Below are 112,282 nucleotides of genomic sequence, written 5' to 3' on the forward strand. Positions count from 1 at the left end.
CCTCCCAGGCTCTTGTGGTCTCTGCTGGTCTCTATCCACTGAGTGTGGGTGATGGGTAGATTTCTCAGAGGTATCTGGTCACCTGAAATCTAACTAAAGGACCCAGGGAGAGGAAAGGCAAGGGTTCAAGTGTGCACTTGCCTTTGTAAAACACCAAAGGATCCACAGAAAAAAGACACACCTTACCTTTCCCAGGAAAGCGGTTGAGTCATCATCCCTGGAGGTATTTAAAAGACGGGTAGACATAATACTTAGCAATACAGTTTAGTGATAGTTTTTGTCGGTTGATGGTTGGACTAGATCTGAAAGGTCCCTTCCAACCTAGGCAATTCTATGATTTCTGTGATTCTACTGCAGGTAGGGTTTTGGGCCAAGCTGGCACCTTCTTAGGTGCTATCAGCAGCTGGGCACAAATCTGTAGGAAATAGGTTTTGCTGGTTCTAGTGTGCATGATCAGAGGGTCTTTCTCAACAATTTCTTTGATAATTGTTTCATCCTTCTTCTAATAACCTGCTTTCTGACCACACCATCACTGTGTGTAGGTACACACGTGCTTCCCTCCTTTCCCCGTGCCCTCTCTGGTAGCTTTTAAATCTGCAGGCCAGTTTAAAACATATGTGCCAGCACAGTAAAGATGTCGAGGATATGACACTCCTACATGTTTAATGAAAATCCGTGCCCAAGAAGAAGAGATAGGTGCAAAATGGGCCCCCGACCAGGGAAAGGCTGCAGTACGTGCTTGCAGTTTGCTGGAGAATTTCCCATGTAAATACCCCAACTCAGCCAGTCCCCCAGTCCCCCCCTCGCACCTGCAGGAGGCCAGATGTTAACCCTTCCAACACACTGCAGTAGTTTTGCCGTACTGCCTCCCTGCTCCTTTTCCTCTCCCTCCACCTTCTCTCTCAGAAAGACGGACCGTGGCTTTACCTTGCCAGGTGATGTTTAGAGGTAAGTTTAGGGATGCTTAGGAGACATTTAGGGAATGAGCTAATGCTCAGGGCTGCATTTAAGGTAGGTTTCTCCTTGCTTCTCCACTCCAGAAAGCAGCTCATGCCACCCATGAGACCCATCTTGGGAGGCATCACTCGCTCGCCAAGGGTGCCCTTCTCTCCACTGACTCCAGAGCAACCTACAGCGGATCAGGCACCTATTTTTCAGACAGTTAAATTCTTGAGTTTAATTTGAACACTGCCTTTAATTCAGGCAGTTAAATCCTGAGACCTGCTCTTGGCAGATGGTAGTGTTCCAAGGGGATGAGGAGGGCTGTTTTTCCTCCCTGCTGTCCCTGAGCTGTCTGGTGAGGTGCGAGCTGTTACAGCCACAGAGCCTGGAGTGGCTGTGCTGTCCTTGTCCATGCCGTGACCACGTCCATCTCGTAGTTCTGACTGGGAAGGGGGCTCCCACATGGCACAGCGACTCGCCAGCTGACACGCACACCAATGTGTGGGTGCCCATGTGTATTCTTAGCTCTGCTGCCAGCAATTCAGAGTGAGTTATGAGATGGTTGGGAGAGATGGGTTTGGTCCAGGCTTGCGTATCTACCACAAAACCAGGCTGTTTTTCAGTGCCGGGCAGGCTCTTCAGCCTTCCGCTTGCCCTTAGGTGGGGATGCAGCAGCTGCTGAAGCCATTTTTGGTGCAAATAACTGCAGAGCATAGTCTCCAAATTACCTTCTGCTTGCAGACCCTTGTACTACCATAAATGAATCTGAGCAGATTTGCAGGGGAAGATGTTACAGTGCAGGATCTGGGTACTGTGAAAGTATTTAATGCAAACATTTGAGAGAGTCAGAAAGCCAGTCGGATCCTGACAGGAGGGACACTGGTGCAAAGCCCATGCTGGGTTTCTGTCGCTCAGAAATCTTCCTAGCCATCCCCATGTGCTGAGTGCTTTGGTAAGGAATTATATTAAAATACCAAAAATATAAGTTACACAATAAGGTGTTTGGGATCACAAGGGAGACCTTGCAAATCTAGCCATGAGGCATTTGCACGTTAAAAAAAAAAAAAGGCAACTTCTTTCAGTTGCAACCTAAACTTTGCGCTGAGTTAAATCTCCCCAGCCCTGGGCTGATCCCCGCAGCCCCTCCCGGGTTTTCAATGCATCCAACAATGAAAGTGAAATCCAATCCCATCCAATTAGAGGAAAATGAATGGCTCATCTACAATAAATGGGCTCTGAATAACAATAAGCCAACAAGAGAGCAATGAACTGGGGACAGAGTACAATCTTCCTGAATGTTAATCGGCAACTAACTCCACAAGCTTCTTAGAGGTGGAAAGAATTGGAGGAAAATAGATTAGGGAAGCTTTAGAGCACATTGCCTTTTAACTGCTTAGGCCTCGCATTTTTACCTAAATACAAGAATGTTTCTAATGCTGCCTTTTGCAGGGTGAAGGCGAGTGTATGTGTGTGTGTGATGGGGGTGTTTGTTCTCAAAGTTAAATATTTTCAGTTTATTTATAATTCGACATGGTAGGTCCTACTGTATACCCTCTAGTATTATTTCATGGTTTTACTTATTTGAAAGTCCCTTTTTAAAATTATGAAGTTAAAGGGAAGAAGCCTTGGAAAATGTTTTCTGTAGATCTGAGGATTTGGGGAATGAGGCTGAATGAATCCAGAAGTCAGCCTGAGTCTGAAGAGAAGCTTGAGAGGTGAAAGAGAAAGGATAAGGAAAACTGTACAGTTCAGCGACTGAAGTGCTGTCCATACCCAGCAGGCTCCCCCAATGCTGCCCACTCTCTGGTCCCATGTAGGCACCTTTTTATGCTCTCAAGGCTAATAATATCTGAAATACCTGCAGAATAGCCCAGCTGTTGCTTTTCACTGCAATCAGCCCCACAGGCAATTTTTGTAAAGCCAGGGAAGATGCACGATTCCTGACACATCGCTAAGAGAAGCCTCCGCAGCCACTTAGGTTCCATATTCAAGGCAACCAGGTCTCGCCAAGCTGAGCTGCGTTGCCCACCCTCTCCATTCACCCTATTAATTTCCTAGTAACATTTTTTCCCCCCTCCACACAAGCTGAGAGGTTATTCAGCTGGGCCAGCACTGTCATCCCCTCCTGCCTACCCTCATCCACTAGAGCCCCACTCAAAGGCTATGGAGTCCCACTGGCCAGTGTAGGCATCTGATCAGGCCCCATTAGGTGACAGCAGGTTAACCTCATGGCAGCCTGGGCGCCCACCTTAGCCATGGTGGTGGAGGGTGAAGAAGCGCGTTGGTCCTCTGGGAAGAGAAGTGCTCCTGTGCTGGTGATGTGCAGTCATGGTGCCATGGCAAAAGAGAGGACACGGCAAGGTCCAGCAGCTCAGAGCACTCCTTGCCACAGAGAGCCTGCACCTTCCTGGTTTGTGGTGAAAATGTTGGGTTTGGCAATCCAGTATCTATAGTATATACATATATATGTCTATAATACACATACAAGTTATCCCTGCTTGCTCCTGAAGAAAGCTGTCAAGGCATTTCTTGCAGAAATCATGAAAGTAAAGGGCCTTCAAAAAACGTAGTCATGTGAGGGGAAGGTGCCATCGCTGGCTTTGAAAAAGCCCTAGAAATGTGACGCGTGGTAATGCATGCTGTGATGCCCAAGTTTGCAAAGAGGCTGAGACAATGTGTTCCCATCCGTGCCAAGGGGGGGTTTAATGCCCATGAGGTTGCTCTGCGCCCTGCTCTCCTCCGCTCCTTCAGTGTCTGCCTATGCACACTCTTCATGGTGGCTCCCCAAGGAGGGGGCCCTAACAGCACTTGGGAAGGCTGCAGGGACCACTTGGCTTTTCTTTTCTCTGTTGGAGCTGGGTGCTCAGCTTTCAAGTTCAACTTGTGCTGCCTGGCCTGCTCTTTACCTGCAGGAGGGAAGGCAGGACCCTGGGCATGTTTCTGATGTTGCGTTCCTTACCACAAACGTCCTCCCAGAAGCAGCTGCAAATTTGGTATCTCATGGCCAAAAAAGCTGGCAAACAGGTTTGTAGAAAACCAAAGTACGTTCTTTCTCTGTATGGCAAGATGGGAATGAAGAGAGGAGCATATCCCCCTTTCCCTCTCCTAATCTGCTGTACAAGCAAAGCGTTGCTCATTGTGTTCTTTCAGAGGAGCAAGAATTTGATAGGCGTATAGATAAGCTATTAAGTAATACACATGCGGAGCAAAAGGGGATTTGGGAGGGAGAATTATTCATTTGCTAAATTAAATAACAATTTGGTCTCGGCGGCATCAAAATAAATTTCCAAAGGCCATTGTTTGTTTGAACAAAGAGGGGAAAGGAGCTGTTAGAAGCATTTTACACAGTTCAAATATGAGGGGTTGTGTGCGTTAATAAGACCAGCGCTGGTGCTCAGCATGTAGCACAGAAAACACATTTGCTGTAGTGTGCTGGACACGCTCTAGCCACCACTTGGGAACAGCATCGCACCCTGTCAAAACTTAGCATTGAGAGCAAGAAGTGCCGAGGGGAATTTCAAATTCCACAAATATATTTTTTCTAAAAACAGGCTGTTGTCCAGGAAAAGGCAGTGGCAGTGGCCAGCAGAACCCCCTGGCTTTGACCATCTGGGGGCAAAGTACTGTTCCTTTCCCTTTCAGCAGCCTCAAAGCACCATCACCCTTCCTCCATCTTCCCTCATCCCCTCAGCAACAAACATGGAGCATTTGCTGGAGCCTCCCACCTTGTTTGGTTTCTTCACTTTGGTCATCACTAACTGCAACAGCAATTCTTTGGTTAGTCTGGGATTTTGAACTCAAGAGATTTGTTCTGCAAGCCCTAGGAAGAGTTAGGAGCGCTTTGGTCCCCAGATAAGATACAGTATCACATTTAGCCCAGGCCCAAGCATCTTAAAAATATTTAAAATATTAGCCTTATTATGCAAGAACTGCATGGGTTTATGATCATTGTATGACAAAAAGGGCATGGCACCAACCAGTTAAATTGCTGGTTTATAAAACCAGATTCAGGTAACACAGTTTACTCAAAACAGCACTATCTGTTCCTGGGGTTATACCTGTGGAGACAGTGGTACTGCTCATGTAACAAGTTGCTACTCATCGTGGCAGGTAGGGTACTAGGTAGGGTAAGGTGAACAACTTTGATGAAAACGCAATTTTCTGTGAGAGTTTCAGAGTGGGCATTTTAATTTAGAAGAGCAATATCCTGTGAAAACAAACTCCCTTTTCATAGGTGCTCATCATGTTTAATTTTTTAGCAGACAGGGGAACCATCTCCATTTGCCCCTGTGACCATAACACCTCTGAAGAACCACGGTCCAAGGGCTGATGTCCCATTTTCTTTTGGTGCTGGTCTACCTCTTTCATGAGGATTTGCACCAGGAGCTCCTAGGAGGCTCCTGCCCCTGCTTCTTCACACAGTGGGCAGCTGAGATGTCCAATGGATGGATAACCTTCTCCCAGCCAGGAGAACTTCTTCACTGGGGACCTCAACAACAGTGCCTATACATCAGCCCTGAGGTAAGGTGGCTGCAATTTGGAGACTTAGAGCTGCCCTTATCCCTCTCCCTCATCCCAGCTCCCGATCTCCCTTTGGCCTCTGAGCGGCAGCTTGGTCTGCAGCAAGCTGGCTGTGACATTGGCAAAAAAGCACTTCAAGAGCTTGCTTACAGCATAAAGCTAAGCCTTGCCGGGCTACAAGGGAGGGCTCACTGCCAAAATCTTTGCTCATGGCAAAAATCTCAGTGCCTTGCACAAGGTCTAATCTCCCTGCTCCAGTGGCCATGGTGGGCTCCCCCAGATCCAAAGCTTTTTCGCCTAGGGATCTTACGTCTCTCCTCTGGTCACTTAACAAACTGAGCAGCCCCGTGACCATGTGTGATCCAACGCTGGCTGCCCTCACCACATCTGCATAAAATGCTTGAAAAGCGTCTTTTAGGTGCCTCCATCAGCTGCATCTCTATTTGGCACCTAAGAGCCAAAAACCTGTGCCTTTAACCTTGTCTGGTCTTAGCCCCTTACTTTTATTTTCTTTACTAGGGATAGATTTTTCCCTGTCATATTTTGTATTCCTGGCCTGCCGAAGAGGCTGATCCCCAGAGCAGAGAGCAAGGCCAGCACTTCCCTGGCACTCTTACAGGGCTGCTCCTACCAGAGCTGCCTGAACAAAGTGCCGTTTGAGACTGGCTTTGGCGGCCCATGGCTCCCTACGGGGATCTCTTCCATTTCTGAGAAAAATCTGGCAAATTTTTGCTTTTTCCATCCTGATGTTTGTTACTGTTCCCACGTGAGAAGGGGTAAGTTAGGGAATGAACAAGTCGGGTCCCGCAGGCTTCCAGCAGAGTGCTGAAGACCTGGCACCTTTCTCTCGAGAAACCCATAATTTGTGGGTTGACAATTAATGACTAACTTCCATGTTAATCTACTTTTGCTCTCCTCTCCACACACCTACTGTCTGGGAAATCGAGCTGGGGGACAGAGCATTATAAATAAAGTAAAAATTGTGCTCAGATAGTTCTTGGAGGGGAAGGTTGCTCATACGACTTTTCTAATTATTGACGTGAACATCTTTACTGACTCCAGGAGTATCAGTTGTCTGAAAGGGAGCGCTTACAAAGAAGTGTTTTGTTTATTAAGCCACATTTTGAAAGAAAAGCACTTGTTTTAGGAGAATATGTGGCTGGATGGAGGCTTGTTCTGGCAATGCTGAACTCCATTGTACACATAGGGACAAAAGTGGCTTCAGGAGGATGGGTAATACTGTTCCACCATGAGACCACTTGTACTTGTCACGGCACCTACGCCCAGAAGGGGTTGGGATTTAACACAGCTTTCTCACTTCAGTTATCCCACTGAAAAACGTAGGCAGATCCCATTTTTTTGTGAATCCCAGAGGCTTGACAAAGGGAGACGGCTCAGGCCAGAGCTGCAGGCGGCACTTTGGCTTGAGGTGTCAAACAGTCATTGCAGTATCCAGCTCCTTTCCTAGCTTTGGACACTCAACATCTCCCACATTTATCTTATAAACCCATGTTGTTTAGATTCACATTTATTCCTGATACTGCTTTTCAAAGCCTCTTGAAAAACCTTTCTGCAATTAGCTTGTTTTTATTTGAGTGACTGACTCTATCGTCAGTGGCAGATACTTTGTTCCCTTAGATCCTGTAGGGGAGCTCAGCTCTCTGGCCTGGCATCTACATCCAGTGTGTCCATCCCCATCCCAAAATTCATGATCCACCATCATGCTGTAGCACTCTTACAGCACTGCCATCCGCAGGAAGCCCAAACTCAGACCCACCTTTTCTAACGCGCAGCCCTCTGCCACGTCTTTATTGTCTGTAGCACTGCAGGAAGGACCATCTCACAGTCTTCATGTCCGCCTTTGCTCTGCTCAGCTTGCCCAAAAAGAGAGATTTTAGAATGTCTTTGCCCTGGGGCAGCCAGGATTTAGTCTGCAAGCTCCTGCCGAACTCTCTGCTTCTGAGGGGTTGCAGGCCTGCCACATCCTTAGAGGCTGCTAGAGCGTAGCACAGTTCATTTGAATTTGAATAAAGTACTGAACTTTATTTTGAGCCCTAAAATTCAAATCAGAGTGTGATCCTCCACACGCCTGGACGATGTGAATTTTAAAAAGAGCCACTGAGCTCTTTTTCAGAGCTGCCCATGTTTCCCATGTCTCTGATTTTATCATCTGGAAAGCAAACACTAAAAAAAAAGCCCCTGCATTGAAACATCTCCCAAAACATGGACCTCACTGAAAGATTTTCACTAACATTTTTCTGTGAGAGGGAAAAAGTGACTCCTTAGGCAATATATCCTTGTTTCTTTTTCATCAGAATAAAATTTCAGTTAACTGAGAGGGGCTACCTGAACTGTCTTAGATAAAAAAAAAAAAAAGGAAAAAAGAAAAAAAGAGGAAAAAAACCCCTAAAACACTAAGGTTTAATCCCAACTCAGATTTTGGCAATTTGGGCAGAGTTATGTTTTTTTGGAAATGCAGTCAAAAATGAAAGTTATCCCAGAGTTTGCTATAGGAAAACGGCTGCTATGTTTAGTGGGTCTAGCAAAAGATCCTCAGTGGTTTGTTAGAGAGAGAAAACCAGCCAGCCTGTCCCTGGAGTTATACAGGCCTCCAAATTGGCAAGACTCACCAGGTAATCCTTTTTCAGCAAAGGCTTGCAGAGAAACTATCAAGCCAATCCAAGAGTAATAAAAATGTTAATTATAGGCTTTCTCTCCCTACAGAACACATAGGTTTTAATGCCTCTTGCAGGGATTTATCATACATGAGAACGTGGTATATTTTTTACTGCTCCTTCTTGCTCTTTTACTTATGAAATACTGGAGTTTTCCAAACTTGATGGTCCACTCTCAGAGACTAAATCCTTAGCTGGTAGAAAATGGGATAACGCAGCTAATTCCCTCTGCAGCTACACTGATTTGCACCAGCTGCAGACCAGCCTTGTTATATTACCTAGGTGCAGGGTGCAGCTGCTTTAATTCTTTATTCTTGTTTGATTTCAGTTTCAAAAATAAAACTGTCATACAAAGTGTGTGTTTACAAACGTGTCAAAACCCATTACACTGAAACTATTTAATTGTAAGCAGGTTAGATCAGCTTTCTTGTGATAAGAGCTTCTGATATTGGTGTCTCTTTCTCGGGCAGGCTTAAAACTTTACTTGCAAAATCTCCTTGTATTCCTTTGAACTCCCTTGGGAGATTAAGAAAAAAAATACTCCAGTTAACACTCCCTCGTTTCATTTTTAAAGGTCAGGCTTAGAGCTGGCAGTTGTTATAGAAGCTGTCCTCTGTAAAGAAAAGTCTTAACTAGCCAGGCACAGACTTAACCTCGCCATCGAAAAACTAACATTGTCACTAGGATATGGAGAAACCATGGTGAAGAACTAGCAACAGCTAGACCACGGCAGAATGAGCAGTCGGCATCTGCTCGGTGGGCCTTTATCATGCAGTGTTGTATGTACGATTCAAAATGCACAGAACGATTGTTGAAATGATGTAGACAAATTGACTCAAATTAGTTTAGCATGGGCCATGCAAAGTTTAAGCTTGTTGAGCCCAGACACATAGCAACAGCCGCCGCTGTACTTTGGAAGACCGTGCGCTTGAAGGGCTAGCAGAAAAGCGGTATTCCAGCCCACATTCACGGGGTGTGCTTTTTGTGCCCGCTTGCTTCTTTTCTTTTAATTTTGCCTGGCTCTAGAAAGTCTTGGCAGGAGTGATCCCTGCTGAAGACTACACTAGCACTGATAATTTTATAGAAGTACTTGTGAGCTTTAATGTCATTTTATACTTCCTTAATCTTTTGACTGTTACTTAATGACAAACAAATCCCCAAAGAACTGGGAGGAAAAAAAGATTAAAAGGATTTTGAGATTGTGTTCTCTGCTTTCAGTCAAACTGTCCCAAATCCTGCCAACACAATTCTCCAGTGCCCTATGACACCCCTCCCCAGACCACCAGGAGTGAGTTTCTTATTGTATTTACAGTAATCTAATTACAACAGTTCTTCAATTCACAGCCAGCTTTGGTATACAGACTTTAGCAAGAACTCTCCTCTCAGTGCAGATCGCAAACTTTAATCTTTTAAACTAACACACTCACAGAACTGCCCCCCCCAAAAAGTTCTGAAATGCCTGTGTAAGCTACCAAGATGAGTTCCCCCTCCCACATCCGCCAGCGCCTCCCTTGTCTTTTTGTTAAGTTTTCTTTTGTGCCACTTTACTGCCTAAAGGTAATGCAAGAGTTCCGAAGAGATAATATTCTGTAAGGTTATGAAACAATGGTAAACATATGTTGCCTGCCAGAAAAATTCTTTTCAAAAAGATATTTTTCTAAATATGTGTAGTTCCCTTAAATATTTTTTTAATATCTCTCTGTCTTTCTGTAGTTGAAGAAGCAGCTACATAGAGGAAATGAAGAGTGAACATTTTACTTAAAAATGAAATACAGTCTCAGCTTAAAATTGTGATTGCCCAAAATAATTTGATGCAAGTCTTAAAGCTGCTTAACTTTGTTTAGAAGAATCATATGACAAAAGTAGATGAGGTTTGTACATAATAAAAATGTCAAGCAAATGAAGACAGAAAAGATTGTTTTATATGAAGCAAATTATAAAACAAAAGTAGAATCTGCAATGAATTAGCAAATCTGGACATTCTTAGTGTGTCATTGCAGCCATCTAGCTCTAAACACAAGTATTGCACTATTCAGTTTCATTTCCATCACAGGTTTTCCAGTTACAGCATTTACAATAATACTGGGTTTATCAACACACATCTTCTGGAAGTTTGAGGGAGCTTTTCTCTTCTTCCAGTCTGGCATTTGACTCTGTGAGCTGTGCTCACATAAAGTCTAATCTCAAACTCATGAAAGTAAATAAAATCTTCACTCCCAAAGACATAAGGTATAATTTAGGTGCAATATTACTATAAATCTTAGGTCTCCCCCATTACTGTGTCCTTTAGAAGATGTACAGAAGGCAAAAATACATGTATGGTCATATTTCATTTACAAGTACTTCAAATCCTCAAGTTGGCCTTTGGTATCTCTTTGGTTGGTTTCCATGAGGCTCATCAATCATTTTGCTTTCTAGTATGTACCAGAATTCCTTGTCATGTCAGAATTGTTTTAAGACTTAATTCCTCCTCTTGAGATTCATTGCTCTGCCAGCTGAAATGAGCTGGACAGACAAACCTCAGCTATTCCCTACTGTTTTTGGTAATCCTTGAAAAACTGAGAACGTAGTAGTATCTTTTCTGGTCTCACATTCACTCTTGAAACACTACTTCTAATGCACCTTTGTGCTGTTTCCCTCTCAGCAAACTGGCCATGGTAATACTCGATAAATGAAGCAATTATTCAGTCTGTAAAATCTTTTGCTTTCTAGATAATGTGTATGCTCTGCTCAGCCCGAAGAACTCGGAATAATGAAATGGCTTTGAAAAAGTCGTATGAAAGAGTTAAGAGACAGCAGCTGCTTGGAAACCTCCCAACTTTCATCAAAGTGTTTTGGAAATGACAGATTGTGTGTAGTAGTTTATTTCTGTGAGATCTAATTTAAATTTTAATCTCTGGGATAATATATCTAATCCTCACAGTCCAGTACTTTATCAGGTTGGGCAACGTACAGGAAATAGGCTTACCCTTATAAAAACAAAGTTCTTTACCGATTTGTGAGATATTCTCCTGTAAGGGACTCGGTCTCCCCTAATAAAGGGAAAACATGCTATGTTGCTGCAAAAGGAGGTGTGGAGCAGGGAAGTCTGAAGTGTACGAATGCCATCTGCTGGCTTGATTAAAAAATATGACCCTCCAGCAACTGCTGCTGCTATCATTGAAGATGGATGGGGAGGGCCAGATCTCACTTCACCTATTGGCATGAGCCAGTCGCGTTATTCCATATCAAAACTCATGTCAATAGAAGAAGAATCAAGATGTGATTATATAAGCCAAACCTGTCTTAATGTGTATATCTGGGCTCGAGCATTAGGTTTGTTTAATGCTTTATGTCATCAGGGCTTAGTTAGATTAGGAATAAAAGGCATCTGTGCTTGCAGCTTTGCTGAATATTGGATGTACTAATCATCTTGTAAGTTTATACCCATTAGACTATTGTTTTGTTGTTTTACATGCAATGCTGCATGGAAAGGGTTCTCCACAGGGAAGCTGGCTTTAGCCCAGGTGATTTTATCTCTCTGGGTTCGTAACCAGTTTTCCTTTTCAGGGCAGAAATCTGGCTTGCTCCAGAAGTGAGTGTGGAGAGAGTGAGCTGCCCAGGAAGGCCTAGGGGTGAAACACTGAGCTACCCAACCAGGCATAGAGGAACCCGCACCTATACAGCAGCTCGTAGCCTCTGTGAACTTCTTTTTAGGGTTCAAAGTGCAAATAACATCCAACAAAGTGTATTTTTAAAATTAACCATAGAGTAGAATCCAACCATTTGTATGGGTTAAATAATATAGAAATATTTCATGAGTACTTTAGGGTCTATCTTCTCAGCACACTCCTGCAGAAAGTGGTAATTCAGCCTGGAGTACGGTGCTGAAGGGAAATCTCTTCTTGAATACGGTCAAGCCCATGCCTTGTATAAGTGCTGTCAGAGACCCGTAACCCATCTACCGCTATAGTGGTGGAGCAAAGAATCAGGAAATAAAATCTGAGTTTTCATTTTTCCTCACCATGTCTTCTCTTTTTCTCCTGGGCTGAACTCACAAGTCCAGGTGAGAAGGAGGATGGTTCCTTACTAGGCTCACCCCCAGGTTTCAGCAGAGCCAACTGAGTGTGAGCCCTGCTTTCCCAGAGCTGCTCACATCTGGTAGAAAAGCTGGCAAGAGATAGACCCAACCCGTTCTCACATTTCTTTTTTGTGAGTATAAACCAAAGAAGCAGCTGCTGCTTTGGGACTTTCCAGCTTACACCTCAAATTCTTTGAGGAAACTCCAGACCACAGTTGGAGACAGTGCCCTTTATTGCAGCAGTGCAAGGCACAACTTTTCCAAATTTGACACAGACCTCCAAATTCACAGGACTTAAAAAGTACCAAATGTCAAGTGAGTTGAACTTGCCCTTACTTGCCTTCTGGCTCCTGAGCTGTTAAGATTTACAGGCAACTCATTCTCTCTCCACAGCATTGCTCCAGACTCTGTAAGGCGTCAGCACGGATGGAACAGCACTGAGCAGGGCACGTGATTTTCTCTGTATGGAGATGGGACTGATTTGGGTGATTTTGCTTAGAAATATTAGGGTGTTTTTAGAGAGTATGTTTGCAGTTTATAATTAAAACTGTAATATTGCCATTTTAAAATGAACAAGTAGTCAGAACATTCCCTTTCTATGTGTTTGATTAATTCTCTTGAGTCTATGTATTAACAAAATGACACTGTTTCCCCCATACTCCCCATAATGCGCAGTGAATACGATGCACTATATTTTTCAGAGGATGATCCATTCTTGTGAGGCTTTACCCATTCCGCAGTTCTACTCTGAAACATTTCTTTTTTTTAAATTATTTTTTTATTTTAGGTACTTCCTGTTGTTCAAAAATGACCCACAGCCAAGCGAGCTTAGAAGGCTGTCGTTGTTTAGTGCCTGAACTCTAAAACAGGGTCAGAGCCGACAGCGCAGCTAATGATGGGAAGTGGCTAATGATGGGTCAACGATGAGTTATGACTCATGAAGGGAAAAGGATTGCAGAACTGCAAAGTCACCGAGTGCACTGCATGGCAGACAAAAACCCTGTAAGTCCTTGTAACCCCAAGCCTACAACCACCTTTTTGCGCTCCCACTCCCCTTCCTGGTAGCACAGAAAGAATTTCCAAAGCACCCATGGGAGGACCTTGCAAAGCCGCAGCTCCCACCATGGGAGTTCAAGCTGACCACACACACCGCCTCCGACACCCAGCCTCTGTCTGCTCCACAGGATGTCCCCTAAGCAAGGACAGCAATCCCATCACTTCTTTCCAACAAACGAGTTCTGTCTTCTACAGACTGTTAACTGCATTAGAGGAGTGAGTCAGTGCTATGAAATGCAAGTAATCAATTATACCATCATCATCATCACTGTTATTCTTTTCTTGAACAGAAAAGGGAATTAAAGGAAGTATAGAGTTAGATTAGAAAAATGGGGAGAAGGAAGGAAATTACACTCCACATACAGAAGGGTGCAAAAACATTGTGTAGAATTTGGATCTAGTGATGTACGGGATTGTATTTGACAGTGTTCAGAGGCTTGGGTCCAGAATTTATGAAACCATGTGGCTTCCTTTACTTTTGAATGTTCCTTTTATCCCTGCAACATGCCAGCAACAGGTACGGAGTGATCAGGCAGAGATCAGGCATGGCATTAGAAAGCCATAGCATCGTGAAGCATTCACTTCTCAGCAGTGTCAATATTATCCTCCTTCTTATTTGAAGTAGGTCATTTGTAGCTCAGGATTGAAATGAGGGTAATTTTTCTGAGTATTCCCATGCCTCTTTTACAACTATTTATTTCATATTTGTCTTTTTATTTGTAGGAATAAACACAATAACAGCAAAAAGAGTCTCTGACGTCACCATTGCGATATGCACACCTTGAGGACAAGTTGCACTCTGTTGACTCTCCTAATTAACAACTAGCAATGATCAGACCATTTACTAGACCTTAAGACAGATCGTGGAATGTTTTATTGTGATGCTGCCACCTCTGGGAGGTACCAAGAGTACCTGAAAGCACTTGTTTATCTATAACCCGGTAATTAAATAGCTGTAGCAAAGTATGGAGATACCTCCCTCATCTTCCAAATGTTAGGGTGTCTCATCAGTCCACTGTGAAGAATAAGGAAGCAGAGCAGGGAGTTGAATGTCTAATTAAACGGATGGAAGGTATGGACTCAGCTCTGCAGAGACCCCTTGGGAGATAAAAGCAAGGAAAGAGGTGCTCAGTGCCCTTATGGGCCTGGGGTTTATCTTCGCTTTGTTTGTAACTGCAAAATTATGGAAAGACTTCTTGCTGTGCGGATCTGTAAATTTGATAATGTTTTATTTCATAATAAAAATGGAGGCATGGTAGAGATAGACTTGAGGAGTGACTTCATGCTTAGCAAAGCTGCTTATTTTAAATGTCAGTCTCTTGGGGGAGGTTCCTGCGCCAACCATTTTCTTCAGAGGTTAGACGCTATGAAAGCGGGTGAACACACACCTAACTCGTAACTCAGTCAACCTTCCACCTTCAGAAAACAGAGCAAAAAGCTTACGAAAATGCACTAGTAAGTAAAGCACAGAGCTGGGAAACAGCAAGAAGGACATTTTATTTAAAACTGGATAAAAAAATCAAACCATCACAAAAGAGTTGCAGCGCTTCAATGCAGCACGCCACACCTAGGACTAAACAGCGATATTATCATCTATACCTATTTATTCAAGGCAGGGATCTGACCTTTCCAGGCTCATTTGTTTCGGCAAACTTTGCTCATGCTACCCATGACTGCTCGTATTCATAAGACTTGGAGGATTGGAACATCAAATAATTGCTGATAATACAAAGAAAGTAGACAGGAGGAACAACAGCATTTCTTATTATGTGATTATCTTTTTTTTCTTTAAGACTCTGAGAAATCACTTCCATTACTTTGATCATTTTCCTGTCAAAGGTACATTTTTAAATTGGCCACTGCACTTCCAGAGATATGAAGCTTTTCTGTGATCTTTGCAACAAATCTTATTGAATACATTAAACCGGGTACTATAGTTCTACTGAATAATATTATTGTAATTATTTTGTTACAGGTTTTCAACATCCACCCAATTGTTCTCTCAGCTGTACGGAGGAAATGCCACCCTGCAGGTTAAGCAACAGATCCAGACTGCTTCAGGGGTTGGGTGGCTTCAGTCTTGTCACTTCACCCCAAAGTGACACCATGTCCTGACCTATAAAATGAGGACAATAAAATCTATTCACCTTTGTAAACACTAGTGCAACATACAGTTGAATAGCAGTATGTAAATTTAAAATCTTAATTAAACTGAGGCAGAGTGCCAAGTAATCACAAAGCACACGCTACTAGAAACGAGCTCATTAATAGTTCTGCTGCTGGAACCAGTTTTTTAATGGCTCAGTAATGAGCTGATAGTACAATCTGCAAAACCACGGTTCTTGATAATTTTTTAAAGTATATAATTACATTGTGATAACGGCTCAAACTGGTGTGTGCACATGTAACAAAAAAGATACCTCCAAACAGTTAACAGCCTAAGACTTAAAATGTATTCTTGCTTATTCCCAATTTGTATTCGTATAACCCTGCAGTCATCTGTGTTATAGAAAGGCATGAGCATAATCTGGCTTTTCTGTGGGCACCTGGCACTGTCGTGGTACTTCAGTAATATGTTTGATCTGTTACCTTCTGAACCATCAACCGACCAACGTATGTCTCTAACTTTCTTCCCTTGCATGTTACAGTCACCCAGTACTCCTAGCAGACAGAAAGTTTCATTTCCTATGAGACGAGATGCATCTGCAGGTAAGACATCATATTTAATTAAGTATGTCTCTTCATAGGCAATGAAGACATTATATACGCTTGAGTGGAGTATGTTGCTCTTTCATTCCAACCTGGTTTTGTTAGTAAGGTAACGTCAGCCAGTGGCTTCACTACCAACAAATGTTGGATATTAATCTCCTCCCTCCCTCCTTCCTTCCTTCCAGCACACTATTAACCTAGGTTATCTACTCAGGGAACCCATTTTTAAGCCCCAAGGTAGAATTATATTTTTCATTTGCAAAAGAACAGTTCTTGCCTAATCTTTCTTCACTACACCACGGGGATGAATCTGCGATAGGGATGTATTCACATCCACAGCATACAAGTTAGGAGACGGCACCCTGTAAGATGGTACCCTTTGGCCTTCACCTTTGGCTGCTATGCCTTATTATCTCTAGAAATGAACCAAATAAATCCAAATAAAACTGCACATGCAGTATCTCATGTGCTTTCTCATGGCACTCCTCATTCAGGTCTCCGGTTGAGCAAACAGTCCATGAGGAGTTTCTTGTCCACTCACACGCCAATAGACTTCACCAGACTTAACAGCCTGATGCTCTCCCCACAGCTTTGACTTTTCACAACGGCTACCTGCAACAGGAAAAATGAAACTGCAAGGCTTTGGAGTTCAGGACACACACATCACATTTTAAATTAAGCTCTGCGCTGAAAATTAAGTTGCATTCTACATTGAATCCAACACAGTGAAACTCCAACCCTGGCTGCAGTTCCCCACAGCTACTGCAGCAGTAAAAGTAACCACAATCATCATAATGGAGTACAAAATGTATATATTTTGACCTTACTTCAATTATTTTCTGCATCTGTAATCATAGTGCATTCACAGACAAAATCTAAAAACCTATAATCTAAATGAAGGAACCCCTCCTCCAGGGGAGAAGACCGAATGTTGTACTTTTTCCATTTTAAGTGTTATGAAACTGCTTATATGCTGTTTCCAGTGAAAGAAGGTTACTTATTTCTCATAAAGGCTAAATAATACTAAAGAAGTCTTAACTGAATATACCAACGGCGGGCCATCTTTGAGACTATTTATGAAGGAAATGTTCAATGCAGGAAAAATTAAATAAGAGCAAAAATAGCCACAACGATGACACCTCTGCAACCAAAACCTTTTCTTCAGCTTCAGTGTTGGTTTAGCAAAGTAACAGGGACGCCGCTCATTTGTTTTCTGTTGTTTGCAGAGATGTCAGCCTGAAGTTATTTCAGTTATTACACCTGCCAGTGAGACTCCACCGCCAATGGCTGAGGTTTTACGAGGAAGTTGGCTCTTTCCGTTTGCTCAGCAAAACACTTCACCAACCCAAGTCCTTCTGTGCCATCCTTAGCCTTTCAGAGTTTGAAAAAGAAGAGATTTTAATCTCTGCAAGGCCTTTAATTTTCAGCTGCTAGGAGGCAAAACATTCTTCAGTGTTTTGTGCTGTAAAGTTCATGGGTGATTGATTGACTCTGTTGCAGAGAAAATATTCAAGCAGCAACTCTTTCTTCTGCTACCAGAAACATGAAGCTACAGGCCTTGCATCTGAAGCGCAGCACCGCACGTAAAGAAAGCACTGCGTACACCTGGGCCCTAGGGCACGGGATGAGCAGCAGCTATCAGAAAATCCCCTTATCTCAAAGACCGAAAAGATGGTAACAGTGGCAAGCGTGTCTGTCAGTACCAGGGAGGTAAATGCTCTATGAGTTTGGAGAGTCGCTGACCTGTCCTCACAGCTGGAAATCAAGATCCCAGAGTAGGACTCCTGTGTGCCTGTGTACTATTTCCAAAAAACACAACTAATTCATGGACCCCGTGTGCCTCCCATGTCCGGAAAGATCCCAAGGTGTGCTCCCAACCACACAACATCCTTGGTTTTTCACTTGGACTCCCCTGCGTTCATGCTTTCACCCGTTCAGTGCCAAAGTAAAGATTGTGGCTGCTCTTTGTTCAGCGGGTCAGGAATGCCGAGTCCCCGTTACCAGCAAACCCCTCCAAGGCCCGTACAGTGTTGCTCTGACGGGTCGCACTGATGCTTCTGCAACTATCCAGTGACACCTGACTAGAGCTGCACATGCTGAGGAGGACAGATATCTTTCACCCTCATCTCACACCTGAGTTAACGTCCCTCTGCCCTAACGCAGGGGTAAACTGCTGAAGCTGGGGCTGAATATAGAGCCCGGAAAAGGCCTCTTCAGACACATCTCTGTGGAAACAAGATGCTGCTTTGTATTTTCCGTGTGGGAGCTGAGCTCACACTTCAGACAGAAACTAATTATTTTGGAGGAGTCCAGAAAAGATTATCCTCCATACACGCCTCTTCGTAGAGAGGAGGGTGGAGCAGGAGGGCGGCAGCCAAGCATGAAGCTGGGCCGAGGAAGCGGAGGCAGTATTTTGCCTATGCAAGTTTTTTAATCTTGTGAAGCGTTTCGTGGGGTATTTAGTATTCCTGTGCCGCTGAGAGGAGTTCTGTTCCTAAACTCACGCTCGGAGTACCCGGGACTTCCCTCTCTCCCTTGGCTGTCCAACACTTCCTTGTCTAACAAACTTGAAAGTCACTGTTCATCCCCAAGGGTCCCAAGAGATGGAGAGGTGCCAAAGGAGGGGTCGAGTGCCAGAAAATCTGTCTTTCCCCAGCTATCCATGTTGGTGTAGTCACCTGGAAAGCCATGCCCTCAAACCAGCATGACTACAACTTGATCCCCTACAGCTTGCATGCAAGTAGCTCCACTCGCCCAGATAACGGCTGGGATAAAGGGTGCAATGTACATGCTGCTTAACGTAAACCCGTATCCTTTGGATTAGTGCTTTGCACCACACCAGGCAGTGTTCCTCGCAGGACGGTGCCGTTCCCCGATGCAGAGAGCTCCTGCAGCCTCCCCATTCGGCAGGGTGCCCCAAGGCCCATCTGTTCACCCCAAGCCCAGCTGAGCACCGCTGGCCAAACTCCCCGCAGCATCTCAGTCAGCCATGGCGATGCCGTCCTCCCTTTCCTCCTCTCCTCTGCCCTACCGCTACCCGGCACTTTCCTCCACCTCGGCGCCCCGGCCCCGTGGCCACGGAGGGCCCCGCTCAGCGGGGAAATCCCCCCTCCGTGCCCCCTTCGGGACCCGGGCCCGCTGTGTCCCGGGGGTGGAAGATGCCTGTGAAGGCCACGAAGGTGGATCCGACGCCTGTGTAGGCCCTCGGGGCCGGCGCGGCCCCTCCGACAGCGGCCGGCAGCGACGTGTAGCGCCGGAGGGGGAGGACCGGGGAAAGACGCCGCGGTGGCCCCCGGCAGCCCCGGGGCGGGGAGGGGGCGGGAGCGGCGGCGCCTGCGCGCCCCCCGGCCGCCGAGGGGGCCGCGCCGGGCCGGGCGCTGGGGCGGGGTCTGCGGGCGCCGACGGGGCGGGCGGCGGCGGGGCGCCACGTCGGCAGCGGGGAAAGGCGCAGGAGTAAAGTCTGCGGCGGAGCCCAGCCGCGCGGTGAGTGAGGGCTGAGCGGCCGCAGCCGCCCCGGCCACGCCGTTAGTCGGGGGAGCCTGGCCGAGCGCCTTCCGTGCCTTCCCACGGAGGAAGGGAAACTTCTGGGGGAGGAGGCGGGAGGGGACCCGGCGGAGCCGCCGGCGGGAGAGGCGGGCCCGGGGAAGTGGGGCCGCCGCTTCTGCTGTCGCCGCCGCCACCTGCCCCCGGCGCCTCCCGCCCGCCTTTGTGCTTCCTGCCGCGGCACCGGGGGGCGTGAGGGAGGGAGGCAGGGCCGCGCCGGGCGTAGCGGCTCCGCCGAGGCCTTGGCTGCCACGTCAGTGCCGCCGCCCTGCGCCGAGGTGCCCGGCGGTGCCCGCGGCCGGCCCGGTGGGGGAGGCGGGCGGGGGTCGCCGCCGGGCGAGCTGCGCCGGCGAGGCAGGTAGCTGCGAGGAGGGGACGTGGCGGGGGCGGTGGGGGCTCGGGCCGCCCTGCCGGGGATCGGGGGGAGGGGTGTGGGGCCTCGACGGGCCGGGGCCGGCGCCTCCGCGGGTGCGGGACCGGGCTCGGGGTCGGCTGCCCTGGGCCGGACTCCCCCGGGCCGGGCTCCCCCAGTCCGTGGTGGAGCGTCTCCCCCTGGGGGGCGGCTTGGGACCCCTGCTCGCCTTGACCTGTTTCCTGGGTGGCCTTGTTCTACCCCCTGAACTTCTCCCTGCCAGGAGAAGCTTTGTTTCGGATTTTTTTCTCTTTTTAAACTTCACTGTACTCTCATGTTTCCTGTAGTAACTAGCTCTTTATTTCATCTATTTCTCTCAAGTCCAGCTTGATGGAGCAGAATCTGGAAGAGTTTTATTGTGAACTGGGAGCAGCTTAGCTTTCGGCATTCACCTAGCCTAGGCGTGATGTGGCCTAAAATAAATCCAAGTTGTTTTAGCCGTGCAGCTGGTTCTGGTCATTGTGCGAAGCTCATAGACAGCCTCTGCGGATGCAATTATATGCTTCCTTCTGCTCGTTTAACCGGGCTGCAAACGAGAACTCTGAATCAGGATGTCGCTGCGTAAGGAAGATAAATACCAAGTGCATGAAGCCCGCTTCAGTGCGTGCGGAACATTGCTTTGGGCAGCATGGCTCTGTGTAATTGGAAGGGTACACACAAGACAGCTTAATTCAGTACACAAATACTGGTTTTTATGCACATCAGTTTTAAGACTGCTCAGTAAATACTCTCCAGACTGTTGTTGAGGTTTTGGTTTTTTTTAAAGCTTTCTGTTAAGCTGTGGTTAACACTCAGTAGAGTTGATGTTGCCTCCTCAGTATAGAAATGGACAGTGGCGCAAAAGTGCAAACCAAAAAAGGTGGTCCTTGTCTGGCAAGTGAATGGATAAATGTCAGGCAGGAGCCAACAAACAGGTGGTGGATGCTAGGGAAAAAGTTCATTATTTCGTTTGCAGGGGTGGCAGGGAAGTACAGCAGCTGCTTTATTGCCCTGGCTGTTAGGCACTGTCAGGTTTTGTCTTTGTAGGTCTCCTGGAAAAGGAGAGCTGAGGCAGGTGTGGTGCTCAGGCAGTTGGGAAAGCATTAGAAGACATGGGGAAGGCTCTGCTTTAGAAAGCTGAGTTAGCAGGAGGTGGGGGCTGACAGGACTCGTAAAATGGAGCTTCTATGGCCTTTCTAAAGCTCTGCCCTATGCCTTACTGGAATTCACCGTTTAATTTCTAGAAACCAGTTTTGGAGGACAAGAAAAGGGGAATTTGGGTTCCTGTGGCCTTTGATTTGGTATCTTGCGAATGCTTGATTTGGAGAAAACGTGATTGCCGACATCAGGTGTTCCCTAGAGCCTCTTTTGGCGCCTGACCTATACTTCAGTTGAGGGTGATGGGGAAATGTTGGATTTTTTTTATAGGCAGAATTGATGATATAATGTCCCGGGCAGAGTTAAGGGTTTGGTGGTTTGTTTTTTTTCAGGAGGTATGCCTCCTTTTTTGCCTTTAATTGTGGTGTCTGTTTTTTAATGCAGATATGTTGCATTACCTTTCCAGCTGTATGTTGAACCCTGCATGCTGTGGGCCTGTTGTCTGTATTATGGCAGACTTGTGTCTTTGGGGACAGGGGGGAGGGTGTTGTAGCCCACCGTGCTATATGTTTAAAAGTAAGCTGTGGTTCACACCTGGAAACTTCTGATCAGCTTGCTATAGTCTTTCTCTGAAAACTCTTTTTTTTCCTCTGAAACGGGCATGCTTGCTTCCAAGCCAGTCTTGCTTTGTATATAAATTTGAATTTTGAAACTTGGCTTTTAAACAGAAGGCTTGTTGAAATGTCAGCTATGCTCTTGGTTTTTAGCTACGTGCTTTCTACGTGCCTGGATTTGTTTTTTTACTTTAGCGCTGTTAGCATGGACTCTTTCTTCTTGCAGAAGTTCAGTCAACTGTCTCCCTTGCCTTAACTAACTGAAAAACACATTTCCATATCATGCTCTGAGGGTTGTGTCTGCGAGAACTGACAGCACTGAGCACTCATGATATGTTACAAACCCTAATTCAAGGCGTAAAGCAGGAAGCTCATAGTCAGGGGTCGCTTGTGCAGCTTGAAGCAATACCCTGCAGGGCAGCCATGAGTGGGATTACCTTCTTGGCTTCATTCTTATTTCCTTGTTTAATTTGGAGAGTAGAGCACTGTTAATCTTTCCAAAGTGTATTTCTTAAAGTATCGTTCCCTAAAAATAATTTTTCGTGTACATGAGAGACATCAGGTTCGTTTTGAAGTCTGCTGCAGCCACTGAAGGAGGGGAAGGAGAGCTGTGCGTGTGGCAAGGGTTGTTTTGTTTTCCATCAGCTCTGTAGCCAGGCTTTCTAACTGCATAGCTGGTGGGCAGAAGGAAGATAATTTTTTCATGGTGGACTAAGATGAGGCGATCGGTTTGTTTGCAGTTCTGTCAGGTGAATAGTTCCAGTGCTGTCTGCTGCTGCTGCAGCCTTCTGGAGCAGTGTTATGCTGCCAACTGAAATTGGCCCCATCCTTGGATAGTTTCGCTGCTGCCCGCAAATATCTGAGTAGTGGCATTGAAACAAGCCAGTTTTTACTGGCTGCTGCTTGGGCCAGGTTTGCTGTGCTGAAACAGTAGGGCTTTTTGTCTGTAAAGTCAGAAAGACATCAAGAGCATCATCTGAAGCTCAGGAAACTGCACACACATCTGTAGTGGTTAGAGCCCACTTCTCAACGGAAGGCTAAAACTTTACACAAATTGCGGTCCAATAACTGCAGACTCGTTAAGGAGAGGTTGGGTCTTAACATTGATTACCACGCTTCATAGTAATCCTCATGGCAGCATATGGAGCAAGTAAAATTATCTCCATTGCCCAAGGACAAGAAGGAATCGGTGTTTTGGTGAGATAAATCTCATAAAATTGCGGCATCTTAAGGCCATGCCGAGTATGTTTCTCCCCCACCGCGGCGCTTTGTATTTATGATTCCCACCATACATGCATGGCAGATATGTGACAGTAGTGCTGTTCCATAAGATGTCATTAACCTTCTGCTTTTCTTGTAGGTGCATGGAGAATACGTTTGTGGAAACAAATAACTAGAAATCTTCACAAAGGAATCTTATTTGGTGAGAAAGTTTTATCTGAATCAGCTTTGATGTGAATGTATGTGTGGTTGTACTGTTAACCTCCACGGATTCCTAGCACTTTCATTCAGGGTCCTTTAACAGTGTTAATGTTATAAATAGCTCTTGAATTAAAAATCCTCTTCTAAACCACTTCTTTCTTTACAACTGTGTAAAACAGTGAAGCTTCCTAAGTATTTCATATTCTGACAATATGACTGTGTTTTCTTCTTTAAAACCAATTGAAAGAGTGACTTTCCATTTTTATTTTTTTAGTCTGAAGGTTGATAGGTATTTTAACGTGTTGTTAAAAAGATGAGAAGTTATTCCTTATCTCTTGAATGACTAGCACCCTCATAAGCGCACAGGAAAAAACCCCAGAAAGTAGTTTGCACGTGTCCCTGTTTGAAATCTTTTAAGATCTGGTTTTGCTTTTGCTTCTTAACAAGAAAAGAGAAAGCTTATGTATTCATCTGCACAGATGAAAGAGGAAACTGGAGAGTACCACTGATACACTAGATGTCTGCTCGGTGAATGCGTATGAGAGTTCTGCCAGGACTCATCGAGATCCCACCTCATTTCCTGTGATCATTTAATGCAGGTGTTAAATTAAGCTGGAGACTTTTCCCCAGTGACACAAGATACTGTGAATTTGGCATGACAGGATGAAAATGCCAGAGAGAAAGATCTACTTGCTCGCTTTCTTTTTCCCTTTTTTTTGGCCCGTCAGCATACTTTGAAGATTCTGAAAGATGTATCAGAAAAGTTCCAAGGTTCAAGTTTCTGATAAATCTTTGCCTTGTTGCATGCATGTGCAATACTGGTAATAACTGTGACTAATGATTCCGTGCACAGGGGACTTTGAATCTGCAGCTTGCAACTTAAGTTTCCAAAGTTCGTTAATCAATACCGTGTCTGAATGACTTAATTTTCTGCACAAAATCTTATCCTTGCACCTCCAGATTGGTTCCTTAGGTGTTAGCTGAGTTGTAATCTCTGTTGGGTCTCATGAATTTTGCTTTCTTCTTCTTTGTGGGGACACACCTTCAGCAGGGAGGGTGAAGAGGAACCTCCCTTAGGATACACTGCAGTCTGGTGACCAGGGGACTCCTGCAACGTGGGACATACGAGCTTGAATCTTATTAGACAAAGGAGGCATTAAACTGTAGGTGAGTGTTTTCACCTTGACGGAATTACGTGATAGATAGTGAGCGGTTTCTGCTTTTCTCACTGCAATTTTTGAAGAAAATGATATTCCTGCTCTCTTCCAAGACTGGATGAAGTCATATGCCACCAAGCAGTTATTCCAGGCCTTTGACCTCCAGTCAGTAGAAATACTCACCTTAAATATCTGGAGGGGAGCCAGGTTTAAGACATGTGTGTAGTATTTCCTGCTCACCAGATATGCTACACCCTGTTTAGCACACAGGATTTTGGATCACTTTTCAGAGGCTCTTAAGTCTCCTGATGCACTAAATTTGATACAAGGATGCCTGACGCAGGCTGTAACCTAGATACCTTAAATTTTTCTGCTTAAGTCCTTTGTTGGATCTCGGTCTTGATTCTGTGGCTCACTGGAGAGCTTCTACAGAAAAAGGACTTGAATTGTGCTTTGTGAGCTCTTGGACGCCAAATTCTGTTTCGGGTCAAGCTGTGAGCCTTTTCTTACAGTGGTGTGACTGTTTTCACTTGCAGTGATGTAGTAGGAGAACAGTGAGTAAAAACTAGCACGAGCTGGTTAGGCACATCTCTTGCAGCATTCCTGTAGTGCTTCCAGGCACCTGCAGAACGACACATCATAGAGTAGTTCTCAACTTCCTGATCTGCAGACCACTGAAGGCTTGCTTTTGCGTAGAACAAATTCAGTTCAAGGGTGACTTATTTCCCTTAGGCTGCTCTTCTCAGGCCCACGTAGGTACTCTATTGACTTCTGAGGCCTGATAGCAGCAGGTTACTGGTGCGTCAGCTGTAGAAGATAGACCACTGTGGTCCTTGTAATTTTAAGAGTGTGAAGTATTTCCGTGGTTTAGAATGAGTTGCAGTTGTGTTAAGTCACTGCATTTGAATGATGTATTGTGTAAGGCACCTTTTTAAAAGTAACTTGTGGTCAACAATCATGTAACCTTGAGGTTCTGGGGAAGGTAGCAGGGGAGGGAATGCCTAATCTTATGACTTTTTTTATGTAGTGCTTTGATTTTATATGTTGGGGGGGCGGGTGTTTTTTTTTTTTTTAATACTTTATTACTAGACTAGGAACACAGCTTTGGAACTCCCACGCCCCAATACGTTGCTTTGCTCATTTAACTTTGCAGGAACTGCAAGCAAATCTGACCACAGCCTAAACTAGATTAAGGAGAGTTATGAAAGCATCTTTTCCATGCGCTGTTTGCCAGTCTGACCCTTTCCATTGGACAGGTCTCATCTTAATTAAATACTTGTACAATGCCTAGCACGACAGATCCTCGGTACTTCATCGGGGCCGTATCTGGTGTCAGCGCTGCTGTGTCCAGTACCTTCTTAATAGCAGAAAACTTGTGTGGAGCCTTGTGACACTTTGTAATGTTCTGCTGTATTCAAAACTGGTAACCTACTCCAACTTCCCTCTAAACTTGTTGATGGTACCTGACAGTGTTTTGTCTTTCCTTATAAGATTAAATAACTTTTCTGAGCCGCTTATGAGGAATTGCTGACAGAAACTTTTTGGAAGCTCAAACAAGCAATTTCATTGGGGTTTCTTTTGGGGAATTATGTGCTGGCTAGATACAAACATATTAGTGGAGGTAGTTCTTTATAAAAATTAATTTATCTCTGGCTTAACTCATTTGTGTCTCCCTTGAGCCTGCTTTAAAACTGTTTTGGTAACTTTTTTTTTTTAATTCCTTTGAAGTAAGAATTGCTAGGTTGTGACTTTTATTTTACTTTTTTAGGACCTTTCCTCGTGCAGCGAATAAAATCCTTCCAGATTCCTGATAATCATCTTAATGAACAAAATGGCCACATGTTAAGTAGAAAGATAGTTGCTTCATCTTTGTACAGATGTTTTGATGACATAATGTCAGGCCTTACAGATGTCTCACAGCATCTGCCTTCTCTTTCTTGCAATGCTTGATATTTTTGTTTCAAGTTGGAAAAAAGCAACAACCTGCATGTAACTTCACTTAGTGAGGACAAAATCCTTCTATTTCTTCCAGCTTGCATTAGATGAATGCAAAGAAGTTGTGTAGTACCTGAATCCAGTCCCTTCTCAGAACCTGATTGCCCTTGGTTGCTCTCTGTGATTGGTTGGGCTATTTTTTTTCTTTCTTTTTTACTTTTTCTTGACTTAACTGACCCATGATTAAATAAAATGACAAGGAAGTCTATAATTGATACTTTTCGGATTGCCCCTTAGCCCTCAAGTCATCCATCTTGATGCGTTGCTGCTCACTTTCCTATTTCTTAGCTTCCACATCTGTGTTTCTGGCTTTTGAGAGGTCCTTGTTCAGCATTGCCATCAAATCAGCCATCCTGGTAAGAGGGTTTTTTTGCTTGCTTTCCTATTCAGCTTCTTCTGTAAAGGTACCTGTGTTTTCTGAGTTGTGAACTGATACCCTTAGTGCTGATTGTGAGGACTCTTTAATATTCAATTCAGGCTTGCTTTGCATCCAAAGATCTATCATGTAGCGTGTGGGTTCCGGTTTTTACTGTGATGTTTTGACTTCATAATTAGACTGCAAGGGTTTTAGCTGTTGTTTTCCAGGTGAGTCTTCCCACCCTTAGGTTCTGCTTCTACCTCCTCATCCCTTCTTCGGATCCCAGCCACTGTTTTCTCACCCAGAGGAGGTATGGAGAGATCTGGGCATGGCACGACAATTATTTTTGTGGTGGTCAGTGACTCCTGGAATAAATGAAATTATTTAAAGGCTTGTGCACATACATCTCCCTGTATGTGCAGGGAAAAGGGAACTAAGAGGTCACTGGCAGGAAGACAGAAGGATGCTGAGTGATATAATAAACTTGTTTTTCTTTCCCCTTTTCCTGACCTGAGTGCCTGCTGAGAAGGGAAGGCAGGATTGGTAGTGGGGCTCAAGGGAGGAGGCAGGACTTAACACCAAGGCACACTTGGTGCAGAGGAAAGGAGGAGGGAAACCTGGACTAGATATTGCTTTTTTTTCCCCCTTCTGAAGGGGAAAATGCAGTAATCAGAGCTGCTGATTTGAGCTTTCTCCTGTGCTTCCCATCACTGTCAGGGACTGGTGTTCTAGAACTGCTCTAGGAAACAGCTTTTGGTGTAAAGAAATCTTTTTTCGGAAATGTTTCAATTGGCAAGTTTGTGTAGAGTTAAAACAGTCTAGTTCTGCTATCACCACACTGTGTATGCAGTACTGTTACAAGATAAATGGAAAGTTTTCACTACATTTCTTCCATCTTGTTTTCGTGGCATTTATTGAAATTCTGCTGCAAGGACTTGTTTCGTTAAAGTACTGCTTTCCAGGTCCTGTTAGATCTCATAGGCATGCTGCTGCTGTTCTTTTCCTACTGTTTTTCTTCCTAATTGCTTTTTAGGTTTGAGATGCACTTGGTGTGGGGCGGCAGCCCTCACCAAGCCTGTTGACCTGGTGAAGGGCTCCTTTCCCCCCCGGCCCCCCCACCAAGTGTTAAGTCTGGTCGAAGAATACAAAAGCAGAGTCTTGTAATGAAATAGTAGTAGCTTTGTCAGGAGCTGCTAGTGTATCTAGTAACAAATAAGAACTTCCTTTTCTATGGAACTTAAACTGTGAATTTTGGATTCATGGGTAACACTTATGCTTTGCCAGAAAAGATGTACAGCATATGTGAATTTCTTTTTTTAGGCAACAATGAATCAAACGGACAAAAATCAACAGGAAGTCCCATCATACCTTCATGATGAACCACCAGAAGGTATGTATTAGTTTCATAATATCAAGTAAATTCACTGAATTTCATCAGAAGTTCAGATATCTCTTAAAAGAAATGGAGCTGCAAGTTGAACGCTTTAACTTCAGTTTAAGTAGCAGTAAGCAAGCCATGACTGGGTTATTGTTCACATCTGCATTATCATGTACAATAAAACCATTGCATATAACTCAGTAAACAACTGTACTGATAAACTATGGAGCAGATGGGTAGAAACTAAAGGGCATAATTTGCAGATTAGTTTCCAGAGATGTGAATTGGTTCAATAAGTATTTATTTCTGCTGTTCATTATGTGAGATGGAAAGAGCCCACCTTCACTTTTGGAGACCTTGCTGAGTTCATAGTGCTTGCAACTTTTGAACAAGATATGTTTAAAAATACATGGAACTTCATTACTACTTCTGGAGACCCTTTTCCATTATGCAGTTAACTGTGGTTCTCATTGTTGACTTAATCTCATGGTTTCCTAAAAACAAACACACACTTGACTTCATTAATGCAGTGGCATCTTGGTCTCCTGAATTAAATGAATCTTAAATGGGTTATTAGATCTGCAGAGGAAATGCAGTTGCAAATGAGCAGAGTTCTCTTCCGGGCTGTGGAACGGCAGGACTGTGAAGACTCCTGTGTGTATAATGTGACTGGGAGCATACTAGATCAAAAGCCGTTCTTGGCACACAGGTTGTCTGTGTTCCCTCTTCTCTTTAAGAAGTCTCTTTAAGACTAAATGTCTTGGATGTAGAGGTCGAGGTCGGTGGGTCCTGATTCCTCTCAGTTCATTGCTCTTCAATTTATAATGGCCTTTTTAAAGCTCTGTTTGCTCGTTTGTGGTTTTTTTTTTTCTTAGCTCTTATATGTTGTATAACGGAACAATTCACTTCACTTGAACAACAGTATTACCCGCTAACTGTAGCAGAAGGGTTGAAGTGGAATAGCTCACTCTATTCTTAACAACTATTAGGCAGGAAACACAAGTACAAGAAGGTGAGAGGAAAGGGAGAAATAGATTTTCATGGCACAGTGGTTCTTAGGCTCTACTAAAATTGTTACAGTTATCATGGTGTGAGGACAAAAATCAGTCTTTTTAAGCTCTTATGGGGTTGTCAAGATCCCAGAAGCATTTCTGAAAGAAAATGCCAGGTTGGAAACTATGCTCTAATGTGTGTTATCTTCAAGTCTAATTGTTTAAGGTGCTGCTTTTTTTCTTCTCCCCTTAAAGATCGAATTGTATTTTATACACGTTAAACCTTGCATGTAGAAAGTGAACAGTGGTCTGACTGGTAAACTACAACTGATTCTTTCTTGAGGAAGGCAGTGAAACAAATGAGTGTTGTTTTTTTTTTTTTTTTTAATCTTCCTAGAATATTGAGTAGGTTGTCCAGATTTAGAGCATAACAGCAGAGTCTGATCATCACTAGGTACTGTGAGGTTTTATTTATAGATTGTGAGCAATTAAGACTGACTTTCTTCTGCACAGTATCTTCTTTTCAGTATGACAAGAACCAGTTTGGATATATAGTCTAAATAGATGGAGAAAGGTTGTGTAGTTTGAGAGAATAGAATGTAACACAGCTCCTCTTAATGGAAACTCCATCCTTGAAGAGGCATTTTCCTTTTGATTCTGTTTCACATGCACACTTCAAGCCTTATGAGTTTAGTTAAAATGTTGTAACACCCTTGAAGATCCCTGTTTTAAATGTCATACAGGACCTTCATAAGCAATATGCTTACACCATCGTAGAAAGGAGGACAAATGTGGATGGAAGGCTACCAGTTCAATGCTGGCAAGAGATAGTCTCTGAACAGGCTGCCAACAAAAATCCTTACAAGAAGGGCTCAATTCCAAAACCAATTTGCAGTTTTTCATAAAGATATAAATAGTTCCAGTTTGTCCCAGTCGTGCTCGACAAGCTTGGTGCCCAAAGGCTTTAAAGAAATACATATGTAGAAGAAGCTTTTGTGATTAAGCTTTCTATGAGTAGGGCTGTTCTGATCCTTTATTTTCTGCTTTGCAAGTGGTGCCAACCTTTGCAACCTACGTTCACTCAAACTCTTGTTCACCGTTGGACTCTCTTCAGCAGGAAGCTGGCTGCAACATAGCATGGTTGAGCCAACCCCCAAACAGAGAACTTGTGTCATTTTCTCCCTAGATTTAGGAATGATCTGTTTCACCTTCTTTCTTGTACTGATTAGAAACAAGGAGACCAGGAATGTGTGTGCTAGAATAGAAATCAGCTGGCAATGAAAACTTCACAGCTGCAGGCATTTACTAATCTAATGGGCAAGGCAAACAGGAATGAAATGGAAGTGTGTCAGCCATCATCAGAAGTTATTAATACACCAAGTCACAGTCAGTATTTACACTTGTGAAATGGAGTAGATGTTGTCAGAGGATTCCTGAAGTTATGTGAAGAAAAGCATGTCAAGATTACTTTTGCTTGTTTGTTTTCTCTCGTTACTTCTTAAGTTAGCTATGGTAAGTCCTTTCTTGCTAACATCAGGTCTGATTTACTGAAATCAGCTCTTAACGTGGTAAGAATTTGGTCCCATTCACTCTGATGATGGTGATGGGTGGAAGTGAAACACTTTCTGACCAAATTTTTTACAAGGTGTGCAAGTCTGGTCACAAGAATCCTCTAACCAATAATACCCAGACAGTGGATTTTATACCAGGCTCTACATACTCCTCTCTGAGAGAGATTCTTTAAAGGCGTTCTGTATATAAATAAAAATTTTGATCTCTGTGTGCTTGTGTTGGCAATGCATTTTTGCTGGAGATGTCCAGGTGAAAAGCTGCTGGCCTAGAATGAACCAGCAAGGGTATTACTTGGCTTTAAGTAAAAGGCTGTCACGTGTGTTTCTAGTTTCCATGACTCTTTCTGTTACCTGTATCAATTTCTTCAATGAGAGAGAGAGACCAGCGTAAGCTGGAAACATTTTTACTATTTAATTTTTTTTTCTTTTTGCTCCCTTGAGCTGCACTGTTCCTATTTATGCTAATTTTTCTTTTTGTTAAACTTTTAAGAACTTCTCTCATTTAGATGGCATCTTATCATAGAATGGTTTGGGTTGGAAGGGACCTTAAAGACCATCTAGTTCCAATCCCCCTGCCATTTGTTTGAATTATTCTGGACGTGCACATAAGAACGCCAAACTTCACACTTTTTTAATGAAGCCTGAGTGCTGGGTCAGTCCTGGCGCTATCACAAACTCATTGGAGGTGCATGGGAAGTTCCTCACCTTAGTTTTCATATTGTAGTAAATGAGTGCTGGCAGGTGACTCTTGGAAACTCTCCCTCTGAATGCGAGTTTTCAGCAGTCAGGGCACTGGAGGCAGAGACCTGCTCTGCTGGTTCTCCTAAGGCATGTTGCAGTGCAGAGTGAATGCGTTGACAGGGGCTGGATATAGGCCTCTGGTGGATCTAGAGCTGATTTTTTCTTTTCCTATGCCTCTCTAGGCTCGTCCTCTTCCAAGCATGTTCTTTCTACTGCTGACTCCCTCACCTCTTTATTTCATGTTTATTTCTTTCCTAGCTCTGCCCACTGTGGTTCCACTTGCTCTTTCCTTAGTTGCCCCTGTTGTTTTTCCCTAAGAAAGGGAAATGGGTCTGTTAAATCCCATATATTATCTACAGGTAGTTAGAAAATGCAAAAAACTGTGGAACTCTTATCCTACTTTTGTTAACTGTCTCTTGCCATGGTTCCCTCTGAAACTTTTTTAAAGAAGTGTTTGGGGTGGGTGAGGAATTGACAAGACAGGAGCTGAAAAATGCTTACCTGTGCAGCGTCACTGTTGAGACCAGAGGTTTCTCAAAGTTCACATCAAAAATACCTTACAGAGAAACATGTGCCAGGGCTACTAGTTTATAGGTGCAGTAGGTGATACTTTCTTGTGTGCTTAAATTAACGTACTATTTCATCTTCCTATTTTTTCTTTGACGATTAGATGATGCTTTTGCAGTAGCGGGTCATGGAGTTGCAGTCTTAATTCCCTTTAGCAGCAAGGTGCATGTATCTTTTTTTAGGATTTTGAAGCTTACATGTAGAAATACTGAAGTAATTACTAAACTATTGGAAGGCTAAGTGGCTAATTCTGGGAGTCTTTCCAATACTTTATATTATTTTGAGGCTATGTAATTGTACCATAAATATGGAATAGGAATTGACTTCTACAGCGTATAGCAAGAAACTATGTAAAAGGCAGGTTAAACATAACATTAAAAAGAAAAAATGTGTTTATGTGGTCAATAACATGCAGAAATCCTATGGTTTGAGACTTAGTTTTGGACATCGTATTGGGACTTCTCTTGTAAGCCTGTAACTCTTGCTACTGTTAATGTCTTTGGGGACCACTTTTGGTATTTAATGAGCTTATTGGGACACTTCCCCCCCTCCCCTATCCAAATTACAGAAAAGGCCTTTATGGAAGAAAATCAAATTTGTGTACGTGATGAAGAAAGGAAGTGATACAGTGAAGAGCTGGCGTTAGTTTTGTCCTTCTTGCTCTTCTTTTGACTCTTCTGATTGCTCTCTTGCTTGTAACCTTCTTTCCTTCTTACCTGACGCGTGCACGCAACCCTCGTAAACACATCTTCAAAGCAATAATTACTAAGAAAAGAAGCAATTTTGTCTCAAGGTGAGCTCTTTTCAAAGAACAGATCTTTTTTAAATAAATCTTTGGCTCTGCTTCTCCAGGAAACTTTTTCCAGTCCTTCCTTATAGATTTGAACAAGGTAGTGTTGCTGCTTTTGTGTGTCCCCCACTCTGTGGGTTAACTCTTAGTATTAGGATGGGGTGAACAGGAGGGTGTGTCATCCCCCCCATTAATAAAGTCCAGAAATGAGGCTAATCTGGCTGTGAGACCATTCAGAGTCTGGGAAGGTAGTGGAGCATACAGGGGACAGAAGTTTATCATGTAGGACTGTCTAGGAGCTATATGCCTGATATTTGTAGGCTCAGTATTGACTTGTGCTTTAGAAAACAGCATTGAGGTATGTCTCGCTGCAGCAAAACGTCTTTTCTTATGTGGAACTATGGTGGTTCTCTTTTGATTATAGCACTGTGATTGATCTGCATGTTGTTTCCTCCCTTAGGTTCACTAAAGGACCACCCGCAGCAGCAGCCTGGCATGCTTTCTCGTGTGACTGGTGGCCTCTTCAGTGTCACGAAGGGAGCTGTTGGTGCCACAATTGGGGGCGTTGCTTGGATTGGAGGGAAGAGCTTGGAAATTACCAAAACAGCGGTCACATCTGTGCCCTCAATGGGAGTGGGGCTAGTCAAAGGAAGTGTTTCTGCTGTGGCTGGAGGTGTTACAGCTGTAGGATCTGCTGTTGCAAGTAAAGTGCCTTTAACAGGAAAGAAAAAGGATAAGTCTGACTAAAACCAAAACTGAGACATACTTGATTCTTCAGAATATTACATCAGTGGCATTAAAATCTGCTAAGATTTGGACCATGAGAAGCCATGTGTCTTAGACACTTTATCTTCTGAAGAGCTGTGCGAGTAACTCGATTTCATCTGTAAAGGACAGAAGAAGTTTGGCTAGCACAGAGTATGAAGATTTATTAGAGCCTAGATTGAAGCTTTGTATCTGGTGAAATGTTACACTTGATAACTATAGAAGTGAGTAAGTATATCTGAAGGGATAATATGTATTTGAATATTCATTTACTGTAAGTCTTTTGCAGTTTTGGACTAAAATGTGAACATAGAAACTTGGTAATCTCTCCCCTTCCATTCATATGACGAGATGCCATTTACTGTTCTCAGTGGTTTCCACATCCTCCTGCCTAAGGATCCTTCAGCTGCATAATGGCATTGTTGGATGTGCCCGAATAGTTTCGGTTATGAAACTGTATTTGCAGACAGCCTGTAAACTATCAATGACCTCATTCTGCCAGTGCGGACTGGAGCAAATAGAACTGGAGGTGGGCAGAAATTGGAAATGAGGGTGGGAGATAGAAGTGAGAAAGTTTGACGACGTGGTAGAGGCAATCATAAAGAGTAAATAACTTAATGCCTTATTAGGAAAAAAATAAAAATCTTTTTACTAGGTGAAGCTGTGTAAAGAAAACCTGTTCTGTTGTTTCAGTGCCGCTCACAGAACGAGCTTTACGCTCTCTTTACGAATCCTGGTATCTGAAACTTTGTAAATTTTTGCTGAAAACAAGATTGCTCCATCTCAGGTGTATTTAATGATATGCATCTGTTTCCTGCAAGTGAAAACTTGCTTCTAATAAACTTTTTGTAGACACTAGAAAAAAATGAGGGCTTAATGGAAACTGGGCTGATGTGTGTGGTCATCTAGCACAACTGTCTGACTTGAAAGAAATTCCCTTGTGTAGTTGGAAACCACTGAAGAACCAGCAAAGCTGTTCTCACAACTCCATGGTGCACCAGGTTAGCTTCTTGCTCTGTTTAAACAAATGCAAGGAATTTTTCACTACATCTTTCACTCATACTTCGTGTTTTGATTTTTTTTTTTTAATAAAATGCAATACTTTTATTTAAAACCAAGCCAAAAAAGGTAGATGAGGCCTTAAGAAAAAAAAAAAAAGGAAGAAACATCATCCAAGTAAATTGCATACTGACAGATTCCAAGTGTTGACACACCTCTGATGGGAACATTTGTAGGTCCTCTGCAGCGCGTGAGGCAAAATGCACTTGTAAAATACACAGCTTGAGGTTGCCTTAAAATAGAAGCTGTTGGTGATCTTTTCTGTGTGTGTACTGACTTTGCAAATAATCTCCTTGGAAGCCCACAGAAGAAGACTGTGAATGTTGTGTATGCAGTATTTTCTAAAAACTTGTGTTCCTACAAAGAACTTACAAGAAGGATATATAGGGAGACTTTTTAGAAATTTAAAAAAAAAAAAATAAATATCCAAACGTATCACTTTTCTAAAGCTTAGTCCTGTATTCATGGGTGTTGAAAGTATCCTATGTGTAAATGATGGTACAGTAGTCACCTAGTCTCTCAGAGCTGTGGGTACTTCAGGTGCAGCCTGGAACAACTTTATTTGATATCAGTAATTGTTGTATGCGTTGGTAGCAGGTTATTCATAAGCACAGGGATTTGGGGCGGTGGGGAGAGCAAAAACCCAGCAAGTGGAATTACCTGCTCCTTTTGTTAGCTGCACCAGCTGCTTCACTCCATTCTGCTGCAAGGGTGTAATGAGGTAAGTTTATGCAACAAATGGAAGACTTTAACTGTTTTTTATAGTCAAAAGCTATGTGCATAGAATATAGGGTAGTGTAGTTTAAGGATGCCAGTTAGCTCTAGAAATGAGCTGGCTTGGATATCGGAGGCAATCTAGCTGAAGCAAATAATTTAGTATTGTCTGCTCCCTTGCAGTTTCCAATGTAGATGTATCCCAGAGTGCTACCACTGAACTTAAGAGTCACCTGTTTGGAGCACAGTGATATTTGTGACACTCAACCAAACCCTTCGTAATTGTTTTCTGAAAACATAAATGTTGAACCGGTCATACTCCTCTTTTTTTTTTTTTTTTATGACATTCTTTAATTTTTATACTATGAAACTTGTTGCAAAACAAGTGTGGTCTGAGATAAGCGATGTTAGATCTGTAAAGAGCTGCCAACACTTCATTATGTTTTGTTCTTAACATACCCTGTAGTTATTACTTCTGAGTCTTGTAACTGAAACACTAACATGGCATATGGTTTTAGTTTCCGAAAAGAGCTTTGTCCTATGTCCTGCATATTTTCCATTCACTTGTGAAACTTGCCTAGTCTTAAAAACTTGTTCTGATTCTGTCATGACACTTGTGAAACATTAAATTGTTGCTGTTTCAGACATTTGAAAGCTTCCCAGTTAATTTGTGGAGAAAAGCATGCCTAGGTATGAATCTTCCCACTGTATCATGCCCCAGAGTGTCTTTTATCTGCATCTAAATAGCACCAACCAGCTCTTAACAAAAACCGTACCTTCACTGTGGTGTTGGCTGTGCATAGACACAAAATCCCTTGTACTACATGTTTGTTGTTGTTGTTACCTGGGAACCAAGGTTTGGGGATACTCACTTTTTAAATCAGTGAGCTGAATGGAATATGGAACTGAAGTTTTCAGACGGAGTGGGATTGTTCTTGTGTTTTGGGGGTGGTTTTGTGGTGGTTTTATTTTACTTCCCTTTTCATAGCCCTCATTTCAAAAGGGGAAATGTTCATGAAACTACTTGTATGTCTGACTGCTCACTGTATAACAAAACTCTGGTCTGCAGGCTTTTATGTGCCAGACCATAATGGTATAAACTGGTTCATGTTCTCTGTGAGTAACAGCGAGAGACAAGGAAGCAGATTTCAGCAATACAACATGTTGGTAATTGGGAGCTTCTCTGAGGTTTTATTATAAATTAATCCTGTGAAGAAGAGAGAAACCAGTCCCAGGCATAGAGTTGTGAATGAAGGATTGAATGAATTTTGCTCTGCTGGTAAAAGAAAAGGAGCCTCTGCTTATGCTTTTGTTTTGAAAGGGGAGGAGGAGAAACTGAAATGTTCAGAATGGAAAATGAGTTTGTGGTAACTCAGGCTGTGACTCAATTAAGGAAATATGTCTCTTGCCTGTTTTGTCCATTGCCACTGGGAATAAGATGTTTCAGGAACTTTAAAAACAGACACCTGTAGCAATGCTGAAAGTAAATTTTCAGGGCAAATGTTGTTTTATGTCTTGGTTTCCTTTTCATCCTAAACCACCGATGAGTTCTGTGATTCAGCATTAAAGGCTGTATTATGAATAGCTTCAGCGAGCTGAAATGCCCCCTTGTGTCTGAGGGGAAGGGTGCTTTTGAATTCAAATAATATTGTGGTCTGCTTAATAGTCGAGCACTAAAGGATAGTCAGAAAGTGACAAAGGCAAGTCCCTATGAATTTTTAATACGGCTGTCTTCCCAGTTTCCTCTTGGAAAATGATAATGCGTTTTGACGAATCAGCAAAGAAATGGCTTAGTAAGACTGACTCTTATCGTGCTGGTGATATGTGCTGCCTCTTGACTTCTTGCCAGTGTCACACATGCTCTTACACGAGCGGTGTTTTCCCCCACAAGCTGCTGTCACGTCCGCACTCGCCTGCATGGCGGTGAGTTTAAGACCTTCAGCTGTCGAGATCTTGGCACTGCTCTAACCAGATGTTTCTAGCCCTTTCCAAGCTCGCAGCACATAACGTGGCAAGCTCTATATAAAATCATCGTCTTGCAGCCCACTCTCTAAACAAGTAATTCAATACCAGCTTTCCTCAGCAATTTCAAATTTCTCTTTAAGAAAAGGAACCTTGGACTTGTTGCCAAAATGTCTGTTAAAAATGACCTTGAAGAATGGCCCGGAGTGAGGGGGTGTGTAACTGGTTTTTCTCCTGCTGTCAAGAGGGAATGTGTATGGAATAGTTGCTGAGGAAAGTCTTTCTGAGAAATAAAATCACTGATGATCCTAATTCTAGATCGTCAATGACGCTACTAATTTATATTACCATTCACAGCCCATAAATGAAAATAAGTAAAATCCCCTGAGGACTTAAACACTGTCAGATAGTTACTATTTTGAAAGCCAGCACTTGTCAACAATTAACTATACAGTGATATCCGAGAAGCAGTGTCACCCATATATTTAGAAACTGCGGCAGCTGTTTGCAAATCTGGTAGTCATTTTTTAATCACCAGTGGCTTATGGACTGGAGTTACACCTAATATAAAAGCAGGGCTTTTTCCTTTCTCCTGCAATCATCTGAGACTCACTTGAGTCTCTCCCTAACCTTTTCTCTCCCCGAGCCTTGCTAGAAAAGAAATTAAGAACCAGACAACCACAATAAATGTATTTCTTCCTGCCCCAAACGTTTTGTAAAAGCAGTAAATTTTGAAGTCTCAGAAAGGTGAAGGAGGCTTCTTCAAAATGTTTCTTTGCATTTATGGTTTGTACACAAACGTACTAGGGCCTTACTGTAGCAGTCAATAAATAAAAATACCATGTCCTGCCCCTGTTCTCAGACTGTGCTCTAGCCAGGCTCTCCTATCCAAGAATGCTGTAGTTCAGGATCCAGGAGCAAGAGCTACTTATTTCAGCAATAAGGAACGGAACTCCAGAAGAGTCTCCAAAAGTCAGCGGAAGAGTGGGTTGATGAACACTGCTGGAAAAAAAACCCTCCTTCTCTGTCTCAGGTAAAGATTGTGCTAATCGCTATTATGGGGTGGACTGTGCAGTGACAGAGCTGAGAATCCAAAGTAGTTAATGTCCTGTTAGACAAGGAAATGTAACAGAACCAAAAAAACCCCACAAAAACCCATGTGAGGTACTCTCTGGGGAAAAGGAAAAGGCAACCTTTATCATAACCAGGTTCTATGATATTATTTGAAAGCATTAGAAAACTACAACTGTATAGTGAAGCTGTGCCTAACACCCAGTGCAGGACAAAGTACAGTGTAAGACTACAATCTGGTTAAGATTACTTTTGTTTTGGCTAGTCTCAAAGAACCAACATCTCTTTTTCTCTTTGATAGTTTTCTTTTGCATAATTTAAAGGACAGCATTCAAATTAATCTTCAATGTTTACAGGAGCAATAGGATTAAAAATTGGTCTCTCCTTCTTTGATTGTATCTTACCATAATTGACTTCAAAATCTTTCTTCGTACCATTCAAGCTTTCTAGAGTTCCACTCTTTATATCATATCCCAAAGCAGAGAGTTTTTTAATTCGGTACTCAACAATTTGCGTTGTCAACTCCAGCACCATTGGTGTCTCTCTAATCTGCGATACAGAAATTCCTTCCTTCAGTAGTCCTTCAAGTCTTTCTTCCAAAACTGGAACAGAATAGTAGAGAAGGGCTGGGCATTTCAGCACTAGCTGTTTTAATTCTTGATCACTGCACTTAAAGACATTTTGGGAAAAATGCATACTCTTCTGCATAGTAGTAGGAGTAAGTTGAAAAATGAAACCTTTAAGTTTGGACAGCAGCTGTAGAACTTCATGGTCAGTGAAATCATTCTTCTGGAGAAATTCCAAGTTCTCCTGGATTACGGTGGAGGTATTTAATAAAATAAATGGATTTTGGCTTAATAGCTTCAGTATCCAGATCTTCATATTTGCATCAGAACCTCCTAAATTTAAATAATTTCTTTGCAATGTTTCTATCAGGTTTTTGTTTTTCTCAACGGGATTGTAGAAAATACTGGGTGCGCTTGTCAAGAACCTGGTGATTATATTATTCTTAAGTCCCAGCTCTTGAAAAAACAGTATATTTGCCTTCTGGTTCTCATGATATTCAGTAGTGAAAAAAGATTCTGGAAATTGCTCTATTAATTTAATCAACTGTTTTTCATTCTGGCATACTAATTGCCATAGAGCTCTTTGGGAGTTTATCTCTGCGGGGGTATGGAGAATTGCTTCTGGGCAGCGTTCTAAAATGTTGGCTACAGTGGTCTCATCCGCTCCCATTTCTTGTAAGATACCAGCAATTTCTTTAACGTAGGCCACATCCTGGAGAAGGACCCATTCCTTTAGTCTGCGTATCTTCTTAATGTCGACTGACAATCTGTGGAGACTCTCAATGGTTTTTTTATTTTCCTCCCTTGATTTTGTATCAGTTGTGTAACAGGAACATGTTGGGAAGCTTCTCTTTGCTACTTCAGTCCATACTGATGAAAAATCCAGTCCTGGGTTACAGTACTGAGATCTCGTTAACAGAAGAGTAAATATATCTTTTGCACCGTGAGCCACTCCTCTCAACATCGTGGAATTCAACCCTATGGAAAGAGAACAACAACTATATGCAAACACATTTAAGGTACAAGTTATACCTCATAATGTTCTCAGAGACACTGGTATTTAGACTGAGCTGGCATAAGAAATTACTCTCAACAGTGTTTTTTGTTATTAGCACAAAAACTAGCTTTCGGGGGAGGGGGAAGACTTTTGAAAGGTTAACATTCTGATGGATGCCTCACTGCAACAAAAACCTGTGGATGTGGCAGACCTGATGTGGGGGCAGCGCTCTGTCCACATAAATGCTTGTAGTCATACAGGAACCAAACTGTCAGCCGTTTCCTGCAGCTAACATTGTTAATTACATTACAGCTCACCCGCACCACATTAGAAAAATGTTTCACGCAATTTAATGTGACAGTAATTCTACCAAATTAATTTTTTAAAAAGCAGCTTCAATATCTTTCTGAACTCTTCTGAATGGCGTTTGGTTAACTTCTCAAGCGTTGTTTGGAGCATGACTCATTCCTTCATGTGTCAGAGACTCCCCTGATGCTCCTTCAGCAGCAGTTCATAGCCTGATGGCATTGTGAAATCATTCTTGTTATAATTAAGGGGAGGGGGGGAATCATCAAAAACCTCTATGTATGTGTTTCCATTAGCTGAGTCTGTTAATTGGGTTCTGAATAAGCACACTGGTATTTTGGGAGAGGACACAAGTACGCTGTACTATCTTCAGGCCTTCACTTGCCTCTTCCAGCACCTCCTTTGCCACAGGTGCCCTCTGCACTGATGCCTTATTTCTGTCTCCAGGTCACTTCTGTCATTGCTGGCCACCCCCAGTAGGCAGAGAGTCCTTGTGGATGAGGTGCATGGCTCTGCTGCGGTTCACCCGGCAACCCGAGGGTAGGGGTGGGCAATCCCATACCCCACCTTTGCTTAAACTGCCTGCAAGGTACCACCAATAGCGCAGGTGGTGCCACCTGCTCTGCAATGGCCAAAGGAGCCGCAGCAGTCAAACACATATGAGGCGGTGTTTTCATAACAACCTTTATGGAAGCACGGAGTGCGAAAGGGAGAATTGCTGGTCTGTGAAATACTCGCACAAATTGTGCTGGTAACATGCTTAAAACTGCTCAAATTGAAAATGAAAAAAACCCAAACTTACAATTTGTGCGTTTGACAATTCTAAGTTGCTTTTCAGCTCTCCCAAAGTATGGCATGCTTCAAAACACACCTACGTGAGTATTAAGTTAAATTAAGAGGTTTTTAGGAGATAAAAGACTGTTATGATCATGTAACCTAATGTCCTGCATAACAGAGCAAGAAGCCTATTGCAGGAACAGCTGTACTAGAATCTTCTTTATAACCCATCTTTAAAGAAAATACATAGTTTGTTTAAAGAACTTAAGTGATAAAGTCTCTATCTAGTTGCCAGATAAGGTTAAATATCTTCCAGGGGTAAAATACTTTATCTCAAGAAAGTGTACCTTTGCTTTTAAGTTGATGTTTTTCAGCTTCTAAAAGCTGGACTCTCATTACGTTACTACATCATAAACTAATAGAATAAGACATAAAAATAATTTCCTATATGCAAGCTTATGTTATTAACTGAAGCTGTTTATCGGTAACTTGGTTTTTAGTAGTATTTCTAAATCTCTGAGGCAAAATCCGGTTGCCTAATGAAGCTGCTTGTGTCATAACCCCAAGGCTAATGATTTTATCTTCATAACCTTCCTGGCTTAAGAAGTGCTGTCCAGCAAGCTCCACCACAGAACAAGCCATTTTTCCCAATAGCCCTGAAAGCACTGCAAGTGTAGGTAAGTCACAGACTTTTCGCGTGCTGACCTTTCCACGTCCTGAAAAAGTGACTGTTTCATGGCGACTGCAAACTAAAGCCTCTCCTCCGTAGGGAGCGACACAACTGCCTGTGCCCGAGTACTCTGAGTAGTTCTATTGAACTGAGTGGGTCCAGTCAGCGTAAATAAATCTCTGAAGCATCAGGGCTTTCTTCATTAATGCTTCAGCTCAGCTGGACACTGCCAGCAACATAAAGTATTGTTACAATTGTTTGGGATGTCAGATGACAATTCCAAAGTACAAACTGGAAAAACAACTAACCATGACTTTTACTTCAATGTGTAATCCTGCTGTTAAACCAAATTGCCTTGTGAGTAATACAGTCACTTAAAATACAGTCATTTTATCTATTATACAGATTTTTTAAAATTTTCATATAGTAAATTGTGCTCCTCTAAGATCTGACATGGAAATGATTGTTATATGCACTTAAAAGAAGCTTTCTGTTGTCTGAAACTCTTTGACATCAGTCAATTTTTTTCCTGTTGTTAGTGAGGATCATCCACGCAGAAACACAGAATACTACAGAAGGAAGAAAAAACTTTTATTTGCTAAACCACCTATGCATGGGGTACTCAGGAGCCCTTGTAAAGCACTAAGCAAAATCTTAACATGCAAAATGAGATGAATGGATTTTAATGTCATGGTGTTCTGTAGAAACTAAGATGATGATTAAGAGTTATCATTTGGTGTATTTCAGCGTCCACAGATGACAGTATCACATTTCCAGGGTATGTAACATATTCCCAGAGTTCAGAGGTCTCTCAAAGCTCGTGCTCGACTACTGTCCTAATATGGAGGACCCCACTGCAACTTTTTACACACCTATATTGCTGTAGGGATTGTAAATCAATTGAGACATTAGGGAACAAAAAAACAAACCAGCCAGCTTAGACGAGACATTTGTTCTTACTGCCAGCAGCACCCTCTTATCGCCAGGTGTCATAACAGCAATAAGGAAGTGAGCTAATGTCTACCTGGAAGTTATCTGTGATCCTGCTCGTTAGCACACTTGCAGTGACCTATATCTACAGATTAAAGGGCTGTTAAAAGTTTCATTATTTAATGAGACTCATATGTATATCTTCTATAGGAGATGGATACTAGGATCAACTAGCTGACTCATCCCTCACTTCATTCAGACATTTTGGATTTCTGCATGTGTATTTTGAGACTCAAATCTCACTTTTTGAAAAACTAGCAAACCAGCCTCTTGCTCACGTTGTATTTTTCACAACATCTTTCACTAAAGAGAGCAACAGTATAACTACTACTGTATGCTGGTCATTTCCATTCTTATTACAGCAAGCTGTAGGCAGGTCTTAGCAGGCTGTGGAGAATAAAATGGAACTACTAAATTCCTAGATTGAACTTTAAAGTAATCAGGAAAAATGGGTATCTCCCTAGAAGACAGCAGTGTAGATAGGATTTGAATAGCTTGTGATGAAATCTGGAGCAGTAATAGGTATCAGTTTTGTAGATTAATACATAGTAGAGTAAGCATTCAAACGTCTGCACTAACAGGCAAAAAATGATACCATACTTTGCATCAGTAGTGGAAATGAGGTAAAGAAGGATTACAAAAATACGCTACACCAACATAAAGCTTTCTAGAAAAATCTATAGAGGATCCTAGGATGATCCAGGTTGGAAGGGACCTCAAGACCTCAAAGCAGAGTCTGCTATGAGTTAAGACCAGGCTGCTTTGCCTAGTCAGGTCTAGAAAACCTCCATGGATGGAGCCCACCCAGCCTCTCTGGGCTGCCTGTTCTACTGCTTGACAATCCTTGCGGGGGATAAAGCTTTTCCTTCTATTTAGGAAAGACATGAAAAAAAGCTTAAGGAAGCATAGCACTATTTAAGCCACAGATCATCAAGTGGTGTTTTTAGTATAGAGAAGATTGAAAGCTAGCAAGCACTCAGAGTCTGGTCACGTAAACCTGGCCACCTGGACCATCCCTATCTCCACACCTCTTTTCCCCTCTTTTGGATTCTGCTTCAAGAGTGGAGGGGCTGGAGGAGGATGGAGTCCTGCAGCCAGCGCAGGAGCTGAGGGCTTGCTCTCCCTGTCCAGCCTGAGCCCCGCTGCCCCAGCTGGGTTCTCCTGTGTTGCTGAAGTCACCTGGCAGAAAGGTCAATCCCAGCCTACAACCGGAACTTGCACCCAAAGCTTCTGTAGAATCACCGAATGGTTTGGGTTGGAAGGGGCCTTAAATATCATCTAGTTCCAACCCCCCTGCCATGGGCAGGGACGCCTCCCACTAGACCAGGTTGCTCCAAGCCCCATCCAGCCTGGCCTTGAACACTTCCAGGAATGGAACATCCACAGCTTCTCTGGGCAACCTGTGCCAGTGTCTCACCGCCCTCGGGGTACAGAATTTCTTCCCAATATCTAACCTAAATCAACCCCCTTTCAGTGTAAAACCGTCACCCCTCATCCTATCGCTACTCTCCCTCATAGAGTCCCTCCCCACCTTTCCCGAAGGCCCCCGTTAGGTACTGGAAGGCCGCTACAGGGTCTCCCCGGAGCAAGCTCTCCCTCCCAACCACCCGCCGCTCCTCCCCCCCCCACCTCGCCCCCTTTATCCTCGGGCCGTCGCCACTGTCACGACACGGCCGCACCTGCCGCCTACGCGCAGGAGGCCCAACGCCGCCTCAGCCGGGCCGCTAACGGCGGCGCCCCGCCTGAGGGCCGCGACGGGGCTGCTTCCCTCACCGGCCGGTGCCCGGAGGGACAACGCTGAGACCCGCCTCCAAGCCCCCGTTGTGGGGAGCCGACCGAGAGCGCCCCGCCGCCCCGGTCCCGTCCCGCACCGCGCCTGACCTGGCCGGGCTCGCCGCCGCGCAGCGCCGCGCTGGGCCCTACCACCGCTGCCGGGCGGCGGGGGGGTGCTGAGGAGAGGGGGGGATGTACCATGTGGCGTCCGCGGCGGGGAGGGGCGGGTGGCAGTGAGGGACAGTGATTCGGGCTGAGTTTGCGGTAAATCTCTGCCATCCCGCGGCTGTGAGCGTTCATCCCTTGGTGCCCTCTGTTCTTAATCTCCTCCTGGTGCAAAAATCACCTGAGGTTCTTCCACGCGTTAAAGCAGGCTTCAGTGTGATTAGAAAGAGTTAAAGGTGGTCGGATTTGAACAGCTTTCAAGAGAGAATTAATGTAGTAAATAAAAAAAAAAAAATTGAAAATCGATCATTTTGAAGTCTTACGATAGCAGAGAAATTAACTTTTTAAAGCTAGGCTACTTGAGTGCCTGTGCTCTGATGGGAAGCAGGTGATCCTATTGATTCAGTAAGGGAAATGCTCTGTTTCTGGTATTTATCCCAAACTGAAGCTAAAATAATGGTGCCGGTGAGGCTTTGCGCCCTGTGCGGCACAACAGTGACCCTACACACCACCCGGCAATCACAGCTCCTGGTACCAAAGGTGTTAACCTCCACAAAGATGCTTCAACTTGATTTGGAAGCGGTACACATTTGGATGGGAGGCACCGCTGATGCGGTGATGGAGGTTTGGCTTACCTCACTATATTTTCTTCCAAATGATCGCTGCACTTATTACAGAATAAAAGAATAAAATTCCCATAGGTAGTCGTTGGATTGATAGTGTTTTGCTGGTGGTGTTTCAGAAGTTAAATGAGCTGTGACGGTGAGAATCATCTTCCTCTATTTTTCTTTTTTTCAGCTATATCTACTTTATTTCTCTTCTAAACTCAGAGTAAGAAATGAGCAGAGACACATAAATGATTTCTAGGCGCATTAGGATTTTTTTAAACTAACTACGGGTCTACGTAATCACACCCTTCAGCGAGTGAAAATCGACACTGTTCTCTCCGGGAACACTTCTTTTGTCAGGTACGTTTTCAATAGTCTGTATTAGGTCTGTGAAAAGGATCTAATGGAGAAGAGAACTGCCATAGAAAGAAATGACGTTCTACAAAGGCAGTTCAGGCTTGGTGTCCTACATGACTGCTGTTTCAAAAAGAGTTAATGATGTTTGTGAATATAAATGACATACAATGATACTAAAAACATGTACCTAAAAAAACACTTCTAATTTGTAACACACAACATATTGTATACTTGCTTCTTTATGTTTTTGTCATTTCGCGCCTTCATGTTAGCTTTTTTCCCTTCTAACTCCTCCCCACTCTCTTGATCTTTGCGATCACAGTCTGAGATAAATTGGCTAAATTAGCAATAATGTTCTTTAAAAAAGTTATCCACAAGAGAACCCAGGAGTGAGGTTTACTGTACGAGTTCCTTGATTAACTGTGATTCTATTTTCTTTTCCTGATAACCTGGAGAGACTCTTCCTTTGAGATTTGACATTTTAATTAATATATTCTTCACCTTCCTTCCACTTCTAAATCAAGAACAAACCATCTGGCATGGAAGGTATGGCCAGGGCCCAATGCTGATTTCACATAATGATAAGCTAATGATATATTACAGTTGTTACTTAGTCTGTAGCGACAAACGGCTGACAGACTGATGGTTTTCATGGCTGCAATTTGGTTATGAAACCATAAGGTCTAGTGAGGGAGGGCTGCTTCCACCTCGGTATTCCCACAAAGGCAGATTGGTTGACGCTGGACTTCACTCAGGGCCATCTTCAGTGTCGCAGCCTTGTCAAGAGCTAGCAGGGAACACAGGGAGTATGAAGAAGTGGTTTAAAAGTTTGAAATAAAAACTGTATTGTGAGGTGACCTTCCTTGAAAATAAGGAATCTATCTTCTGTCAATGTGCTCAAAAACTATAGAATTAAAAGGAGTTTGATGGAAAGTGGTCATTAACTACCAAGATTTTTCTGTTTTATTTCTTTGAAAAATATTCACCAAATAATTGGCATTTCCTAAGAGTAAAAACAAAAAACAAGCAAGGGAGAACATACTTTTTATTAATTGAGAAAACAATGCTCAACTTTACAATAACCCAACTACTCCAGGTTTGAGTTGCAGCAAGGATATATGACGGGATCCTCTATGTTCTTCTGGACTGGAACGATGAGCTCTGGAACATGATGTTCCATGTATGACAGGGGAATAATTGATAACCTCATTAAGAAAAGCTGGGCCCCCAAACTTTTTAGAGAGAAATTTTGTATAAAACCAAAGTCATGGCTGGGGCCTCTGCTGCTAGCATGCCTTGATCATTAATGACTTTAAATCATTCACAGTGAGGAAAGAAAAGCATGAAGGGAAACACGTGATGCACGTCTCCTTCTGTTGACTTTCACTTTCTGTGTATCTTAGCAGAAAAAAGTGTTTTAGTAGAAACAGCAACTACAATTCTTAAAGTACTGTCCCGCTCTGGAATTCTGGAAGTCAAGAAAGACCAGTACTGCTGATGCGAGTCCTCTGCCTTTTACTCGAGAGCCGAGATTTCTAATGAGACCTCACCTTCTGTTGCTACCCCCTTGTCTATGAACACTCTGGAAGCTGCAGATTTGAGCTGCGATCCACAGGTGGAGGCTCCTTTTCAGATCGGCGGCTACAGCTGCCCTGTCAGGCCTCGAAATTGCTCTACTGAGTCCTGCCAGCGAGACGCCTCGCTCAGCGCCCAGCGCAGAGAAGGCGCAGGGAAACCTGCCGCGCCGGCAGCACGCAGACCGTGCTTTCAGCGCTGCCGTTAAAAGCGAAGACGTTAGATATACGCCATTTACTAATAGCGACTTTACTAAGTGCTAGGGAGGCCATTTTAACCCATTCTGCTGCTCAGAACTCGCTCCAAACCACCTCAGGGCTGCCGCGGCGGGCGGCCGCGAAAACACGGCCCGTTTCGTAAGCCACACCGCCCGCCTCCGCCTAACGCGGGAGGGGGCCGGGCCGGGCGGGCAGCGGGAGACGTGCGAGGAACAACACGGGGTACACAGAGGGAGAGCGGGCGGCTGCACCAACCCTCCCCCATGTCCACCCGGACCGGCAGCGCCTCGACGGTGGCCGCGCACAAACCGGCACCGGGCGGGGACCGACCTCCCTACCCACAGCTTACATAAACGCCCCGACTCTGCCCTGCGGGATGGGATGGGGCATGGTGGGATCGGCCGGTCCCGGTCCCCACAGCCGCAGCGGGGCTCTGAGGACACGCACCACCGCACGTGCGCGGCGCAGGCCGCGAGACATAACAGGTCCGCGTGCGCGCGCGCCGGCTGCGCGCTCCCCCCCCCCCCAAACTCCCGCCCGCGCATGCGCACAGGCGCCCCCCGACAGGAATCGGCGCCTCCCAGAGCCTCCCCGCAGCCCCGTGCTCATCCGGGTCCCGCCGCACGGAGCCGGCGCGAGGCGGGGGGGGGGGCGGCCCGTCGTCTCCGCCCCCGGCGTCCCTCTCCGCCGCCCCGCGCCGCCCCGGCGGGTGGGATTCCTGCCGCCATAGCCGGCTCCCCCGCCTCGGGAGCGGGGCCGGCCGGAGCCCCCCTCCTTCCCCGCGCCGCCTTCCCCCCACACTCCGCCGGTAGTAAACACACTTCAGAAACGTGAGGGCCGGCGGTCACGTGGGGGCGGGACCGGCCAATGGGCGGCAGGGGGGCGGAGCGGGGCGGGGCGGCCGGCGGAGCCCCCGGCGCCCGGCCCAGAGTCACAGGGCGAGCGGCGAGGAGGCGGCTGTCGCCGGTGGGCACGAGGCGCGCGCGGCCGGTCACCCGACGGCCGCAGATCCCGCCGGGCGGGCAAGGGGAGGAAGCGGAGGAAGAAGCCTCGCTGCCCCGGAGGAGCCACCGGCGGATCTCGCTCTCCTTCCCTCCTTCCTTTCTGTCTCTGCTCTCCCCGGCGCGCGGGGGCTTCCGCGGGGTGATGCGTCCCCGCCGGGCGGCCGCCCCCGCCGTCTCCGCCGGGTCCTAGAGCCGCCCCAGGCCGGACCCCGCGCCGCTCGGCCCGGCTTCCCCGCGCGGGGCGGCGGTGGCCGTTGCTCGCCCGGGCGCCGAGCGGCGGCGCCGCGCCATGAGCGGCCCCGCGGGCGGCGGCGGTGGTGGTTCCTGTTGAGCGCCCGCGCCCCCGGCCCGGCCCGGCCCGGCAGCAATGGGGGTGAACGCCGTGCACTGGTTCCGCAAGGGGCTGCGGCTCCACGACAACCCGGCGCTGCGGGAGTGCATTCAGGGCGCCGACACAGTCCGCTGCGTCTACATCCTGGACCCCTGGTTCGCCGGCTCCTCCAACGTGGGCATCAACAGGTGGCGGTGAGTGCGGGGCGGCGGCGGCGGCGGGGGGGGGCCCTCGCCCACGCGTTATGTATGCGGTCACGCCGCCTCCCCGCCATCCCCTCCCATCACCGCCGCGATTGGGCCGCCGCCAGCGCCGGCTTCCCTCGCCCGCCCGCGGTGTTACATATCCAGCCCGGGCCGCGGCTGCCGCGGCGGGGGAGGAAAAGGGGAAGGAACGGGGAAGCCTCTGGCGGAGCGCGGGGCGGGAGGGCTGTGCTTTCACCGGGAAGGGGTGGGGGGGTTCATGTTCCCGCTCCCGAGTCCGGCGGTTCGGCGCCTGCCGGCGGCCGCGGTGCCCGCTTGGGCTCAGAGCGGGGCTGCTGCCGGGCTGTGAGCCCCGGGAGCCGCGTCCCGGAGGGTTTGCTTCACCTCTGGGCAGCCAGAAACCCCGCGCCGCACGGGGTCACTCCGTTCTGGAAAAAAAAACAAAAACAAAAAAACCCCACCCCAAAACAAACCAAAAAACCAGCCCACCTGTTAAGCTGCTTGATTGGTTCAAAAGTAATTTCTCGGGATGTCTTTCCTGCAAGGAGGGGTAGGTGGTGTCCCTTTCCAAAGCCTGTAGATCTATTTCTACACCTTCAAGCCAGATGTGGTCACATCTCATACAAAAATGAACTTTACTGTGGAGTTGTGGCTGGCGCTCGCATGCTAAATGCGTGGCGTAAGGCAGAGGTTAATGGGACTTCTGTGCATGCTTGTCTTGTGTGATTAGTTAAAACATCACTAGGGATCTGAAAGTTGTTACCCTTTTAAACGGGTTCATAATGCAGTAGAGTTCTTGTGTCAGCTGTCCATCCAGTGTCAGGAACTTGAAATGCTCACGAGCAGAGCCTGCAGAGAGTATGATGCTGAGAAGAGTTGCCCAATTATGGAACAAATACAATGAGACTTGGCTTGACACCGCATCATGGAAGAACGACAAAGTTGAGATACTTTGGGTTTCAGTTCAGTTTACTTCTCTTCAAGGATTGCTTCTTTCAGATTTAATAATTTCTATCCCAGGTCATCAAATGCTTTACCAACAAGGTGACTTGCCTTTGGAGGTGTGGTTTTTTTGAGAAGTTTTCCTTGTGGTTCTATTTCTGTGGTTTTCAGAAGATAAAAATACTAGAAGTGCTTTCTGTGAACTTGAACGTAATGGTTATAGCTGACAGAAATAGTGTTTATACCAGTTAAGAATAATTGTTAGATACTTCCCTTATCTGAGGTTCATACATACATTTCTTTTGTAGAGGCTTTTAAACTTTTTGTTTGTTTGTTTTGAAGAGGCTAAGGGTTTTTTTGGATAACAAATCCTAACTTTATAAAGAAAGCTCAGAGGCCTTAGTTTTATGAATGAAGCGTGAACAACTAAAGTTTTAAAAAAATGAAGGCAATTGGTGCAAGTGTGAGTTTTGAGGAAATCACATGTGTTAAGAATATTTCATAGGTTTCGAATGTGTTTTGCAATTGAAATGCTAAACTGTTTTTGATTATGTTCTCTGAGCTAGTGAACGATAGACAACTGTGAACTTTGACTCTAGCAAAAGGAGGTTCGTGTCTTGAGTGTTACTGCCCTGGTTCTTCAATGACTAATGTGATTGCTAGCTAATACAGTCATTGAGTACATTTGTGCGTGTTCTATTTGGTAGTTGGTTTATTCTAACTGTATTCTCAGTGATCTCAAAGACAAATAGCTCCTGCACTGGCATTTTGCATTTGAAGAAAACCATCTTTTTTTAGTTGCTGAATAGAGGAGCTGAGTTTTTGGTGGTGTGGGCTTACTTATTTATTTATGTTATGAAGAGGAGGATTTTTCTTTTAGTCCTTTGTTTTTGTGTGCTTCCCCCCACCCCCGAAGATCTCTCAGAAGGATAAATTACAACTCCCCTATCCAAAGCACTTCAAACAATCTCCTGGGACTCAAATATTCTCAAGGCACATGCTGCATATGGATTTGAGTAGGAAATCTCACTGCCTTCATGGCCCAGTTTTGTGAGATCTTCAGATTTTTTCAAGTTTAGAAGTACAGTAACTTTATAGAATAACCAGCTGCTAGAACTGGATCTTTATTAGAGTGATCTCAATAAATTCTTATTTAAATTAACAGTTACTAGTTTGGAATGAATCCGTTTTACGTTCCAGTGGTTGTAATGAGTTATTCTTAACCGGTGGTAACATACACAAGACCTATGATGCACTATTTTGGTTTCCTGGTCTCATTTGGCACTTGCAATTAATAATCAAGCATTTTATCTCCTTGGTCACTTGATAACCATAAGCAAGATGCTTGCTTACATACCTGTGGAATAGGGTGTTGAATTAGTCAAAAATATGTTATTTGAGATTAGGTGCAGAAGCCCTTCAGCATTTGGAACATGAGTAAAATTTAACCTTCTGGTGTGAATTTACAATGGCCCTTTCTTAGTTTGAATTGATTGACACCAAGAGTTTATGTTCTGGTGAATTTATGGTCCTAATGCCCTGGGCAAAACTCTTGTCTGCCGGAGTTCAAAGTATGACTATTAACACAATGGATATGAGGAAAAATGGTACAAGAATATGAAAACCCAGGAGGTTTAGTTTCTTGTTAGAAGTAATACTGTCCCTTGGCAGAGTCATCAGTTACGGTTAATTTTAAAAAAATGTTTTTTAAATCTGGCAAATAGCATCCTTTAATACATAGGTGCTTTCTGATTAACTTCTCTCTTTAAACAGTCATGTAACACTCATGAACTAATATTTTTGTGTAATTGCACTATTGAGCAAGTCTAATTACTAAGCAATCACATGGTCTTACTGACCTCCTTTCTCCTGGCATTCAGCCTACCTGTTCTAAAATCATGAAAGCTATGCAGCAAATGCCAGGGCCTTCCTCACCTCATTTCGTTTTTTCCGATTCTGTTCTGTTTCTTCTTATTGTTCGTTCTTTCAAGCTGTCAAATCAGATGTGCTTCCACTGAGACATGCTTTTTCTATATTAGTTTTCCAGTGTCGTCCACAGACCAAGGCTTGCGAGAGAGAGGTTATTTGGTACAGTAAAAGGTGATGGAGAAATGGAGGGAGATGCTAAATGGAAAATTGCTCTAACACTCTGTTAAACAAAGTTTTGTCAATTGCCATTAAACTTTTGGCACCAGAATTAGCCTGCATCTAATTGTGTCAACAGAGCAGACAAAGAATGTAACTTACATACTCCAACAAGTAACCATTACCTACTTATGAAAAAATGTGTTCGTATGTGCTCACAGACTTTTCCATATTAAGGAGAACGGGATCGCATGTTTAACAATATCGCTTAGGGGAGGGCTTCATTTAGCCCTCGTTTTAGTACAGGGTGGCAATTGATCACAACACCTAAAAAGAAATGTAAACATTCCATTAGTTGCTGCATAAGAATTTACTTTGGCTAATTATTTACTTTTTTAGTTTGTCTTTTTGAGTGTGGGTGTATGTTTTTGATATGCTAGTTAAAAGACTGGTGAGCAGCAACTGATTTTAAAAAGGTTGATAGTCTAATCTTGCCAGTCCTCCCATTTCTTTTGTTTTTTCAGTCATTGCTGAAGAGAACAGCTTTCACTTTTAAAATAAGATCAATGAAACTTGTTTTATATATCTAGTAGATTTTGTGAGAATATTGGTGCGTTCAACATCCTGCAGAGTTAGCCGCTGTTGTTATGGCAGATAGTCCTATTGATTTAGGAGAAAGAAAAGATGTGATATATTTTTTAACACTCATACCTCAAAGCATATTAAAAACTAAAAACCTGAGGGGAAAAAAAAGTTTTATTTCCAGGACAATCACTGCAATTCATAGAAATGGGAGCTTGTTTTAAAAAATTAGTACTTGGATGTCCTTCTGTAGCGTCTGTTAAATTTTGTTAATTGCAAAATGTGGTTTTGAAAATACAGTTTCAGATTATGTAGGAAATGATTTGTCCTATAGAGACTTGTTTGTTGGATGTAGGATTGGTCAAGAAAGTTTGTCAATAGAATTATTCTATGAATGATTTCAGTATTAAATGATATCGTATCTGTAATTCAGGCAGGCAAAATCTGTGTATTATACTCTGTTAATTTTGGTGACGTGCTTGGTATGTGAAAAGGAGTGTGCCAAAATAATAATTACTTATCTGCTAAAAACCATCCCTTTAAGTTTGTTTTCATGGTGTAGCACTTGGGATGAAGATCTGTTTGATTTACGAAATATTTAATGTCATCATTAAAAATCATCTAAAGTATAAATAGAGACAATGTTCTTGGGTTTTCATATACAAAGCTAGACGTACATCAGATTTGTGAGTAACATTAACTTTGTATGTATTCTGTAGATAATTTGGGGTTTCTTTTACAGGGCAGTTAGCCTGTGCTGAGCTCCGCTGCTATAGCCAGGGTGTAACAGGTCCACAAGGGACCTTCAGTATTCCTGTGCTGTGTTTTAGACATACCCGTCATACTTTTTAATGAGTGGCTTCAGCTCCAGCTCAGTGCCCGACTTGGAGCACTTTTGTCCAACCAACCCACTAAATTGAGGGTGATTAATCTGTAAATTTCAAAATCTGTTATCGAAGAGCGGTAACTTGTTTTCAGAAGCTGTGTGTTCAGATGGGAGGTCTGTGGTACCACTGGTTAGACTGGAGAAACCTTCCAGTGCCACGCACCTAGGTTGTCCACCTGTCCTCTTTCATAGAAAGCCCCGTCTATCCCAAAAGTGCCCACAGTTCAGCGATTCCCTCTATAATTTGTCGTGTTATATGATCTAGTCCTGTGATTTGCGAAGTACGTCACTGAACCATGCTGACGTATGTCCTCATGCTTTTAATCCTGCAGTGTTGATGAAAGGGGTGGTTCCACCCTTTCGTGATAGCACGCAGCCCTGTGGTGAACCAGGTTAGCTCCATCAGTCTGTCCGACAGATTAATTACCCGTTTTGGTAGATTGTGCCAGCAAAAAGATCACAGTAGTAGTAGTAGTAGTGAAGAGGCAAGCATGGCAAGGGCAGGTACCATTTCTTTCCGTGCCTGTATGGGTTTGAGCCAGATAAAAATGGCCATATAACTGTGTCCCGCGTTGTTTGCGTGTGTAGTAACCACCGGGTGTTTTTTTTGAAGGTGATTATTGGTTTCTTTTGTGGCTTGCCACTTGTCAACACCCTTTAAAATTACATTGTTGAAAATAAGTATCAGCCTTTTTACTGTGTTAGGGGAAAGGCCTGATTTATTTTTTTCTCACACTCTCAGAATGCGAGAAATAACACTTCCACCTAAGAAATTAGAGTATGCTCATTTGCTTATTTTTGTGTATGATCTTGTATTGCCAGATTCTGTAACGTAACTATTATTAAATTGGACAAGAAGTCTGCGGTGGTTGGTCTGGAGAGAGCAGGTAGTACTGCAAATCCAATTTTTTACAAAGTGTTCAATAAGTTGTTTTTTCCAAGTAGCAGTTATTATAGACCAGAAAAATTCCAGTGAGCACTTATACAATTTGCTTTTTGACTTCAAGATTGATCTTCAAGGAATCTAATTCCTCAGGTTAAGAAGTTTTGAGGTTTTAGAGACCTGATTTTACATCACTAATCTCCAGGTCTGAGGATATCAAGAGAAGGTCTGGGCAGAGTGTTGTTGATAGGTAAGAGTAGCATGTGGACTTTGTGGCTGAGTATCAAGGGACAAATGCAGTCTTGAAACAACTTCATAGGATTATTTCAGTCTTCCTTCTCTTGGGACCAGAAATCTATTTTTAGTTTATTTTACTTAAGTATCAATAGATCACATTCTTTATTTGAGCAGGGGAAAGTAATCTGTCTGCAACTTGTGGTGTTACGTCCTCTGGTTGTAAAAGGAGAGGGTGATAACCCCCAACAAACACCATCTGTGGTGAGTGCAAAAGCAGTTTTGTGGGGTTTTTTAATGCAATCAAGAGTACAGTTTGGTTCCCCCCTCCCCCCCCCCGGCAACTGATTGGTATGTGGTAGTGTCAATGAATTCTGCATCAGTTCCTCAAAGGAAATTACTTTATGTATTGTCATCCTCTTTTGGCTATTTCCATGTAATAAATTACATTTTCCTCCAGTTTGTGAAAATATCCTTTTTTCCTACAGATGGCAGATGACTCTTGAAACACATTTCATTATGCAAATACTGCAGAAAAAGGCTGTTTATCGTTGTACCACCTGAACTTTTTTTGGTGTCTACATCACGGAAGCCTTTAATTTCAGGGAAAGCGATTATTTTCTATCCCCTCCCGTGGCCTGGCAGGTTTGCAGGTCAGTTATACAACCCGCGGCAGGAGAAAGGTCACAGCCACCGGCCGGGTCAACCATGCTTTCAGTGACACTACAGTCTGTGATGTCTTAATTTGTAGATTGAAAGAAACTCCTTGCTTTGAGGAATGTTGTGACTTTCCCGTAGTGACCTAAAAAGGCAAAAGTCAAGCTTGAGCATGAACCAGTTGTGTAAGGAGTGGGAGGGTGGGGAGGGGGGTGAGTGTGTGGCGCTGTGTTTTGTAGGCTTAGTAATTTGCATATCACATTTCAGCAGGTTTAATAGCCATGCCTTTGGTTACCTCTAGGAAAGGATTGGATTTGATTACCGGGGTAAGAACCTCATGGTATTTTGGTGCAATACATTTTACTTAAGTTTTTCAGAACTCTGATTTGAATGTGCAGCAAGGTTAGTTTGTGTGCTTCTGTATACTTCTGACTTGAAAGTCCTTGCAATCTAGGTCAACAGGTGAACTATAATTGCAATGTTCTTCTAACCCTGAAGCCTCCATAGATTTTTGAGGTCACTGTTAAGCATTTGCTTTCACTGCTTTGGAGTTCTGTGTGTGTAAATGTTTCTTTATGCAGTAATAAAGGTTTAGTGGAGCTGAAGGTTAGACTGGAAAGGACTGGGAAAAAGAGGTCAATATTGCAATGTTCTGTTTCAAGTAGCTCAATGGAGACAGTTGTGGCAAAAGGCTACATGTGTATCTATACTTTTGGAACAGTTCTGAATCTGAAAGCATACCAATGACTAATGTCATGAGCTTTGTTGGCATTAGTGTAAATGGGAGCCGAGCTGCTGACCTTCTGAAAATATGTGGGTGTGTTTTTCCTTAAATTCTGTACTTCGATCATTTTGGTTTTTGGGTTTGTTTTTTTTTTCTTTAATTGCATAGGTATTTGAAAGGTCTGAAAGTCTATATTGGTAAATCTGTGTAGGAAATAAGTATTTGATAATACTCAGGGTTCCAGAAGTAAATTCAGGTGTCAAACTGTTGCTCATAATCTCTTTGAAAAGCGCTAACGCAACAAGTTCCTTGCAGTAGAAGGGAACCTGTTCAGATTATCAGAGGCGGAAGGGATTTCTTCCAGTTGAACATTGATCAGAATGTGTCCTGCAAGTCTAATTTCTGTGGTGACACGCATGCGATGTCATGTACACCTCAGCTTTTGTGTTATGCATTGCTTCTTCCTGCAACTAAACTAGAGAGATTGCCTGGGCCTGCCTTAAAACTTACTTTATCTCAGTGTTTCTTGATGCATCAACAGGAAAGGAAAGGCTTTCCTATAAAGTGACACGCATTCCTTTTTTATCATCTCTTAGTATATTTGTGCGTCTTGTACAGCTGTGAGAAGTAAAGGCTGCAGAATTCATGGACTGTAAGTTCGATTCCTTTCAGAACACAAATTCATATCCTTTCAAAATGGAAGCCAGAAGTGTTGGGGGAAGAAAATCAGTTTAAGCTCAAATGGGGAAGTTGAAGTATGAATACGTGTTGTTATTAATTCTTCAGTAATGGAGGTTAATACCTACAGCGCAGGCTACTTAGGAACAACTCCTAGAAGGAAAACTTGCATTTTTGTATCTGTTATCTATCCAAGCGTGGAATCCGTGACCTAGGAAATGCTTTACTTTTTGTAGTAAGGAACCTGTGGAGTTCAGCGCTTGCAGATTTTTTTTTCTTAATGCCAGTATTATTCTTACCTTGTAGGTAAAGGGTATGCTGTGCTGCCATTTAGTGAGAGAAGTAAAATAATGATTGAAAGAATAGAAATAGGATGGCAGCTTTCATCAGAAAGATGAGTAAATAAATAGGTAACTCTTTCATGTGGATTGCTTGTTAATTCATGCCTTTTATAGTTCATAAAACGTGGTCATGGTTTGCATGGTTACAATTTTGCTATGCACTAAAGAGAGAGAACACCATGGCAAGCTTTATCTCAGTTTCGCAATCTGTGCAGTTCTGAAGAACTGGGGAAGTGCACAGAGAATTGAGACTCAATTTTGTGGAGCAACTGGCATTAAAAATAATTAATGCTACATTGGACTAATTGGAGAACGGAGTAAAATTTTTCTTTCCGATGTTCTCTTGTAAGTTTCCTCTGAGTTGAAATTTTCTGCCTGTAAATTCTGTGGCATTGAGTGATTGTTTTTTTAAATTATTTTGTCTCCTATTATTTTTCTCCTATTCTTCATATTTCACATTCTTGAGAATAAACAAGCTAATTTTTTCCAAGAGTCTTCAAGTAGAAAGAGAACAATACAGCTTTTAACAGAGATTGCCTGCTATTGTTTTCAGTGTTCCTCTCTCAGGGGAGAGGCATGACTACATCTGTAAAATTGACACATGTATTTAAAATAAAATATTCTACAGAGGAATTTTGGCCATCCAGGTTCCAGAAGCGTCTTTGATTGGGGAGGAGGTTGCCTTTTGCTTTTGCTGTTTGTTTTTGTAAGTCTTGATAGTAGTGAACTCAAGAAGTTGAAACTTCCAAGTCTTAATGAGGGTGATCAAGCAAAGGATGTCATCTGAATTATTTGTTTTATTTGGGTTGCCTAGGGATAATTCCTGTGACTTTCCATCATTATTTTTTCAGTAGATGTCGGGCTTAATAAGATCTGGTTTACTGTGCTTTATGTGTGTTTCTTTTTAGACAACATAGCTGTTTGCTGTTTCCTGCTATTATGCAGTATATCCCAAATCCTGTAAATGCTTCTTTAAATTACTTTTTATGAATGACTTAATTGTCTTTTCTCCAGCATAGTCTTTAACTGGTATGACCTGTGAACATCTACTAATGTGTTGCTTCATCAGCTTATGAAAAAGGAAGAAGTTTTAAATTGATGTGATATTGATAGGTCAGTTATCATTTTGGTATATTTTCCTCTTTTATTTCAAGGCTGTCATAATTTGAGTACACCTGTATAAAAATTAGTATTGATCACATAGTCCTGGTGGTTTTTCAGTGAGCAGAGGTTTTTGTTTTGTGGTTTGGTTTGGTTTTTTTTATTAAATTGAAATTTCCTTTCTGTAAGCTAGTTGCCAATAAATTTACTGGTGAGAAGTACTTTATTTCAGAGCTAGTTTGTTTTTTTTTTTTCTTCCAAATCATGAAGAAAACCATGGGTTTATGTGGATAATGTGGATCTTACTCTTATTACATTTTAAATTGTGGCTTTCTGCTTTCTTTCAAACAGAACTCCAGCAACCTCTCTTCTTCAGTGCCAACTCTGAAACACTGTGTTAGTTTGCCAAAGAAAAGTTCTTCAATGCTGCACTTACTGAAAGTATTACTCCAGTTCTTTACTACTTCCATATGAGACAGCACAATGGAGCTTGCGTTCTTTGGCACTCGAGGTCACGCTTTCAAATTGAAAAGTGTTAGTAGTGATCAGATGTTGCTCTTGCAGCAGCAGCTTTTCTGTTTCTTTTTTTTCATAATTCTAAGATTATTTTTTTTCTGCTACTAGTCCATCTTTCTTCCTACCTTTGCAGCTGTTGCTGTATGCCTTGTCAAGTACAATGATAAAGTAAAAATAATTTTTAGGGTTTTTTTATTTTTTCCCTGTTCTGTTTGAAGAGTGTGAGGTTCGCAGGAGTAATTGTCTCATTACAATGATTTGTTCCCGAGTGAAAGCATGGGGGAAATCTCAAAAAATTCTCCACTGGCAGTACTGTATTGTCATCAATTCCAGTGTGTTTTCCTGCTGAACTTACAAGTTTTAGGAAGACCTAAGGTAAAGTAAGCTTTGGAGAGCTTTGGTGCATGCGCTTTGTTTTTCTGCTTCCGTAGTATGAGCTGTATCTGCCAGAATCTTTCTGTTAATCCAAGTTTTAATTAGGATGTACAATGTATTGCAATGCTTAACTTGCCTTTTGTTGGAATGAGTTGTCTTTTGCTTGGAAGTATTAGCCGCTTGTGCTTGCCTCTAAAATTTTACCTCGAATTGAAAGCTTTTGAACTTAGGGTTTACATAAATTGATCAAAAAAGCATCTTTGCACAAGTCAGTGTGATTGACGTTTGAAGCCTTGTAGGCTTATTTCTGCAGAGAAAAGCTATTTTCTTCATGAGGTTAAGATGTGGTGCAATGAAGAGTTACACTGGTAATCTTTTTTCCCTTGCCATAAGGCTAATGGTCATTAACAGCAACAGCAAACAGGAAATTAAGTAATTGTCAACGTTAGTTCCTGGGTTTGCGTTGGTACCTTTGTATGTCCCCCTCCACCATCCATGCAGTGTTAGATAGGGTTCTAAAAGGTGTTAGCTTTACCTGTCATTCACAAGGGTTTTTCTTTTATGCAGATTTAATACTATTTAGACCTGTAATAAAGGAATATGTCCTTGTGCTGGGATAGTACTGAAGGAGCCTGTTTGTGCTGGAGTTTGCTGCCAGCTGTTGACTGTGGCAGGGGACACGTTGTTCAAGAGCTGCTCTTCCTTTTGACACTTTGCCCTTCTGTTTTTTTTTTTTTTATCAGTTCCTCCGGTTTTGAACATCAGCTTGGTACTTCTTGAACTCTGAGCACGTATTAGGTTTCATTTAATCTTTAGCAGCCAGCAGTTCTAAATAGAACACAGAGGAGCAGAACAAATCCGCTGTTTCTACCTGCTTGCAGCCTTTCTCTGTCCCGGTTAGGAATGAAGTTCGGCCCTGGTACGGGAATCCTCTTGGAGGAGCTCCAAAGGGAAGGAGAAATTGGGCTCCTACTACAACGGTTACATATAACTGGAAAAGTAGGTCATTGTGGCAGGGAGTAGTCCAAACAGCCGCCTGGTTGCTGCAGCAACGACCTACTTTAGGAAACTATTTTTGTTGATTCATATTGAAATGTTCTTCTTACAAATGGTAGAAGGAAATGATCAGGTTATGAGACATGTGGTCATGAAAGCTGCAGAGTTTGTAGGCTTTCCCCTCCTGCCTCCCATTTACCGCTCCTTTGGTCTTGCCCCTTGATGTTGGAGGTATGGGGATTAAAGCAAATCAGGTTTGTTTTTCTTCAGTTTGACCTCTAGTGGGGAACAATTCTTTTTGCTTGAAGGTTCTGCGTAGCAATAATGCTTATCAATGGTGATTAAGTTTCCAGAGTTCAGAGCCTACAAATGCTGCCGTCATTTTTATCCGTAGAAATAATTTGGAGTTTAAAAAAAAAAAAAAATCTTCTTTCTTAGGAGTATCTCTTTTCTGTAATGCTAACAGTCTGTCTGCTTGATACTCAACTGCTTTTCTTTTAAGCACTTTGTCTTCAACAAAGTTTATCCACCTTTGGGAAGGTGGGCTTGGTGCCCCCCTAGTCATGTTCCCCCCCCCCCCTTTTTTTTTTTTCTTTAAACTGGTGGGGTTTCCATGTGCATATAAAAAATAAAGTGATCCTGTGTAGGATGATGTTTTCCAGTTGTCAACCTGTCTTCTTTCATCAGTCAAAGTAGTAAAAAAATATCTGATGTTCATTCAGGAGGTGAATTTTGTTAATTCGTTCCCTTCTTCTGAAAGGAATGGGTAGACAGGGAAAATGAGGAAAATAGAAGAATGCAGCTGTTCTAATAAAGGTTTCATTCTTCATAAAATAGATCTTCATCTAAACTGCTGTCACTTCTGCAGAGATGATTGAATATCACTTTTTAGTTATCAGAATGTTCCATTTAACTGTACTACGTAATTTTTCAAGATTAGTTTTGTTACTTGAAGTGAGGTACTTTCTGTTGGTCCTTGACACCAGTGTTGGTCCTGACCTTCAGTATTGCAGTTGTGGCAGATGAAGATAGCATGTTTATCTAGAGGTTATTTGAATTTTTTCATCTATTATCTCTTGAGCAATATTTTAGTTCTGTATGTCAGGGCTTATGTTACTGAGCTCTGTGCATCTTTTTTGTTGGTTTTAGACTTTGAGATGGAAGACCTCTGCAGCATGAAGTGAACCATTACCTCCATTAGTCTACTCATATACTAAGAAAGTTTGGGAGTTTTTCTGGCCTTAGGCAGCTTAATAAACAAAGCTGTGTTTCAGTTACTTGGGTGTTTTTATTATTTAAAAAAAAAATGTTGATTCTTTCTACGTGATTATTACTCAAAAACCTGAACACATTTTGTTCATGTTTACCTTGTATTCAGGTATGAATGACTAATTTCAATTTTGAAAGACCAGTTCAGAAAGTTTGGGCCTTCTTGATTCATAAGAGTAGCAATGGGAAGTTAGGATAATGCTGAATGTCTGACCACCATAAGGTGAGGACCACAGAGATGAAATCCAGTCAGTTTTAATTTATATTTTCAGGAATAGCTTCAGGGTTTCTTTTCTGTTTTCCAAACTTTCTACCAATTTCTGTGCCTGCTATTAGATTTCAGCTCTATCCTTAATTCTCTTCTATTAGTTTAATAGATTTTTCAGATATGAGAAGCCAGAGATGATGGAATTATACCTTAAGGACTCACAATTTATACAGCATAGTTGAGAAATATATTAATTTTATACAGTGTTTCATTTCTGGGAAACTTAAAACTGTGCACAATCTTATAAGCAGTAATTATAACCTTGAAGAGGTCACTTTAATGTAAGGAAAGTAAAAAAGTTTTATTAAAATAAATGAGGGGGCAGTATAAAATTTGTCCTTCAGAATCCGATTGCATGACTGTATCTTGTTATAGTGCTCTTATCGTGCTTGCTCTTTTGAAATGAGCCATAGCTGTTACTTTCTCATGGACCACTTAAATTGCCGAAAATAATGTGACTGAACTATTTTATAAAGCAGGCCAGCTCTGGTTTAATTACATCAAGCCTTATGAGCTGCTCATTTAAATAAGAGAACTTGGGTACATGAGAACTAGGAGTTTTAAATTTATTTAAATAAGAGCATGTCTGTACTCTCAAGTAACTTAGTTTTGTAATTTGCTTCTAGGCCTTATTTCCCCAGCTGTCCCCACTGCAAATACATTTGTTTGCTCTTGGGTTCTCCTTTATGGATCCAACGAGTTTCTCTCTGGAAAGAGTAGGCATAAGGAGTTAAAGTCAAATAATAAGGACTTTGATTTATCAGATTGGAATTAGAGGATTAGAGAAAAATAAACACAGAATATATACATTAAAGAATGGAAGACCCTGGGAGAGAGGTTTAGGAAGCTGTGAGCCTGTTAGTCTTGTACCACCAGAAGGCTGACCTTTGTAACAAGCAAGTAATTTGAGATGTTTGTTGCTAGTTATATGGGAATAGTTTAGATGAATAATAGGTGCCCTTTGAATTTGGAGTTAAGATCCGTATCTTTACAGAAGCTAAATAAACTATTTGCTGTGACGTATGGCTCACAAAATAGGAAGCAAATACAGATGGCTGTTTGGGAGATTATGAATGTCTTTTGAATACAACAAAAATCTTGTGTGTTTTCTTCCTTTCGGGAACGCTAACCTTGAAAAGGTGGTTCAATTGGGGAGAAATTAATGAGGAATGATACGTAAGGAAATGCTAGCTTTGTGTTCAATGTAAGCTAGGTTGGATTCAAATGATCTTCTTGTTCTTAATAGAGCAGTATTGTTTGCTGCAGTTGGTATAGTCCCGCTCTGTGCGTGAAATGGTCTTTACTACTTAGTTTCAAAGAAGGTGCACCCAATAGGACTCAGCTTGGAGAGATTACGTTTTAAATGTTGGTTAGTCTCAATTATTGTTCAAAGCCCTTTCTTTCATCCTTTTTCAAAGAGTTGAATCTCTTTTACAGCAATTATGAATATTTCAGCTGTCCATGGGCTTGGGTGTATCTTGCATTCTTCCTCCAGTACAGCTCTGCTTTGGCTTGAAAATTATAACAGTAGTAAATATTAGAGGGAAAAAGCCAAGTGATGCACTTCATGGTCTGTATTTAGTTTTGGTTTTGCATGTGAATCAGCTCTCACTAGGCTATGAGAGATGCTGAAGTCCCAGATTGCTGTCTAAAGGAGCTGTTTTTTCCTCAACTGACTGTAAAGCAACCCTGGAGGAGATTTAGCTCCCGCAGCCACTTTACTTAAGTATCTAGACTTGAATGACGTGAACTTTTTCCTGCTCTTGTGTATAAGCTTAAAGGATAATACCTCTATGAAATGTATTATTGTATACCTTTTTAGGATGTGGAAGTTGTATGCAGTATTCGCTGAAACAATGTAATATAATAAGGCATGCCTCTGTGACCTTGAATTGGTAATAGGAAAATATTACTATGGCTCGCTGCCAAAGGATGCGGTGGAGTGTACATAACACTTAAATCCTGTCTGAGCTTAATCTTCTTACAGTTTCATAAGAATATACTGCTCGCGCCAAGACACATTTGGTTTGTGGCGATCAAACGGGAAAATATACTGGTAAAATATTAAATGTTTTTATATAGATACCTCAAATTTGAGATACTTCTCAGTGTGTCATACTTTGTTTTGGTGTTAGATGAAATCCACCTTATGATTCGTGTAGAAGCCAGTATGAGGAACATGTTTGCCTAAATGACACTGTACTTTCATAATGAGCTAACTGAACATATGGCAAAATAGCAGATACGTACAAAAGAAAGGCTCACTCTCTTTCTCTTCCCATGAAGAGAAATAAATGTTGCATAATTTATTAATACGATCTGGGTCTAATGCTGTAAACTATACTCGCTCAAATAAAAAATGTGGTTGATGTTATATGGTGTGTAATATTCTTTGTTCTTATTTAATCTAGCTTTACTAAACTCCAAAAGATGAAGGAATATCTGATAGCAGTGTTGGGGGGGGGTTGGAAATGAATGGGAAAATAAAACTAGCAGACATTAGGCTGCTGAAGATAATTCTGATAGACAAAGACTGGGTGGCAATCAAACATCCGTAACGACCTGAACCTCTTGTTTGATGGTGCTTTTCTTTCCCTGGAGAGGTTGTAGTCAATGGCTTGGCAGGAGGACTAGTGGGTAGATAGAAGATAATTAAAAAGATTGGTTAAACAGGAGTTTGGATGAGTTGCTGGAAGTTGACCAGTCCTAGATAAAAATGTTAATAAAACTTAGGAATGAAACAAGTTTTAATGCTGTTCTTTTTCAATCCACTTTTTAAATTTCTTCCTCAGAACGAGGAAGCCTGACTAGATTCCTGTCTTTTGTGTGGTACTGGCTGTGCAGTCTGACACCCCCGCCTTGCCTAATGGTGAAATTCAGAATATGGATCAGTTCAGAAAAAAACCTGAAACTGAAGTTTCTTGATTCTTAATGGCTTAGCACCACTGTTTTCAGATGTGAATGATGCCTGAAAGAGAAGCCATTGCATTTTATGAAGTCCCCTCTACTCCCAGCAACTGTCCTCATTTCATACTGGCAAGGGTGATTCTATGTGATTACGGTTTCTGGGTGTTTATTACTCCTAAAAATAACCCCAAACAGGATTTAACAGTAGCCTTAAACGGTGTGTCTGTAAGCGTCCTTCTTGAAAGTCTCCTCCTAAGTAAAAATGCTACCTTTTTAACAGACTGCTTCTGACTTCTTCCCTGGAGAAAGTCTTCAATCATGTTAATAGTGCAGAGCCAGGAAGGCTGCATGATGTGCTGCTTAGTTTTGTTTATTTTGTCAATGGTTAACTGTGTTAACAATTAGTTATTTACCTCTTTGAATGTCTGCCTTGATGGTGCTGGTTTATTTCAGTTACAGTGTAGCTAAAATTATGCTCTGTATTATACAAACAAGTTTCTGGCAGTCGCTCTTAAGATGTAAGAGGGCAGAACGTTTAGTTTAGATTTCAGACCCCAAGCAGACACTGCGTGATTGGCAGCAGGGAAGATTGTGGAATTTTTTGGAGCAAACAGCCAAGATTTTATGTGGGTGTCTCTTAAAGAATGTGGTCTTCAGAAGCTTTCGTGAAAATTCTGAATATCCATAATTAGATGACCCTGAGCAAAATGTGTGTAATGCTCCCTAAGAACGTTGCTTGGAGACAGGTATGTTTTGCATTGGCATCTTCCCTGTGTTACAATAAGTATGTCTTTTCTGCCTCCCTCCATCGCCTCAGTCGTGCATGTACCTCAAACAGTTTGCTGCTGTGAAATTAATGGTGAACTTTTCCTTCCTCTGGTTTGTCCAAGGGAAGCTGAAGACCAGATGCAGAAACCTGGGCTGATGCTCTAATCTGATAAAAAGTATCTGTGCATCCTTTTTGTGTCTTTCTTTTTAACGGAATCATGTCATGTAGTTCTTATATTAATTCAAAGTGAAAAAGAAAGTGCTTTCCCATTTACTGTTGGGTTGAGAGGAAAAGGTTGTTTGATATTGCAGACTCAGAAACACAACTTGTTACTGTAGGGGGAGATTTAAATAGCTCTTAATTGCCAGACTTTAGTGTAAAGTGGAATAGGGTTCCAGGCTAGTAGCTCTTACTTCATGGCTGCTAGGAAGAAACTTTTCCTCAAGAGCTCATAGAGTGAAACAAAATTACTTTTTGTGAGATGGAGGTTTTATATTTGGTTTCAGTTCACAGACTAATTTACGCTTCATTTTAATTTGTGTTGTACTGTGAAGGGAACATGTTTGTGTGCATATTGGCGTTAACTCCTAAGAGATAAGGCTCAAATAATTTTGCCTTCTCTGTGCTAGAATGCTGCTCTTAATTATATTTGCACGTCTGCACTGAGCAAAATGCCTGCACGTTGCTGTGCTGCAGTAAGTGCCCCCACATGGGGTTAGAGTCATTCAGAACTATTTTTCATTGCAAACAGGTGTTACCAGTCAAAATGATGCCTTGGAAAACTAAAAACTCTTCTCTTCCAGATCCCATAATGATTCACTGTGACGGTGTGTTGAATGCTGAGAATTATTATTTTATTATTTTTCTATTAGTGTGCTTAATATGTGTGGGGGCATGCATGTTGTGGACATGTTATTACTCCTCTATGGCCTGTGTGTGTTATAGATGAAACATTGATTTGCTAGGACAGGAGGTAAATGCAGTGCATTACAATGCCATGCCAAAATCAGAGAAAGTGCTGAAATTAGAAGTTGTCCCAGGGAGATGGTGCAATTAAAAAATTTCCTTTCATGTAGGCCTCTTCACATAGGCATATGTTAATGTGTTAGATGAATGCAGAAGTTCTGAAAGGTAGAATTTTCCTTCCTTAAATTCAAAGTAATTTGTATCTGGATATACCTGAAGCGAGGTGTTAATTAGCATGTATTTAACCATCGTAAAGATGCTGTGCTGCTTCTGCAACTTCTAAAGGTACTCATGAGAAAAAGGAGAGGTGAAAACTTTGGTTATGACAAGTAGTTGATTCAACTGAGTTTCTTGGTAGCGGTTGTATCTAGAAGCAATGATTTAAGAAGGTTAATTTTTAAATGAGCAAGGCAAATCTGTGTAATGGCTTTCCTTTTTGACAAATTTTATTAACACTTTAATGAGAAAATCACAGAATGGTAGGGGTTGGAAGGGACCTTCTCGTCTAGTCCAGCTCCCTGCCAAAGCAGGTTCACCTGGAGCAGGTTGCACGGGAACGCATCCAGGCGGGTTTTGAATATCTCTAGAGAAGAAGACTCCACCACCTCTCTGGGCAGCCTGTTCCAGTGCTCTGCCACCCTTCAAGAAGTTTTTCCTCGTGTTGAGATGGAATTTCCTGTGTTCCAGTTCGTGCTCGTTGCCCCTTGTCCTGTTGCTGGGCACCACTGGAAAGATTCTGTCCCCAGACTCTAAAATGCCTTTAGATGTAGTACAGTATAAATATAGTTGGTGAAAACAATAGATGAGTAATTATTTGCAGCATATTTTGTTAAAACATATTTGATCCAACTGAAAGATTAAAATATGCTTAATAAACTGCATGCTTATTCTGAGTAACCACTTGTAAACTGAATCTGTGTTCTGAAAGTCAAAAGCAGTATTCTTTTGCATTGCAGTTACTGTAGATATCCTAGGGCCACTAAGGTTTAATTTGGTCTTCTATTTTTGAACAATATGCTTTCAGTGGCAGTCTAGCAACTCAGACTCTGTGGCTTGGCTGTTTTTTATTTGTTCTGGTTTTGTTCAGGTAAGGGGAATGTGTGTCTCCCCCAGCCACTCTACCGCTCCCCTCCTACATATATTTAACAATTTGAGTCTACACCGTTGTGCTTGTTAAATACATGGAAGAGTTTTATGGAGATTGAAATGCAGGACTGGGGTGAGAGATAGTTAGGAGAGATAATAGAGGGGATTTGGGCAACCAACAAAATGGAGATTAAACAGTATTAAGGGCAAGTTTAGGGATCTTGGATGTGAATTGGAGACTGGGTCAGTGCATGTAATCTTCTTGAATAGGATTTTGTGCCAAGTCCAGGCTAGAAGTTGTATGTTATGGTCAGTCAGGTAGGAAGGAAAGAGATTGAGAAATTAGAGAGAACTGAGATGCCAATCATGAAAGCACTAAAAAATTCCTAAAAGACAGGTTTTTACTTTGAATAGTTATAAGCATTTTATGTCACTAATTTCTCTTCATATTCTTTCCCTATATTCTGTGATATGAAGCTAAAAAAAAAAAAAAACCAAACAAAAAAACCCCACCACCACAACAAAACTCCACCAAACAAACAAAAAAACCTGAACCTTTCCTGGACTGTTCCAAAGGTAACCAGGGATGCTATTGCAGTTTGTCTTCATAGCAATTTGTGAAGGCACATACTCTTTGAAAGCAAGATTCACATGGTTAAGATTAGTGATAAGGTCTGTCATACCAAGTTTCAAAAAAAAAAAACAAAAACAAAAACCAAAAAATAAAATGCAGCTGTACTTCTCAGAGTTCATTTGGAAGTGACTTTGGCCTGGGAACATGAGGCCCAAGTTCTCTCTGACAGAAGCATGAATCAATTCTCATCTGATTCTTAAAATTACTCTGTGGTTTCTAACTAAATGAGTATACTGAAGTTTCTTTTTAGATACAGCATATCCTTCATGATCTCGGTACTCTGGAGTTTTTTTAAAAATAAAACTTAGCTAAGTGAAAGAATTAGACATTTTTGGCTTGTTCCAATCGTTAAACATAAAAGCACAGTTGCCAGCCAAGAAGCAGTTGTATTCTTGTGCACTGGCTTCCTCTCAGACTTGCTTGCTTTTTGTTACCCTTTCAGGTCAAGCGAGCCACACATTTTTGGCATTTAATAGGAGCTAGGGGGTTTTCCTGCCAGCTTTCTATATATTAATGTTTAATTTTTTTTCCGTATAAAGTTGGGGACAATGCGTGTTAGGTGGGCATCACTTATAAATCGGTAAGTCTCTAAGAAATACAAAAAATGTTGGTAGGTTTACAACGGTCATACATGCTATATCCCTCCTAGAAGGTGTAGCGTTTTCGTTGTAACTGGTTATTTTTTAGGATTCATTCTTAAAAACCTAGGTGTTTTATGAACTCATGATTTTACTAAACCTGGCTGCTCGGCGCCTTTGCCTTTGTAACGCTCTGGACAGTTGCCGTTGTGCATCCTGCCCTTCCCTGGTAGCTCCACACCTTCTCACCCAGGCTGTGGGTGCAGTGTCTCCCGTTGCTCCTGTGGTGTTATCCTCCTGGCCTTGCACCTGCACATAGTGTCGTTACAGCAGACTTTCAGGAATAATGGCCTGCAGTGTGGGAATCTCCTCTCTTCCACACACCCCCCCCACCCCCGCTTTGGGTGTAGCTTTTGGTTTATGGCAGGGGATCCAATAATGTGCGTGCACAGAGGTTAATGACCAGCAGGCTCTGACTCAGCATCTGCCCTGATCAACACGCACTTTGGTGAGTGCCAACAGCATTGTAAGTAAGAACAGCCGAGAGGGTTTGAGCAGCTCCTGGTGAAAACTATATTATTGATACGAGGAAAAATATTGCGGAGGAGCCAGTTGCTACGCTGGAGAGGAGTCCAGGGGAAGGGGACTCATCTGGGGACTCCCAGCATCTCTCTCTGGCTGGGTGCAAGGGAGAGTTTTCATTATTCCTCTCCTTCCTTTGTTTTTATTTATTCCCCCAAACAACTTTCACCATAGGAGTTATTTTTAGGTACTGTACCCAGTAATGAACCTTTGCACATGTGGACCTGTTTCAGTATCCTTTGTGCAACCACCTGTTCCTCTTGAAGACTTGCAGATCTTCACTACCCCATTCCTTCCTGGGCTTTTTTTTTTCCCCCGACTTGTTTGCTGGTTTGTTCATTAAATAATTCAGGTGAGCATGCATTTTCAGTTGCAAGATGCATGAAACTATGTTATATAGAGGGCTATTTTTACAAAAGAAGGCCAAAGGGATAATTATGACCATGTAGACCTCTAGTATGCTGTTTTTAGTAACAGTTCAGGCTGCTGTGTTGTAAGAAGGACTTGGAATAAGTTTAGTAGCAGTATGCCAACAGCTGACTGTCTGTTTGTTTGGGGTTTTGTGTGGTGTGCTTTTTTTCTGTAGAGTGACAAGATACTTAAAGTTTTAGTTAAGACTTGAGTATGTTTTAGTCCATTTCAGAGCTGAATAGTGTTGAAGTGAAAACTTAAACGACAGTTTGGTTTAGTTTTCTGAATTATGTATCATTGAATATATTATATAGTATTGAACTACTGTAAACTAAGTGTAATTAGGATATGAACATGCATGGATCACCCAAATGCGCACCGAAGACTGAAGGTCTGATGATCTTTGGATTGTTCCGCATGGTTCCCTTATTGTAAAATTGTCTGGTTTACCTCAGAAAATAAATGCTTCTTTACAATTCCTTGCAGATTCCTGCTTCAATGTCTTGAGGATCTTGATGCCAATCTACGGAAACTGAATTCACGTTTGTTTGTTATTCGTGGACAGCCAGCAGATGTTTTCCCCAGACTTTTTAAGGTAAATGCCACCTTGCAGTTGTTTCTATCCATCAGTAGGACTGACAAACTAATTTCAACTTGGAATACTTCTTGTGCTGTATACTTCAGTGCAAGTTGTTGTACGTGCCAATACTTAACTATCCTTGCAGGTTCTCTTTAATGTTGTTTTTGTTAGATTTAGAGTTTTCTCCTCTAATGTACATATCACCAACTGAACCAAATTGCTTTTAGACTTTACAGTTTTTTGTTTCTTTTTTTTCCAGAAATGGAACTGATTTCTAACCGTTTGCTAAGTGTAGGCGCTTTATATTACTAAATTTTCCTTTTCAGGTTCCCTCTGAAATACTGAAATATAATTCTGTGCACATGAATCCAGGTTCAAAGCCTGACCTGTAAAAGCAGTGTTTTATTTAGGCCGGATATCTGCTGTGGTTGCTTTTTGGCCATTAAAAGTGGTTTAATAAGCTTTTAGCCTTGGTAAAAGCATAGTGCAGGCAAAAAGCAATTTCTAGTCAAAGAAGCTAAAGGCTTTTGTGGGAAGGGGTCTTATTATTGAGCAAATTAAAGCTTTGAGGGATTGTTACTGATATTAATTTGTCTTCCGTGGATAATAGTGTTTTTAAGGTAACAATGCTACAATAGGATAGTAAAAATGAGTAACTTGCAGATTGATTTTAAAAGTTTTTATGGAATGACTGGATTGAGGTCACTTGAGATGAGCAAGACCGTGGGAGGGGAAATAGCTGTTTTTATTCCCAAGTCTTCAACACCAAGCTGAAAACTCAACCAAAACTCACATTTCTGTCTTCATTTTTGTGCTTTAGTTGCAAAATGCTAACCAGATGATACTCTGACTGGTCTTTTCTTGACTTCCCCTCAGTGAAGAATTTCCTGCAGGAGTACTGTGGCATTAGTTGCTACTTGCAACCCCCCAGATATTCAAGCTTCTTATATCTGCCTGAGAAATTTGGTTTGATTGCATTTAAATAGGGGCAAAGATCTTGCTGTTGTGTGTGTTGCCGCTTGGATTTGAGTGACCTGTGACAAGTTTTCTTAAATACTTTAATGGCTACTCTGACAACTCTTGTTTCAGATCTTGCTATTAGGCTGATCTTTCTATGCCTAACAGCTTTGGAGTGCTACGTTTTCAGAATATTAATTTTAGTGCTGAGAAAGTAATGAAATAACTTGTCATATAGACAGTATACAGCTATCAAAAAAGAACATTCACATCTGTCTATGTCTTCTGGTTTCTTGAATTACCAAAAGGTGTCTTTATCGCGTATTTGTTCACTGAGGGGCTTTTCAGGACATCCTCTATCCTTGAACAAATAAGAGACATTGTTGAAATTCTTGAGGACTTCTTCAACTTTTGGCTGAGGACTACCTGGAACTTGTATCTGTCTCATCATTAGTCTCACAATCTCTTTTGCCAGTAGCTGTACATCAGGCACTTGTGATGCAGTGAAGGGCATGTAACACTGAACCAAGCTTTTCAGATCATCCCCATTAAATGTCTCAAAGGCGAGCGATGATCCTGACCCTGAAGAACACATGTAGATGTTTTTTGGCTGGGAGAAAATAATTTTAGGTAAATAGTGGTAGGAGATTAGGAGGTAGATAGATAGGAGCTAGTGGAACTTCTGTAGAGCCTTGTGTCAGGAGCCCTATCACAGATGCCAGCATCTGTGGATATCCTGGGGATGAACGTTTCACAGCTGCTTCTTGGTCGGGCTCTCTTTTCACAGGCTGAAGGACAATTCCTTCAAAAGGCAGAGCACTGATTGACCTTTATCCTTGCAAAAGGCCTCAAGGACCTTTAGGCTCTAACATTCGTGTGTGTGTATATATATGTATGTATATATAACTGTGTGCTTTCTGCTTTCCAGTCCTTCAGAGCAGTTTTGCTTCCCTTAGGACGCTGAGTTCAGTGTCACATGTTTTCAGCAGTACCAGTTAATACTGCTACCAATAGCAGCAGCAGGCTGTCATCCTCTAGATTAGTGCATAGAGACAGAATATTTTTACCTGTGAACTTTGCAGGTCTTTTGCAAAATTCTTCTGGGTTTTCTTGTTTGTTTGGGGTTTTTTTTCTTGAGGATGGTGGTTCTATCTGCAACTTTCACTAGTAGCAAGTACCCACTTGGTGCCTGTTGGTTAACTTGAACCAGTCAAGTTTTGGTTGGTTCTTGCCTCGTTCTCTTCAATTTGTCCTGTTCTGCTCTATATCTTTAGCTCTTTGGGACTGGCTTGATAAAGAAAATAGTATTGGAACAATCTCTAATGCTTTAAATGCATCAGTGTTGCTAAAAGAATGCAGCAGTATGTGCAAAGTGATTTGTGTCCTTGCTTCTTCTAAGTACCTAAATCACGCTGATGTGATCTGGATATATTCACATCACGTAGCACTTGTCTCAGAGTTCCTTGGCTCCCTTGAGGACATGGCTCTGGCTCTCCGACACGTTTTTTATAGTTTTCCTTTCAATATGCCAGAGGAAAGAAAGATTTAGAAAAAATATCTGCTGCAACTTGTCAGATAGTGGTTTTACATTATGAAATGGGAAATAAATGTTGTATGAGGGTGTAGGAGGTTGCTTGAGGATTCAGGGCCTGCTGGGTCAGTCTTGGCAGACTTAATGATGGAAGGAGCCAAGCCTTCTTTCAAAGAGCAAGCACTCCTTGGAATTGCCTATCCTTAGGGTTGTACCTGGGCTTCATCGAGGAGAGAGATAGCGTTCAGAAGTGAAACAGCACCCTAGGTGAACAGTGTAGAGTGCCCCTTGTCTCTCTGGTGTTCCTCCAGTTCTCTGAAATAGTCTGGCTGGTGTCTTTAGAACAACTGATTAAGAATCTAAGGGATTAGAAAGGTATTTATCTGAGTTTGATTGGCAGGATGGCTTTCTAGGATCATTCTATGCGTACTCCCACCTTTCCAGTTTCCTACTGTTGCAGAAGCTTTAGCCGCTAGATGATCCCTTCCTTTGCTTCTTTTCCCCTACCTGTTACTGTTGGCCTTGGTAACAGCATCTGTGATATAAAGGATATTAGACTGAAGGTGTCCTCTTTTTAGGAGACAGATTTATTTATTTATTTATTTTTTAAATTGAGAATTTGAAGATTGCCCATTCCGGTGGGTGAGGGGTAGGGTTTTGGAAAAGGAAAGGAAAGTTTGTGGTGTTTGTTTTGGGGGTGTGTGTGTTATTTTGTGTCGTTCCCCTCCCCCCCCCCCTTCAGTTCTGCTGTTAAAGCTGACAGGCATATGTGAAAAGCTGTTCTGCAGAGGAAGATACTGCTGCTGATTAATGTCCAGAAGACAGTCTCTGTCATCTTTCCCTTCTGTTGTGTCTCTTACGGTGGTATATGGATCCTAGAGTTAGAGCTGAGTTTTCAAAATTTGCATAGAAGTTGTCCCATTACTGTGTGCACCCACAGTAATGGGACGGATAGAGACGGGTTTTTATGCCTGATTCCTGCTTAAATGCCAAAACGTTGGACTTTATTTTTGTGAGTCTCAGTGTCTAAATGTATTTTGGGCCTTTGTGTGTCTCTGACAGCTATCTGCAGGTAGTAGCTGGTGTTCCATCTTGTCCATGTGCTTCCCATTCTGCTTTCCCTCACCCTCCATCAAACAGCCAAGTTGCTGAAGGACCTGCTGTTTTGTGTTGCAGGAATGGAATATTGCTAAACTTTCTATTGAATATGACTCTGAACCATTTGGGAAGGAAAGAGATGCAGCAATTAAGAAGCTTGCTAGTGAAGCTGGAGTGGAGGTCATTGTTCGAATTTCCCATACGTTATATGACCTAGACAAGTAAGTTACCACTATATCTGATTTAAAAAAAAAAATAAATTATGAATTTTACATAGTATTTGTCTACTTTCTACGCAGAGCACTTTATAGTTAGGAAGACCACGAATTTGTTTTATGTTTCTCTCTTATCCATCCATCCAAATTTTATTACTTATTGAGTAGAACTTTGCAACTCCAAAAAATGACACATAACTATCTGAAATACAGTTTCAATTTGTGGTTCTTTTCAAAATAATGGTCATATTAATTATCTGTCTTTATAATGAAGATAGTGAAACATGCCTGTAACTCTGCCAAATAAGATCTGTTGTTGTTGTTTTGTCAGATTGTTTTGTCCTTATTTCATTTGTTGTACGCAAGTTAGCAGAAAGTCCTTTATTTTTCAAGAACTGTTTCCTATCAGTTATGTATCCAATAAGTAAGTGGGGATTGTTTGATACCCCTGCATTGCCTTACTTAATGTCTTGTTTATATTTTTCCACAGATCTATTTAAATGGATTAGTATTAGCTCCCTATTATAGAAACATAATCCACAAACTATTCAAAAGTATGACTTGGCTTCTCTTAACATTGAGTAATTTATTGTGGTAGATGCCCATTTTATTTTGTTACAAGCCAATATACGAGAGGCAGCTAGACATTTTGAAACGAATACCTGATTATTATTTTTAATCCTAAATTGCAAATTCCTTTTCTTCTGTCCCCACCCAAGCACCCTTCCCAAATGAACAGTCAGTTCCATCTACCACTTTGTGAATTATTTCTTTAAAGTTTTCCTGTTTCTGAGATTTTAGATATATTTAAGGTGACAATGCAGAATATGGAAATTGTGTGTTTTTACAACAGCCACTGTGTATAAAATACAGCTTAATTTTTCCCAATATTAAGACAGTTGTAATATTGAATACTGTTCTCAATACCAGAATAGAAAAATAGATATATATTTTTTTATGCAAATAGTGTAGTCTTGTAGGTGACTCGAATGTGTCTTTATGTAGCTATGGTCTCTCATCTGCTTTGCTGATCTGTATTTTTCTTCCCCTTGAGCCGTCCATATTCATTACTTAGTCACTCTTGAGGGACTTGACTCAGCCCGGGAATGAAGAATAATTGACTTGGTCATAAACAGTTAATTTATATGTCTTCCTACTGGGGTGAAAAGGAGGGTAAAATTAAAGTTCAAACTGTCTGGATTGCCATGTATATCTGTGATTTTTATATAACATGCTAGAGGCAGGTAAGAAGATATTTCTGTATGTGTATAGGTGTGTATATCTTATTAAAAAAAGTAATTGTTATATACTATAGTATGACGTACTACTTTTCTTTTTTTCTTTTTTTTCAATCCAGAATAATAGAATTAAATGGAGGACAGCCTCCTCTTACTTACAAGCGATTCCAAACCCTAATTAGTAGAATGGAACCTCTGGAGATGCCAGTGGAGACTATAACCCCAGAGGTAATGGAAAAATGTACTACTCCAGTTTCTGATGACCATGACGAGAAATACGGTGTCCCATCACTTGAAGAGCTAGGTATGTTCTAAGATTGTTTTCACATTGTGAAACAAGTAAGATGTAATGTACCACTAAAAGCATAACACTTAAAATAACCACAAGAGAGGTTCTACTTATGGTTAATTGTTAAACTGATGCCAATTATGACGTACAAAAGGAACAAAAAAGGTAACCAACTCTAGTTGTTTTCTTTTAAATGGGAGGTCAGATAGATCAAACTACACTAAGTACTGTTTGGCTTCTTGTAATACAGCGTATCCATTTTCCCATGGTACCAAATAATCATTAAGCTACTAATAGTCTTTGGTACTTCATTTTGTATTAAATGCATTTGGTATCTCTGTAGTTCACATCATTAATCTGTCATTTTACAAGTTAATTAAAAAAAGTCTTGTCTTGCAGTGCCAGAAAAAAAGATAATAATTCTCAAATAATTATTTTAGAAACTTTTTTTAAAAAAATATACCTTATGTTTCTATAAATTTAATTTTAAGAAATAGTATCAAGGTATTGTCCTATGAATCCCTCCCCCTCTTTCCTGTTTCCTTGCCCCCCACCCTGAAATACAAGCAAATGTGTTATGACCTCCAAATTGCTAACAAAAGGGTCTGGACAGATTCTGGCTAAGCTAGAATGCTCTGTCTAGTCTGTTTGAACGCTCTTACAACAGACCTTGCTTTTAAAGCCTTTTTAAGAAGAGAGGATCTCACTATACAGAGGTTAAACTGTAGGCAAACATGTTATCATGCACCTGGTGAACCATCTTGGGGGAGGTGTGGGAGAAATCCTGTTACCTTCTTTTCATCTTTTGTAGGGCAAGTACGTGTCTATCATCAAATTGACAATAAATCCCCATCTATTATTTAAGTCAAGGTCAATGAAACCTAGGAATGTTGTGAAGATAGCACTCATCTTTTTCACTTGATGGGAAAATTTTTTAGACATTGTATAAATTACAATAGCAGTTGTTGCTGTTTAGTTGCAATTAAAAAAAAAAAAGTTGTGGTTTTGGGATAGCCCATGTATTGCAGAGCTGAGAACTTGAAAATAATGTGAAAAATGGTAAAGTTCACTTTCTTTGTGTAAAAAAACAGAAGCAGAATTAAAGTAAGACCATTCAGCATGTAAATTAATGTAAATGTAAAAGTAAAAATTGGCTTTTGCTGCAAATTAGAGGTATTGAATGTGCTTTGATAAGACTTGGTTGCATACTGTTTTAAAATTTGTATTCTGCTGTGTGTCTAACTTAGGGTTATTCTCAAGATAGAATAAAACGTAGTCAAGTATCAATGTTCTAGGATTTTGTTGCCCTGCAGTATAAGCAAACAAGGAATTTCCTTGTTTCAATTTGCTTTTCAGGTTTCGACACAGATGGTCTGCCTTCTGCAGTGTGGCCAGGGGGAGAAACAGAAGCTCTCACAAGATTGGAAAGACATTTAGAACGAAAGGTATGTTTCAAATTATTGCAAGTATGACATATCTGGGAAACAGAGTTGCTCTTTGCAACGAAATGTAAAAGGAATTGGGCAACTAGTTTTAAAAAAAAAAAATCACAAACACAAACTTGAACTCAAGGCCTCAATGCTATAAATCAAATTGTTGTTTCTTAGCTTTAAAAGATGATAGCAGCTTGTCTTTAATTTAAATTTTAGAGAAAGTCTCTTATACTATTTTCTACTAAAAAAAATAATTTTTTCTTTGGAGGGAATTTTACTTGAAATATACTTTTTATAACTTTGAAGTTGATAACTTTGAATTTTTTATAACCTTTGCTAGTTGTCCAGATTTCCTCTGTATTTAAAAAATAAAAAGGATAGATAGTTCTGGAAGACAGCTCATGCCTTCTGCATGTAGATTAATTATCTTCTAGAGATTCCACTGATTCAAGAGGAACCCATAGATATTGTAGGTAACATGATCATCTCTCCAGTGTCTGGATTCAGTTATAGACAGTGCGTGATTTCTCCCTTTATTTTTACGAGTTGCTACCTAGCCTGTAGTCTGATGTCGCTGTGTGTTCTGTTTTTTTTTTTTTAAGGCTTGGGTAGCAAACTTTGAAAGACCACGAATGAATGCAAATTCCCTTCTGGCAAGTCCTACAGGGCTTAGTCCCTACCTCCGCTTTGGCTGTTTGTCCTGTCGTCTCTTTTATTTCAAGTTAACGGATCTGTACAAAAAGGTATGATTTCTACATAGCCAGATACACGTTCTTAGATGCTATGATTTTTCCCTACTTCTTCTAATAACATGTTTTCCTTTAATGATGATCTTCAGGTAAAAAAGAACAGCTCCCCTCCCCTCTCCCTCTATGGCCAGCTGTTATGGCGTGAGTTTTTCTACACAGCAGCAACTAACAATCCACGGTTTGATAAAATGGAGGGGAATCCTATCTGTGTTCAAATTCCATGGGATAAGAATCCTGAGGCTTTGGCCAAGTGGGCAGAAGGCAGGACAGGTTTTCCTTGGATTGATGCAATTATGACGCAGCTTCGTCAAGAAGGTTGGATTCACCATTTAGCCCGGCATGCTGTAGCATGCTTTTTGACTCGAGGTGACCTCTGGATTAGCTGGGAAGAAGGAATGAAGGTATGGTTTCTTATTCTTGATTTTCTTAAAGTGCCTGTTAGTTTCAAATAGTCAGTCATTCTACAGTCATTGTTACTGTGTGGTGTAAGTTGAATTTTAAACCTTAAACTGTGGCCAAAATTAAATTGGTTCTGATAAACCAATGGTGCTGAAGCTTTACCTGTTGAATGCTCCCATTTTATTGGAATATTAGAGTGTTTCTTGCAGTCAGAATAGATCTGTGATTCTTCTAAATTTGAGATTTCTTCCTAAATCTTGGCAAATAACATAGATTACTCTTGTAATTGAAATTTCTTTCCAGTCGTACTACGTGAACAGTTTCTGTTCACATCTCGTGTCTGCACCATAGGAATTAAAGGGACAAAACTAAAAGCTGAGAATCTCTTTTCAGCAATTTCTGTCCCTTCACCCAGTGCTAGAAGCGTGAGTATGGGCAACATGATTTGGCTGAAGTTTCAGTGTAACTAATTTCTATGCAAGTATCTAAGAGACGCTGAAGTTCAAGTTACAAATGTCAGTCTCTTGAAGAAAAGAATGGAATAATTTAATCTCAGCCTTTGAATCAGTTTTACATTTTTAGAAGGGTAGCACATCTTTTACTGAGCAATGCTAATCAATTAAAAATAGTTTTTTATTCTTGAAATCTAAAAAAGAATTTACCCGTGATCAAGATTGTGACCTCATATTTTTTCATATATATAACCCTACAAAATGTCACCTTTCTTAACAAATCAGTTGTAAGCAAATACCTTTCATTTAAAAAAAAAAAAATGTCTTAGTTACATAACAGCATAAGCTACTTTAGGAATTTTCCTTTTACAGTTCATAGATAAAGACATCGAAGGTGCACATACATACGTAACTCAGGCAAACAACAAAGCTGTGTATTACAGATAAATGCCAATTTGTTCTTACATTTGAAACAATGTGGGTATATGGAGGGCCCAGGTTTGTGCAGTGGAAGGATGTTTAATTTCTACGGCTGAGCTCGCAAAAGTTAATCTGGCCTTACGTGACGATGTTATTTCCAAAGTCTTATGACATGGCAGCATCTAGTGGAACAGTGGTGTGCTAGCACTTAATGTGCATCTAAAAATATTGTTACATTATTAGTCACTTACTATTTGAAATGTTTTTTAAAAGTGTTTTAAGATAAATCTTATTTTTCAAAACAAACTTTTTTCAAATAGTTGCAGATATTTAGGTAAAGATACTTTTGTAACATTTATTCAGTGTGTACTGTAGAATGAATGCTTTACTGAATATATGTAGAAAGAGATATCCTTGTTTAATGGTATTACCTTATTTAGACTTTATATTGGAATAATATTAGTTGAAGTTGGGTGGCAGTAGTAAGATGTTAAGTCTTAGTGTCTTAGCGTGAAGAAAAATGATGGTTTCTTTGGAATATTTGGGGACAATCCAAGTTTGAAAATAAAATCGTAACTTGAAAAAAATATGTATTAAATAAGCATCTCTTTTGAAAACTACTTTAGTGCACTCTTTTTATAAAAGGCACTTGAATGCTCTTTTTCAAAAAATAAGGCTTCTCTTTTGTTCTTGTTAGCCTGTATTGCTAGTGATCTGACTGAGCAGAGACACTTCTTTTTATACACATTAGTATTGTCTGTGTTAATAATTAAAAAACAATCAATGCCGGAAACTTGAATGCTTCACAACTGTTGAGCTCCAGATTTAAATTAAAACCCTCATAAATCTTCAACTTCCTTGTGCATTATTTTTAACATAATAGGAGTAGCGATCACCTGAAAGACTGTTTTCAGATCAGAGTTCATTATCTGTCCCACCTTTCTTCAGCACATGTGGTGGTTCATGTACCTCCAGGGATGTAAGTGTGCATCCTCAGCATGGTGACTTACTAGATAAACTGTTGGCCTTCAGGAATACAACTTCTGAACGTTTGTGCTACCCTGAAGCTCTTGAATTCTGCTCTTGGGCCTCCTCACACAGTGAAAGGTGCTGTGCAAGTTGAGCTGTTCAGACTGAGAATTTTAGTTTGAAATGTGCTTTTTATGTTCCCTATTTTCTGGAAGTTTGCGAAGCTTACCCAATTGTAATGGGATGAAGCAACTCTTCTAAGAGGAACAAATGCCACTTGCAAACAATCAGGCTCCAGCCATCCTTTGGGGATTTATTTAAGGATGGGTTTATGCAACAATGTGTAACTTCTTGGTTGCAGCTTTCTGAGATGTCTACAAGGTTTTTTTCACAGGGTAAAAGCCAAACCAGGCTATCGCACTTCTGTTCTTGACTTTGGGCATTTAGGTTACGTATTTGCAACTGTGTACTGAGCATTCTGTGAATGGTGCCAGGTAAGAGGGTGTTGCTGTGTTGAAGATCTGGGTTTCCTCTGCTGAAATCAAAAAGAACAATTCCTGAAAAAATAAGCGTCTCAAAGCTGTGCCATATTCAGACTAACTTGTTGCTCTAATTTCTTAAGGTCTTTGAAGAGCTCTTACTTGACGCGGATTGGAGCGTGAATGCTGGAAGCTGGATGTGGCTATCCTGCAGTTCCTTCTTTCAGCAGTTTTTTCACTGCTACTGTCCAGTGGGTTTTGGCAGAAGAACTGACCCAAATGGGGATTATATCAGGTATCTCACAATCCAGAAATTGCAGCGATTCGTGGGTGTTGCTTAAACTGTCGAGTGGCTTTACACTTACAATGACCTTTTTATTTTATTTTTTTTAAGACGTTATTTGCCAGTACTTAGAGGTTATCCTGCAAAATACATCTATGATCCTTGGAATGCCCCAGAGAGCATCCAGAAGGCTGCAAAATGTATTATAGGAGTTAATTATCCCAAACCAATGGTAAATCATGCCGAGGCAAGCCGTCTGAATATTGAGAGGATGAAACAGATCTACCAGCAGCTTTCACGATACAGAGGACTGGGTACGGTTTATAGGCTATTGGCTTTATTTATTTGAAAACTTCTCTCACGTTCTAGCAATTAATAATTTTGTTCTGTAGCAATGGTAATCAATTGTGAGCTCAGTGTGGTGACCAGGGTTGTATATCCAAATAAGTGAAAATATTAAATGTAACCAAGAAAGGGAAGGAAGAGTTTGAGTGAAGCGCCTCTTTGTAAGTCTTACACAGAAATTTTTTTTGTGGGTTTTTGGAAGTTTTTGGGTTAAACTGGGTCTTCCCGTGCGTTCTGATACTCTTGGTTTTAAAACCAGTGATTAGAAAATTAATGTGGTTCATGACTTCAGCCATACTGTATTTGCATTTGCAAATGCTGTTGCTCAGACAGAGACCAGTGCAAACTCTGGTAGCATTCTTCTTAGCTGGGAAAGGCTGTGCCCTTTGCCCTGAGAGGTAAACCACATGCACTTGTGTTGCTCCGGAAGGTGTAAGCAGTCAGTGTGTTCAGATATCGGATGTTGAATCGGGATACATTGCACTTCAATGCAACATAGTTGATATGTGTAACCAATTGATATTGGAAAGGTTATGCAGAATATTATGTAGAAAATGCCTGTTAAGTAATTGTGAACTAAAATTACTTGGCAAGATCCCAGAATTAGGCAAAATAGAGAGATGTTCTCCCGTTATAAAGGTAAACCAGTCAGGGTGAAAGTGGAGAATTGACTATCATGAAGAAAAAAAAAAGTGTACTACAATTAATCTTTTTTTGCTCTCTTTCTTTGTGGCTCTCTGTTTTATTTCGTTGCTTAGGTCTTCTTGCAACAGTGCCTTCTAATCCAAATGGAAACGGAAATGGTGGCCTAATGGGCTATTCACCAGGAGAAAGCATTTCTGGTTGTGGTAGTACAGGAGGTCAGTCAAATTCTTTTAATACCTACAATTATTTGAACTGAACTGCACAAGCTTCTTTTATAATGCCTTTGGCATTATGTATTATAAGAGCGAGCTGTTTTCACAAGACAATTTTCAGTACAAATCACAAACATTTTCAATTTTATTCACTGTTTGGTAGTATTTGTATGTAGATATCTCGTAGATTTTTTTTCTAAAACACGTAAGAATTTTTTAGACTATTTTTCCCCCTGAAGGTTACTTATTAACATGTATCAAACAGTTTGATTTCAAAAGCATTTGAATGTGATTTTCTCCTAGAAGTCTACGAGCATCCTCATATTTGTAATAGAGTGATTTGTGAATTTTCAAGTCAGAACTGTTAATTTTCTAATGCTAGTGTTAGTTTACTTACTGAAATTTAATTATACCATAATGTCAACAACAATTTGGTAGACAGTGTCTGAAAGAACTGAATGTAGAATTTATCATACAGTTTTGATGAAAATTACTTTAGACTATTAACATTCTTGCTGTAACATACAAAGACTAGCATTAGCTAGTTACTAAGGGAAAAAAATAGTATTAACGTTGTATAAATCCATGGTGCATCAATATATCGAATGCTATGTACAGTTTGGACTCCTCATTGTAAAAGGATACAACAGAACTGGAAATTTACTGGGTCTGTGTTCTCATTAGGCTTTAGTCAAGGTTAGAAGCAGATTGTGGAGGAAGGTGGACCTTATCGTTCTCAGCCAGTACCATTCCTCTCAAAGAATTGAAATCTAGACTCCTTAAAGCTGGGTGCTTGAGCTTTTAGTTCTTTTAGCTTCAGAGATTGACAAGACAGGAAGGGCTTAGTTAAAAAAATTAACATTATGTGCACTCTTTTCTCCTTAAAGTGTACACATGTATACTTAAACGCATACATGTACTTACACTTTTCACATCAGAAATGTATCCGTTTTGTAGGAGGTTACTGTGTATTCGTCTGAATTTGCAAGTGTGATTTTTGGAAAGATGGAAGCATTAGAGCTTTGGACCTGTTCCGAGGGTTGTGTTGTTTTTTGGGTTTTTTGTTTTGTTTTTTTTAAAAAAAACCCCCACAATCAAAGTCCACTTCTTGAAGTGTGGGGGGGGAAAATCCCCAACATTTAAAATACCAGAATTGGAATTGTGTCTGGTTATATTTAAGTCTTTTTCCTGCCTCTCCAGGAGCTCAGCTGGGAACTGGTGATGGCCATACAGTTGTTCAGCCGTGTGCCCTGGGAGACTCTCATACAGGAGCAAGTGGAATTCAGCAGCAAGGTATTATGGCAGTCCATGTCTGTAGAGGATCTCCAAATCCTTGCAACTATGGAAAGACAGACAAAACATCAAAATAATGTGGATAGATATTATTTATTTTTTTTGTGACAGCTGCTGTCTACGACTTGAACTGGCCTTGTTTCTGTTCTTGAAACATAAAAATTATTTCTTAAAGTGAACTTGCTTGTCTTGTCACTTTTATCTTTAAAATGCTCATGCAGAACATATTTGTATGTTTTGAGTGGAAGGGATCACAAGTATGACTAAACAAAAATTAATAAACATTATCCTAGGTTACTTTAAATGAAAGATACTGAAAGAAAGAAGTTCACTTTGTGTATTTGATAACAAAATTTGCATGTTATCTTTTCGTTGATTTCACTATGACTCTTTCCATATGTGATAAATTTCCACAGTTTTGTGTGGATGTTCTCCTATTGTGGAGGCAAATTTTTGTTACTGTATACAGAGACTTAAGCTGTGCTTTGTGATAGATCAAAGTTGCAATCAAATTTAGCACTAACTGTTTCTTTCTTTGCAGTCTTAACAGGTTGTGTGTTTACTGACCATGAAAGACTGTAATCTGTGTTTTGTTTAAGCACCCAGAACATAACCAGAACACCACAACTGTTCAGAATAAGAAACCTTGCAACTGCTTTTGCTAATTTGCATTATTTATGCAGAACGCTCAGTGTCAAGGTTGCCAGTGGATAGTTTACACGAACCAGAAAATAGTTTGCGTCTTTAAGTTACTTGCGTGTTGGTTGGTTGTTGGGTTTGGGTTTTTTTCCACAGCTTAGTTATGCTAAGGATTCACTAGTATTGCTATAACAGAATAATAAAGAGGATGAGGAGACTGGGCAGAACAAATGTTAAAATTCATAACAGCTTGGAATTTAAGTGTTTGGATATATAAACATTCTGCTTGTTGCAAATATAATGCATAAATATGTACGCAGTTAATATTGTTCGCTGTGCATATATATACATATATATATTTAACTGTTGTAGACTGCCATGAGGCACTTTTATTATTTGCAGAAGAACTCTTCTGCATTCCGGACGGTTTATGGAAGGGTTTTTCTTGATAATGGAAAATAAATCGTCTCCTTTTTGTTGTTGTAAAGAAAGTAATTGTACTCTTGCTTGCAGTTTTAAATTTTATTTATTATAATAAATATCTACTGTATCTGAACAGGTTACTGTCAAGCAAGTAGTATCTTACACTATGCTCATGGAGACAATCAGCAATCACACTTATTACAAGCAGGTAATTTAAAGAACAACAAAAAAAATCGAAACGCTTTTCCTGAATATATGAAGTGTAATGTCAACAGAGTCTTAATGTCAATACTGGTTTTAAATTATCAGGAAGAACGACCCTTGGTACTGGCATTAGTGCAGGGAAACGCCCAAATCCAGAAGAAGAAACTCAGAGCGTTGGACCAAAAGTCCAGCGACAGAGCACAAATTAAACTGGTAAGATCTGAGAAACCTTAAAGTTATCCTGTTAATGAGTAAATTCCTGTACAGATTTTGTGGCTATGGTATCTTTCCTATCACTGCAATGTAAAGGATCCTAAATTTTTGCTGTAAATATTTTAGTTCCAGGTACTGTATGAACCATACCAAATCCTAGCTCTGGAGAGTTTACAAAATGCGAGATAGGAAGTAGTTATAAAAACAGAACCAGACCGAAGATTATCAGACACAGATTATTTGAGGTGTTAGTGAAAGGAAGATGAGGAAACTGTAGTTTCATATACATTAGCAGAGCTGTTTATGTATCTTCAGTTACTGTCTCCTCCCACACCTCACCTTAAGTTGTGCCAGCAGCACTGTTTGTGGGAGTGTACCTGAATCGGAAGACTAACACAACTTAAAAGGAAAGGCTCAGGGCCTGGATTAGAGTTTTAGACATTCAAGTGGACTAAGCAGAACATGTTTTAGAAAGACTGCCGAAAACTTGCAAAATGCTGATACAGTTACTGCATGCGAAAGATGTAGAGACAAGAAAGGCTTGAAGACTTGACCATTTGTCATTGGTCTGTAACCTAAGCAGGATGCTCAGATTGCCAAAGTTTGTGAAGAAAAGCTGTGGTGAAAAGTACTTGAATTTGGAGAAGGCAACATTGCTAGAAAGATATATGTGAACAGGTCTGAAAATGTGTAGAGAGAAGCAATAAACTGGAGAAATAGTTTGATTTGTGTGAAATCATGAATATTGAGAAGGTAACCGGATCTCGTGTTTTGGATGAAGTGACTTAGGAACAGGATAGAGAAAAGAGAAGGCCAAAGATGTTATACCCCTTCCTCCAGTGAGCTTGGTTTGAGAAGAATGACCTGAAGGGCAAGTTGGAGGATAATTACTTAGGAGGAAAGCCAAAGAAGGGAGGGCTGTCTGAAACAAGAGGGCACAAGATCTCAAGACTAGGAGTGTGGCTGCATAGATTAAAGGTGGTTGACATGTCATTTCACCCTTACCTTTTACAAACAAAGAAAAAGTTAAGAGTTGGTCATTATGGAGTTTGAAGAATGAGTAAGAATAGCACATATGTGAAATAATAGCACATGGAGAGACTTTGGTGGAATTGGAAGACAGGGATTCCATACAGCAAGTACAGAAGATGCATTCAGCTTCTCTAGAGATAAAAAGGGAAATTCAGTCCACTTCATTTGGATTTGACAGCAAGATCTAATTTTGCTTATTATGTGTGTCAGTGCTTTGACAAAGTTATTGCGGTGCTTTATGAACAATTGTGTTGTACTGCTGTGATTCAGTGAAGAACCACAGCGTTGTTTCCATAATGCCTGTCACTTGAAGAAGTGAGCCGAGACCTTCGCGATTCGATTGATCCATCTGCTGTTTTTCGCACATACTGGAAGCACTGTAAAGTGTGCTTCTGTGTTCTCAAATGGATTTCTGGTACTCAGGTGGGCCTGAGCAGAACATAATTCCAAGAGAGTTCCTGTTTCAGTAGCTGTCTAATCCTTAGTATGTGTAGATTCATTCAGCATCCATTTTTTTTTTAGTATTGCAGAATTCCTTAGGTGCTCGTGTCTGTGTAGAAGAAGTGCCTGCAGAGCAAACGTCTGGTTCCTGTCTAAGCTCTTTTTCAATTGAGAGACAGGTTGGAGGGGTTTCTAGTTTGGCAGAGAGGACTGATTTTGTTAGGGGTGCTCAAAGCATGCTGCAAAAGCATTCTAGTCAAATACAAAAACCAGCCAAGCTCGTATTCAAAAACACTGCTGGCAAAAGGATGTGTGCCTTCTGAATAGCACTGAAGTACAGAGGCTGTTGGGTTTCTCTTTTCTGTTTGTTTGGTTGGTTTTTTTTTAATTTTTTTTTTTCTTCCGCTTTTAGCCTCCAAGTAAGAAATAAGAATTTTGAATGTTTGGGCCAATACAAATGGGGACAGGGCTTCCTGCACTGAGAAGGGGAGAAGGAATATTGGTCCCTTGAATTATTTCTGCCTTCTTCAAAGACTCATGACAAACTGCTTAAGAATAATTCTATTTTTCTTTTCTTGCAGCATTATTGAAAGAGAAGATACCACTCAAAGAACACACACAGGACAAAATTCCTGCTACTCTGTATTGGAACTAAAGTGTTGTGAGAGTACGTGTACTAAAATGACATACCTTTTCATAAATTATTTTCAATTGTTCTCAGTTGTTGTAAACAAGTCCAATTTTTGGAATGCGTTATTTCTAACTGGCATTTCTATGGTTTTTAACTTTTTAACGACTTTCACAAAGGGCAAAATTGAGTTTTGTATATAAAGTATTTGGTGAAAAATTTGCTAACTTAATGTAAATATAAACATTCATGATTAGCGATAGACCCATCAATATATTTTTGATAATCTTTCATGTATATGGCAGTAGGAAAAGCTGTAGTGATGGTCTGTAAAATGGATGGGCATAGAAGGTTTTGAAGTTTTTAAATTGTTATTATTTTTAGATTCCAGAACTTGACCTCTGTATGATCAACGTCATATTTTCATAATGTAAGTGCTTAGGACTGTGTTTAATCAAATACAGTAGAGTTGTAACCTTTATTAATCGCATCTGTATATAAGTCATATGCCAATTTTTTGTCAAGTTGTAAAATTTTCATGTATATGTCCAGTCCTTGTATTTCCCAGTTGCCTTGTTCAGTAATGACATACGTTGTTAATAAAAGAAAATTGTATATATAGATACATATGTCTGTCTTTTGTGTACGCTACTGCTCCAGTACATATTTCCAAACAAAACTGTTTCAGGAAAAAAGAAGGAAAATGTAATTTTTAGACTTAATCTGGAAGCCACGAACAGTGAAACTATATTACCTTTCACTTCAAGTTTCATGATACTGAAGAAAAACATTATCCAAACTATTCAGGCCTTTTTGTTGAAATTGCATGCAGGTATGTATTCTTACCATTAAATGTTTTTCACCAACGTATTTAAATGTTTCTTCGAAATCTAGGGGGTTATTTTGTTAAAATTGCAATTTGCTTGATAGCTTGGTAGTCTTTCCTGCAAAGCAGCTAATTTGCTGCTCCTCAAGGATGTTGATTTCTAAAAACACGTCAGGTTTTCTGACTGCTCAGTCAGTACTGTCTCAGATGTTTAGGGGAGTTGTATCTAAATGTTTTCTCAGACCAGGACAACCACTGAGGTCTCTGAAGCAGCAGTCTAAATTACTACATTTTACATATAACTAGGTCAGTGGGGAGGAGTTATGGGAGGAGGGAGTGTGGGAGGAGTTAATTATCTTGATCTTTGTATCACATGGGTGACTTCCAGTTGTGGGGCACTTCTGTGTGTCAGTTTAAAATTCCGACTAGATTTATGGGTTGACAATGTACGCAGCAGGGTGCTTGCTGCAGAATAAACTGCCATGGGTTCTGCCTGTTCCTAGATTTTTAGATGATAATAGTTAATATAAATATCTCTGCATACTGATTTGGATACGATGGCAAAATCAAAAAGTACTGCTAAGAAAATACAGGCATGCTTACTGTCTTGAAGCAGAGAATCTTTGACTGATCTTGAAGAAGAAAAAAATCTCAACAGTGAGAATGGAGAAGCAGATGCTAAGTATTTTCTTCCCACAGATCAGTCCAGGTAGAATGGAAGGTTTCCTAGGGACATATGCAATCAGTAGAATCAACAATTCTGTTTGTTTAAGTAGGCGGGGGGGGGGGGGGGAAGACTATAGGCCTACACTCTTTTAGGAAGTAGGTTTTTTTTCTGTCAAGACAAGATCATATTGGATTTTTTTCTGCTGACTTATACTAAAAAGAAATACCATCTAAATGAAATATTCCACCAAGCTGTTCTGAATGAATAGGCTATGAAACTCCCACAGAGAAACTTCCTCGAGGTAAGAATGTATGCTTAAATATCACCTTTTTCCCAATCAGGCTGGAAGTTCAATAGGTGAAAGAAGACGTTTCCCAAGCAGTTAATTTCTATGGTAAGTGAATTTCCCCCTCCTTAAATGCTAAAGGGAGGATTCCTCTTTTTGGTGCTGGCAAGTCCTTAGATTAGCAAAGGAAAATCTGTGATGAAGATGCTGTTTCACTGGTGTGCTGGCGCGTATGAGTGATGGTGTCAGGACTGCAGTGGAAGAAATGGTAAGTGGGTCAGTGGGACAGAGGGGAGAAGTTGCCTTCTGAGTAGCAGGAAGTTCATAAAAGCCCTTTGCCTCATATTCTTCCTTCCTACCCGTGGTTGCTGTGACCACACAAATAAATAAAAAAGGCTGAGGCTTTGGCTGCACAGAAAAATTGACCAAAAGTATTGTATCATGCAGAGGTTTTCTCCCCTGGCCCCTGCCTAACCCCCTTGTGATTTTCAAGGAGGAGTTGCACATGTGTTATAAACCCAGTATGGATGAAGGCCAGGATATTGTTTCTTACTAGACCTCTTCTCCAGAAATGGAGCTTAAAGTATTCCTCAAGAAAGCTCTGTTCCTGAGGGATTTGGCTGGCCCTTCCCTGAGCTGGTAGAGGACGGGGAGAGGAGCGTTGCAGGCTGAGCCTTCTCAGAAACAAAACCCCAGGATAATGTGTATGGATGAGACAACTCTAGCTGATATTTGTGATGCAAAAAATAAACTTCAAGTGTCTTTAAAAGCCTTCAGGAACTGAGTGTTTCCAAAGGAGCTTTGCGTGGCCTGGCTCGTACTGGTGCTACCGGCTTACAGGTCTTTCTGAAAGGAGGAGAATGAAAGGAGTTAAATCGAGAGCAAACCTGTGAAGGCCCCGCTGAGGGGATCCTGGGCTCATTTGGAATGAGGGGTACCTGTCAGAAGTCAGAAATTAGTTTTATGCTGGGCTTAGTGACAGAGTTGACTGGTTTCTGTTGAAGAAAAGTGACATTTAATGAACCTTCTTGTAAGTTATCAATCCTGTCTGTACTGGACCACAGCGGGCTGCAATACACGTGTTCACCACTTCCCCCCCATGTCAGGATAAGGCAGTTTGCCAAGGCAGCTGGGTGCCCATGCTGCTCCCCTTGGGGGTGGTTGGGAGACTGGCTTCTGTCACAGCAGGGCTTGCAAATGCCTGGAGAATTGTATCCCTGTATTTATGGGCGGTGTAGGCAACTGAAAGTGATGCTCTGAGGTAAAAAAATAAAAATAAGATCCCTGCATGTCATCTATATTTTAAGTAAAACTATTGTTATTGCCTATTTAGTAAGCTCTGTGAGCTTTATTATTTTAAAATTATACTTTAAAATGTTGTGGTAAACTAAAATGTGCTGTATTGTACATGTACTTGAAGCAGTTTTTTCTGTTTGCTAAAACTTCAAAGTCAGAGAAACTCAGTCATTTTTTTGAGTATGAGATGGAAGGAAAAAGTACATCATTGGTGTGTTACAAGCTATACAAGTACAGGTGCCTGGAGGGGCTCACTTATGATTCTCCGCCCTGGTGAGACCCCATCTGGAATACTGCGTCCAGCTCTGGAGTCCTCAGCGCAAGAAGGACATGGACCTGTTGGAACGGCTCTAGCAGAGGGCCACAAAGATGATCAGAGGGCTGGTGCACCTCTCTTATGAAGACAGGCTCAGAGAGTTGGGGTTGTTCAGCCTGGAGAAGAGAAGGCTCCAAGAACTTACAGCGGCCTTCTAGTACCCAAAGGGGGCTTACAGGAAGGATGGGGAGGGCCTCCTTATCAGGGAGTGTAATGATAGGACACAGGGTAACAGCTTCAAACTGGAAGAGGATAGATTTAGATTAGATATGAGGAAGAAGTTTTTCACTGTGAGGTTGGTGAGGCACTGGAACAGGGCGCCCAGAGAAGTTGTGGATGCCTCATCCCTGGAAGTGTTCAAGGCCAGGCTGGATGGGGCTTTGAGCAACCTGGTCTAGTGGGAGGTGTCCCTGCCCATGGCAGGGGCTTGGAATGAGATGATCTTTGAAGTCCCTTCCAACCCAAACCGTTCTATGATTCCCCACGCGCAGCAGTCTGCAGTCGTGAGCCCACGGCGTCGCACGCCTGCGACACCTAAATGCCCTTCGAGGGCTTGCCGTACAGCTTGGCCTCTCTTCCTGTGCCCTTGGGAGCAAACTGCAGCCTGAGGAGGAATATTTCCTCATTCCCTTTTTCCAGCCCTCCCGCTGCTCTGGCTGCTGTGCTCCTCCCGCTCCATAGATGGTGCTGCGAGCGCGGAGCTGCGCGGCCGCCGCCGCCCGGCGGGGTCCGTCTGGGCTGGGGGGGCTGGGGAGAGCCCGCCGCCTCGCAGGGGGCAAGGGCAGCCGCCGGGTACGGCCTGCAGGGATAAAACGTGCCAGGTCGCCTTTTAACGGGAGCTTGAGACTGGCCTTCAGGGAGAAGTTTGGATTTGAGAAGGAAAAAAGTGGGTTTAGTCATCCAAAATATTCTGCTGGCAGCCAGGGAAGGGGAAATACATAGAAATGGCAGAATTGCTGTATCGATGCCATCAGTGGTAACTGCTCCGTTTTTCCAAATTGGAAACCGAATCTTCTCTGTTACTCTAAAAGTTGCTTTTCAGGAACGCTGCCCTGTGTGCTTGAGTGCATAAACAGACATTATCTTTTTAAACATCCTTCACCTAGAGATTACTTAAAAATTGGCTTTCAAAAACATAGTCAAGCTTTTATCTACCTGAAGCTTTTATTAGGCTGTCTCTGTACCCTGGGGACCCTTATGACAAGAGCATGGAGCTGGGACCCCCGAGATTTGGGTTCTTGTCTGTGCTCTATCACAGACCTGCCAAACAGCCTCAGGTATGTCTCTGCCCATTTTTGAGGCCTTCCTCCACAAGGTCTTGCTAATGTAACTGGGTTGTTCTGATTTGATTAGATTAGATTAGATGAAGCTAGGTAGAAAGAGAACCTCCTCTCTTCCTCCTTTGTGCTCCTTATTTTCAATAGAAAAGTGTTTGGGCAAGAATTCCCTCCCTTAAAGGACTAAGCAAACAAAATTCTCACATTTTAGCCATTACCTCAGCTTTCAACTCGATTGTTTATTGCATTTTTTCCCCAGAAATTCAAAATGTCAAAGGTGGGGAAGAATTTCTGGGTAGGGGGGGACATTTACATTGATCCAAAAAGCATAGGGAAATCTTAAGCAGACACAGAGAGGTAATCTTAATGTTGATTTCATGGGATCTAAGCTCCTGGTTTTGAATTGTGTGCACCACAAATGCAAAATTACTTCAGTATTAAATTAAAAAAAAATGCAAATAGAGTTGATTTCAATATTTTTTACAAAACCTTCTGCAGAACAGAAAGATGGAAGATACAGAAAAGAAAATGGAAAAGATGCCCACAAGGAGCTTCTCTCTTCAGAATGCTGCTCCTTTGCTTGCTTGCAGTAGGTCTTAGTGCAAATTTCACAATCTGAAACTCTTGCAAAAGAGCTGCAAACCGCTGAAGTGCAGCCAATGTGCGAGATCACGTCTGAGGACCTGCGGTTAGTAGAAGCTTGTGCACCTAATGCCAGGTAAATTATACTTTTTGTCTGATCTCTGCTAATTACAGCTAGCACAAGAAGATAATCTTGTTAACTGTGATTACTCTGACTGGGAGTAGCTGGTACTCACCTAAATAATTAATAAAAGAGCAATTTATACTCAGCAATTACAGAGAAGGAGGATTTTTCCTCAGGTGTGTTTGGCTTTCTGGACCTTCGGACCATGTGGTCATCGCAAGGTCTTTAATTACCTGGGTTATGCATGTTTCTCAAGTGCCTTTTACCCCCTTCCACACTAGGAATATTTTTAAGCAAAGTCAACTGTACCTGGTGGTAGATAGAAACAGAGCACTGCTCTGAGGAAGGGCTTGCCCCAGCAACCATCCTTAATGTTGCATTCAGGCCGCAGGGTGACTGCTACGCACACAAGAGCCGGGGATTTCAAAGCAGCTTGGCGAATGGATGGAAGAAAGGTGATGGAAGTAGGGAAGGATTTTACAGAAATCTTAGAGAGGGAAGAAGGAATATTAAAGGGATGCTGTAAGGTCAGTAGCCAGCTGAAGGAAAGAAGCAAAAAATCAGATAAGAAATGGAAGTGTGTTGGCAGATGAGGGTCCATGAATAAATTTAGCATCCGTTGTGTCTTGACCAACTGGATAATTAGTCCTTTTATAAAACAAGCCTTTTTTGAGGGGGAGAGAAGAGGAAGAAATGATCATTTGCAGGTATTTTAAGTACTACACAACATTACAATGTTCTGAAATACTTAGAATGCATATGGTTTTGGTTTCCAAGTGGTTGGGGATTTTGATGGTTTTGGTCCCAGTTCTACCACCAGCCCCTCCAGGGAAGAGCATTATGGGATCCAGTGTCTCTCCCTTCTGCAGGGCTGCCCCACCAGGTCCTTCAGCATCCCCCTTGTGTGCTCGGCCAGCTCGGCAAGGCATGGCTGGGGGCTTAAGAAAGCAGCTCACCCTGTGCAAAGTATTTGCATATGTGTATTGGTTCTTTTGCAATTAGCGCGGTCGGGCCTTGATTTTATTTTTGATGTCAAATGCTACAAATTGCAGTGCTTACTGAGGAGGGGATGCCTCCTCTGCCCTGGCTCCCATTGCTAGACTTCTGCTCGAGAAGCTGGAGCTCACAAGAGGCTTTTTCTCTCTGCCGCATATGTGTGGAGGCTAAACAAGCTGTGATTTTAAGTGCTAACGGAGGCTGTGGTGTCAGGCCGAGCCACCTTGCCTGTCCCACGGTGCTCCAAATCACCGTAGGGAGAATTCAGGACCATTCCTTAATTCCTTGTAGCATGAGCAGCCAGCTGGCTCGCTGGGGGACAGCTGCCATTCACAGGGCTCTTTGCGGGCTGCAGGCAAGACTTAGAGCCTGTAAATGGTCACACTTTGGAAAGCACTGGTTTAATCCTCTGGTTTAAGGACAAAAGTGTTGAGTGGTCATGTAAAAAAGATCAACTCACAATTGTTAAAGGAAAAATTACCTTAGTGCGTGTTTGAAGGTAGTATCTGAAAGATTTATTGCAGCTTTATGCTCCATACCATAAAACATCACCCAAAGTAACAAAGTCTGTAGATAGAAGAAAAATTATCGCAATGTTATCTTTGTGTAGCATTTGCACTGCAAGGCATTTTGTCATGTGCTTACAGCCGTAATCAAACATGTATTTGTGGATCCAGATAAAGAATAATGCAATTTTGAAACCACAACAGCACTGCTTGATGAACTCTCATTTAATTCACAGTTTACTACCACCGACAGAAAATCCTGGGCTGATTCTCAAGGCTGCGTGTGCACGTCCCTTGGAATCAGTGGGCAGGTAGAGCATGCATGCACTGGTGAGAGAAGTCACTCTCCTCTTTCTTGCTCTCGTTAACGTATGTGGAAAATCGTGACAAAACTGAAGCCCTGGGAGGTGTTTCGTATGCCAAGATTTCCAAATTTGCATACCTAACCTCAGGATCTAAATCCCGATTTAGACGGTTTCTAAAGAATTAATGACAGCAAAATGTAGTCAGAGTATCAGGTTTGACTGAACTATTCCTCATCTGAAACTGATACAATAACCTCTTTCCTGCAACTCATGCCCAAATTCAAACTAGTACTCCCTTTGCCTGGGCTTTGGCTGTTAGACACACTGAGCACTTAACAAGCTCCCCAGAAACGATCTAGCAACAAAATATGCAGGTGTGTGGGTTTATCTGTGCAGACTGTATCCCAGGTTTAGGTCCTCCTCCCCGTGATTGGAGCAGAGCCTTGAGTCTCACCTCCGGCTGCCCTAGAAAATGCTCCAAGTTTAGGCACAGTTCTCTGTGTGTAGAGCCAAGCCTCAATTTCTAGGCATTTTGCATTGTTTGGTGGGTCCTGTTACTAGTTAGCGTGATTTATGTTTTGCTATCACTCCTGCGAGAGCTGGCATCCTTGTATGGCGTGTATTTACAATGGAAAGAGATTCCTGCGGCTTCACCGAGGTGGTGGTGGATTCCATTCCCCATGTATCTTAGCTATTTTTATCAGACGATCTGGGGTGGGTTTCTGTCTCTCCCGTTATCATGACATGATGTGTTTTAACGTGGCAATGATTACCATCCGTAAGTTTCCTTTGGCCTCCAGTGCCCCGAAAAGGAAACCCATATCCACCCCCCATCCACCCAAAGAAATCTTTCTTGTATGCAAGGGCACTCATTTCCAAAACAGTCCTTTCTCCCAGGGCAAGTATAGATGAATGCGTCCTTTTTTCTCCGATGATAACTGCAGTCTGACGAGTGTGGAGTCTCTGCTGGATGCTGGAGGCGGGCAGGGGTGGGATCTCCTCCTGCTGGAATCCCTGCCGCGCCGTGCCTTGCGACGAGGACCCGCTGCCAGAGTTTCCCTCCAGTCTCCCTCTCTAATTTCTCTCTGTAGTTCTCGTGCCCGTCTGCGCACAGCAGAGTGGGCTGTGCTGCTTCTAATTAAGAAGATAATTCTGAAATATCTCTTGAACCCTTGGACCATCAGGATCCCTCAGACGACGTTCCCTCTGATCTAGGGTTGCCGCTCTTCATGTGAAAATAGGTAGGGTGTAATTCGCAAATATTTATAAAGTTCTGTTCTGGCTAATTGAAACTGCTGTTAATTGCTTGTGATTTCAATCCAGACAGCTGGTTTGTTTTTCTGCACCGCTCCCACAGGAGAAGTTGCATTACTCAGGGCCTCAAACCCCCAAAGGCCTGCTGGTTTGCATAGCAGATTGTCTGTATCTACTGTGTTTTCAGTAACACTTGGCTGAGTGGTAAAGGCGGCGGTGGCTTGTTCCAGGCATTGAGACAGAGAATAGACAATATGTAAAGCTTTTTAGCTTTGGAAATTTGGGAAGGATTGCACTGGGAGCGCAATGAGCACAAAGAGGAGAGAAAGCAGAGCTGTCTGCTGGGCCTCTGAGCAACATGGCAGGCCTCGTTAGAAGGCCAGACGTTACCAAGTCTCTTAAACATTAATCTGACGTTAGTTAGACTTCAACTTTGACTCAGGGCTGACTCTGCAAAGGCCAGGATGGACATACTTCATTGCTGCAGAGCACATTTCACCAGAAAGCTGTGGATAAGTGGGTAGGTCCCAGCGGACAGCTAACGAGCAGGAGCGACAGGAGAAAGGGAATGTCAGGAAAGATGGTTAATATTATTCCTGAGAGACATCTATGAGAAGAGAGGGTGTTAGGAGCAACTAGGAAAACTCAAGCACCTGCAGCAGAAGAGGAGAGATCATTCAGGGCCCAATAAATCAATAAGGTAATCAACAGCCATGTAATTAGAAGAATGTTACAAACAACTTAAACACAGCAAAGAACAAAAAGACAGACAAAAGCAAAAGAATCTGCTGTATACACACATATATATGAGTGTCTGTGTATAGCCTTGTATATAATAAAAGGAATAGAGGATCAATAAAAGCAGCAGTGCTCTTGAAGGGAAAAGATTGATGAGTTGGATATTGCTGAGGAACTGAATGTCTCATTAAAGACAGTGAATGAAAAATGGTCTCTGAAAATGAGAAAAAAATAGAAGGAACTGAAGGGAAATCCAAGCAGCAGGAAATTCAAAGCACCTATATAGTGAAGACACTTCTCCAGCTGCATCTGTGGGACCATCCCACAGCCTCAAAGAGATCTGTGCAGTTGCCTTCAGCTCACAGCACCGGGCAGTGGCTTCCTCCGGCTCCGTGACCCTCCCTGTGAGAGCAGCCTCATCCATACTGCTGAGGAGTGGGCCCGGAGGGATGATGTCTGGATTGGGCTGCAACATGGGCTAACACACGCTGTGGCATTCAACAGGCAGAGCCTAGAAACTGCAGAGCTGCTGCCTCCCTTGCTTTCCAGGGATTTCACTCTGGGACCTTCGTTCCTGTCTTAAGATCAGGCTAGATGAAGCTGGAGGCAGAGCCTGATGGAGTCAGTCATGCCTGGTTGACCTGGGTCAACCTTTGGTTGGTCACTTTCCTTGGGCTTTACATTAGGGCTTTGTTTCACAGGCAGGGTGGGCCAGGAGGGCTCAGTCTCCCCCCTTCACACCAGGGCTTTGCCAGTCCTGCCTGGCCGGCAAGCCTGGCAGCTCCCAGCCCACAGCCAGATGCAAGGACACTCAGCTGTGTCTGGGGAACCAGGGCATGAGGAATAATTAGTTCAGACCAAGCAAAACCTAAATAGTCTACAGCAGGAGCTAGCAGTGTGGGACCTCTCGGGTAGTTCCTGAGTGAAGGAATGAGTGTAGGTCAGACCCAAAGCCCCCTGATGGCAAGAGAAGATGGCCAGTGATTTGGGCTTTTGGCTATGCACTCCTCCTGGCTGCACAAATGTCAATGCATTGGGGTGTCTTAAGCATACATTAAACATGGCATATGTAATTTAAACTATTTTTTTGTTTCTCTTGGGATTGCTAGTTTTGAGGTGCTTTTAGGAGAAACTCAGTAAGTTAAACTGAGGAAAAAATAGCTGATCTCAGAATAGGGACTATGTATAAAGGAAGCTGGGAGAAAACAGTTCAATAGAAATGTTGATAAGTTTTAATTGTAACACATAGAAAAACAAATGGAATGAAAATACTTTAGATAGAACAGGGATTTATTTGGATCATTCTTATTAATATCCACCCCATGCCTGGTTTTATATGATATATTACACAGGGTGAAATGTCCTCATTTCATTTTTAGAAAATGGCTTCATGCACATGAATTGTACCATCCACCCTTTTTTTTAAGGGAAAAAAAAAATAAGACTTTTGTAGCTAGTGGTTGTATTAATTTAGGAAAGATGGTGGGAGTCAGGGGAAGAGGCAAATATGTACATCTGCTATGTATGAAAATCATTGTATTGTCCATTCCTTATTTATTGCCATCTAACATTGTCCTTAAGGGCAAATGCTAATGGCTGCACAATTACAGAAAATACCGAGGAGACAGAATACACCCAGTAAGACCCTCCAGCCAAACTGAAACTCCTCGTAAGATCTCCGTTAATTAAAATGTCTACAGATGGGTTCCCTTAATTGTAGGAAATGGAATGCAATCCCTATAATTAACACTTCACTCAAAGGCTTTTCCCCCTCCTCAGCATCTGGAAAGAGCCGCAGTGATTGTTTGGCACCTCATTGCTGAAGGCCACTGCTCCCTCTCCAAAGCGACCTGCTGCCCAGGGCCCCACACCAAAACCAGTCTCATTTCTTCACTCAGGCTTCTCCAGCAACCCTACCGTGCTGCATCAAGAGGGTTTTGTCTTTGCATGGATCACAGTGCTGGCATCCACTAGTGCAATGCCCATTTCTCTTTGTCGTGGAGGGAAATGTTGGTTCTTCTCTAAGGTCTTCTCTGCCTGGGCTAGAGGGTGAGCACCTCTTCTCTTCTGCAGTGCAAGGAGAGATGCCAAGCTGTGGAGCAAGTAGCATCAAGGAGTAAACAAAGAAAACTTGCTGTGCCCCTTGGAGCAGTAGGTGGTCTTTGGGGCAGACCTTGCCCCAAAGATGAGTTTGTGGAGCATCTAGCAGTGCGGCACCACCAGTCCATGAGGACTGCCAGCCAGTCCTGTGGGAATTTCTGCCTCTATCTCCAGAGCTTACAGTTTCTTCCAGCACTGCTCTGATGTGTTGCCTTTTCTCTCTGCTCCTATAACTAAAAGCCTTGTCCAGTCCCACAGCATTTCGTGTCCTGGTTACTGCCTCTTTCTCCTCTTCCATCCCACTATCCTCTCCTGTTACCACCAGCCTTTGCACACTCCAAGTCCTATAATCGTCTCAGCCTTTCTCATTCAGAAAGTCATTTTCCCTCCATTAGCTGATCCACTATGTGGCACTGAGACCATCTGCCGTCCTGCCTTTTTTTCTTCCATCTCATCAAGTCAGCACACCAGAACAGGGCACAGCTGAGGAGGACAAAACAGTCTTGTCCTTGCGGCTACTGTAAAACTGTGAGTCTTTTTTTTTTAATCTTTTTTTTTTCTTTCTGCTGCAGTGTGAGGCTCTGTTGGCACAGCAAAGAAAACTTCCCAAGAAAGGTAAGGTGGTGCCAGGCAAACTGAAAATCATGTGTTCCGGCCCTAAGACAGAGCAGCTGGGGAAACGTGCTTGCTGCTCCAGGCTGCCCAGCATCCCTGGTCTTCTGGGACAGCTTGTGTGTGTGTGCTGCTGCTGGTAACACAAACAACCAAGGTATTGGTTTTGGACAGGCCTTGATCCCTAAGGGCACTATAACTATTGCCGGGAGCAGCTGCTACAGAGAACACTTACACACACGCTCCTTAGCTAAGGGTTAAGGCGTCACCACCGGTGTTAAATGTCCTTGGGCTCTGCCACAGGTGAACCACACAGGTGGAAGAAGCAGTGGCACCTTGTGCATGATGAATTTCAGCACTGAAGCCTGAAGCAATGTATTTCTGACCATGTACCGACTCGCCCAAGGAGCTTTGCTGCTTTTTGGGAACGCCAGGGGACACCATCTGGAGAGAGGTCACGTGGTAGGAGGATTCTGGGGGACCTGTGGGCCTGGAAGTAAAGCAGATCACTCTGCAGATTGCAGCCCTTCCTAATATCGGTGTGGACTTTGGAAGATCCACAGCCATTCATGCCTCCGTGAACACAGGGCAGGTCTCCAGAGGGCATGTTCCTCTTACAACTCCTTTCTGCCTGCTCTGACCAACAAGGGTCCTGGTATCGTGTCTTGGAGGAGCTTCCACAGGCATGTTGGAGCCATTCTCCGGGGAGCCATGGGAGTGCGGGACCAGCCGCAAGGCTGACGTGCACGGTGGCTGCAAATGCTCCCCCAGAGAGTTGCATGAGAGGACTGCGGGGGGCAGAGAGCTGCCTTCCTCCCCGCCAAAACTCTGCTGTCAGTTCAGAGCACATCTAGCTCACAACTGCATGCGTCGCAGACAAAGAGACTCAAGAGAAGACATGCTCACACATGAACCTGAGGTAGGGGCTGCAAAGCCACGTGGTGTCTTGCCCGTGGTCTCAACTAAGAAAATGTACTTCAGGCAATGTGGGCTCTCTGAGCTGGCCCTGACCAGGAACAGCACTTTCAAAAGGGAAGAATGTGTATGGGATAGGGTGGTAATAAAAACAAAAAAATCATCAGCTTTCCTTTTCTGCCACTCAGTATTTATTTTACTGCAGTACATGGGTACCCACTCAGTACAAATCACTGCGTGCCTCTGCTGAAGGCATTTGCATGTTGTGTAGTACAGCACTGTATGAGGCAGATGTTTTACTGCTGCTTCCCACGCTTATCAGGAAGGAAAGCCAGCAACTGAAATAACGATCATTTAATTGCTTATACTATCGGGCTTTGTTCTGCAACAGCATTGTCAGAGTTTTCTATCTATGGCAGTTGTTTTTTTTCCTGATCTTTAGGATGAGTTAGTTTTAGGAACGCAAATCTGCTTTTAATCAGTGTTTTAAAAAAATAGTTTTTCCTAGAAATAACTCACTGGAGTTGCTTGCTCTTTGAGACGAGCTCTCATCTGCTGTGAAATGCTAGGGTCTGATGGCTACTCTGCAAAGAGTTTCAGACAGTAAAGAATTGCACGTTTTGCTTCTTGTAGATAAGCCAGACACCCTTCAAACTGCAGATGTTCACCTTTGGGGTGGGCAGCGCCATTCGGAGTGTGGAGCGGGATCCCTGTGCTTGTGCCCATGTAAGACACTAACCTGCATCCCAGAGGAGCTGTGTCCAGTTTCCCACATTCACATACTCGGATCAAGTAATTCCATGAAAAAATGTTCAGAAATGATGAAGGAAGCCTCAGACTACATCCTCAAAAATGACATAGCTACTGTAGAAGCCTTTCACTGCAAGCCAATTTTGAAAATGAGATATGCCTTAGAAAATAAGGAAAGGTAAGTACATTTGTGCCTTGCAAGGCCATTGGACATTATGCAGCGGTGCCACACGGGGCCCCAAGATGCCCCTTTGTCACGCTCCTTGAAGAAAGTGCACTATTCCTTTTGCTCTTGTGTATGGCATTTACTTTCTGCTACGCTCTCAGCTCCTCTGAGGTGACTCCTCCTGATCCTTCTTTCTGAGACCCCACAGGAGTAGCAGCCCAGTCCAAACCATTGCGTCTGAATCCAATGCTCCTAACAAAAAGGGCTTCATTCACCTGGCAGAGGGATCCGTAGAGAAATGCAAACCAGGGTGTAGGTTCAGCAGCACACTCCAGGGTAGGATTTACTAGAGAGAAATTTAAGTGTGTGCTTAAGTGCACTGTTGGGTCCCTGCTGTAGCCTCTCAGTCACCAACAGACATGCAGTTAGAGAGGCACCAGTCCTAGTTGCACAAAATATAGGATAAACAAGATGACACCACCCCCCCAATTTTTGGCTCACTAGCACTAGGATGGCTGTAAGCTGAGCCCCACACCGCTTCCCACAGTCTGCAACAGTCAGCAACAGTCCAAGTGTGCCACAGCCTCCTATCCTCTGCATCGAGCCAGAAGTGGTGTGGAGACCCAAGTTACCTCCCTCCAGAGGTCAAACCCTGGTGTCACTGGAAGCCTTGTTCTCTGAAGGGCTTGAACTGCTCAAAGGGTAGGATTTGGGTCAGACTTGCTTCTCAGCAACCTAAACAGAGCTTCTGCACATGCTTGAACTTAGGGATGTGGCTAGGGAGGATTTTTCCTCATTCACTGCTGGCAAGAAGAGTGATTCAAATTTTAGAAATACTTCTCCTTCTACCAAGGCTATTTAATCTGCAGGGATACGCCCAGTAAGTGATTTTTTTCCCTATCAAGTTTTGCTACATATTGCAAGACTGCTTCATGCAAATTGCTACCTCAATGAATGGGCTTTGCAAACCTATACGATGACTTAGTTCAGTCTGCTAAATTCTCTTTAGCAGAAACAATTCCTACCTAAAGGCAAGGTACCCGCTGTCACCCAATGAATTTTTAAATGCCCCTTTTTTTTCCTTTTGCTTCAATGGTCTTTGTTGTTGAGCCATCAGATATTACGATCAGAATACAGACTTTTTTCCCCACTGCATGTGTAAGATTGTAAAAATATAAGCATTGATTCAATTGTACATTCAGCTTTTAAGGGGATATCTAGTAGCCACAGTGAACTCCTGCTTTTCTGCTGCTTACTGAGTGAAAAGCAATTCTGTTTAGCTCTTCCTAGCCAGAAAGCATCCTGCTGGCTTTTCACACCACAGGCTTGTTCCCATGCCTCCAGAATCAATAGGGGTTTTGTCATTGATTTGATTTTTTTTTTTTTTTTTTAAAACTCTTTATCTTGTAAGGTAGGTTATAGGCAGTAAGATGATGTAGAGTCTGATCCTGTCTGTACTAAAGTCAATACACAATGTTTATGGATTTTGGTGGCACTGGATTAACTCAGTTGTAACTACATTTGCAGGGAGAGGTGAGGACCATGAAACATGCCTAGCTTATGTCTGCCCTGGCCTAGATACACATCTGGTTTGACATTGTTAGCCATAATCGTGTGGGAAATCACTAGATACTGACTTACTAACTCCATGAAACCAAAGCACAGCCTGGCAGCTCTCATGATACTGGTCTTTCTAGGATTGACCCGTGCACACCCAGGCGTCTCTGCCCAGAATCATATATTAGGTATAAAGCTGCAGGCTAAAACCATCCAACATAAAAGAAAACATTGCGTGTGAAAACATGACAATCTTTGGATGTCTAACTTATCTGTTACTGGTGTTGATACCTGCCCTTTCCACTGATCTCTCAAGGGGAAGGAGACTATTGCTTTTGTTTTCCAGCTCTGGCCCATGCGATGCTGTAGTCAAAGGTAAATACAAGTTATCTGAATGTATTCACTTCTCATTTGAGCAATGTCAACTTTAACTGCTTTTCATATACTAAACTCATTTTATATATTTAAACCTGCTTTCTGTTTTGCTTTCTACCACTGACGTGTTGCATTAAGTATGAGCATGACACAGAAATACAAGAAACAATAGCCTCAAAGGGGCTGGTGCTTCTGGCTAGTTTGATTGTCATTGTTCATCATCTTGATGGTATTGACTTGCCATCCCTCTGGCGGTACCCAGTGTCTCTCACATGAGACTTGTTCCTTTTTGTGTTCCTGTTAGGGAGAATTGCATGCAATGGCATTTTTTTTAGGAAGGTGTGTTTGTAAATGTTCACATCCACTAAATCATCCATTCTCAAACATAGGGCGCTTGGTTGAAAGGGGAATTTGAGCTTGGGAAGAAGCGACAGGACCAGAAACATTGGAGAACAGCAGTATTTGCCACTAGATAAATGTAGCTGGGAAGAGAAAATGATCTCATGGAAATAATTCCACTGTTCTTACCTTTTTTCAAAACTTCTGGGGTTAAACTTGACCCAGTAATATTTTTAATTTTGTGACCTTCTAATAGAAATATTGATGCACCGTGAAGGCACAGACTGACAGTCAATGACTCATCAGTCTTACTTTATGGACCGCCTCTGCCTCTCAGCTCTTCTAATTAAATATTCATTGCTTAGAAGTGCCCTCCCAGTGCGTCCTTGCTGGTTAATTATAATCCCCCCACCTTGGCTCTGAGACCTCTCCTGCACATCGAATGCTGCAAACTGCTGCTCCGTACCTGGGCAAATCTTCCGCCAGCTCCCTGGGTTTGTGGAGGGTGACATTGTGGCCCTGAGGTGCTGGCCACCAAGTCCTGCTCAGGTATATTTGGTCTGCTGTCAGCTGCAGGGAAGCCATGGCAGCTTCTGCTCGGAGAAGACCCTCTGTCTTCATCAGCACTCAGACTCTCAACCTGTAAACTCCGTGAAATCTGTTGAAATCAGAAGAGGACTAGTCTCCTCTTGGTATGAACTGGAACAAGGGCATTTAATTAAAAACAAAACAAAACACAACCCACGTGGCTTCTCTGGATCCACTGATAGCTTCCCATGTGGGCCTCACTCAAATGTAGCTGAAGTCCATGTAGATTAGATCTACCATTTTCCCTCATCAAGACATGTAGATATCCAACAAGTTTAGTCTGATGCAATCCGCCATTCCTAAAATCACATTGTGTTTTTGCCTCCATTCGTTTCTGCGTCTTGATTATTATTTCCTTCAACATGAGGTCAGACTAATCAACTGTACTTTCTAAATGATTTTTTTCCCCAGCTCAAGGTCTACCCCCAAGTCTTTAAAACTCAGTCATTTAAGTGCCTGCGCAGTCTCCACTGCTTCTGGTATGTTAACAACATTGCGATATTCAAGTAAGATATGCATAACCTTGAACTGTCAGTATATGCAGATTCTCTGTCTGTTCAACATCAGTTTAAGTTTTCAAAGAAACTGAACACAATGCAGTTTAAGACTTTGTCTATTTCCAGCCTTAAATTTGTATATATTGTGAAATAGCCTCTGCTCAGTATTGCTGTCGTATCAATAGTTAACAAATGTAGGCAAAAATGTTCATCTGTTTCATGTACTTGAGTCTCTCAGATCAATAGAGTGTCTTTTTTTTTTACTTTCCTATGCAAAAATGTCATCCATTATTAATCAAAGCAGACAAGATTTCATTGAAGATCTGACTTCCTGCAGCAAGATATGGTATCCTTAAATGTTAAAGGTGCATCTTTCTTAAAATGCTGCACAGGAGAGTAGCTTTTAATTGCAATGTGTAATGGATCCAATGGTAAAGCCTAAATGAGTGTAAGCGTGAAATGTGTGCTGTAATGCTTTCGCATGCAAAGAGCTTTAATATGAGTACAGAAAGTGTGCAGAACAGCATGATACACAAATGATCCTGGAGGACTTCAACAGAAAGCCATCACCCCCAGATTGTTTCCCCATCGCTAAGGATTGGTCTGGACCTCGGGGGGGAAACAGTGGGGACGTTCACTCCTGTGCAAAGGGCAAATAAGTCCCAAATCCAAATCGTCTTTGGAAGAAGCGGGGGAGGCCAAAAGCTGAATTTCAAGGCTGGGGGTTTCTTTCCTGCAGTGGTCTCTGGTGACCATCACCCCGGCTAGCAAAGAGGTCCTGGGAATCCTCAGCCTGCCGAGGCCATGCCAGGACTGGAGCTGCTGAGGGAAACAGGGATGTTTGCTGGAATGGGACTTAGACTTTGCATCAGCTTTCAGCAAGCAGCTTCCAGTATTTATTTTAAAGCTCTGTTGGCTCAGTTTAAGCCATGCCTGTCATGAGCATTATGTTCAAATACAAGCTAAAATTACTTAAAGACACATTTTAGAAGGACCGTGAACCCTGTCAGAATTGATAACCAAGGCCTCGCTTTCTTTATTATTTTCACATGCTCGATTTATTGAATATGTGCAGAGGATGAATTGAAAACAAACTGCTGTATTTGTGTGACATATTTAAATTATGTATCAGTAGCCCAAGACACTGTGGTTAGCCATTAAATAAATCATCGCAAACAGACCAATTCAGAATGATCTATTTCTATATTTACATTTGTGGCTTAAGAGAGGAAATAGAAGCTTTTCACAGAGGGGAAAAAAACATCCATCGTGGGGTCCTCCAACTAAGGTATCCAATGCTAGCAAAAATGGTATTTTAAAACATAATATCAAATGGGTTTCCAGCTTCTCCTAGGAGTGGAAGGCAGTCAAGTTTCTTTGCTTTACTTTTTTTTTTTTTGGTTTTTATATAATATATGTGTTCATTTTGAGAGAAATGTAAGAACAGTTTGTTGGCTGGGTTTTTTTTTTTTTTTTTAAAGAAAATTGTTTTCCTCTAATTAAATTGGAATTCATCCCTTTGAAACTCACCTGCCGCAGAGCTCAGCAGGCAGGAAAAGGCAGTCCTGCTGGCCCTGGAAACAGTAGCAATGCTCCAATTAATTGCAGTTGGACCAGAAAAAAATGGCACTTCTCACAACGGCCTCACAGGTTCAACATGTGCGCTCAATTGTCTGTGCTTTTCTTTTTACAGCTGCAGCTCCTGGAGTCATGAGGTTCCTCTTGCATTTTAGTTGTTCTTTTCAGAAAAAAAAGAGGGGAAAAGTTTCTGCCTCTAATTGCGGACAAGATGGAATGGACTCAGGCACAAGAAGGTAAATAAAGGTGCCTCAGTAAACCCTCCTCACGAGTGCTTTTTTGGGTCCTCACCTCATGATTTTGAGAGAGCAGAAGTTGGTTATGCTGCAGCAAGTTCAGGCCCTGTTGTTCAGAGCTGTAAGATCAATTATGCAGGTGACTTACACAGATGATTAGGAGTTAAATGCACACCTGAAATGTATCATTGCCAAGCACATGGCTGAGGTGGGACCTAACTTCCTTGGAGTATCCTATCCCAGGATGTGTTTAGGGAAAGCATTGTGTCTACCAGAACATCTTAATGTAAGTGAGACCAAAGTTAGCAAAGCTGAGGAAATTTTTGGGACCCTGCTCTGTTTTTCAGTAATTGCGTTATTTTTTTAATTTACGTCTCAGTTGGGTTGAGAAAAGCGAAGCTTAAGTTTCACTTTCTTCTGCAGAGCTTCTGGTTAATTTAAGGTTCCTATCTGCATCCTTTAGCACAGCGCTGTAACTGTTAGAAGCAGCAAGTGCTCTGAGGGAATCCTTGGCATTGGGGTTTACTTTTCTAAGGGAATATACGTGTAGAAGAAACACTTTTATTGCTTAAAGAAAAGGATCTTAAGCTGCTGACTTCCCTCAATTTTTTTGTGTTGACCTTACTGCGTTTCATTTATACTAGTGCTTCATCTCAAGCAATGAATCTTCTAGCTTTCAGGAGCTGGGCAGTCTCTTTTGGCGTTCCTGATAGACTCCTTGATAACCACGGATACTATATAAAATGTGAGTACTTGGAGATACTGTCTTTCTGTGATTGTGCATTTTTAACCCAAGAACAGAAAAGGCTTCCTGCATTTACATTTTGCTATCACATAAAAGCCCAGCCACAAAGGCACAGAAAAATCAACACTAAAAAAACCACCACAGGCTTGCTTTTTCCTTTGTATAAATACTCTGACTTAACATCAGCTGAGATCTGAACCCATGTGGGAAACCTGAGAAGCTGTATCGAAGCGTCAGGAATAGGTCTTCCTATATTAATACCTTGTAAAAAGAGGAAGAAACTGTTCTTTAGAAGGAAGAAAAATTGCATGGCTCTGTATATGTGAATGATGGATCTATTACGCTTGCACAATTTCACTAAAGATTCTCCTGGCAAGAAAAATGCTCTGGGAAAGTATCCCTAAAAAATCCAACGCTGCCAATAGTGTCAGCCATGCAAACACCACCTCTGTGTATGTCACTGTATGTAAACCCAGGGAGCTAAATGTTTAACTGAATATTTCTGCTATCCCCTTCTCACCCTGAGAGCTGTTTGCATTAGCAAACAAAGTCTAATGTTTGTGTACACAGTCACCCACTCTGTCTCCCTTCATCATCTAGCTTTTATTCTGGAGAATTAATCTCTTCAGTGATGCTCGGCTGCTGTAATCGCTCCACCGAGGGATCCTGCCTCTCAAAAGAGAGCTGTACCAGTGGGGCCAGAAGATAAAAGCTGGGTCTGTGCACTTTAATTGACACCAAAATTTCCTCTAATCAAAAGGAAGAGGCGCTGCCGCAGTCTCTCTGTGACTGGAAGAGACACGGATGAGAACAGAAAGCAGGGCTCATTCACTCTGAAAGTTAACCTGGGTAGAATGAGAATTGCCTTTACAGGAGAGAAAAAAAGATGCAATCAAGCACTTAGCATTCACACTGTGCTGGTGAGCAGAGAAGTCCATAGTGGCTCTTGCAGGTGGGTACTGTGTTTGTTCCTGGGGGTGAAGCTGTGGCATGGAGGTGAGAGGTTCCTTCAAGGTTGGAGAGATTCTGGATTACAAATGGGGAGAGAAAGGGCATTTTGTGATGCCACGGTCGTAGGTCTGTCCCCTGGAGCCCTACCTGTGGTACTGAGAAATCTGTAAGACATTGATTGAAGCTCCAGCAATTTTCTCCCCTCTCTGGCTGGTAAGTGAGTACTATTGTTAAAGTAGACTCTTTCCAGCCATCCTCCTCGTTGCTCCTACAAACCACAATAGTAAAAGTGGCAGGAAGTGCCTTCCTCTGCCTTTGAGTTACTAGGAAGCTTTATCCATTCCCTGGAATTACTTTTTAGTCTTTTTTTGCCTATAAATTATTTTCCTTGACATCAAAGGGAGACACTTCACTGGGGCTGCAGTGTGCACCATGTATAGTGTTGTGCTCAAATGTTATGGTGATGGGTCATATTTTAAGACTCGGTGGATAGAAGGAGAAGGCTATATATGTGTGTGTATATATATATATATATGTAAGAAAACCTGCAGAATATGTCAGCTGTTCCTAGCTGAGTTAGGGCCGTTTGTGGAGGAGTGCTTCTCTGCTGCAGGATCATGCACTTTGTGCTGATGGACATGGGGTGTAGGTGGTGGTGGTGGGCCATTCATCAGATTTTGCTAGGAAAGACTCACCTTGATGTGGCTGGCCACGAACAGATGATGAACTTGGCACAGGGATGTTCATGCAACCATCAGGAGGCAAACCATGAAGAGGAAAAAGCAGTCATTTGAGGGTGGTGCCCAACATGGGTCTGTGTCTGCACAGCCTTTGACACTGGCTCCCTCCAGTCTGGTTTTGGGGATGCTGCAGGTGACGGGGACCAGCCCGATGGCAGCTCAGGATGCAGTAAGAGCAGTGCCATCTCTAGGTGAGAAACCCACCAAGGCAAAGTCCCTGTGGGCACAAGCACAGTTGTTTTTACATGACAGGGGCCTGGTGGGGTGACAGAGTGCTGGGGGAGTCAGCAAGGCGACCACGTGTGTCTGGCAGTGGAAAGCCAGCTCTTCTGGAGCTGGGGAGTTTTGCCACCAGTTTCAGTGGGTCTGGGATTTTGGTGCTGGTGCTGTCGCACAAAGGAGGACGCTCCTGTCCTACATGAGCTTAGTTGCTCTTTGGAGACGGGTATCCTACCCCAGTTTGGAGTAAAAATCTGGGGACTGTAGATAGACAAAGCACAGAGCCGTGGTGAAACAGAGCTCTGTTCTTCCATCTTTACACAAACAAAAGTCCCATTGAAAGCAGTAAGACATTGAGCCCTCTGAAAAATATATATATAAATACATATAAAAATTTGATGTATTACAGTTTCAGCTCTACGTTTTCCCTTGTTTTTAATTTTCTCTGTAGAGTTCAAATACAGAGTGTTCCTTCACAGCTTATTTTCAAAGCCTTTTTTTGACTTTCATATTTAGACTTATTTAAGGCCTTTAGATTCTTCTCCCAGCTGCAGAAGGCAAAGACAGAGAGAGACAGAAAAGTCAAAGACTCTTACAACACTGGAACCTTTAGAGAGTATCCTTGAAATATAGAAAAAAAACCCCATGATAAATAATGCTTCAATTTTTTAAAGGAAATTATCTTTTTGAGTGAAGCCTTTTCCCATCTTAAGAGTATGAAATAGTTAAAGTGTGTGCATGCCCAATTATGCTTTGTCTTTACAAAGCATAGAGACAAGTATTGAGACTTTTTTCTCACTTTTGCTCCTATTTTATCTTTCTTGCTTTACCAGCCAGGCCCTGCTTCCTGAGCAGGTGCCCTTGGAAAGGAGAAATGCCTGAGCTTATGCCAGAATCACTGTCCTGGTTCTTTGGCAAAACCAGGTTTCTGATATGTACAGCACATGCCGTACCCAGGCAGGTGACTATCTCGGGGCTTTTGTCCAGCAAAGGTGTGTGTTGCTCTCTGAGGTTTTGTTTCCATCCTTCCCTGTAGCTGGTGTGGCTGCTTCTCTTTTTTTTTTTTTGCTTGTTGTTGTGAGAAAACAGCGAGGTTTGTGTCTTCAAGCAGGTTTGTGCTGACACAAGAAGTGTGTGTTCAGGTGCCTCTCGGATGCCTGAGTGTCCCTGGGTGATTGAAACTCTTGTTAATGGGGCTGCAGTCCTGGTGTCAGACCACCTCTTTGCAGGTCTGAGGAGCCCACGGTCCCTGGACCCGCTTGTCAAGCGTAGCTGGCAGAGGCAGGTGCAGATGCAGCAGCTAGTGCAGCAGTTTTGGGACTCTACTTTGAGATCTGAGATGAGGGGAGCTCCTGGGAGCCCTTTGAGAACTGTGAGGTGTGGGGTGAGGACAGCAACCAGGGGCCATGACCACCAGCGAGCTCTGGCAGCCTTGAATTCATCTCCCCTCTGTAACCTATATTGCTGTAAAACGCTGATTCGCTGAAACTCTTTGCAGACATTTGCCTGTTTCAGTAGCCCTTTCCTTCAGAGTGACCGGTGGTGAGAGCGCTGTGCCCTGTCCAACCCCCACACCCAGGCAAAGCCTTTGCTCGCTCTCCCAAATGCCTCAAGAACCTTGGATGGGCCTGACCTTGTCCTGGGTAGGGATAGGCAGTGTCTGAAACTACACTTCCTCCCCCATCCCCCTTCCTCAGAAAGCAAAGGTTTATTTCTTTAATTTTTCAAGAAATAGAGTAAGCTAGAGAACGAAAGTGAGAATTTCTGAATTGCAAAACTTGATTCATTGTATCACATTTCCCCTGTACTGGTGTTCCTCCTCCAAAAGCCTCTTTCTCCGTAGCTCTTCAGAGGATTTGTTATATTAATATGGCTGTCTGTCCTGGATTTGGAAGCTCAGCTAGAGAAGAAGGCAGGGAAAGAGGCCACACTCGCCCAGGGTGGACACAAAGCTGGCTGGCGCCTTACGGGGTGGACTGTCTCCTGAAATGCTTTTCTCAAACGCCGGCAGGTCTGTCCACTAGCTCTGGTAGGAGCAGCTGTGTTCACTTTTTCAGGAGTAAGGCAAGCTGCTGGCAGCCTCAGGAGGTGTCTCTTAAAGATCGACGTGGGGGAAGGGGGTGGGGGGTGGCGGGTATCAGTGAGACAACCTAGGGAGCATGGAAGGCCATCCTGGACGGCTGGCTCTGATGCTGGTTGTTTGCAACCCCTCCTCAACTTGGATTACAGGGAGGTTTTCTTCCCATGGAGGACGCTCCTCTAGCTGAAGCTGAGGAGGACAGTTTTCCACTTGGAAAGCTTGGAACATCCCAAGGAGCTATCTGGGGCCTCCTGCCAGCAGCTGCGTAGCTTCCAGGTCATACACGGGTGACTTTATTGGGTGTCTCTCCTAGAGCTTGGGGCCACTGCCAGGGATGCTGTGTTTGTAATACAGCAGGGGAGGGTGACGAGTTAATTTCTTCCTCATTTATTTTCTCTGGATGAAGCATTTATTCATGCAGTGTAATTAGTGGGGGTGTGTGCAGGTGTCTGCCATCTGGATCACACCCAATTAAGTCAGGAGACTAAAAAACGGGCTGGGAGGCTTACAGAGAATGTGAGAGGGAAGAGGGCGCTGGCTGAGAATTGTGCCCCAAAAATAGTCCCCAATGCCACCCAGCTCGTGGGCAGCCATCCCCTCAAAGGGGCTTTGGGGCATGGGGACATGCCGTTACAACAGCAGTTTAACACTCTGCATGGGGAGAGGTAGTGGAAGGAGACAAAGGGTGCTGGGCACCACGGAAGAGTGGAAGAGTTTGCCCCTGCTCATGGAATGGACACCTTTTCCAGCCCCCCTGCATCAAGGCAGTGGGACTTGGTTGCTTGTCACCACCATTAAATTTTGATCCCACTGGCCAAGTCCATCAGAGTTTGAGAGAAACTCAAAAGTCTCAAAGTTAATTATATATTCTCATCTGATTTATGAAGAGGCCTTTTAAATCAAGGAGGTGGGCCCAGACAGGGGCCCACGAAGGGGACCATGCTCATACCTCTGTCCAGACGATGCTGATCCAGCATCTTGCCCATGCATATGTCACCAGAAGTAGAGGGTAGGAGGTGGGTATTGCTGGGATAGTGAGGATTGCTGAAGAACAGAAGATGCAAACCTGTAGAAACACAGGCTCCATTAATTTCACTGTTTTGTAAATGAGGGTGGGGAAGAAGGGGGAAGAGCAGTCATTATTAGGATGCTTGTGATTACTAGGACAAATCCATTAGAGCTATGAAATTAATATGCTTAAGTGTGCTAAGTCTCTGGATGTTCTTATTCAGAAGTTACTTTTTTTACTATGAGATCTTTTGCTAGATTGTTAAAAAAATAATTAGAGGGGCCCAGCTAGAGCTCAGGGTAGCTGACCATGTGAATAGGACTGTACGTGAGCAGGAGCTCATCAGGTAGAAGCTGAAGAAGTAGAAGGAAAATCTCAGACAGGTCAAAAGAAAGCATTTCCAGAGCCCAGGAAGGGAGAGAAGCTGAATGTTCTGTGTATGAAATACGTCTCTCCAGCTAGATTTTTCAGTGATTACTCTGAAGGGGCTGTTGTGACTTTATTTCTTAAGCATGTCAGAGAGGCTCTTCTAAGATAGTACTTATATTTCCACTCCCTTTTGTGACAGTTGCAGATTCTCAGCAATGTGTGTTATGAAGTCTTGTTCTCAAGTGCATTTAAAAGAAAAAGGAATGTAGAGCCACACTTAGACATCTTTTCTATGGGGACTTGATAGATTTTCTGCATATGTTATACAACTCTCAGCATCTCCTGAGCAGCTCAGGTATTTTCTATTTAAAAAAGGCACAAACCCACTTCCTAAATCTGAGTTTGAGACATGCCATTGAAGGGGTCAATAAAATGTTCTTTAAACAAGTAAGCATGTCCTGCTCCTGCAAACGGAGCCCATTGAGCTATGCTATGCCTAGACTGTAGGCTGCAGTGCGGGGTAGGGAACCCGTTTGGCCTTTTTTTGAGGTGGGTACTAAGGTGCCTGCTCACAAGAGCGTGATGCTTCCAGCAGGATGAATGAGTGGCTGCTGGGCTCTGTGCTCGGGCGGGAAGGCTGTTACTGGAGCTCCAGCTAGCTCATTTACACCTGTGAGCCGCAACGTGAACTAACAGATACGCAGTGGCTTTAAAATGGAGGGAAGATCTGAGCTGTAATTTTCCACCAGGGATGCAGGTCTTTTCTGAAGTCGAGATCATTCATAATCATTGATGCAGCAGCACATGGGGGCTCCATTTGAAATTGGGCTCCCTCAGGTGCCCAGTAATGAGTCTCACAGTCTCATATTAAAGGCACTGTTTGCCTTGAGAAACTTCTCCCATAAATATATAAGGCAAAGGATGAGTGTGGGGGGAAGGAAGGGCCTGTCACGTA

At 42.4% G+C, this 112,282-nt stretch overlaps 3 protein-coding genes across 17 annotated transcripts; 2 read left to right on the forward strand and 1 right to left on the reverse strand.

Moving 5' to 3' along the window:
• Window positions 1-19,314: 19,314 nt before the first annotated feature.
• Window positions 19,315-34,839, forward strand: TMEM263 (transmembrane protein 263). Of its 12 annotated transcripts, none has more exons than XM_054223969.1 (6): window positions 19,368-19,446; window positions 20,240-20,479; window positions 22,970-23,032; window positions 24,080-24,198; window positions 27,862-27,931; window positions 33,041-34,839. In XM_054223969.1, the coding sequence occupies exons 5-6, from the start codon at window positions 27,868-27,870 to the stop codon at window positions 33,325-33,327; spliced, it is 351 nt and encodes a 116-aa protein (XP_054079944.1). In that variant the 5' UTR covers window positions 19,368-19,446; window positions 20,240-20,479; window positions 22,970-23,032; window positions 24,080-24,198; window positions 27,862-27,867; the 3' UTR covers window positions 33,328-34,839. The 12 variants fall into 12 exon arrangements, 11 of the variants coding, with proteins under 11 accessions (XP_054080004.1, XP_054079937.1, XP_054079971.1 ...); XM_054224005.1 differs by having other exon boundaries at window positions 24,083-24,198; XM_054223984.1 differs by having other exon boundaries at window positions 19,379-19,446; window positions 20,245-20,479.
• Window positions 34,840-35,442: 603 nt separating this feature from the next.
• On the reverse strand, window positions 35,443-44,384 carry MTERF2 (mitochondrial transcription termination factor 2). 3 transcript variants are annotated; one of them, XM_054223934.1, is made up of 2 exons: window positions 44,339-44,384; window positions 35,443-39,695 (listed from the first exon to the last, which is right to left on the reverse strand). In XM_054223934.1, exon 2 carries the CDS (start codon window positions 39,679-39,681, stop codon window positions 38,488-38,490), a length of 1,194 nt encoding a protein of 397 aa, XP_054079909.1. In that variant the 5' UTR covers window positions 39,682-39,695; window positions 44,339-44,384; the 3' UTR covers window positions 35,443-38,487. The 3 variants fall into 3 exon arrangements, with proteins under 3 accessions (XP_054079909.1, XP_054079916.1, XP_054079925.1); XM_054223941.1 differs by lacking the exon at window positions 44,339-44,384 and adding an exon at window positions 44,137-44,330; XM_054223950.1 differs by lacking the exon at window positions 44,339-44,384 and adding an exon at window positions 44,231-44,320.
• Window positions 44,385-48,064: 3,680 nt separating this feature from the next.
• CRY1 (cryptochrome circadian regulator 1) lies at window positions 48,065-86,951 on the forward strand. Of its 2 annotated transcripts, XM_054213692.1 has the most exons (14): window positions 48,065-48,682; window positions 69,648-69,756; window positions 73,406-73,548; window positions 74,900-75,084; window positions 76,426-76,514; window positions 77,105-77,245; window positions 77,341-77,652; window positions 80,114-80,265; window positions 80,365-80,567; window positions 81,357-81,458; window positions 82,656-82,748; window positions 83,947-84,018; window positions 84,120-84,227; window positions 86,282-86,950. In XM_054213692.1, the coding sequence occupies exons 1-13, from the start codon at window positions 48,525-48,527 to the stop codon at window positions 84,221-84,223; spliced, it is 1,863 nt and encodes a 620-aa protein (XP_054069667.1). In that variant the 5' UTR covers window positions 48,065-48,524; the 3' UTR covers window positions 84,224-84,227; window positions 86,282-86,950. The 2 variants fall into 2 exon arrangements, with proteins under 2 accessions (XP_054069667.1, XP_054069673.1); XM_054213698.1 differs by lacking the exon at window positions 83,947-84,018 and having other exon boundaries at window positions 86,282-86,951.
• The last annotated feature ends 25,331 nt before the right edge of the window (window positions 86,952-112,282 follow it).

Source organism: Rissa tridactyla, chromosome 1 (genome assembly GCF_028500815.1).
Source record: "Rissa tridactyla isolate bRisTri1 chromosome 1, bRisTri1.patW.cur.20221130, whole genome shotgun sequence".
Taxonomy (NCBI): domain Eukaryota; kingdom Metazoa; phylum Chordata; class Aves; order Charadriiformes; family Laridae; genus Rissa; species Rissa tridactyla.

Excerpts from the sequence above, each read along its gene's own strand:
- MTERF2 (XM_054223934.1), bottom strand. The coding sequence starts at position 39,681 with ATGTTGAGAGGAGTGGCTCACGGTGCAAAAGATATATTTACTCTTCTG.
- CRY1 (XM_054213692.1), top strand. The coding sequence starts at position 48,525 with ATGGGGGTGAACGCCGTGCACTGGTTCCGCAAGGGGCTGCGGCTCCAC. Across the intron at positions 80,568-81,356 it reads TTCACGATACAGAGGACTGG|GTCTTCTTGCAACAGTGCCT; the intron begins GTACGGTTTATA and ends TTCGTTGCTTAG. Across the intron at positions 84,019-84,119 it reads ATCACACTTATTACAAGCAG|GAAGAACGACCCTTGGTACT; the intron begins GTAATTTAAAGA and ends TTAAATTATCAG.
- TMEM263 (XM_054224029.1), top strand. The coding sequence starts at position 27,868 with ATGAATCAAACGGACAAAAATCAACAGGAAGTCCCATCATACCTTCAT. Across the intron at positions 27,932-33,040 it reads TCATGATGAACCACCAGAAG|GTTCACTAAAGGACCACCCG; the intron begins GTATGTATTAGT and ends TTCCTCCCTTAG.